Source organism: Ursus arctos, unplaced genomic scaffold (assembly GCF_023065955.2).
Source record: "Ursus arctos isolate Adak ecotype North America unplaced genomic scaffold, UrsArc2.0 scaffold_10, whole genome shotgun sequence".
Taxonomy (NCBI): Eukaryota; Metazoa; Chordata; class Mammalia; order Carnivora; family Ursidae; genus Ursus; species Ursus arctos.
Window position 1 is genome coordinate 68,850,974 of NW_026622764.1, and position 144,179 is coordinate 68,995,152.

A 144,179-nucleotide genomic window follows, 5' to 3' on the forward strand; every position below is an offset into this window, starting at 1 on the left:
TTTTACATTGCATATTGCAGTGAGACAGACAGCTAGACATCCGTGAAAATGAGTGGTAGGGAGGCACAGATGCCCCAGAGAACAGATTCCTGGGCTGAGGTTTATTGCCATTTCCATGGTGGACCTCTGGAAGAATAACAAGCTTGTAGGAAGGATTAAGAATGTTGGACCCAGGGGCGCCTGGGTGGCTCAGTCGGTTAAGTGTCCGACTCTTGATTTCATTTCAGGGTTGTGAGATCAAGCCCCACCTTGGGCTCTGTGCTGTGTGTGAAGCCTGCTTAAGATTCCATCTCTCCTTCTCCCTCTCCCTCTCCTACCCTCCCTCCCCTCCGGCTTACATTCTCTGTCTCAAAAAAAAATGTTGGACCCAGATAATTTTGGGGTTGAATCTTGGTCTAGCAATAGTGTGGCCTTTAGCAGTTTGCTTTATGTCTCTCACCTACAAAACGATCTGTTATGAAGTTTAAATGAAATAGCACGTATTAGTGACCTACTGCTGTGTAACAAATTACCCTCAAACTTAGTAACTTAAAACAACATCATGTATTACCTCATGGTTTCTGTAGATCAGAGGACACAGCTTAGCTGGGTCCTTTAATTGAGGGTCTCATAAGACAACAATCCAGATCTCAGCCAGGCTGCAATCATCTCAAGTCTCAATGGAGGAAGGATTTACTTCCAAACTCATTCTTGTGGCTATTAGCAGGCTTTGGTTTCTCATGGGCTGTTGGCCTCAGATCCTCGTGCCCTGCTGGCTATCCCTTAGTTTCTTGCCCTGTGGACCTCTCCAGGGGCCAGCTCACAACACAGATGCTTGCTTCCTCAAAACAAGTCAAGGAGAAGAGGCAGAGTGAGAAATAAGGAAGTCACGGTTGTTTATAACCTAGTCTTGGAAGTGGCATCCCATCACTTCTACTGTATTCTATTTGTTAAAAATCTTGACACAAGATCCAGCCCACTTATAAAAGGAGGGGATTGTGCAAAGTGTGGATCCCATAAGGCAGAGATCATTGGGAACCATTTGAGAAGCAGCCTACCACATGTTGCATACATCAAGAGCTTATCATTGCTTCACAAGATGGTGTTTAATAAATGTAACAGCCTTCTTCCTCAAGCTGACATAGACATGTAGAGCTTTGCAATGACAACACTACTTGGATAAGGTATAGTCTATAGTCCTTGGGAATCTTCCACAAGCCATCCAGAACTGCAGAGATTTTTCAATCTCTCTCAAGGTGGATCCCCTTCCCCATAATGTGGGCCTCTGTGGGAGGTGTGTGCCCAGAGCTTAGCAGGTCCTCACTGAATAGCTCTTGCTGGAGCCCAAGGAGACCCGAGGAGACTTTCTCCAAGTACTTACTGAGCTCCTACTATGTGCCAGGAGGCAGCAGGGGGTGAGAAAGACTGGAGGCCGAGCTCACACAGAGCTTACATTTTAGTGAGGGCAGATAGAGAGCAAGCAAAATAAATGAGGACAATGCATTATGCTAAATGGGAAAAATCGTGATGTCTTACAAGTCCACCAAAACCTCCAGTCAATTTCCTGCCACGTAATCCAAACATAGTTAACACCTACAGAGTACATGATTATGAATGCTTAAACCATTGCTTCTTAATCTCTAATCAATTAATAAAGTTGTTAGCAGTCACCCTGTGTGCTTGAACACATACCGTTCCATGTCGTAGCATGAGCATTGCTTTTAAGGGGGGTGATAGCAAATGAATAAGGCAAATATCATCAATGAACAATTTCCAGGTAAAAATGAAGATCAGTTTATGGTAAATTTTTATTTTTATATTCAAAAACACAAAGCAATTTCCTGAAATGTTTGAACCATCGTTATTCACCAAGGGAAGAATTTTGAGGCTGGAGGGGTGGAGAAATGCTGAGATGTACGGCCCTTTGCTGTCACTTGGAACACCTTTCAAAACATCTACACATGCATCTGACATTTTGCTTACTGTATTTGGATTGTAACTCAAGATTCTCCTGTAAATCATTTTATTAAAGATGTCACATTGAGCCAGTGGGATATAAGTATGCATATTTCCTATACAAACGTCAGCTGAAGAAAATATTGCTTTGAGAGATGTGCATATTCTTTGAAGTTTAAGTATTAAAAACCAGAGGGATCCTACTGTTAGAATATTAACTTGAAGGGGATGTCCTGAGAGGGAACTGGGTGATATGCTATGGAGAAAAATAAAGCAAGGAAGGGGGTAGTGAATTGCAATTTGAAATAATGTGATTAGCAACAAGGGTGGTATTTGAATAGAGTCCCAAGGAGAGGAAGGAGCAAGATATGTGGACTGCAGGGGGAAGAGTGCCCTGGGCAGAGGGAACAGCTAATGCACTGACCTGAGGCAGTGTTCTGGCATGTTCTAGGGAAAGCAAGGAAGCCTTTATGACTCCCTTGTCAGCTGGGTGGAGCAATGTTGGACAGTGGAGGAGCCGAGGTTCCTGAAATAAAGAGGACTGGTGGAGGAGGGTTTCAACCAATTTTAACTCTAAGTGAGATGGGAGGCCATCACAGGCTTTGAACCGTTACCGACCTGAATATAATTGGAGATCTTTGAGGAGAGGGACTGGCTTTCTGCGTTTGTGTCTCTGACCAATTAAGTTGTGGCTGTGACATCTGCCCCACTGAGCCAACGTCTGTGGGAGGAAGCAGCGGGCATAGCAGAAGGGCATGAAATAAGCCACTGAGGCTGAGAAACAGAGCGGCAATGCAATTGGCCCTGACCTGCCTCAGAAACCCATTCGAGGTACAGAATGCCAGGGATGGGAATGGGGAGGAGCGCTCCTAGGGAGAGACGGGCATCAGTGTTTGTTGTCTAAGAGAGGAGCCAGCGGTAATGGTGCCAAGAGGGCACCCCTTTCTTCATTTCCCCAATATGGCCCCCAACTCCACCCCCCACCATGGTATGGGAATCATCATCTCACACCCTTTGGATCATAGCATTGCCTGTGGTATCCCCACACAAATGTGCATTTGGGGTAAGTTAAATAAGGGTAAGTATTCATGGGGCACCTATCATGACCAGGTAGCATGCTCATTGCTTTCTATACATGGGCTCATCCAGTCAACCCAACAACCCTATGAAGTCATTATTCAGTCCCCATTTTATAGATAAGGAAACTGAAGCTCGAGGGGTAGGTAATTTACTCACAGTCACAGAGCTAGTAAGTTCCTGAGTGGGATTCACATCCTGGACCTTCTGATACCAAAGTCAACATTCTTCACACTATTGTGTCTAGACTGATAGGTGACCAACACCCACCATGAATATCATGACTGTTTTGTGGGATTAGACAAGGTAAACATCAGGGCTTTAAGTGGTCAGGTGTCTTCTCCTTGACAGGCAGGTCCATGTAGAAACTTCCGAGGCAGAGAGTGAGGTAATGTTTGGCAGGGAGGGTCTTGGGGGGTCTAGGAATAGAGGGGGAGTGGTGGGTGGCAGCTGGAAATGGGGGTGGGGAATGGAATGTTTCCTGTCCTATTCAGAGACCACGGCCAGACCACCCTTCTTCCCCACTGGGTGGTCCACACCCTCTGTGTTATGTGTCCAATATATTTAGTTTGGCAATCATTTAAATTAATGATGTAAAGATTCTCTAAATGAATCCAGCCCACCAACACTCACACATTTCAGTAAAGATCCATAGCTTGGGAGTTCATGCTGAAGAAAAGCCATTTTACAAGAAATGGTTACATTTGCGGATGTAAAAGAAAATGAGACAGGAGAGGGCTGGACATTCTTCCTTTCCCCCTCTTTTCACAATGACAGGGTGATTCCAAATAAATGTGGATGTTAAAATTACAGCTGGTTTTTCTTCCCATGCTGAAGTATGGGAAAATCTTTAATTCTTACCAGTCCTGGGGGCTAGAGGTATGAAACTTTGCTAGATAGGATGCACCCACCAAGCACATTTGATTAGCTCTGCTATCTGACGGTGCTTTCAATTTTTAAAACAGTTGCTTTAAAACGCCTCTGGGGACATGCACAGCAATCTCAGTTAATCCCATAATAATAAAAACCAGCAGCTAAAGTGCTGCTGTAACAATAATGACCAACACATGGATTTGAAGATGGATTGTAAGGAGGATTTCCTGATGAGGAGTGTTAAGGATTCACCTTCGACTCCCTCTCCTTCCTTAGCAAGCAGAAGGAGGATCATCTTTCTTGTCGGGCTTTGCTGAGCTTGCCTCGAGGCAGAGATAGAGGAGGTAACCTCTCAGCATCCTTTCCCATCCTGTGAGTCAGAAACATCCCTGGTGACCTATGCCAGTGGGAATTGCCTTATCCATTCTGGGCTGACTGAGTGAAAATTTAGCAAAGTTCATTCAACAAACATTTACCGGATAGCCACTTTTGCCAAGCCCGGGGAAGTTTTGGAGAGGGGAAAGATGAAGAATGGGCCATTGACCTCTACCCTCGAAGAACTGAATCGAATGGGAGACAGAGGGATGCTCATGGGAACCTGAGGCCAAATGAAATAGGTTGTAAGTTAGAAGTAGCAGCCCAGTGTGCAGGGGGGTTGTTAGAAGAAATAATTTATGACGACTCAGTGATGGAGAAACCTTCCAGAAGAAGTAGCAACTGGGATCATTTTGAACGATGAATGGGAATTCGATAACTGGAGAAGGGATAAAGGGCCCAAAGCTGAGGAAACAGCATGAGCAGAGATAGTGGCGTGGCCTTGTGGGTTTGTTTGGGCTCCTTCTGGAACCGCAGTGGAGCAAGGAGAGATGTGGGAGAAAGAAGGCATGAGAAGAGAGAGAGAGAGAGAGAGAGAGAAAGAGAGAGAGAGAGCTGGAACACAAGCAGCCTTAAAGGTCACACTCAAGAACTTTGCTTTTACTCTGGAGATGATGGTGAGGTTTTAGCAGGAGAGAATGAGCTAAGCTTTAGGAAAGTAGCACCGATGATGGTGTGAAATGAAAAAGAATAATTAAAAAGAAAAAAACTTGAGTGCATGTTACACTTGGTCTGCAAGTTCAAAGAAATCTTGCCTTATCAATCCAAGTCAGAAAGAGAGTTCCAGCATGGGAAATTACTCACTCAGATTTCAAATGCTGTATCATCATTGTGGTCTTTTGATAGTCTGGGAAGCAGGGCATTTGCTGGAATTTTCGAAGGAGGTTCCATTCATAAGTGCTCATGTGACAGTATTGAAAACAAAGGTCTGACTTGAAGGCCCAGAGATGGTGAAATACCTCTGCATGGTTTGGCTTACCCTCTGGTTTCTAGCTTTATATCCATGGACTCTATGAGCACCTTTGCTATTATGGGAAAGTCATGCTTGGCTGAAGCTGCTCGTGGCAGAGCAGAAAGAAGACTAAGTTTCTATGTGGGAGGTGGTGTCTATACACTACTGCTCAGGCACAAATACGCCTGCATCACCCCATGAGCAATGGTTTTTGTCTCGTTGGTTTTTATACCCACTGAGTCCTATCTACAAGGCCATTGGAGCCCATTTCATTTCACTTATTTATTATTATTATTATTATTAAACTTGGTTTATACTCCACTTCCTTGGTCCTTATGCACCAATGGCACTTTGCAGTGGTTAGTTGAATATGGTTTGCCTGCACTCACTCTGGGCACTAGCTTTTGGGTGGCTGGTATCGGAAGAGAGGAAACTTCTCTCATCTCTGGAGGACATCTCCTCCCTCTAGGAGTCAGGAGTGCCAGGGCTGGGACGGACATAGGAACACAGTCAAAGTGACCCTCTCAACCCACCTCCCATCAAGTCACATCATGGATTTCTTCACCAAATACTTACAGAGCATCCGCCATATCAGGCACTGCAACAGATACTCAGAGAGTGGAAGACAACAGGGCATGCCCCCTGCCCTCAAAGGAGAAGTTCTGTTTTAACAAATTATTCAGGCGTGGCTAGTGAGTATGGAAGGGGGAGGACAGAAGCTGCAGTGGGGGCCAGGGGTATGGCTCAGGGAAGGGCTAGGAGTTTGCCATGTGAAGTGGGGGGGGGGGAGGTCAGCTCCAGGCAGACAAGAGCAAAGATAAGCATCCGCAGGTGATAGAAAGTGGGGCGCTGAGGACCTGAAAGAAATTCGAGGGGTGGGGGGTCAGGGCGAGCAGGGACTGTAGAGCGTGACAGGGGAGCTTGAGAGGCAGGCGGGTACGTCATCGTGGACTTTGCTATTGATATCAGTAGTTGTATAACTCAACTCAAAGTTCCTTAGACTCTCCAGCTTCCGTTTCCTCTCTGTATGATGAGGTTAGGGTAATAGACCCGATGGGACAATGACATGTGTAGAACGCTTCATAAACGACAAATGACTATGAATAATAGCCAATCAATATAGCCCATGGAGTTTGGTAACTCCGAGTTATGTAAGCTCCATCTCTCAGTATGTATCATAGAAAACATCCCAACACACACCCCGAACCCACCAACACCGAGCCTGACCCTCCATAAGTGTTGGTTGCACTGACCTTGAAAGAACAACTGAGGTCATTTGCCATAGACTGCAGGGGACAGTGTGGGGAGAGGGGGACCCTCCTAGGGAGTTGCATTCTGCAGGTGCAGGACCACAGGATAGTCTGGTCTTAGAAGTCATCATAGGTAAGACTAGCAATGCTCTGACTTCATAATGAGTCTGTAATTCAAATGAAATAAAGTTTCTGAATGGACTCATTCTAACCCAATTTATTTCACTTTGGTACCTTTTAAACTCAATTTTACACATACGACTCATTACCTGGCAAGGAAACTGCTTACAAATCTTATTGCCCATACCCGATTTGTGTCCCCATAGATAGTAAAAGAAGAAAACACACACCCCGAGCATAGAATATTCATAAATATTGGAGACAGTTTGTCATTACATTGACCAAAAGAGAACCCTTGTGAGCAATATATAAATAAATCATTAACAATCTGTTTGTATTTCTCTTCATTTGTTTAAACTGTACGGAAATTACACATACTTTAAAGAAAAGTATTGAAAACTGGCGAAAGCTATTTTGAAAGATTTAAAACAAAGCATAATTTAAAATGCTCAGAAGACATAAACTTCATCTGGAGGAAGATTAAACAGAAATATCTTCTTTATTTCAACTCTTGTTGTTGAAAAGTCTCCTAAATTGTTTATTTATTCCACTTTCCTGCCTCAGTGAGGAAAGAATTTTGAGTCTCTTCTAAACTTCCTTTGACAACCAAGGATCTTGCCTCGTCTCTAGCAGCATAAACACAATGAATATGACAATGGCATCACAGAATTACAGTCAATCAGACTGGGCAGGGGCAAGAGTGAATCTCATAATCCCCTGTTTTGTCCAAAGTAAAAGCGAATTCTAAAAGAGGCACAGTGACTTGAATGTGATCTAGCTGGAGCCAGAACCCGGATTTCTCTCCTCTCAGCCTGGCTTATGGAGCATGCCTGTGGGGCTGGAGATATAGCCATCCAGGAATTTAACCCTGGAAGGAGAATTAAGAAAAAAATTTTTTAAATTTAATTATTTGGCAGAGAGAGAAAGAGAGCACAAGCGGGAGGAGGGGCGGAGGGAGAGGGAGAAGCAGGCTCCCCACTGATCAGGGAGACTGACGTGGGGCTCGATCTCAGGTGCGGAGATCAAGACCTGAGCCTAAGGCAGTTGCTTAACCAACTGAGCCACCCAGGTTTCCCCAAATTAATGTTCTTTTAACCCTTAGATGATACAAGATAAAGTTGTTGCTCCCCACAAGGCAGCCTCATCTTTCCGACAATCCTATATACCAGGCACTGTTTGAAGAACTTGGCACACAGTAAGCCCATTAGTCTAGGAAAACTCTACAGGTTGTAGTTTACCCAGTGTGCGGTGGTAGGAGGCTTACTGGGGGACTCCTTCAGGCCACTGCACGTGAGGTTTCAAGAACACGAGGGGGGCCAAAATGTCCTCAAGCCCCCATATGAGGCAGGGAGGCCCACCGGTCTATGTGGGAGGCGGGCTTTTGGTGGTGGGAGAAGGAACATTGTACGAATCTCACTATAATTTTATTTTACTTTAGAAATTATTCATTTTAATTGTGACAAAAGAGACATAACATAAAATTTACCATTGTAACCATTTTTAAGTGTACAGCTCAGTAGTGTTAAGTACCCTCACCTTGTTGTGCAGCCAATCTCCAGAACATTTTCGTCTTCCAAAACTGAAACCAGAGCCCTGAAACAACTCCCCATCCCCTGTTCCCCGCCAGCCCCCAGCCCTTGGCAACCACCATTCTTCTTTCTGTCTCTATGAATATGACTACTCTAGGGACCTCATGTAGTAGGACCATACACTGGCATTCGTCTGGTTTATTTTAATTAGTATAATGCCCTCAAGTTTCAACCACATTGTCTCACGTGTCAGAATGACCTTCCCTTTAAAGACTGAACATTATTCCTTTGTGTGTGTGTACCACATTTTGTTTATCCATCATCTGTTGATGCACACTTGGGTTGTTTCCATCTTTTGACTATTGTGAATTCAACTTCACAGTGTTAATTAATTGCTTTCTAAAACTGAGGGCTCTTTATGGGAAGGTAAATGCCACTTTGGATCTCCACTGACTCTGGATACAAGATTAATAAGAGAGAGATCTAGACCTAGCTTCAGAAAACATGACACTTCTTCTGCTGTGCCTTTTCTTTTCTTTTTTTTTTTTTAAAGATTTTATTTATTTATTCGACAGAGATAGAGACAGCCAGCGAGAGAGGGAACACAGGCAGGGGGAGTGGGAGAGGAAGAAGCAGGCTCATAGTGGAGGAACCTGATGTGGGGCTCGATCCCAGAACGCCGGGATCACGCCCTGAGCCGAAGGCAGGTGCTCAACCGCTGTGCCACCCAGGCGCCCCTGGAGGTCTTAATCTTAACCCCCAGGTCCCTGTTCCCTCAAGCTACTGTATAGCCAAGAGCGGGTGTTTGTCCATTCATTCCCTGGAAGGCAAGAATTCCTAGCCACCATCTGTGTCCCCAATTTGGTGATACAGTCTTTTCCTTCATCCACTCATTTATTCGTTTAACAATTATCCATTGACTGCCCTTGATGTTTGAGGTACAGTATTATTGCTCCTGGGAACTGTCTTTACCATGTGCTAATGCTGACTGTATCAGACCCAAGCATCATTGGCACTTCGCCTCTAAAAGGTGGCGAATCTGCAGGGACTGCAGTCTTAACGTGAGTGTTGGACTCCAAGCCGGGAACTCGAGGCAAAGATCCAATAAAATCTACTCAAACGTATCCTTTCACATCTTTCAGGAAGGATCCCTGGGGAAACTGAACACCCACCCATTGGCAGACTTCACAGCCTACTCTTCCTCCATTGTTGGAATGGATTGCTGTGTTCTTCAACCACACTTTAAATACTTCCTTTTTTTTTTTTTAAGATATCATACTAAACAAAAATAGTACAGGAGTACAGGACGATATTGTCCAGTGGATTCTCTACTCTCAGTAAAACCATACTGAAGAAAAGATTTGTTTTCAAAACAGGAGAATATGATGAATCATTATGTATTGGCCGCAGAGCCAGAATGCCTGAGTGCAAACACCATCTCTGATGCTTTCTAGCTGTGTGATCTGGGATAAGTTACTTACCCTTTCTGAGTCTCAGAGAGTCTTAGTCTGAAAATATAGACAGCAATAGTATCTAGATCATGGCTGCTGAGGATGAAATGAGTTAAAACATGCGGAGCATTTAGAATAGTGCCTGGCGAATCAATCAATCGATTGATAAATGGGTTAAGACACTGTAACAAAGAAAGATCTTTATTATGATGTGTATTATTTAGGGAGATAATGAAATCATCTTCCTTGAATATATCTGTAATAGGATTGGTTCCCAACTGTCCAGCTCAATATAGATGAGAGTCTTCTTGAGAAGATAACATCATAAGACCCACAGAGGCCACGAGAAGAGGGGTCCCTAAAGGGTAGGGAATGTGTAAAAAAGGAATGGCCTCACAGCCTGCTAGTGTGAATCCAAATGCTCCCAAGACTCAGGTGGAGCTGATGGTAGCCTCTGATCAGGAAAGAGCTTTTAAAGCATCAAGACAAAACCGATCATTTGACAGAGTCTAATACGCTGTGACCACCATTCATCATCTTTGTTATCCATGGCATTTTCTTCACACATAACAAACCACCCCCCAGTGATGTAGCCCGGGAGTCTGGTGAAGGGGATAGAGCAGCACACAGTAGGCACATGTGGGACAGCACTGCCTTATGAGTGCTTGTGGGGCTGAGGACATGAGACAGTGGGGGGATGAGACCCAATTTATCACACAAGTTCACTCCCCTTCCTATGGAGTAAGAGCCTGCTACTCTCTCTTTGGCATGATGGCCAAGTAATGTCCCTACCCCCACCTGCTCTGGTGGTGACAGAATCTGTTCCATAACTGCCTTGACACATGCAATTCTTGTCTAGGCAATAATGCAAAAAGAATTACCCAAAGGGGGTCCTTGCTCGAAAAGCGTCTCTGCTCCTGGGCAGGAAATATGGAGGACATGCCTGAAAACTTCTGGTGTCATGAATGGGATTGATTCATTCTTAAAGTCTGCGCTCTCTTTGGGGCTATGCACCGCCACTATTAGAGGCTATGCACCACCACTATTAGAGAGGGAAGTGGTACCTGGCTGGGCATTTCAGATTCGACAGCCGTCTTTCTTCTCTCTGACCTCATAACCAACGGGCCGCTCCCCCTCTTCCTCCTTCTCTCTTGTTCCACCTACACAAGGGGAACCATTCCTCTCCAGTTGTCTTTCCCTTCCCTCTTGGCATTCCAGAGAAATGCAGTGTGGCGTCTATCTGCCAGGAAGCTTGAGCATGTTTCCAGCAACGGCGATACCGTTCCTGAGGCTTGAATGAGGAGCTCCAGAGGCAAGCTGAGGCCTTCGCTGCCACATGGTTTGGTTATGCGTCAGGCCAGAGCCATCTTCAGGAACTATTTCACTTTCCTTCCTGGTGGAATTCTCATCACCCCCAGGAAGGGGGGCCCGTGGTACTGTTCTTGGGCTGTAAGATATTATTGACTCATTCCTGGTGGTTACCAGACCATCTGTCTATGCAACTTACTCATTCCTCTTTCATTCAGTGTTTGTTTAACAAATATCTGTTGCTGACCTAATTATGGGCCAGTCATCCTGCTAAGCTTCAGGGATGAGCAATATATCGGGCAGAGCCCTTCCCTCAAGGCTCACAGTTTATGGCTTTATCATTAAGGTTGCGGAGCAAGGGGTAGAAGACATGACACAATCAAAGATTCACCTGAGGGAGGTTTATTGAGTTGACTATTTACTGAGGGTGGGTGGGGCTGAGGGAAGCAGTGAGGGATGCTCAGGCCTTCAGGGTAGTAAGAGCAGAATTCATTATCACCCCAGGAATCAGGGACAAGGGGAGGAAATAGTGTTTCACAGCCAGTGAGGACCCGAGCCTGGAAGAGAATTCTTTCAAGAGGGTCCACCCTGTAAGAGTCGTGTTGGGGAAAGAACTCAGCCTCTGCCAGGATGTCATCTAGTGGGAGAAAATAGCAGTAGACGAGGTTGGGGTGGCTGTGTGTGCGCAGATGCTCTGACTTCTCCATCCTCCCAACTTTGGTCTCCCGTGGCTCAACCCAACTGGCAGCTAGAGGACCAGAGCACCTACATGATGCAAACCTTATAGAGTTAGCATCTGGGACACAGAGAAGTCAGAGCAAGGTGGAGAGTGGATATGGGGACCAGGATGAAGGATCAGTAGAGTGGCCCCAATGTGTCACCTGGGAGTGGGGGTGAAAGGATTGGATGGGCTCGCACAAAAGTCTCAGTCATGGGTGCCTCAGAGCATAGAATGGGAGGCTCAGGGGCTCCCAACCACTGGGCATCACTGACGGAAACCACTCTCATACTGACAACTGGCTGGTGGGGTCTGGACCCTTCATGACAGTCATCAGACATGACCTGGCTTACTCCAGGAGCCACATCGAAGCAGCAGTGGTGCAGTCACGGGGGAGTCGGGGATCGTCTGAACAAAGATCTGGAGGAGCTGCTCTGGCACAGACTCACAATCGCACACCAAATACAGCAGGGCCTTGGTTCTCAAGCAATTTATCATCTCACTTGGGAGGACAAACCTCTTTCTATACAGAAAAATAAGAAACATTGACAACTCAGGCAGCAGAAATAAAAAACAGTGAAGGTGGAGGCCCAACAGCAAGTAAATTACTAGTGGCAAATGCAGCCCTGGCCGGCCGGTGGGGGTCACCAGCGAGATCCCAGCATTCTGCAGGGCCTGCTGGAGCCGGTTGCTCTCCGCCCACAGGCACTTACGCACGCACGCATGCACGCATGCGTGCACCTGCACGCAAAGAGGCGCATGCGCACACACAGGCGTGCGTGCATGCAGGCACGCGTGTGCACACACATACGTACACGTAAGCTCTTATGTCACCCTACGTGGTCACTCGTGGTGGTCTTGTTTATCAGCCTTTGCTGAAATGAACATATGAAAACACAGGGGGAGAGATGAGAGACTGACAGGCTGACAGATTGATATTGTTAGTGGTGCTGGGGCTCTTTTTCAACAGCCATGTCCCTTTGGGTTCTGGGTTATCTTAAAAGAAAATAGACCTTCTACCTTGCTGGATTCTTGGTGATTTTATTTATATTATAATAGCCAACTGAACACTCTGGCAGTTTGGGAACTAAGGTGTGGATAATTCCAGCCTAGTTCCAAAATGGGCACTCTGCACAAGGGTCGGACAATGGAAAACACCTCTATTCCACGATTTCCTCCCAATTTCCACCTCTCTGGCACCCTAAGGACCATCTTCCCATGAGGAAGCGTGCAGAGTCCCATCAACAGGGGAGAGAGGAAAACTGATTTGCCACCACTTTCCTTTTCTTGGGAGATGTTTTCCACTGGATGCCCTCCTTCCCATCTCCTCCTCCTGACATTCAGTCCAGCATCTTAGCACCTGCTGATTCCAGTATTTTTGTCATGAGGCAGGTATTAAAATTACAGATACTACATATCAGAGGTGATGGCTAAATATTTCCAAGACAAAGGGATGTCAGGCAGCATCGTGTGGGTCTTTCTGACAGTTAGGAATTGAGGGAGGCTTGGAGAATAGCAGGAAAGAAACATTCGCCAGCGTAGCTTCAATGCCAAGCCCAGAACACAACAATTCATATCTCAACCATCTTCAGAAGACAGCTTGAGAGTTCTACCCTCTGCAGAAAAGTCACTGATAGCGACTATTTTGGAGAACAGTTTTGTTTGTGACTCTGTCTCAGGCTTAACTGCATTTCCAAAAACAGTGCCTTTTCCTGGATCAATGTAAAAACCTAGAAGATCGGGATTCTGGAGAAGTGCGAAAGTATTCACAGGACACCGGAAAATGGCTGCTGACACTTGGTCATATGAGTTCTTGTACTCATGCATTTTTTTCATCTGCAAAAATGGATCCTCAGTAACTGGCCAGTGAATGTTGTGTGCAGGCCTATTATCAGCTGGAGTCTCATTTGGAGACTTGAGAGAGGCTAGTTTCATACTAGCCCGGATCCCTCACTTTGCAATGCCTACTTTCCATCATCCCTGCCCACCGTGCTTACTTTCTTTTTTTTTTTTTTAAGATTTTATTTATTTATTCGACAGAGATAGAGACAGCCAGCGAGAGAGGGAACACAAGCAGGGGGAGTGGGAGAGGAAGAAGCAGGCTCATAGCGGAAGAGCCTGATGTAGGACTCGATCCCATAACGCCGGGATCACGCCCTGAGCCGAAGGCAGACACTTAATGGCTGTGCCACCCAGGTGCCCCCCGTGCTTACTTTCTAATCACATTTATGTACCCTCCCCATGCTGACTCCCTCAGAGCTCAAAAAGGGTGTCGATTGGCGAGTAACAGCCAGGCACATAATACATTTGATAATGGGGAAGCGCCTGGGCACACAGTGAAGGGAGTACCAAGGGTAGTGGTCACGTGACCTACCACCTGGCCCCCCATCCTTTGTCTTCTATTCTAGGGCCATCCTCCAGCATTACAGGTGGCTGGTGCCTACTGTTGAAGACACACCTTTCTGAGTTTCCTCCAGAGCTCTGCCTTCTCCCCATCAGTGGGGTCCCCAGGCCCCTTGATTCAGTGCTTTAGCATTTAAACTGGAATTTGATGTAACCAGGGGCTCCCTAGAAGGCCACCCTCCTCTGTTGAACCCCCCCTGAGCTACTACATTAATAAAAAACGATTCACGTTCCAAAGCCCTTGGGAATCATCCAGGTCACACCTGGCCATGCTGTCACCAAACCCCACACTGCATTATATGTGACAGTGAGGGAAACTGCCCCCACTTGCCACCCACCAAGACATCATTTGTGCACTAACCAGGCGTTTGTGTGAGGAAGGCCAAACCCCCTCAGGCCTGGACAATTATGTGTCCTCTCTGGGCAGTCTGACATTCAGCAGGAGACCACAGCTACCTCTCTCGCTGCAAGACCCAGTTTTCAAAAATGCCAACCACTTGCCTGAAGAAAGTGAGACTGATGGAAGAGGCAGGGGGACATGATACCAACACACCAAATACAAAGAATTGGGGGTCACATATTCCCATGTTGGATGAGATGTCAGGAAAGCCTCCTTCAGTTATGGAAATTCCTTCAAAATAAGCAAAAGCCAGTGGGCCACATTCTTTTGTGAATTTTTGCTGTTCTTTTTCCTTTTTATTTTCACCATAAGAATCCATAACCAGGCTAAAGAACAAGACTTCCTACCTAATATAAAAGCAGTAGAACTAGTGGTGATATTAATAATACTTTACATTTATGGAGCATTTTTTTTTTTTACCTTTAAAGCCCTTTATCAAAATTAACTAATTAATCCCCTTAGCAACAAAGTACTTACTTTGTTTGCTTCTAGACATAAAGCAGTGGGGGACTGAATTATAAATCTCCCTGTGGAGTGATTTGGCATCTTTTTCAAATACGCAGCATTGGTTGAGAGGGTTTTTTTCTGTGCAATTCTAAAGTCAAATTTTAAAAATCACTATTAAAGAATGGAGGAAAAAACCAGAATTTTAGCCATAATCAATCTATCCCAGTTTTCAGCCTGCCTGTGCTAAGGGCAGCATGTTTTTAGCACTGAATCTCTTCTATGGCTTTCTGGGTATCAACCATGCCCTAGATGCTATCATCTCTGACGGCTCAAATAGAAAATTCCAGAAACAAACATCCTGGATTCTATTTATGTGTACAGTTATTTAAAAATAAAACATCAATACCAATATTGCTATGGGCTATTACTGCCTCAGGTGTATTCTCCGCTTTCCTTTTTGAAGCTTCAATCAATAGACCAGCAAAGACATTAGGCAAAATATTTCCTCCCTGCTCTTCTCCACCCTCCTTCTTTACCTTCTACTTCCACTCCTGCACCTGTGGTTTCATTCTGTGGTAGCCCCACTGCTTAGCACATTTTCTGGCACATAGTAGCTGCTCAATAAAAACCGAATGAACAAATGAACCTCAGAGAACTTGAGGAATTCTGTATTGTACAAAGCACCAATGTGCCAGCCAAAACCACTCGTTCCCAAGGCATTCACTAGTGGCCTGTATAAGCGGAAAGCCCATTGACCAGGTTTCATCGTGTTCTAGGGGGCCCGTCTATTTTAACCCAGAAGCTAGAATTGGTAGCCTGTGAGCAGAAGCTGCCTCCATCAGATGCTGCAAGGAATAAAAAAAAGGACAGAAAAGTCCTTAGCCATCACAAGGGTGAATCAATGGATTTGTCCCTTATGTTCCATGTTGCTCTTCTCTGAGGCCTCCTCCCTCTTTTCTCCCTCCAGGATTCTCTGATTTTTATTTTAAGCAGAATTTATTTCAGAGTAGTTGGGCGGGCAGTGAGTTACCCAAATTCTCCTGGGAAGTCCCTAATTTATAATAGACCCAGGAAATTGCCAAGGATTCCGGCCAGTCCTGGCTCCTGGGCTACACAGTACTGACTTGAATGGCCACCTTCCACAAACTATCTATTAGGGATAACTCAAAGATGAGCCAAACCCTGGAGTTTCCTCCACTGAGATAGTTCTGAGGGGACCCTAAGACACATGAGGGTTTCAAAGATTCTACCTAGTTCAGATCTGTCTCGGAACCGACGTGACCGCCAGGTGCCAGGAGGGGATGTAATTCTCTCCCCTGCTTAGAGCCAAGTTCTTCTCCAGCATCTCAGATGCTGCTCTGTGGGATACTTTCTCAATCTACCCAATTAGAACAGAAGTCATTTGGCCCAACCATTTCAAATACTTCCACTTACTAAGCCTCTAAAAGATATTCTTATTTGGAACATTTTACAGACAGGGTAAGAATTGCTAACCTTTACCAGATTCTGCATGGGGCCCTTGGAGACACTTTCATTTAAGTGCCATGGCTACCCTGCAAGGCAGCATGTAGCAAAGCCATTGGGTCCAAATCCTGCATGTCCAAAACAGAACTCATGATCTCCCCAAAGTCAAGTTCTCAACACAATCTCTTGGTTCAGAGAATGGCTCCGCTATTACCATGATGTAAGCCAGAAACCTGGGTGTTACCCTCCGTATGTCCCATTCCGTCAGTCCGGATCCAAGTTCTACTGGCTTGATCTCCTAATTTGGTTTCCCGAGCCATTGTCATATCCTTCCCCACTATAAGCTTCATGAAGACAGAAACCTCGTGTCTCTTGTCCATTGTTCTGTCATCTGGCCAAGAATTGTGGCTGGAACACAGTACGGTCCTAACTGAATGAATGATTGAATGAACCATTGCCATGGCTCCAACACAAGCTACTGTCGCCTCTCGCTTCAGACACCACAGCAGCCACCACAGCAGTCTCCCAAATGCACTCTTGGCCCCTCCAATGATCTCCACACTCAGCACCAGCTCTAGTCTTTAAAAACATACATAACTCACTTTCCTGCCTGATGGCCGCCTGGGGAAACACAGCTTAGACCACGTTGCTTCCTGGCCTGCAAAGTCAAGTACGATCAGCCCCCACCCACCTCTCAAAGCCCTTGCTCAGGACCTTCTCCTCCACCAACCAAACCCACCTTCTAGCCTTTCATTTAAAATGACTTCCCATACCCTACTGATCCCAGCCCAACAGTGGCTTCTTCATGCACCTTCTCCTGGCTCCTTGGTCAGGGTCTATTACACAACTCTCATCACTCCTTATACTTTCCCTTGACATGACCTATTACAGCTTGCAACTATACTATGATTTCCTCTTTTTGTAAATAACTGACTCCCCCAACTAGACCATGAGCACCCTGCCTGTGAGCACTGAGCACCCTGTGTAGCTCAGCTCAACACTGTCCTAGCAGAGTGTGGAACACACTTGGCACTCAATAAATTATTCGTTGAACATTTGATCCCCCATCCTCCACCCCTCCCTGCCCTGCCTCCTGCGCTGGGAGGCTGACCCTAATGAACTATAAGGCTCAGGCCCTTCAGCGCCCTGGCGATGCCAGGTTTGGCCCGTGGGAGGAACCGAGAGGAGCCAGGAGGGAGAGAGAGGGGACCACTCCCACCTCAGAGTGTCTCATCAGGGCCCAGCACATCTGGCTTGTGTTGGCTTCCACTCTTGCCAGTCCCTGAACTGGGAACCCCACCATCCCTCCCTGCGTCTTGGTAGAGAGTCTGATTAAACACTCCTCAATTCCACTCAATTGTGCCACCTTTTTCCTGCCAAGATCTTGACGAATACAACCATTGCGGCTCCCTTTTTACAGTTGAGGAAACCGAGGCTCATCTCACGCTGGTGATGGAGCCATGGTTCGAGCTCAAGTCTGCCAAGTTTTCAAGCCCACATGCTCTTTCTTCCCTCGCATCGTCCTGAAATCCCAAGCCCATTCCCTGTGACTCGTTAGGAACTGACACCTCAGGATGGAATGAATGTAGAGATGTTTGCAAGCACGGACCCCAAATAACTCTAGCTACCATGTGAGTTTGTGGTTAGCCGCCAGTGCCTTGCTGGCTGTTGGAGGCACCAGAGAACCCCCCACAGTGATTCTGTTTTTGCCTGCTGCCCAGGCCTCTCGCTGGATTAGCCGTCCTGCTTCTGCAGCTGACCTGTGCTGCCGGCTTCCCTGTCCATCCGGACTGGCCCCATTCTTGTCGTTCCCAGGGTAGCTGTCTACTCATAGTTGCTCTGCCTGAAAACAGGCAACACTGAATCCTGAGGGTGGAATGAAAACACTGTGTTTTTGTTGCTCTTAATCCTGCTGTTTCTGGCCTACTTGCTTTTGCCCTGAACGAGGGTGTCCAGGCACTGTGGGCAGCATTCTCCCATGTGACTCCTGTGGTTTCCCACCCTTTGCACAGACTCCGTGAAACTGTCTGCTCAGTGCCGGGAAGTGGAACCATAGCTGCCCTCTGGCTCCAGCTGCCAGCAACGTCCTTTCTCAGCTTCTCACAGCCTCCCTAGCTCTGTCCGCCTTCTCATCTTTAAACCTGCCCTTGGCTGCTCCTGTGGTTAGGAGTCCCTGTTTAGAAGAAAATTCTATTTTTACAAAGCCTTTTCTTGTAGATATTCCACACCCTACCCCTCTGCTGGATGGAGGTTACCGTGTCAGCGAGCAGCACGCTAAACTCAAGTATCTAATGACCCTTCCTAATAACTGAACTCAAAGCCAGGTTTCTAAGGAAAACCCCAACACTGCTTAGAACATTGGAGCCTGTGGGAGAGGTAAGGACCAAAGAAGTCATGCCCGTGAAAATGTCTCAGCTCATGACGTAGTGGGAGGTCATGGCCATTTGAGTGGGTTGGACCTGGTTCTAATGTCATCTGTACCACCCGTCGGGAGCCCCAAGTCACATAGGTGGGGAAATGCGGAGCCAGGACACAAACCCTTGTTCTGGCTGCTGGATTCTCCCTGCACCTTGGGTTTCCAGTCTGTGAATTGGGCTTCCCATAGCTACCACACACGGTTGCTGGGAGAGCCAGATCATTACACAGAGGATGCATGTGAAGACCTTAACTTGCCACTTAGTAAATACTCTTAACGTTCCCCATCATCCCCTTTCATGGTTGAAAATAAATGTGCTCAGGGCATCGGTTCCAGGCTCTTTCTCCATGAATACAAGCCAAGTTTGCATGGAGATATTCAGGTCCACAGAGAAGGGATTTAGTATAGATCTCACAAGGGCCCACTCCCCAGCCACCCCATCCCAGGTGCAGTGAGCCCACACCCACACAATTCAAACTCCCTCTATTCACCAAACAGCACATTCCAATGCAGCTTTGTTGCCATGGACAACAGTGACTGTCCCACTATTAATCAGAACACTGCTATATTATCTCTCTCACAATGGAGAGAAAGGAGAATATGTTCTAATGAGGAGTGGGTATGAAAGGGGCTCAGTGGCATTGGGGCATCCCGAATACCAAATCTGAATGCTAACATGGTGACAGGAAGCACATTTAGACTGGCGTGGCAAAATGGCCCATGCTAGCCAGGTGGCCACATCTTCAGCTCCTTCTTGGCTGATCTGGGAACATTCCAGTGTATTGGTATTGCAGAAATTTGGAGGCATCTCATAGAGCTAGGAGCCTGAGCTCTCAAATGGCCAGGTGGCTGGGCCTTTACCTGCCTGTCTCAGGCTGCACTGATGTGTCCTTACGTGTAATGTCCACAGTGAAGGCCAGCAGTTATCGTGGCTCCAGCCTGTTACTCCCCACATCACAAAGCAGACAAGAAGGGAGTGAGACAGCCCACCATGGGGCTGAGTCGGGGGAACTCATCCAGCTTCAGAGACACCTCTGGCAGCAGAGACAGACCTGGCCGGGGAACACCACCTTCCCTGAGTAGTTCTGACAAATACTTAGCCTTAGGAATTACAGAATAAAGAAAAAGAGCCCCGTCAAAGGGAAGAACACAGAGACAGAGACCTTAAGCTGAGGTCAAGACCTGGATGTCGGGCAGACAGGGACATCCCAGGACAATCTGTAAAGATGCCTGTAGGGAGACAATGCTCTACTCTCAGGACAGGGACTAGCAACAACCCCAGAGGGCAGAGGACAGGGCCCTTGCCTCTGGGAGGGAGTCAGGCAGAGAGGATGCCTGCAGAGGTCTGAAGTGCAAGATAGAGCCAATAACCCAAACCCAAAGGCAGTGCAAATGCCAAAAGAGGAGTGAGAGCATGAGAACACAGGCAGCCTGTCTGCGACACCACAGGGAGCCTCTCCTTGGTTCCAGAGAGGGCACAGGTGGAAGAAATAGGGAACCCTTCGTCTGGCCAAGACTCAGGTGGTCAGGATGTGTATACCTGCTGAGAATGCAGAGGGAGCAGGCACCGAGCACAAGGGAAGAGAAGAGCCAGGAACGGGAGAGGCTGCCTTCTCTGGTTCACTCCTGCTGTGCAAGCCTGCTGGAAAGAAGATGCTGGCAGGACAAAGGAGACCAGCTGATCACTTGCCTGTCTGGGAAAAGAGATGCAGGCTGAGGCCAATAGAGACAGTGCGCACCTGCCTTCTGCAGTGTTCCAGTGGCACTCCCAGGGGCCTGAGAGCAGGAGTTGGCATGGAGACCGTTCTAGTAACACTGGTGACAAGGAGTGATTTCATGTCAAGAGCACTCCCAGGAACGGGCCGCTGTGGCCCTGCTGTAGTGAGGAGGAGGCTGGGTCTATGGAAAGATGGGGGCAATGAGCCATGCTATTCTGGGGATGCACTCGCTCACTTTAGGGAAGGCGCTCCCCTGCCTGCCTGCTGGCCTGCCCATCATGTCTGAAAAAGGAAACGCTCATACAAATCAGAGCATCATTGTGAAAACCTCATGGAAACCTGATGTTCCTGATGGAAAACCATTTTTATAAAAAGCCCTTACTTAAACAATTAGCATTAGGAATAGATTTACAAACCAAAACCACGGTTAATAAATGTGCTGATGCACTTGAAGCTGAACCCTAGTTCAACATTCTGTTTTTGTCTGTGAGCAAATAACGGATAAGCTTGTGCCTCAGATGTATGGGCTCAGCACGTTCCTACGAGGTGCTCTACATCCCGTTATTTTATGGTAGTATACAATCTTTCCAGGTGCCTATTATGTGTTTGGCAAGTTAACAACCAAACAAAAACCTGCACCTTATTTCATTTAACGCAAAAACACCGAAGAGAGGTTAACTCTTCACAAACCAGACATGTAGTGAGGAAGTTGTGGTTTTTCTGGTAAAGGGAATTCCAAGTCTGATACTTGGGGCTGGAGCCCAAGAGGAGCCCTTTCTTATCTGGTACTCAATCCTCTAACTTCATTTCTCCCTCACTTTTAAATACCAGCCTTTTTTTTTTTTAAAAAGATTTTATTTATTCATTCGACAGAGAGAGAGAGACAGTCAGTGAGAGAGGGAACACAAGCAGGGGGAGTGGGAAAGGAAGAAGCAGGCTCATAGTGGAAGAGCCTGATGTGGGACTCGATCCCATAACACCGGGATCACGCCCTGAGCCGAAGGCAGACGCTTAACGACTGAGCCACCCAGGCGCCCCTAAACACCAGCCTTTTAGCAACCCTTCCCTGAATGGTGTTTATCTTCTGGGTTATCTATTAATTGTCAGTTTATTTAGCAAACGTAGTTTGCCTGGGGTTGACGGATCTGTTTAATATCCTTCTTTAAGGTAGACTGGCGTATCTTTACAAAAAAATGTTATCAGGTGTCTGCTCAAAGGATCATTACCTTGATTTATTATTTCTTCTACAGCAAATATCCAATAATGGGTTTTCCTTAAGCCATATCTGTACTTTTTTTTCTCCCCATGCATCTTCAGTGCCTTTCTTATTTCTGTTTCTTAAGTGCTGTGTAGATTGGGGGGCCAGGAAGTCTCAGCAGTTCAGTCAGGCCCTGTCCACCCAGCCCCACAGCCACTCATGAGCAAGACCATTTCCAGGGCATGGGGGAGAGTGCCTGAGGGAGAGCAGTAGGATGAGCATGACCTCCAGCTGGGGATTCTGGTTCCTGCTCTCCCCAGGGCACCAGGAAGCAGGTGCTCAGGGAGTACCCCATAAAGAGCCAAGACACCATATCTGTCATATGTGAGGTCCCAGCCAGGTACTAGCCAAGATCTCCCAGATGAGTAGGGACTAGGCTGGGGTGAGGGTGGCGGTGGGGAGACCCAGGGTTTTGGAGAGGACAGTGAGGCCTGAGCAGGCCTGGGGGATAACCCAAGCACAGCTCCTGAGGGGGACACCGAGTCCTTTGCCCAGAGTTCAAAGGCCTGAGAGCAGAAGTCATGCTGGCTTTGATTTGTTCTTTATCTCTGGTATGGAATGAATCATCTGCTCTCCCTTTGCCTTCCATTTTTAAAATGAACGTATGAGTAATACTGTTAATATTTTCCATTTCAAGAGAAACTCAGAAAGTTTAGACAGACTGTGGGTTGTTGTGTGGTTTTCACTGGATTTTTTTTTCTTTAAAAAAACCCCACAAATATATACATGTATTTACATCTCTTTCTCTCTCTTACATACACATCAGAGATAAATACTTCTACTATCAAACTCTAACCTAGTCATGTGGGGGACAAGAAAGACACCATCTTGATGTTTCTGAACAAGATCCCTAAGTACTCGTTATTTGAAGGAAAAGAAAAAACAGCCAGTGAAAGTTGTAGACTGTCCTAAACTGCTGAATGACCCAGTAATATTTAATTAGTTGCCTCAGAAATGTTAAGGGACATGGGAAATATGAACTATGAAAGAACAGAACAGAATGTCTGTGGTGGAATAAACCAGACTACCATGCCATGTGTGTGTGTTTGTGTGTGTGTGTGAGAGAGAGAGAGAGAGAGAAGAGAGAGAACGGGAGAGAGATCACAAAGAGAGAATGCCCCCCTTCCACGTGTAGAAATATAACACTAATTGTTAATGGTCAAAATTACTACAGATAATCACACTGGCTGTGAAGCCCCATCATTCATCGTTTCATGGGATTTTTGCTTGTGTATTTCAGGGGGGTGACAATACCAAGCTCATGGCATTCCTTTTAGTTTCCTTTCTGTGGGAATGAGGAGGGGGCAGAATGCTGCCAGGATAGAGCTCCCTTGACATGTAAATCTGAGTCGTGCCTTTTCTCAGGGCTGCCAGTTTGAGGAGCATGTGGGTTGTGATTCTTTTGTTCCCTTTGGAAGGAAAAGGGAAAAAAATGTGCTGGGGTAAAAATAGTATTTTAAAGTCTTTAAAAAATAATAATGCCACATCAGAGCTGATGACAAGGGAGGCACCAGGAGAGAGTGATTGGGTTGCAAAGGTTGGCGTTCTCTCTGCACTCCCCATCTCCCCAGGCATCTCCCCCTGCCCTGAATTTCCCTCCGCAGCAGTGTCTGGGGAGGGAGCTCAAGATTCCCACTTCCTTTTCCTGTCACTTGCTTTACCATTTCAAGAAAGTTCACTTGCTTAGGACATCTCCCTGGAGGCAGGAAGACAATGCCCGGGTTGACTGCTCGAGGCTCAGCCTGCCTCATGTCTGCTCCTGTTTCTCAAAATGTCCTTCACTGCCTCCTTCTGTAGCGTTTTGGAGTCTCTGCTCCCTTGCTTCACCCCACCCCCCTTTTTTGCCCTGGTTATTCTCTGATTTTTACTTAAGAATCCCAAACCTATTCATAAAATTTCCCTGTTCTTTGCTCCCAGATTTGTGTATGTTTTATCTACAGCAGCATCACCTTTCTCTTTGGAGTATGGCAGTTTAAAAAGAATTTCAGCTCCATCTGGAAAAGCAGACTCTCGCAGGCTTATCCGGGAAACAACCTCTCTTCTCCATTGGGCTGGAGCGGGAGGTGCTGGAAGTGCCAAGGGATACTGGACCTCTTCCTTCTTTCACCCCACAGTGTATTTTCCTTCTTTGATGACTCTTTGCTTTGATCCAGGGCGTGGCTCTTACAGGAGCTAAGTAAAATATAATCAATAAAATCAAAATAAAAGCTCCTGGCAATGGGTAGGGACCTCCCCTTCTGCCACCACCCCTGGGCTCTGGTTCTTTCCTGCAGCACTTGACACGGTTCTGACTCAGCCCAGGGACCCAACCAGGAGGTTGCTCCTCACTGCTAACCTTGATGGCTACAGAGAAGAGGGAGGAAAAGCTGCTCTCAAAACACTAGTCCCATCGTTTTGGAGGGTCCTACTTATGGGTAAAACCAGTAGTAACTCACCTCAAAGCTCTCGTAATCCAAGCATTTTAAATTTTATAGATGAGGAAAGTGGAATTCGGAGATGTTAAGTTACTGCCCCATAGATCAGAGTTAGTTGGTCTAAGAGACATTGCTAGGACCCAGATAATCTGGATTCTTTGCCCACTGCTCTCTCCTCCAGGCCACAATGCCTGCGCCACAGTGTGGTAAGTCAAAAACCATTTGGTCACTTAAAACAATTTGGCCTACTTTACAAAGACAAAAAAATATACATATATATGCATATTTTTTAAAGCAACTTTAACATCAGTGTTACAGCATGACAGGGCTGGATCTGCTTAGAGCTCGCTTAGAGCTAAAGAGGAAGGAGACCAAGGGGCTGTTCAGGGCCAGAGTGCGGCTGGGGCTGCATGATGTTGCTCTCTCAACTTCGCTGGCTCCTAAAAATAGCCCTTAAAATGCAAAATAGGTTCTCTTTTTGTTGTCGTTGTATAAATCAGGATGTCTTAGATGAGATCGATTTTCTTCATTTCCTCTGACAACAGGCCCACTTTTCATGCATCTGGAGTGGTCAATTGCACAGCCGTTCATCACACGTCCGCCATGTGCCGGGCGCCATTGTGCTGCTGGAAGGTCATGGCCCGGGGAGGCCAGTCCTCCGTCTGTCTGCTCAGGGTGGGATGTGTGGCCCCACTCGCAAGTGGTGTGGTCGTCATGCCCGTGGCCCTGCCTTTGGCCTGGTCTTCACTTCTGAGCAAAAGTAGCTTGCTGAAGTGTGTGACTGCTGACCAGAATTGGAGGAGACACAGTCATTTCTGTTTCTAGATTAGATGTCATGTCTATGGCTTACAGGGGTGGGCACTGCAGGAACTCACCTCAGATGAGTGCAGAAAGCAGGTAAAACTACACCTGGACTTTAATGTTGGCAACTGAAGCATATTGAAGAGGAGGGTCTTTGGGAGCTGTGTGTGCAATGGTGACAGCGCCATGATTGCTAACTGGGAGGGTGCAGGGCAGTGACATACCTGGAAGGGGAGGTGGGTAGGGGTTCTGAGTGTGCATAGCAGGCATGTGGCTTCTGCTTAGATTGTTGCTTCTTGGGTTGGTTCTGGGGAGGCACCGGATGGAAATCATGGTGGGGTGGGAGGGGTGGTTTCCTCCTTCCTAAGCCACCTTGGGGAGGCCCAATGCTGTTGCGTGGGGGAAGCTGGAGCTCAGAGCGTCCTCCTCCTCTCTGTCTCTGAGTCACAAAGGAGAAAATAAGCGAATATTGCTTACATGCTTGAACTCCTTGCACATAAAAGAAATGCCAGAGACTTGTGGAGTTTCTAAGCCGTGTCTGAAAGAGCCAAGGTCACTCAGGGAACAGGTTGGGAGCACCCCTGTGGCAGGCAGAGCGTGTGAGTGGCAGGAACGGTAGAGTGTGGGTAGCCAGAACAGAGGAGCAGGAGCAGAGGCCCCCATGGAAGAAAGGCCATGAGGGACGGGGGACAGACAAAACTGAATAGCTAAAAACCTATGCAACGTTCACCTCAGTCCTTGATTTTCCCAAAGAAGTGGGACCTGGCGGAAGAAGAGGTGGACGTGCATATGTGATTGTCTTATGTGTGGTGCTCATGCGCGCAGTGGGCACGGCCATTCATGTTCTTCTCTGTCAGCATTATCTGATTCAGATACGGCCCGAGGTCTCTGATTCAGATACGGCCCGAGGTCTCTGCCACCCATGACTCTCCTGTCATGCTACTGTGCTCTCCTGTCAAAGGCCACATAGCATGTTGGCTTGTCCTCCATCAGGAGAAGGTTGTCAGCAAGGTCAATTGTCCTGCTTAACAGTGAATCTTAGCAGTAGTTCCCACGTTTGTGGGCGTCCCAGGGGACACACACCATTTCATTCCCTCCCCATTGTCACTTTGAGGGGCATTTCTGGTGCAGAAGAACAGCACGGGTTTTGCTATCAGACTCCTCTGCCTTTAAATCTCTGTTCTGCCAGTTACTTTTTTTTTTCCAAGGAGTTATTTATTTATTTATTTTGAGAGAGAGAGTGAGAGAGACAGCACATGCTTGCATGAGCAAGGGAGGGGCAGAGGGAGAGGGAGAAGGAGAGAGCCAAGCAGACTCCCTACTGAGAGCAGAGCCCATCAGGGGGCTGGATCTCATGGCCAAGATCATGATCTGAGTCGAAACCAAGAGCTGGATGCTCAACCCACTCAGCCAGCCAGGCACCCTTGTTCTGCCAGTTACTTTATTTCACTTCGGGTAAGAAACTACCGAGTTGGTTTTCTTCTCTTGAAAATGTGGGTTATAACATGTAACTTAGAAGAACAAGGAGGGCTTTGGGGCACACAAGAAGCAAGTGGGCAAATTAAAACAAGAAGTCTTTTCCTTGGGGCGCCTGGGTGGCACAGTCGTTAAGCGTCTGCCTTCGGCTCAGGGCGTGATCCTGGCGTTATGGGATCGAGCCCCACATCAGGCTCCTCCGCTGGGAGCCTGCTTCTTCCTCTCCCACTCCCCCTGCTTGTGTTCCCTCTCTCGCTGGCTGTCTCTCTCTGTCAAATAAAATCTTTAAAAAAAAATAATGTTAAAAAAAAGAAGTCTTTTCCTCAAGACATTTTATTTCCATTTGTCAGAAAATTATCATAATCTGTGGTGACTATGTGTGAAAACTGTCCCTGGGATATGGCTCCCTTATCCCAGGGAGGCATTTGGCTTCTAATAGCAATAGGGCACTTTGTACAGTACACACGGGCTCTCAGCTATCACTAGGTGGGGTAGCCTTTGTCCCCAGCCTGTCTCAGCAGGGAACCTGAGGCAACATGTAGGACCAGGACTGAACCTCAAGTCTGTTGGCTTCTCCTCCAGCTTCCCCTTCCTCCATGATTGAAATACACCTTCAGAAAATACTCCTATCTTTCAGTAGAACACCTCACTATACATTTTGCCAGAAACAAAAATGTAGATACGCTCTAACCTTCTGCAGGAACTGGTCAGGTTTCTCTAAGCTGAAATGCTGCATTACAGAGAAGGAATAATATGATTCCCAAAACACAGAGTTTTCAGGAAGGTGGTGAGCAAACCCCAGATGGGACTCCCCAAACTCTGCCGGATTCTATTCACTCTACCTGTGGTCCTGATGGAAGGACCAGCCTCTGGTAATTCAGCTCTCTTACATGCAGAATGGAACAACACTCATCTTTCTTGCAGAGGTATTATCAGATGGAATTTATGAGCCTTTCAAAGAATATTGAGAGAGAGCCAGAGGTATATGGTACCATAGAGGCATAGCATGTGAGCATTGCTGTTATTATCAAAGCCTCATTGTTGTCCATGTAAAAACATTTTGAAAGTCTTCTTCAAAGAATCCCAACTAGTAGGGATAATTAAATTTGCCCAAGGAGGTATAAAGGACATGTGATGCTTCATTTATTTGGCTATTCAATAATTTTAAATTGAGATCCTGCTCTGTGTCCAGCAATGGGATTGCAGTGGTAACACGAAATCCATAGGCTTGTCCTCTGTGAGCTTACAGACTAGTGGGCATGTGGCATGGGACCCACAAAAAGCAGATGGAGAAGTCCATTATTGGGGGTAATAGGGAAAACAGACTCATTTGTTTGAGTATCGTTTTCACTTTACCTTGGTATTCTTGCTATCTGTGGACTAAGCTATAGTGAGCACCTGTTGTTTTGTCTGCACAACACACAGCCCCTCTCTGGTAAAGCACCTGACCTGTGAGCATTCCCCACTCCTAGGGTGAACTCACTCGTAGGATCCAGGTATGGGAATGTGACTCAGGGTGGACTAGTTAGGTTCCTCATCTGCCTGGCCACATGGACTGGTGCAGGGATAGGACTGTCAGATAAAATACAGGATGCTTATTTAATTTCATTCAAATTTCGATTTGGATTTTTAGGTAAATAAGTAATTTCTTCCATAGGTCTCAAATACTGTATGAGATATAGTAAGAAATTATTCATTTTTTAAATCTGAAACTCAGATTTAATGAGGCACCCTGTATTTTCATTTGCTAAATCTAGCAACCCTATTCAGGGGGCCAAAGAGAGCCTTCTCCCAGACATTTCTGGAATTATTGGCAAAAGCCACTCTTTTCCCACTAGGATTGTGATAGCTATGGTCACCAGTCTCTTCCTGAAAAAGGAGAGGGCACACTAAACACAGCTGAGAGACGAAAAGAAACATGCCTGTAGTGTCTTTAGACCAGCTATTCTAATTAACCCCATCCTTTCCAGTTAGGTGGGCCCATACTGTCCCTTTGCCCCTTGTAATTGTTCAGAACATACATACCCAGCTCTGTGTTACTCCAATTTCCCGCTTTAAGGGTCTTTCTATCAAAATCTTCCCATTCCTCAGAGAAGTCCACTCAATTCCAATCTTCTCCAAAAACTGTGTTCAGACTGTTTAAAGAAGATGCCCACCATGTTTGCAGGATCCCATAGACAGGTGGTGTTTGTATTCTGGAATGTAATGTGTCTGGTCTAGAGACTTAGCTTAAAGCCCTGGATGCTCCCTGGGCTTCAGTTTTCTGATATCACACGAAGCCTCAATAACATCCTGGAGTAGATTTATTCAAAAGATTGAGCAAAAGCAAGGAGCAGTCACTAGGAGTCAGCTTGTCTTTCCTGTAGAGGCAGGACATTTTATAAAGTCCCTTGTATGTGGAGTCAGGAGTCCAGGCTTTGAGTCAAGACACTGTTACTGACCATCTCCCTGACCTGGATGCTTGAGTACTTGTGTGACTGCTCATTTGTGAGTACCCGTGCAAGTACTTGTGTGAGTACTCATGACTACTCATTGTGAGTACTTGTGCTGGTACTCTAACCTGGTTTCCCCATCAGTGATGCACTGTGTTGTACAACATCTAACATGTATTTCCAACTCCATAGTTCAGTGATGCAAAACCATGCTGATAGAGCTAGGGATTGGTGTGGAGAAAGCATACCTGGATTTCAGACAGGCATCTTACGAAGTTTTCATGGTATTCTTCAGGAGAAAGGTGAGAAATAGAGAAAGAGAAATTCAATATAAGTGATTGAAGATGGCTGCAATGTGTTTACAAGAATCACAGAGGCCAGTATTCTGAGAGGTGACACATGACCTGTCAAATAGTTGTTCCATTACATTGGGCTTTATCAACAACTTAAAGTAACTGAAGGCATTCTTACCAACTTCAGATGACACAGAACTGGGAGGAATGGCCAATACATTGGAAGACAGAAATAAGTTTCTAACCAATTTAATATTCTGAATTGGTTTAGAGCTAAGTCTATCTATCTATCTATCTATCTATCTATCTATCTATCTATCTATTTATCATCTATTTATCTACCTATCATCTAGCTTTTATCTAAAAGAGTAGTTCCAGCAGGTTAAGAAAAAAGTCAACTACACAAATGTGGTTCATGTGAAAAAGACCTGAAAGGTTTGAGTTACGACAAACTGAATATGAATCATCAGTAATACAAATCATCAGTAACTGTCCAAAATGCAAATTCAGTGCTAGTTTGCATTAACAGCTGGGGAGAGCCTTGTTCAATGGACATAAGAGCTTGCTCTGCACTGGCCACCCCCATTTGGTAATATTGGGACTTATCATGAGGAGGTCAGAATATGATGGAAAAGGTCTAGAAATCACCCATTCACTTGCTCATTCAGGTATACGTGCCTGATTGGCTGTAGCCTTGAACCCTTTTTGAAGTGGAGTAGAGGTATGTATAAATAAATAAACAAACAAATAAAATAGAGCAAGTAAGTAAAATATGCCAGAAACTGTTCTAGAAGGATGGTGTTCAGAGAGGAAAGACTCAGCCTGGAGAAAGGAAAGGCCAACAACATGGGGTTTCAGGCCCCACCACAAAGCACAAAGTGGCAGAAAGGGAAGGGAGTGTCAGGGAGGTAAGTTAGTCACACTCTGTTCGAGGCACACTAAAGACTCTCCTTTAATTTGTTGATTCATTTATTGACTAGTTTTGCTCTCCCTCACCCAGGAGGCAACCATTTTAATGGGTTGATGTGTATCCTTTGGTATGTATGAGCTCTTAAAAACCATGTATTGCATCTTTGTACACATTTTTACATAAATAGTGCTGTACTATGTATCTGATTCTCTGTCTTGCTTTTTTCATTCAATTCCAGTTTGTAGGGACTAATTGGGTTGCTGAGTCAATCCTCATTATCCTCAGATTCTGTGTTTGCAAATTCACCCACTCACTAAAATTTATTTGTAACTCCAAATCGATACTTGGGGAGCTTCAGGGCACATTCATGGTCAGTCATGGACATGAACAGGGTAGAGAAAAATGTGAGTCACAGGCAGGCATGTTCTCAGCTAAAATAGAACAAGGAGATGCTCTGCCTTCTGGATTCAGTATGCTATAATCCAGTGTCCCTTTGGTAGTCTGTTTAGTGTTATGTTTTTCACATTTCTGGGAATTTTTGATGATTTTGCTGTTTAACATCATCCCAAACACAGTGCTGAAAGGCTGTCTAGAGTTCCTTAGTGCAAGAAGGCTGGGATATGCCTTACAGAAAATACATGTGTGCTAGATAAGCTTCCTTCAGGCATGAGTTACAGAAATACTGGCCATGAGTTCAATGTTAATGAATCAACAATAAGGATTAAATAAGATGTCTTTAAACAGAAAAACATAGAAAATAAGGTTATGTGCTGATGAGTTGGAAAAAATGTTGTGACCAGAGCCTTGCAGGAACCTAACTCTATATTTCCCCTAGGAGCAATGGTTCAATATTTACTAATACTGTGTTTGCAGCAACTTTATGGAACACAGCTGCAATGAATAATGAAAATAGATTGTACTTCTGCTTCATTGCTCCTTGCTCCTGTTCCATACCACATTTTACTTCTTTATTCCCCTAGTGATGGATACCTGGTGTGGCTTCAACTCTCAGTCCCCATAATCAAAGCTGTGACAAGGATCTTCATGTACCTTCCCTCAGAGACCAGTGTGAGAATTTCTTGGAGGCATTCCCAGAAATGTGATTCCTGGGTCCTAGGTAAGTACATTTGACCAAGTATTGCTGGATTGTCCTAAAGAAGGGGGCTGCTCCCCATCTACACTCCCACTAGCATCACATGAGGCTCCTGTATTCCCTACAGCCGTGCCATGACCTGTCATCATCCAACTTTCTAATTTTTGCCAGTTGGATGGGAATAAAGTCATAATTCATCATAGTTTTTTTTTTAATATCTCTGATTAAATGAGTCCCAGCATTTCTTCATTTGCTTATCATTTTGGGTTTCCTCTTGTACGAATTGACTCTTCATACTTTTTGACCTAATTATCAACGAAGTTTTTAAAAAATTTGATTAGCAAAAATTCCTTGGACATTGTAGATATTTGTACCATGTCAGGTTTAAATATTTAAAATGTGTTTTCCTGATTTGTCATTTGCCTTTTAATTGTGTCCATGATTTTTTTATTCAGTGGAAATCCTTAGTTTTGATATAATCAAGGAAATGTAACTTTGGATAGTGTCTAGCTGGGAAGAAGGGGTGGAAGTTTAGGAGTGAGTTTTCATGTGAAGGGCCATGTTATTTAAGGAAAGGGTAAAGACAATTGAGATTTTTGGGGAGGGGGAGTGGGGAGGAAGATAAAATATAAATGGTAAGATAGCTATTTTTTTTCTAAAGGGTTATGAGTCAAAGAGCCTTTATACTTAGTCCATCCCCAAGTAGCAAGAACTGCCCAGGGAGATGAGCTCCTTGTTCTCTGAGATGGCCGAGCCCAGGGTGGATGAATGCCAGAATGCCCTTGACCAGGGGCAAGAGTCAACGAGCCCTGATGTTGCTGTCAGTTCTGAGAGTCTGTGAATGGGATGGAATGAAGAGGGAGGGAATTTGCATGGAGATAGTTCTTTCCCTTAAACAAGCAATTCATCATTCCTGTGCCAACACTCACCTGGCTAAGCTAGTCTTCCCAGTATCTGTCAACAGTAGTAACATTTTCTTGCTGTACCCCATCCCCACCCCTTACTTACACAGGCACAACACATTATGGACATGGTATTAGGCAAGTCCTTTCTGTGACTTTACTTTTTTGAAACGCACAATTTAATTGAGACTTCTAATGGTTCCCCTAATTATAGGTGTGAATCTAGAGAGAGGAGAAGGAAGGAGTGAAGGTAAGGTGTTGAATATACCCTAGTGCATTTATGAGATGGCCACAAAGTAGTTTTTGTCTTTTATTCATTAATTCATTAATTCATCCATTTCCTTATTCACTGGCCAGTGCCTCCTCTGTGTCAGGCCCTGAGCCCAGCCCCAGAGACACAAGAGTGAACAAAACAGCCACTGTCCTATCCTCATGGAGCTTAGAGCCTGGAGGAACAAACATCTACTTAACACCAAATGTACAAATCTGTGTTCACATTTCTACCTGTCTTCTCCCTTTAAAATTAGTGAAATGAAAAAAAGAAATGCAAATTAGAATGGAATAAAAATACCATTTTCATCTGTTATACTGGCAAACATCCAGAAGTTTGTTGGTGAGGCTGTGGGACAGTAGGCCTTTTCATACACTGCTGGTAAGAATGCAGACTAAAGCTGCTCCTATGAGGAGGAATTTGGTAATATTCAACAAAATTACGTATGCATTTTATCCTTTGACCTAGCAATACCGTTCAGGAAAATATCCCTAAAAGATAGGCTGCCAAAAATACACTAAAGTTTATATACAAAGCTATTTGTTACAGTACTTACTGTAATAGCTAAAGACTGGAAAAACAACCCCAATGTGCCTCACTAAAGGACTAGTTGAAGAAACCATGGCCTAGTCAAATCCACACAATGGAGAACCTTGCATCACAAAAAGGCATGAGGCATACTGCTACATCCTACTATGAAGAGAGCTTTAGGATACGTTGCTAAGTGAAAAAAGAAAAATGGAGAGATAGTGTATATAGTATGCTACCTTACATCCTAGAACAGGGGAAAATTGTATACATACCTATTATTTTAAAATCTTAATGATGGGATATACCAAAAATAATAAAAATTATTACCTATGTGTGGAAGGGAGGGAACAAGAGGATGGGGAAGACAATATAAAGTAGACTATCTGAAAGGACTTTATTTTGTAGATTTGACTTAGAAGTCATCTGAATGTCTCATGAAACAAAATTTAACCAAAAAGAAAACTGTACTCCCCCAAAAATGTTGAAAGCAAAATAAAATGATGTAAATGCATATAAGTTGAGTGTCTTAAGCACATAGAAAAAAACTATTTCAGATGACTTTAAAACCTAGTAATTAGATTGTGCATCTTTAGTGGAATATATATATCTCCCCAGGACTGAAAGTCACAAAGAAATCTTAAACTGCTTCAACAATATTATTGTTAGTAATCATATTGGCATTGTTATTTTGGAGTGTGTGTGTGTGTGTGTGTGTGTGTATTAACTACTCTGTATTTAACTCTACAATAAAATTGTAATACAGACACATATAGTAAGATAAACCAAATAATTTATTAGAACAAATTTAATGACAAAGAACTAAGATTTTCAGTGTGAAAGAAGTAAGTATTATAAAGTCATGATGTATTTTCTCTTAAATTTTTTTCTAGCTCTATCCATTGGAAAAGTCTGGAAACAGTCATCAACTTGGTAGCAATGAGTATCATTAGTATCCAGATTGCAGTCTCTAAAAACCATTTCCTATTAAGAAGAACAAAAGGCCCTTGGAGAAATGGCAGCTTGTGGTCCCAAGCAAGATGAACACAAAACATCTTATTGCACCAAAAAACAAGAAAGCCATCAAACAATTGGATATTCTTCCAAAAGACTCGGGAGTCATCTGGGAGAGACTACATCTGGCCAAAGATGAGGCAATTTGATCGTCAAAAAGATTAATAACTTCAGTGGTTTGAGTTATATCAGTTATCTTCAAATCTATAGTTTATAATAATACTAAATTTATAAAACCTCACTGGTCAGCTTTGGAGGATACTAGGAAACCATTCAAGGTTTTAAAGAGGCTCCTGGGTGGTTCAGCAGATTAAGCATCCGGCTCTTGGTTTCAGCTCAGGTCATGATCTCATGGGTCATGATCTCGTGGGTTAAGAGATTGAACCCCACTTCGGGCTCCATGCGCAGTGGGGAGTCTGCTTAAAGATTCTCTCCCTCTGCCTCTCTCCCAAACCCTGTGCGTGTGTGGTCTCCTTCTCTCTCAAATAAATAAATCTTTATTAATTAATTAAAATAAAATAAAATAAATACTAGTGAGTACAGGGAAAGAACCAAGCATGTATCCTACATTCTTGTATGAATTGCACTTCAGAATAACCAAATACCTGGTGAGGGAAAGTCTCCCTCTCTTTAAGAATCCCCATCAAAAACTGCAGAAGTTTCCTAAGTCTGCAGTAACAAATACATTCAACAAGAGGAATTTATTGCCTCACAGTTCTGGAGGCTGGAAGTCCAAGATCAAGGTGTCAGCAGGGCCCTGCTCCCTCTGAAGGCACTAGGGAAGGATCTGATCCAGGCCTCTCTCCCAGCTTTTGACAGTTTCTTGGCTTGTGGCAGCATAATTCCAGTCCTCATATGGCATTCTCGCTGTGTGTGTCTGTCTCTGTGTCCAAATTTCTCCTTTGTGCGAGGACACCAGTCGTAGTGGATAAGGGGCCCACCCTACTCCAGCATGACCTCATCTTAACTATTTCCAGCTGCAATGACCTAATTTCCAAATATAGTCCCATTCTGAGATACTGGGGTTAGGATTTTAGCATATGAATTTGGAGGTCATAATTCAACCCATAATAGAATGACAGAGTTAGAAGAGCACCATTTTGTAATTCCTAGTGAAAGAACAGATCTAGGCAATGGCCATCTGTAACTGCTAAACCCATCAGCAAATACCTGCTGAGGAGCTTTATCGAGAGTGAAGCAGATAACAGCACCAAACCTACTGATGAATCTGAACGTCGCCAGATGCAGGAGAACCAGGCATTACAGTGCCTTCCGATGTGATGCCGGAGGAGGGACCCAGCACCACCCAGGAGCTGCTCTTGCCTCTCCCCACTCTGAGAAAACCCCCACTAACCTCGAATCTGAATAAGCCTTTTGATATATAAGATGTAAACTAACATTTTAGAGGCTTTACAAGTGAGAAAAGAAGGTGTTAAGTGACACCTTGGGTACGCAATCAGCAAAATTCCAAATGTGAGAAATTCTGTAAGACAAAAGATCTGGTTTCTTAACAGATGTTAAGGGAAGAAAAGGGAGGGGGAACCAATAGATCAAAAGAGACTGTAAAAGGTATGTCAACCACTGGGTGTTAGATGTAACTAATGAATCACTGAACACTGCATCAAAAGCTAATGATGTACTATACAGTGGCTAACTGAACATAATAAAATAAAAAAAGTAGAACAAGAGATTTTAAAAACAGGTATGTCAACCAAATTCTACATGTGCACTTTGTTTTGGTTTTGATTTGAACAAGCCAGTTACGAAAGATAAAAACAAAAGATGGTCAGAGAAATTTGAATGCCCCCTGGATATTTGATGACATTCAGAAATTACCAAGTAGTCAATGCGGTAATAGCTTTGTTGTGATTTTTAAAAAAGCTCTTATTTTGTAGGCATACTACTCAGGTCTTTGTGGATGGAAAATTATAGTGTCTTGGATTTGTTTCAAAATAATCTGGAAAAGGGGTGATAAACTGGGCAAGATTATAGATGAAATGCAATTGACCATGTGTTGAAGCAGGGGTGATGGGTACCTGGGGTTTCATTATACTTTTATATGTTTGAAAATTTCCATAATAAAGTGTTAAAAAATTGATGAGGTGGCTCTCCTCCTATAAAAGTCTTATCTATTCATCTCTGCTCTGGATCCCATCCCATCCTATCTTCTCAAGGACTTGGCTCCCCATTTATTGCCTCACTAAGCATTGTAAGTCTCTCTCTCTCCCCACTGAGTCATCCCCACAGCTAATAAACATGCTCTACTATCTCCCACCCAAAAAAAAAAAAGGAAAGAAAATCAGGAATCTAACTTCAATTACTCCCTCGGCCCACCCGATCTTTTTTATTCCTTTGCACAACTCAAACTTTCCTTCTTATGCACATACTTTCTAATTCCTCACCGTCTACTGTGATCTGGCTGCTGCTGGAAAATGCTGTTAAGGTCACCACCTACCGCCATGTTTTGTCAACTCCAGTGGACACTTTTCGGCCTCTCAGCTGCTTTGGCCTGGTTTCGTGTCTGTCTCTCTCCAACCGCTCACTCTGGTCCTGTCCATCTGTGTTCCCCTATCTCGTGTCCCTCTCCCTGGACACACAAAACTCCCTCCATGCATCCCTGATGCGGGGGTTTGGTGCCCTCCCCATGCTTCCTTCTTTCTCGGCTATTCCCATCTTCATGATTATTCTCTGACTGGGGCCTTCCACCAATCTTTGTCATTGCACCTGCTTCATTCCCTTTTTTTATAACACTTACTGAAAATTGGCATCAGATTTTCATTTGTCCTTTTCCCCCACTGGACTCTAAGCTCCACAAGGAAAGGAACCAAATCTGTTTTTGCTGGTCCTGCGATCCCAGCAAAGTGTACAGTTCCTGGCACACAGAGGCACTTAAAAAAATATTTGTTGAATGAAAACATTATATGATACATTAATCAAACGATTACTCAACTTAGTATAATAACAAATTGTGACTAGCACTGCGATAAAAAGCACACTGGGGCGTGGATCTAGTTTGAAAGGGTCACAAAAGCTGCTACGTGGAAATCACATTTGCGCTGAGATCTGAGCGGTGGAGAGGAGTTACGTAGGGGAAGTAGGGTAAACATAATGAGAACAGGGTCAGCAGACCCTGATGAAAAACCACAAGAAGAGTTGTTGAAACCAAAGATCGCCTGGGGATCAGAGGTTGACCTAGGAGGGTGGGGCTGTGTGTGTGACTTAGGAGTTAGTGACATCATGTAAAGAAGCCCAAAGGTCATGTTGTCCCAGCTACGTTTAACCACTTGCGCACCAGCAGCTGAGGAAGCTTGAGCGAGGTTTTGCTTTCCCTACTCTTCACAGAGCAGGAAGTGTGCTGAACGCTTCAGTGCGCAGGCCCGGAACTGAGCTCCACCCTCACCTCACAGCTTCCTGTGTGATACCAGCCGCGTTTACACAAACAGAACCTCAGACCCTGTCGAATTCCATCTGTCCAGCAGACCTCCTTTGTACAGGTCTCTAGGCTTGGACTAAGGGGTGATCAGAGTTCAGACAGTCTTCTCTCAAGGCAGTTTCCAGAGAGCAGGAATCTGAGGACGCTCTGGCCAGCAACAGGTGGAAAGAAGCTGACAATCCAGGTCTCTAAAGGACCAAAGGGTGAAGGACTTCTGAAGCTAGTTCAAACACACACACACACACACACACACACACACACACACACACACACACAGAATTAGCAAAGCTTTTTGAATATTAACTTATCCTTTGACCCTGTGGCTCGGTTTCTAGAAGGCTGGGCTGAGGAAATAATCAGAGGCAGGCAAAGATGAGAGCGCTAGGAGGACTGCTATAAAGCTATTTACAAAGCAGAAAATTGGAAAAATCCAAATGTCCAAAAACAGAAGGAGGGCTAAATAAACGAGAGAATGCCTGAGCTAGTGTGCGACCATTATGATTATGTTTAGAAATAAATTTTAATTGCTTGGAAAATGCTCATAACATAACATTAAGTGAAAAAAAGTAAAATGAGCAAAATAACTGCTTCTGTAGTATGAGCTCAAACATTTGCATTTCTATATATACATGCGACAGCTAGATAGGTAGATGAATACAAAGAAAAAGATTGGATAGAAATCAAAATTATAGTCAGATCTTGCTGGTAAAAATTGCATTGTTTTAATTTGATTTGTATACTATATATAGTCATAAACGAACAGTAAGATTCTTTTTTTATTTATTCACCTATTTCCTTTTTTTATTGTGGTAAAATAGACATAACATAAAACTTGCCATTTTCACCATTTCTAAGAGCACAGCTCAGTGGCATTAAGCACATTCGCGTTGTGGGGCAACCATCACCGCCATGCACCTCCAGAACTTTTTCATCTTGCAAGACTGAAACTCTGTTCCCATTAAACACCGACTCCCTATTCCCCTGCCCCCATTCCCTGGCAACCACCATCTACCCTCTGTCTTTACGAATCTGACTTTTCCAGTTACCTCATAGGAGTGGAATCAGACAGCGCTCTTCCTTTTATGTCTGGTTTATTTTATTTAGCATAATGCCTTCAAGGCTCAAGCACCTTAGTGTAGTTCCTACGTTCTGCTAAAGAGCAGCGCTGATCTCCAGACCTCCAGCAAGTTCTTTCGCATGGGACCTGATGAACTCAAATATTGTGTTTGGAATGTGAAGGTTCCCCTCCAAGGGCCGCAGGGTGGGATGCTAAGAGACAATATCAGGTGTTAAATGCCCACCCCACTTGTCCCCTAGCAGCCTCAGGTAGCTGATGCTGCTGCATTTTTGGGCTAAGTCTTGAGGACGGATGAGTGGAAGAAGTAGCCAGGAGTCTCAATTGAAGAAAAGCCTGGAGGGAGCTTTCAAAACAGCTACTAAAACCCTCTCACTTTATAGGGACTGAGGGAATGTAAATTAATTGCTCCCACGCACAAGAGAGACAACACAGTGTCGGTACACAAGCCTCGAGGTAGGTTTGAATTCCAGCTCAACGTCTGACAGCTGTGAGACTGCGGGAGGCTCCTTGACATATCTAGACCTCAGTGTCCTCATCTGTAAAATGGGCACCACGAATGCATCATCTCCTTCAATTGCACTGGTTACTTTTAAAGTGCTTCGAATAATGCGTGGCAAGAATAAATGCTCAATATGTGGTAAGTGCTATTAGTATTTTAAATTACTATCATTATCATGGCTGTGGTGAAGTCCCAGAGCCCAGACTAAACTCACTTGCTTAACTCCTAGGCCAAAGCTGTTCTTACTTTCTTCTTCTGTGTCCTGCCTTTGAAACTTGACCCTTGACCACTCCCCCTGCTTTTCACCTTTCTCTGCACAGCTCTGGACTTTCCAGAAGGGAAAGGGCAAAAAGAGGGAAAACAGAAGTTAAAAGGGGAAGGAGAGAGCATAGTGAAGACAGGAGAGCCAGTCTGCAAGAGTTTGCATCCTCCCAGAAGGACTGAAGAAACAAGCACCAAGAACACTGTTTCACAACTTACAGACAAAGCTCAAGCCCCTTTCCTACACACTGGTAGTTAGATGCGCCAAGAAGCAGCTATATTTTCTAAACCTCATGTTGGAGTATAGGCCAACCCTCATTTCAACAGGTGGAACATAGAAACATCTTGGTCATGATAAACCTCCATAAACCTTGGCTTATTTCAAACCATATTTAATGCCAAAAAAAAAAAAAAAAACCCCACCTCGATTTCTAGAACATTCTGTACATGATCACTTTTAAGATTAGCCCTAATTCTCTTCAAGATCCTGGTGTGTAACCTTTTGCTCTTTGTTCCCTGCCTCTGAAGGCGGCTGAGTGCAGTTCTTTTCACACCCTACTTGAAAGGCAGCTGCCAGTGGGAGTGTACAGTTCTTCTGTGTCTTGTTTCTTCCATTTCAGAAAGGTCTGTTTCCTACTACTTCTGGCCGTCTGCTCTGCCTGGCTGAGGAGACACCCCAGACTTCCTCCACCCACATGGCCTTGCGCCAAAGACCCAAAACACAGGGAGGGGTCCAATTAAAAAACCGGGCACACAAGGAAAAGCAGTCATGAAAGGACATCCTGGTCTCCTTAAAAAAAAAAGGAAAGGAATGAGAAAAGAAAGAAATAATTGTGTGTAAATATTTTATTTCAAGTTCTCTTGTGCTCATTAAGGAATATGGACAGTTGTTTTTAATAGGGCTAGCAACTAGTCATTTCGAGTGGAATCTTCTTAATGGACTGGGATAAACAAGAAAGACTGCCTTAAAGAGAAGTCTCACTATACAGGCACAGCCCCAAGCCATGTTCCCTTCAGGCATCTGCTGCCTTCCAGGACATCGTGGGCGAGGTGAGATGTGCCCAAAGGAGGCGTCTCTTTCAGAGGGCATCTGCGTGAGAGCAGACACAGGCAGCCTCAGTCACCAAGCACACACTTCAAGAGTGTCATTTTACTTCTGAAGTGTTCAAGTATCCTATTCATTTCTGATAACATGCGTGCCAGCTTGGCGTGGAGCTCAGGGGGACGTCCAATAAATCAGGAGGGAGAGGAAAATGTCAAGAGCCCGAATTTTCTAGTTATGTGTGTTTTTGCTCCTTCTGTCCCCTCCTCGCCCCACCCTTCCCCCCACGTGCCTCCTTCCTTCCCCACCAATAACAGGACAGATTTGGAGATGTTTTCAACTCTGTACCACCCTGCACTCTCTTCCAGTTCAGTGGTCTCGGCTGCTTGAGAATTCAGGATGCATGGGCCGTCCATCCTTGTCAACCCCCCCAGGCCGGGACCACCTGGGTCGGCCAGCCACTTTGACGGATGCAATCCGGAAGAGGAGACAATTTCTCTGTTGAGAGCCACTGCACTTGGCCTGAATTCATCAGCTAGGATTTATTGGGAGAGGATGAGAGAAAGAAGGAGGAGGGAGACAAACGTACAGAATATATCAAGTAAACACAAGTACGGCTCAGCATTGCGAGGGGAATGACACACATAGGAACATGCATAGGAAACCCGGCATGCTTTAAACAGGGCCTGATGGAAACTTCTGTGCTAAGGCGAATTACAGAGGTTCATAGTCAAAAAGTGTGCCGGGCACCATCCTGGGGGCTTTCACGGACATGGTCCTTTTTAATCTTCCTAAAAACACTGGCAAAGCCAACCTGTAATCCTGCTGGAGCCCTGACAAAACGGAGACTTGGAGGGTCAACTCGACCAAGGCTCCCCAGATGTGCGTCTTCTGGCTGCATGACCGATGGTGACCCACACCGCCCGGGAAGAGAAAAACTACTCACTGTTTAAATGTACCGGCATTGTAATTAGCCATAGGGATGTAGATGTTAACAGTAGGGGAAACTGAGTAAGTACTCTTTGTACTACCTTTGCAACTTCTCTAGGAACCTAAGACAATTCCAAAATAAGAAGTTCATTTTAAAGAACTAGGCCACAACCTGGAGGTAGAAATACTTCCCGAAGGCGCGTCCTGCAGTCGCATCCCTCCCTAAATTGGCGATGAGCAGCCTAGGGCCGGCAAGCCCGTGTTACACTGCCAGGGGTTCCGTCTGTGCAAGGAAGGGGAATAACGGGGCTACGTAATAATGGAATGCAGGCCCTGACTTACACTGGAGGCTCAGGGAAGACTTCTTGGAAAAAATAATATGCACGAGTTTCAGCTCGCCGATTTATGGGTGTGCTAGTAAATTACGAATGTTAAAATGTTACGTCTTGAAACTACTTTCAGTTGGTGATATGTCTTTCGGCTTTACCATGTCTTTTTTTTTTAAGATTTTATTTATTTATTTGAGAGAGAGCTAGAGAGAGAGAGAGAGAGCATGGGGGGTGGGGGAAGTGGGGGCACAAGCAGAGGGAGAGGGAGAAGCGGACTCCCCACTGAATGGGGAGCTCGATCCCAGGACCCTGGGATCATGACCTGAGCCTAAGGCAGACGCTTAACCGACTGAGCCACCCAGGCACCTCTTGGCTTTACCATGTCTTTGCTATTAAAAAAATCTTTAATAAAATAAGTTTATAATTAGCTGCCTTCTTCAGTCTCTAAAATGAGAGAGACTGTTGTTTTTAGGCAATCTGATTTGAGGGAAGGAAAAGATGTTTTGGAGCCCAAGAGCTCTGGGTTCAAACCTCAGTTAAATGGCTTTCTAGAAGTATGATCTTGAGAGAGTAGCTCGTAATCTCTGAACTCAGACTCTATATGTAAAATGGAGACAATCATACTTAATAGGATCATGGCATTAAAACATACATATGTATGGAGTTTACTGATATATGGTATGTGCTCAGAAAATAAATATATGGATGAATGACTAAATATGGATTAAGACTTAAAGAAGAATATTTATGCTGAATAAATATTTTTTTAACCAAAAAAAAAACAAGCTTTCAAAATCTATCAGTTAAGAAAAGTCACATGAACGAACAATTATGGCACGATCTCAGGGCTACTCGGGCAGTGTTTCTGGTTGATCTTGGGCAGGATGGGGGCATCCAGGCCCCGGGTCTGGGTATTGGGTATCAAACAGGCCTGGTAGTAGCCAGTGTCTCCCTTGTATGTTCTGTGAGCAGAGCCAGATGTGACATAGACACATAGAACCTTCTGCCCCACTGGGGCAGGCAGAAGCTTTTCTACTCATAGATTAGGATTGGCTGTGATTTGTCATGAGGCTTTAAAAACCTTTGCCTTCTGTCTTTGAAGGGTCATAAGGATACCAGGAAATTTGTATGAGGAGAGCACACATGACCAGAGCCAGTGTTCGGTTACACTGGATGGGTAGGCAGCCCGGCCAGTCACGCTCCTCTTCTGCATGTGGGTATGGCTTATCTAGAGAAGCACAAAATCTATGTCTCCTCTTGCTGGGCCAAGCTGCCTTTTTTATTAGCTATCCATATATCTGGCTGTTGGCTTTACTATCTCATAGAATTAGCCTGTCAGTCCAGGAAAGCAATAGCAGACATCTAGCCCGAATTTATTAGCTAGAATCTGGGTCCTCAAATGGCTGCAACCCTTAAGAAGGTCTGCCTATCACTCAGTTAGGTTTTTTTTTCCCCCCTTGGTGCAGAAAAGTGCCAACATTGTCACAAAGAAGCCATTGCCTGGGGTAGCTTCTTCTTCCATAAAATGTGTATGTGTGAGGGAGCAGGAGGTGGGGCTGGGGTGGACGGGGTCATTGGTATCCGAATCTGTCTGAACTTCAACTGGCTATTGAAAACTATGTGTAATGGGAGGCTATTCAGGCAGACCCCAGGAATCTGGATTTTTAGAAAGGTCTCCTGGGTGATTCTGGTAATCAGCCAGGACTGGGAGCCACTGGCCCCGTAATCTACCAGGTCCCTTTGGTCTGGAACATTCTAGAGTACAGAAGTCCAGATTCTTCAATAAACCATCTATGTAGAAAGCTGAAAAATAATTTCTTAATAACCTGGGAGAAGTTCCTCAATCAGAGGAAACTGTCTTGCCTTCCTATGCCATGAGGAAGCCTTTTGCCCGAGAAATCTCAATATTTTCTATTCCCCCACTGAACATTCGACATTGGGAGCCACAAGTACACCTTGACCTCTTGTGTTCAAGGTGTGGACCGCAGACTGGGCTCTTTGGCATCGCCTGGGAGCTTGGTAGAATTGCAGGCTCTGGAGGCCCACCCCAGACCTCCTGAATCAAACTTTCTACTGGGGTCCCAAGGTGACATATACACCCTGAAGTCTGAGAGAGTACTGGCTCAGATCACTGGCTCTCAACTCAGTTCTTTTGGAATCATCTGGAGAGTTAAAAAAAAAAAATATATATATATATATATATATATATATAGAGAGAGAGAGAGAGAGAGAGAGAGAGATGGTCAAGTCTCAAAGTCCAGGGTATAAGGATTATTTCAAATTCCCCCGGCTATTCTAGTGTGTGAGAAAGCAACGACTTTCAGCAGTAACTGATTTCAAAAAATAATAATAAGCTTTTCTTTAAGGAGGAGGGTTTAACAAGGGGTTCTGTGCACCATCACTGATTTGGTTTTTTTCCTTCTTTAAACTGATGAGATGGTTTGGGGGTGTGAGTGAAGCAAAGAACAGGGATAGCTCAGAAGCCCTCGGATGAAAGCAGGAGGAAGGAGGAGCAGAAGACGTTGGGATGTGAACTGTCTTGATGTATTTCATTTCTTGTGGAGCCCATGTGCATGGACCAGCACTTTCTAGAACAGCACTGCTTTCTCCCTTGCCTTGCAGAGAAACACTCCCAAAGTAATGGCCACCTGAGAATAAGTCCCCATGACATCGATACCTCTCTCTCCATCACAGAAAATTGCTTCTTACGCTCCCATGCTCTAGTTTAAGCATATTCTTCGTTCTGTCAGAGGCAAAGTGTATGTTGCGTGGTTAGTGAGACGTAACAACGGGGTGGTTTGGAAAATCAACAGAAGGTTGTATGTAAAACCTTGATCCCGTGAATGTCTCCTACGCCTGATTCTCAGCACATCAAACCTCTGCCAGAGCTCCGGCCCACCCCTGAGTCAGGCCCAACTGTCCCCAGCCGGCAAGAGATGGCACCCATCCTCCCGTGGAGGGATGGCAGGGGCCTGGGGGTAGGTCCAAGCACTTGGCTCTGACTTCGGTGTGGACACAGTTTTCTGCCGTGTTTTCGAGCTCGTCTCACTGCTCTGCACTCAGAGCAACAGTACTGGGAGTGAAGACGGGTGAGACCGAGCGTGTGAGACAGCCGCTCACAACACCCTTCGGGGCCTTTCCCCCAGTGTGCCGGCTGCGTGGCCTGCCCCACAGCTTGCCTCTGGCTTCTCGAGCCCCCCACCCCCACCCTCGCAGGCCTCCCCGTGAGGCTACACCTCTCCCCTAGCTTTGCCCCAGGGGCAGTGAGGGGATGCGGGCTGCATTCTCCAGGGCTTCTGACTAACCCGGAGTAAAATGTTAGGCTCAGAAAAGCCTCAGCAATAAAAATAGCTTTGGGAAGGTGGCAGCTTCGATTCTTTGTGCTTCGGGTGGCTGAGAGCTGTTTCCACACCACTCACTGGGAGGCTTTTAGAAACAGCATTTGAAACACCAAAGAAAAAGCACAGATTTAGGAGAGCATCCTGGGACGCTTTAATCGGAAAACGGTTCCACCTCGTTCTATTTCCTTGACCACCTCTCTTTTGGAGGAGCCATACTTTACTCTGAGTCGGGGACCCCGCTATTTCATTGATACTGGGATGAGGCATATGGGGGAGAAGGGCCATAGCCCTGCGGACCTCCCTTGGGCTGGGCCTCTCACCTAACCTGAGTCGGAGAAACTAGGCTGGACTGATTGTCCAGGTCCCTGTGTCTGGGGGCTGCCCTGCCCCCCCCCTCCCCAGGCCTCGGTGTGGTCCTGAGGAAGGTTCCCTGCCTCTGGCTCTAGAGGTCCCTCTGCAAATGAGGGGCGAGGCCCAGATAATATCTAAGAATGCTCTCACTGTTCATGATGTTGTGCCTTTTTTTTTTTTAATGTACAGCCCAGGAAAAGGAAAAAGAAAAAAAAATGCTGGTGTGAGTGTAAGATGCCATTTCAGGACAAGAAATAGTATTTTGGGTGAATCTAAGGGAGTAATTTTGTAAAGTTTCAGACAGAAGCGACAAAAAAACCCCGACCGTATCCAAATAGAGTGCCCAGAAAGGCTTGGCATGGCCACAGAGAGAGGAGGCTTGCCCTGGAATCTTCCGCAGAAAGCAGGAGCAGCAGCTCAAGGGGCGAACCAGCTGGAGCCCAGACGGTGGTTATCAGAGCGTCCCCTGACGGCTGCCTCTCCCCGACCAGAAGCCCAAAGGAAACGTGTTTGGCTCCAAACACCAATGACAGTGAAGAGGAGAGAGACAGAGACAGAGAAGGAAAGAGACAGAGACAGACAGAGGGAGAGAGGGATTCTGAAAACAAGTCTACATTTTATTCATGTTTACTGAGCGCCTACCACATCCTAGACACTCCGCTAGATCCTGGGGCAACGGACATCCTAATTTAACAGCTAAGGCTCAACTCGCGACGTTCATAATAGTAGTCTCCTGTATGAACATCTACTGGGAACCTGCAACCATACTGTCCGGGTACACGTTACTTCACTTCGTCCCCACGACAAAGCCACGACCCAAGCCACACTCGACAGTGGATCAGCAGACCTGGGAACATGGACATTAGAGCCGGACCACCAGGGTTCAAATCCTCCCTTGGCCACTTATTAGCTGTGTGACCTTGGATGTAATCTCTCCGTGGCTCAGTTTCTTCATCTATAAAATAGGAACAGACAATAGTGTCTACCTTATAAAATTGGTGTGAAGATTAAATTAGTTACTATATATTAAGCACCTAGAAAAATGATTGGCATACAGTCAGTGCCATATAAATGTTAGCTGTTATTATCACCATCCCTGATCTCCTGATGAGGAAAGAGGCCATGGCCAGTGGAGCTGGGCTCAGAGTCAGGGCTCCCTTAAACATCACATTGCAATACCTCTAGCCAGGCTTATTCTCAAAGGGTTTGTGATTTGGGGTTATCATCAGTATTACCTCTCCTAGAAGTGTGTGCAGAGTTTGCTGATCCCCTTGGGCCACCAACAGGTAACTTGTCTGAATGGGTTCCATAGTGTGGGCTGTGGACAGACACAACAGCTCACCAAGTTGAGTGGCCGGAGCTGGAGCTATTGTCCAGGCTGGCCGAGCAGTGGAAATCACAGCGTTGCTGCATCTGTGGGCCACTCAAGACAGCTAGGACCTCCAGAACCCAGGCTTCTGTGCCAGCTTTCCAGAATCTTCCTTATGTTCTCCTGGGAATGATGTTTGTGACCTCCAGGTCTCAAAAATGTTATTTGTACAAATGATTTTGGAAGTACTGACACCTGGGTCAAACTCCCCAGGATTTTAATTTAGCTGGCCTGGGCTATGGCCTGGGCATCAACATTTTTTCTAAGTTCTCCAAATGATTCTAATGGGCAGCAGAGTTTGAGAACCACTGACCTCAGCAGTCCTCCGAGACAGCAGCTGTGACTGTGTCCCCAGTCCCCATCCTCTCCTTCCTAACCTCCAGCAGGGTTAGCTGGCTCATGGAGCCCAGCCAAATACTACATTTCTAGCCCCTCTGACAGCAAGATAGGGCTGAGTGGTTATTTCTGTGACGGAGGCATGCCTCTCCCAGGTCATCACTACCTCTCTCTTGCCCCCCGCTTCCCCAGGCTGGAGACGGACACAGAACAGGGGCTCTCTCTAGATGATAGAGCAATGGTGTAGATGAGCCTGCACCCCAGGACAGCCCAAGGAGGGCTCGCCTGCCTGCCCTGGATCGCCCACCTAGCTTTGGGCTATTAAATGAGAGAAAAATGCAATCCCATCTGTTTGAGCCTTTGTAATTTTAGGTCTCTTTCTTAAAGCAGGTAAGCCTATTTTCCAGGCTCTTTTCCTGCCTGATTGCTTTAAAGGAGGGATGAATGCCAAGTCACCTGAGGAGATTTCAATATACAGATGTCCAGGACCCATCTCAGATCCAGCAAATCAACGTGCCTGGGGGTAGGACAAGGCATCTGCACTTTTAGGGGAGAGGGGTTGTTGTTTTGCTTGCTTGCTCTTAAGTTATTCATTCACTGCTAGTGACAGAATGAAATTAAATAATTTTGACGCAATAGATTTGATAGAGACTCAAAGAACCAATTAGCCACACGCATAGCAAATGAAATGCCAATAGGCTAATCACTAAGAGAGATCAGGAGGAAATGGTAGTTTTGTCGGCTCACTGTCTGCCTTGCTGCTCTCCTTTTTAAAGTTATTTACGGAGCATATACTATGTGGGCTTCTTTTTTTTTTTTTATAAGACTTATTTTCTTGAGGGCAGTTTTAGGGTTATAGAAAACTTGAAAGGGAAGCACAGAGATTTCCCTATAGCCGTGCCCCCCCCACACACATGCAGAGCCTCCCCATTATCCGCATCCCCTACCACAGTGGTACATTTGTTCTAATTGACAAACCTGCATTCACACGTCATCATCGCCCACACTCTATCATTGACGTTAGGGTTCGCTCTTGGGGTGGCACATTCTACGGGTCTGGACAAATGTGGAAGGGCATGCATCCACCCTGGGAGAATTAGAGTGAGTATTCTCACTGCCCTAAGATCCTCTCTGCTCCACCTCTGCCTCCCTCCCTCCCCACCTCCTACAACCCTTGGCAACCATGGATGATTTTACTGTCTCCATAGTCATGCCTTTTCCAGAATGTCATATAGTTGGGATCACACAGTATGTAGGCTTCTCACACTGGCTTCTTTCACTTGGCAATAGGCATGTAAGTTTCCTGCATGACTTCCTGTGGCTTGATCGCTCATTTCTGTGTATTGCTAAATAGTATTCTGTGGTGTAGATGTACATAGTTTATTCATTTAGCTACTGAAGAACGTTCTGATTGCTTCTAAGTTCTTGGCCATTATGAGTATGCTGCTGTCAACATCCTTGTGCAGGTTTTTGTGTGGACAGAACTCTCCAACTCATTTGGGTAAATAACAAGGAATGGGATTTCTGGATCAGACATGTGTAGCTTTTAAAGCTCTACACGTGAGTCGACTGCCCACCCTGGTGAGGACCCTGTACGGGCAACAGCCAAGACAGTTTGCTCTGCTGATCAGACACCCCGGAGCCCAAGGCCATTGGGGGTCTGTGATCGGGTGGGAGAGATGCTGTGCTGAGTGAACCCTGGGCTGCGTACACCCTTCCTCCCTGCCCTGTCCCCAACAACCCCTTGCATGGCACTGGACCCAGGAAGGGAGCACAGGGGTGTTTACCAATTGATTTCGGTGAGCCACAAGCAGACAGAGAGGGGCAAGTGAGAGGCCTCCCTGTCCTCACTCTTCCAGCGCAGAACATAGTTGGCAAAGCAACTTATTCTCAAAAGGTCGATATTTTAAATCAAAAAGGGGGGCTTGCAACATGCATATTTACAAATGTCCTTTTTGTGTGAAAGGTTGCCATGGAGATCTATGCCTGTGACACCAATTTATGGCCTAAGAGCACCATCAGCCCCCTCGTACGAAGCCAGGTAGCCCGCTGGGCCCATCCTGCTGCAGCTGCTGGTTCTGGGTGGCACCTGTGGGTGTCTGGGGACAACAGGGGAGGGTGGCTTCAACATGGAAATTCTTCCAGGACTGAAGATGCTACATTCTCTTCCAAAACGGCTAATTAGGCAAGGCAAGCAGCATCTGTCTCCCTGAGACCAAATCCTTTTCATTTCAAAGGCTTCACATATGTGAGCCCCCCCCCACCAATGAATCTGGCTTTGGCTGGCAGGACTTGGCCTTCAAAGTGCACAAACTCAGTTCACCCTCCAGGCTCCAGACAAACGAGAGGAGCTCCCAGAGCTTTCATCCAGTGTCCAGGTCTGCTCCTAAAAGCAGCCCGGTTCCCAAGACCACTGCATTGCTCCTGCTTTGCAGGGGGCAGCCACCATGCTCATAATTGCACCTCTAACTGAACGGAGCCCTTTTCCAAACTGTGAAGACTTACACCAAGCTCTTCCTCCACTGCCACTTCGGAAACTCCGGTGCCAAAAACAGAAACAGTAGTAAAACTGGCACAGTGCAGAATGGCATCAAAGAAGCCGGTATCGCCTTGTACTCTATGGGAATGTTTCCTACACTCTGAAGTCCGGGGTACCTGCTTTCCAAGTGGAGGGTGGAGTTTTTCTGAGTCCTGACTGAGCATGCAGAAGCGACCCTTGCCTTGTGGTTCTTGAGGATAAGGACTCGGACTTCTATTTTGCTCATTTCATACTGGACACTGATTGGCTGATATAGTCAGAGACATACGGCTTGACCTCTGGGTCAACTTCCTCCCTTCTGAGATTGTGATCTGGTGTCTCAGTATCCTAGAAGACGTGCCTTCTCTCCATCCACAAAGTGTCCCCTCTGCTCTGAAGTGTGGACTGCTCTCAGGACACAGGGTGGCATGGCCAAGAGACCACTCTGGGGACTATGCCCTCAGGGCTTTCAATGCCTGTTTCTTGAAGCGTTGTATAAAAGCTCTTCCTGCCTTCTTTTCAAAACAGAAATTAAAGTAGCTCAAGAGGTGTGTGAGTTGACAACTCGCAGGGAACACTGAACTTATCCGAAGAGAATTGGTGAACAAGTGCCTGGAAAGACTCCTTCACTCCACCCCTGCTCCCCCCTACCCTTCCCTACTTGATATTCTAACCTGGCCCGAGTGTTTTATTTGACCAAGCCCTCAACTGTTGCTGAGGACGATGCTAAAGCCCACTGAAACTTCTTCAAACGTGCTTCCCCTGTGTGCATGAGAAATGCAGACCATTCGAGCACCTTCTCAGGTAATGAAGACCAGAAAGGAGAGGATCCCTGAGGTGAGCTTGAATGCGGAGGGCAACTCAACAGCTGCCCCTTCATTCTTCATCCTAATTCAGGAGGGAACAAGGCTAAATCTAAAAGAAAGACACAAGGGCCACTTGGAAGCGCCTTTGAATGGTGGGCCATGGTTTTCAGCCCTCCGCCCCAGGAACTGGGTGCAGAGGCTTTGCCCTCGCTAATTTTCTGCACCTCATTTTCTGCTTCCTAGAAAGTTTCTCTGCCCCTGCAGCAGTTTCTAATCACGTCCCTGAATTAGCCCATGATTCATTGTCATTTTCATTTTCCAAACGAGCAGCCATTCTTTTTGACTCTATGTAATACCCTGCCAGGAAATTCCTTAGCTCTCTGTGCCCATGGCTAACCCAGATCCCACTGGTGGTATCCTGCTCAGGGGCCTGATGGGCCCAGGCACAGTCTGAGCGGCTGTCCTGTGGGGAGGATTGAAGAGGGTGATGGGTGGTCAGCAGAGGGTAGAGAAACCACAAGAGCTCTGGGAGCTGATGGGCGGGGACCCAGATCTAGGCTCCACCACTTGCCACGTGTGTGACCTCTCTAAATCTCAGTTTCCTCTCTATGAAGTGGGCACAGCAATAGTTCCTATCTCATAGGGGTCTGATGAAGATTAAATAAGATACCAACCACACAGACAGTGACCAACACAGTTCCAGTTTTAGTATAATGCTATTATTGCTCATTAGTTGTTAATAGCATTCAGGACCACAGAATTTATTTATCAAAATTTGTCAGTCATGATATACTATTACCATTGGTCCTTCGGCAACCCTCTCCCCTTGCTTCCCCACCCCAGAGCCCCCATTTTTATCTACCGTATTTATCCATTCCTTCATTTTGTTTTCTATTGCTGTTGTTTTATCCCTTCTATATGCACCTAAATAATAGGTTGCTTAGTTAAACTTTGTTTTTGAACTTTATAAGAAGAAAAGTATGCTCTATGTAGTTTCTGGGTCTTGCTTTTTTCACTCAAGGTTACCAGCCAATGCTACACCAATTGTGGCCAACATTCGCCCTGCTGATGCATATGACTGTGGTTCATTAATATTTTTATGGTTGTACAATATTCTCTTATATAAATCTACATGTTTATATATCTCTTATATAAATCTATATGTGTTTACTATACATATTCGTTCTTCTATTCATGGACTATTTGGGGGGTCTTTGGTAAACAGCTTTATTGAGATATAATTCATGCATCACACAAGTCACCTATTTAAAACATACACTGATGGTTTTTAGTTTATTCACAAAGTTGTGTGACCATCACAACCGTCAATTTTAGAACATTTGCATTACACTGAGAGGAAACTTTGGATACCCGTTAGTAGTTGCTTACTAGTCTCTGCAATCCCCCCAGCCCCTGACAACCCCTAATCTACTTTCTGCTTCTAGACATCAGCCTATACTGATCATAGCATATACATGGAGTCATAGAATATGTGGCCTTTCGTGTCTGGCTTCTTTCATTTAGCAAAATGTTTTCAAGGTTCATCTATGTCATAGCCTGCATCAGTACTTCATTTTATTGCCAAATAATATTCCATATTTTATTTATCTATTCATTAGTTTGTGGGCATTTGGGTTGTTAATAGCTTTTCGCTGTTGCGAAGTGTTTTATGAACGTCATACCACATTATTTCCTGGGCACATGTGCAAGAGTCTCTCTGGGGTATATTCTTGGGGTGGAGCTGTTGAAATACAGGCAAGGCAAATGTTCAACACCGACAGATAATGCCAAATGGCTTCCCATTTATTGTAACAGCAAATCCCTCACTAGCAAAATAAAAGAGACCGTTGACCCACATCCTTGCTGACATTTGGCATCATCAGAATTTCTAGTTTTCAAAAAAACCATTTTATTTTATTTTGTTTTTGGCAAACCACCACTCTGTGTTTGACTCATTGCCTGATAATAAGATACTAATGGAGATTCAGACAGAAACAGCCACCTGCCCATGTCTCCTTCCGTAATTAGCAGTACTCTTCTGTAATTGTTCTAGCTTTTACTCCCTGACCCAGAATTCTGATGTTATTGTGGATACTAATGTTCTTCCTTCCCAGATGGGCTCTCTGCTCCGTCTACTGGCTGGTCTCAGAGTCCCACTCTACCTCTCTCCTTGCAGAAAGCAGACATAGGCTGTCCTGTGTCTTTGGTCCTGGTGACAACCACACTCCCACCCTGCCTCACCCACAATACAAACAGATACATTCATACCCTGGGCCTCTGGCTGCATCCAGACGGAAGGATGACAGTGCAGGAAGCCAATTCCATGACTTCGGACCCAAAGAGGAAAACCCTGCTCTTCATTGGCAAAGGCTCATCCCATGAATGCTGGGAAAGGAGGGAACCCTCAGGTTTGCTCTCCTCCAGTTACTCATCACTGTCCTTTGTCCAGTCCTCTGCTGTCCAGATGCCCCTGGAGGAAGGACGTGCCATGCTGCCGTGTACAGTCAGCAGATGCCCTCCAACTCTCAGCTCTTTCAGGGAGGCCTCCTCGGCAGAGGGCCACCTGGCCTCCATCTTGCTCACATCCAGTGACTGAGTGAGGGCAGGTTCTAACAGCCTGGCTGTTTTGGCCTGAGCTCCCTCGGATCAGTCAAAGCTTTACTGGGCCTGCATCACTGTTCTTTTGACTAATCCTGCTATCTCTGGATCCCTCTCATATATGTACCTCCAAAGCATTTCCATGTCTGTTTCTGGAGAACCTATTTTTGTGTGACCATATTATTCACCACTTAGCCAACTCAAGTTGTTTGACATATGGTTATTTATAATTTTTTTTTTTGCAAATATAAACAGAGCTGAAATTAATATCCCTGAAACTATGTTTTTCTCATATTCTAAGATAGGAAGTATCCTCAGAGTTAATCCCTAAAATGGACTGGCACATTTTAAAAGGTTAGGCCCATTTTAAGTCTTTAAATACCTATTGTCAAATTGCCCTTAGAACTGTTGAGCCAATTACGGTTCCCACCAAGTGTATGAGGGTTGTGATATTGTGATGTAATAAGAAATATATATTTTGGGGATGCCTGGGTGGCTCAGTCCGTTAAGAGTCTGCCTTCAGCTCAGGTCATGATCCCAGGATCCTGGGATTGGGATAGAGCCCCAAATAGGGCTCCCTGCTCAGTGGAGAGCCTGCTTCTTCTTCTGCCTGCTGCTCCCCCTGCCTTGTTCTCTCTCTCTCTGACAAATAAATAAATAAAATCTTTAATATATGTGTATATATATGTCTTTATCCATACTTCCTAACACATAGCATCAAAAACCCTTATAATTTTCTATATAAGAGCTATGGTGATATCTTTTATTATAATATTTAATTTTGTTCCCAGTTCCTGAATTAGCTTCAAAGGGATAAAGGTGAAATGGGTGTATTTTGTTATTTATAACAAATTTCAACACCACCTGAGTTTATGTTAATGAAGTGGCTTTTGGAAAGACCAAGGGATGGGGCTGGTTGCAAGGGGAACCAATCTTGTGATTAGAGGGTTGGAGCTTTCAGCCTCACCCCTTGACCTTGGGAGACAGGAGGGGGAGTCGGAAGGGGAATCAATCACCAATGGACAATAATGTCATTAATCATGCCTCAGTAATGTAGCCTCCATAGAAATCCCTGAACTATGGGTCTGGAGAGCTTCCAGGCTGGTGAACACATGGAGGTTGTGAGCATGGTGCACCCACGTAAGGCACGGAGGCTCCGCATGTCTTCCCACAGGCCCTGCCCTATGCATCTGTACCATGTGACTATTTCTGAGCTCTATCTGTCAAATGAGAAAAATAATACACCTGAGTGCTGAGTTTGATATCCTTTATTTTAGGGAAAACAATCCGGAGATTGGAGAAGTAGGTGCCTCACAGGCAGTGAAGCACTATTCCTGAGAGATTTGGGGCAAGTGTGAGTTTTATACGGAATTAGAGGAGGCCTTGCAGAAACAGGGCATGATTGGTGAGGAGGTCGGGGATTTCCAATAAGGCCAGCGAGATCTATTTTCTAGGGTCAAGTAAACTAGCTAAAGCTGAGTTGGAGGCTTGTGACTGGCGTATGACAGGACTCCTTGACAGGTATTTCCCATCAGTGCAGGGTGACTTAGGTTTAGGTGTGTGATGTGGGCTGGGCCACACGGCCTCCTTTTTGTGGGTCCTGATATACAACTTAACTTTATCACATTCTTTTATAATAAACTGGTAATCTAGTAAGTAAACTGTTTCATGAGTACTGTGAGCCATTCTGATGAATTAATCGAACCTAAGGAGTGGTCATGGGAGCCTCCAGTTTATAGTTAATTGATCAGAACCCTGGGTGACAGCCTGGATTTGAGATTAGAATCTGCAGTGGGGGATGGGCAGTCACAGGGGACTGAGCCTTACCCTGTGGTGAGTACAGGTCGATAGCTTCAGAATCGAGTTAGACCGTAGAACACCCAGCGGGTGTCACAGAATTGCTTGGAGTAGGAGAACTCCCACTTTAGATGAACCAGTAATGAAGTATTCAGTGAGTAGCTGGTAAAGGAAGTACACTTTTCATGTATAAGCTTGTAGGAGACGGTCTGTTTCTGAGTCCACGTTTTATGTTTGCAAAAGTTTTTTTCCCATATGTGTGAAGATGGATATATTATTTTTGTTTTAATTTTTGTTTCTTTGATTACTTAGGAAACTGAACCTTTATTTGTTTGTTTGTTTGTTTGTTTAATTAATCTTTATGCCCAACGTGGGGCTTGAACTCACGACCCTGAGATCAAGAGTTGCATGCTCTACCAACTGAGCCAGCCAGGCACCCCTAAACATTTTTTTAAAGGGAGAGAACAGCAATAAGAACAGATTTTTAATGTGCAATAAGAACAGATTTTTTTTAAGATTTTATTTATTTGACAGAGAGAGACACAGCCAGAGAGGGAACACAAGCAGAGGGAGAGGGAGAAGCAGGCTCCCCACTGAGCAGGAAGCCTGATGAGGGGCTGGATCCCAGAACCCTGGGATCGTGACCTGAGCCGAAGGCAGATGCTTAAAGACTGAGCCACCCAGGCACCCAAAGAACAGATTTTTAAACAGCTCCGTTGACGTACTATAAACTGTATATATTTAAAGTGCAAAATTAGGTGAGATTTTTATTGGCATAAAGCTGTTGATAAAAGTTTCTAATAATCCTTCCAATTTCATTGGTGTTGGTTGTGACCTCTCCTTTTTCATTCATAATTTTATTAATTTGGGTCCTTTCTCTATTCTTTTGGATAAGTCTTGCCAGTGGTCTGTCAATTTTATTGATTCTCTCAAAGAACCAGCTTCTAGTTCTGTTGATCTGCTCTACTGTACTCCTGGTTTCTAATTCATTGATTTCTGCTCTAATCTCGGTCAACTGCTTCCTTGTGCGTGGATTAGGCCTGTCCCTCTGTTGCTGCTCCAGCTTCTTGAGGTGAGAATATAAAAACGCATTTTAGATGTTTCTATTCTTTTGAGTGAGGCTTGGATGGCTATGTATTTCCCCCTTAGGACTGCCTTTGCAGTATGTTTTCATTCTCGTTGGTCTCCATAAATTGTTTAAATTGATTTTTGATTTCCTGGTTTACCGAATCATTCCTGAGCAGGATGGTTCTTAGTCTCCAAGTGTTTGAGTTTCTTCCAAATTTTTCCTTGTGCTTGAGTTCCAATTTCAAAGTGTTGTGGTCTGAGAATATGCAGGGAATAATTTCAGTCTTTTGGTATCGGTTGAGACCTGTTTTGTGTCCCAGAACATGGTCTATTCTTGAGAATGTTCATGGGCATTAGAATATTAAGCAATCGGGAAGAGATGGAGGCCTTCCTGGAAACCTATAAACTACCAAGACTGAAACAGGAAGAAATTGATTTTTTAAACAGGCCAATTAATTATGAAGAGATTGAAACAGTGATAAACAACCTTCCAAAAAACAAAACTCCAGGCCCGGATAGTTTTCCTGGGGAATTCTACCAAACATTCAAAGAAGAAATAATACCTATTCTCCTAAAGCTATTTCAGGAAATAGAAACAGAAGGAAAGCTATCAAACTCATTCTATGAGGCCAATATTACCTTGATCCCCAAACCAGGCAAAGACCCCACCAAAAAGGAGAATTACAGACTGATTTCCCTAATGAATATGGACGCCAAAATCCTCAACAAGATCCTGGCTAATAGAATCCAACAGTACATTAAAAGGATTATCCATCATGACCAAGTGGGGTTCATCCCTGGGATGCAAGGGTGGTTCAACATTCGCAAATCAATCAGTATCATAGGTTTTATCCAGAAAGAAAAATTCAAAAATTATATGATTCTCTCAATAGATGCAGAAAAAGCATTTGACAAAATACAGCATCCTTTCCTGATTAAAACCCTTCAGAGTGTAGGGATAGAGGGTACATTCCTCAATCTCATAAAAACCTTCTATGAAAAGCCTACAGCAAATATCATTCTCAATGGGGAAAAGCTAGAAGCCTTTCCCTTAAGATCAGGAACATGACAAGGATGCCCACTCTCGTCACTATTATTCAACATAGTACTAGAAGTCCTTGCAACAGCAATCAGAAAACAAAAAGGGATAAAAGGTATCCAAATCAGCAAAGAAGAAGTCAAAATGTCTCTCTTCACAGATGACATGATACTCTATATGGAAAACCCAAAAGAATCCACTCCCAAACTATTAGAAGTTGTAGAGCAATTCAGTAATGTGGTGGGATACAAAATCAATGCTCAGAAATCAGTTGCATTTCTATACACAAATAATGAGAGTGAAGAAAGAGAAATTAGGGAATCCATCCCATTTACAATAGCACCAAAAACCATACGTTACCTTGGAATTAACTTAACCAGAGACGTAAAGGATCTATATTCTAGAAATTATAAATCACTCTTGAAAGACAGTGAGGAAGACACAAAAAGATGGAAAAATATTCCATGCTCATGGATCGGAAGAATTAACATAGTTAAAATGTCCATGCTACCCAGAGCAATCTACACTTTCAATGCTATCCCGATCCAAATACCGAGGACATTTTTCAAAGAACTGGAACAAATAGTCCTTAAATTTGTATGGAACCAGAAAAGGCCCCGAATCGCCAAGGAACTGTTGAAAAGGAAAAACAAAGCTGGGGGCATCACAATGCCGGATTTCGAGCTGTACTCCAAAGCTGTGATCACAAAGACAGCATGGTACTGGCACAAAAACAGACACATAGACCAATGGAACAGAATAGAGAACCCAGAAATGGACCGTCGGCTCTTTGGGCAACTAATCTTTGATAAAGCAGGAAAAAACATCCGGTGGAAAAAAGACAGTCTCTTCAATAAATGGTGCTGGGAAAATTGGACAGCTACATGCAAAAGAATGAAACTTGACCACTATCTCACACCATACACAAAGATAAACTCCAAATGGATGAAAGACCTCGATGTGAGGCAGGAATCCATCAAAATTCTAGAGGAGAACATGGGCAGCAACCTCTACGACATTGGCCAAAGCAACCTTTTTCATGACACATCTCCAAAGGCAAGAGAAACAAAAGATAAAATGAACTTGTGGGACTTCATCAAGATAAAAATCTTCTTCACAGCCAAGGAAACAGTCAAAAAAACTAAGAGGCAGCCCACGGAATGGGAGAATATATTTGCAAATGATGCTACAGATAAAAGACTGGTATCCAAGATCTACAAAGAACTTCTCAAACTCAATACACGAGAAACAAGTAAACAAATCATAAAATGGGCAGAAGATATGAACAGACACTTTTCCAATGAAGACATACAAATGGCTAACAGACACATGAAAAAATGTTCAAAATCATTAGCCATCAGGGAAATTCAAATCAAAACCACACTGAGATACCACCTTATGCCAGTTAGAATGGCAAAAATTGACAAGGCAAGAAACAACAATTGCTGGAGAGGATGTGGAGAAAGGGGATCCCTCCTACATTATTGGTGGGAATGCAAGTTGGTACAGCCACTCTGGAAAACAGTGTGGAGGTCCCTTAAAAAGTTTAATATTGAGCTACCCTATGACCCAGCCATTGCACTACTGGGTATATACCCCAAAGATACAGATGTAGTGAATAGAAGGGCCATATGCACCCCAATGTTCATAGCAGCATTGTCCACAATACCTAAATCGTGGAAGGAGCCGAGATGCCCTTCAACAGATGACTGGATTAAGAAGTTGTGGTCCATATATACAATGGAATATTACTCAGCTATCAGAAAGAACGATTTCTCAACATTTGCTGCAACAGAGATGGCACTGGAGGAGATAATGCTAAGTGAAATAAGTCAAGCAAGGAAAGACAATTATCATATGATTTCTCTCATCTATGGAACATAAGAACTAGGAAGATTGGTAGGGGAAGAAAGGGATAAAGAAAGGGGGGTAATCAGAAGGGGGAATGAAACATGAGAGACTATGGACTCTGAGAAACAAACTGAGGGCTTCAGGAGGGAGGGGGATGGGGGAATGGGATAGGCTGGTGATGGGTAGTAAGGAGGGCACGTATTGCACGGTGCACTGGGTGTTATACGCAACTAATGAATCATTGAACTTTACATCAGAAACCAGGGATGTACTGTATGGTGACTAACATAATATAATTAAAAAAACATTAAAAAAATTAAGTGAGTTTTGACATATGGATACACCCCTGAAACCACCACTGTAATCAAGGTAATGAACATATCTGTGACCCCCTAAAGTTTCCCCCAGCCCTTTTGTGATGCCACACTCTCATTTCCCCACTCCCACCCCACCCACCACTCCCCAGATAACCAATGAGCTTTCTGTCACTACAGACTAATTTCCGTTTTCATATATTTTATATAAAAGAAATTTAGTATGAACTACTCTTGTCTTGCTTCCTTCACTACACATAAATGTTTTGAAATTCATCCATTTGTTGCGTAAACCAGTAATTCTATTCATTTGTTACTGCTGAGTAGTATTCCATTATATAGATGTGCCATCATTTGTTTATCCATTTATCTCCTGATGAACGTGTGGTTGTTTCCACTTTTTGGCTCTTACTAATAAAGCTAATATAAACATTCATGTTCCAAAATGTGCATGGGCATATGATTTCATTCCCCTTGGGCACATAGCGTGGCATGGCTGTGTCACATGGCTTTAGTTATTTCAGGTGGTAAGATCAATCTGGTCCCCATTATTCTATCTTGAACAGAAGCCTATTTGAGCATTTTTCAGAAAACATTTTTTTTTTGAGAGAGAGAGTGCAAGCAGGGAAGGGGGGAAAGGGGAGAAGCAAAGGAAGAAAGAGAACCTTAAGCAGGCTTCATGCCCAACACAGAGCATGATGCGGAGCTTGCTCTCACAACCCTGAGATCATGACCTGAGCCGAAAGCAAGAGTCAGATGCTTAACCAATGGAGCCATCCAGACGTCCTTCAAAATACATGTCTTTAAGACAGGCAAATTGAAGGTGGGGTACCTTGACTCTTGCTGAACACTTAAAAATGTTTACATTTATATTTCATCTTTTTCTTTGCATCCCACAAGGAATTTAATTCCTCTCCTTCTCATGCGAAGATATTCAGCTATGGCCCTTGCGAAGGACTAGTAGGGCCATTCCCCTTGAGTAGCCGCCATCAGCTTCTGGGATTTTACAGTCTAGGGGTGGGAACTGAGGTATGCCAGGCTGGACGCTTCAGGCAGGCCTCCCAGGATCTCCACGCTAGACTGCGTGAGAACATTGTGGGACATGGAGGGGCAGCCCTGACTGAAACCAGCTCTGAGCCTGTGGTGGGGTAGCCTGACTTCTGCCCTTGAGACTGTTTTAGATATACAAGTACATAAGAGAAGCTAAAGAAAGTGTCCGGGGTCTACTTGTGGGCCTGGCAACTGACTGGTGGCAATTCCAAGATGCCTGGATTCCAAGACGTACTATCGATTCTGCTATTACTTTGGGCCTTTGTCACTCCCTTCCCCTTCAATGAATTTTTAATCAATGGGCGAAGGACGTAAGTGACTTCCACAAACCAACCAGGGACTTTGTCTTGTGGGCTTGATTTCCAAGGTCCATCAACCGGATCCTACTGACATCTACAGAATACTTCATCTAACGACCTCAGAATACACATTCTCTCAAGCTTGTGTGCAACATTTATCAAGATAGACCACCTTCAGGGCCATAAAACACATCTTAACAAATTTAAAAGAATGTAAAGCATACAAAGCTTGCTCTTAGACCACAGTGGAATTAAACTAGAAATCAATAACATAAAAATAGCTGGAAAACCCTCAAATAGTTGGTGATTAAACAACACACATCTAAATATCACAGGGATCAAAGAAGAACTCTAAAGAGAAATTTAAAAATATTCTGAGCTAAATGAAAATACAATCTATCAAAATGTGTAGATGCAGTGAAAGCAGTGCTTATAAGGAAACAAAGTATTGAATGCCTATACTGGAAAAGAGGAAAGTTCTAAATTAATAATATAAGTTTCTACCTTAGAAAACTAGAGAAAGAAGAGCAATATATACTTAAAGCAGAAGAAGAGAAAAAATACAAATTAGAGCAGATTTATTGAAATTGAAAACAGAATTAATAGAAATAAAAGCTGGTTCTTTGAAAAATCAGCGAAAGTACTCATATCAGAGATGAAATAGAGGTCATCACTACTGATCCATGGACAACTATTAGAATGGTGAAAATCCAAAAATCTGACAATACCAATTGGAGCAACAAGGAATTCTCCTTCACTGCTAGTGGGAATGCAAAATGGAACAGCCACTTTGGAAAGCAGTTTCTTACAAAGCAAAGCGTAGTCTTATTGTACAATCCAGCAATCATGCCCCTTTGTATTTACCCAATATGGTTGAAAACATAACTATACAAAAACCTACATGCAAATGTTTATGGCAGCTTTATTCATAGTTACCAAAAACTAGAGGCAACCAAATATCTTTCAATAAATGAATGGATAAGCAAACTGCCACATACTTACAACGGAATAATATTCAGCGATTAAAAAAAATGAGTTATCAAGTCACAAAAAGACATGGAGGAAACTTATATGTATATTACTAAGTGAAAGAAGCCCATCTAGAATGGCTATATTTTGTGTGATTCCAACTATATACAGCATTCTGGAAAAGGCCAAACTATAGAGATAGTAAAAAGATCGGTGGTTTCCAGGGATTAGGGGGAGGCAGGAGGGGTGAGTAGGTGAAGCATAGATGATTTTTAGGGCTGTGAAACTATTCTGCATGATACTATATTGATGGATTCATGAGATTATGTATTTGTCAAAACCTATAGAATGTGTAACACCAAGAGTGAACCTTAATGTAAAATACGGAGTTTAGTTAAAAATAATGTATTGATACTGGTTCGTTAATTTTAACTATTAGTTACAATTAGAGTACCCCAGTAACACATGCTGTTAATAATAGCAGAAGCTGTGTGGGGGAGAGGGGTACAAGGGAACTCTATACTAGCTGCTCAATTGTTCTATAAATCTAACACTGTTCTTAAAAATAAAGTCTATTAATTTTTTTAAAGAAAAAAAATCCGGGTGAAAATAATAAAAACATTGAAGAAAATCAAAATACACATACACATAACAACAACAACAAAAAAAATGTCTTTCTGCTTTCAAATTCTTAATCATGTTCTCCACAATCTTAAATCCCATGCTCATGGCTGCAGTCTGGCTATCCAACCAACCTAGCTCATGCCAGAATCCCATCTTGAAGAAGGTGGGTCCCAGCTGCATTCTACTCAAAGTTTCTCCAAATGCAGTCTGCATAAATTTTGTTAAAAATATAGAGCCCTGCAGAAGATATGAACAGACACTTTTCCAATGAAGACATACAAATGGCTAACAGACACATGAAAAAATGTTCAAAATCATTAGCCATCAAGGAAATTCAAATCAAAACCACACTGAGATACCACCTTACGCCAGTTAGAATGGCAAAAATAGACAAGGCAAGAAACAACAATTGTTGGAGAGGATGTGGAGAAAGGGGATCCCTCCTACATTGTTGGTGGGAATGCAAGTTGGTACAGCCACTCTGGAAAACAGTGTGGAGGTCCCTTAAAAAGTTAAAAATTGAGCTACCCTATGATCCAGCCATTGCACTACTGGGTATTTACCCCAAAGATACAGACGTAGTGAAGAGAAGGGCCATATGCACCCCAATGTTCATAGCAGCAATGTCCACAATAGCTAAATTGTGGAAGGAGCCGAGATGCCCTTCAACAGATGACTGGATTAAGAAGTTGTGGTCCATATATACAATGGAATATTACTCAGCTATCAGAAAGAACGAGTTCTCAACATTTGCTACAACATGGACAGCACTGGAGGAGATAATGCTAAGTGAAATAAGTCAAGCAGAGAAAGACAACTATCATATGATTTCTCTCATCTATGGAACATAAGAACTAGGATGATCGGTAGGGGAAGAAAGGGATAAAGAAAGGGGGGGGTAATCAGAAGGGGGAATGAAACATGAGAGACTATGGACTATGAGAAACAAACTGAGGACTTCAGAGGGGAGGGGGGTGGGGGAATGGGATAGACCGGTGATGGGTAGTAAGGAGGGCACGTATTGCATGGTGCACTGGGTGTTATACACAACTAATGAATCATCGAGCCTTACATCGGAAACCGGGGATGTACTGTATGGTGACTAACATAATATAATAAAAAATCATTAAAAAAAAAAAATATAGAGCCCTGGACCCCAAGCCCAGACATTCTGATTCAAGAGGTCTTGGGAGGACTCTCTGATCTGCATTTTTAAAAAAGATTTTATTTATTTATTTGAGAGAGAGAGATAGCAAGCGAGAGAGAACATGAGCAGGAGGGAGAGGGAGAAGCAGATTCCCTGCTGAGCAGGGAGCCTGACTCGGGGTTTGATCCCAGGACCTTGGGATCACGACCTGAGCCAAAGGCAGACACTTAACCCACTGAGCCACCCAGGTGCCCCTCTAATCTGCATTTTAATTAAGATCCCTGAGGCACCCTTCGTAGGTTGCTTAAGTTGCTGAAGATGCTGTGTTGTGCTGGGATGCCCCCTCACCAGAGTGGTGTTACTCTCTTTTTGGTTTCAAGAAGGGAGATTCTGAAATCCCCTTGCCGTGTTCCCCTTGAAGACTGGCTCACCACACCTGCCTGAAAAGTCAGCAGATCCTTGTCTTTTGGGGAACTAAACCCCAGTCTTCCCCAACTGCTGGTGTTGCTGTGGTCCCATCCTGCTTTGTGTCCAAGCCTATGCAAATGATGGTATTTGGTGATGAGACTGATAATGCTAGAGAGGGTCAGGCAGGATCTGGACCCCAAACATCCATTCATTCATTCCACAAATATTTACCAAGTACCTCCTATGGACTTGGGACCATATGCTAAATAGGTACTGGGCATGTAGCAATGAACAGGACATAGCTCTTCCCCTCACGGAATCTAATCTACTGCATAAAGCAGACAATTAAGCGCTAAAATGTGAGGCATGTCTGGCAAAGAACATGCAGAGTGCTGTGGGCGTGCGTGCAGGGCACGCACTGATTCTGTGAGGCAGATGTTCTGGAGGGAATCTCAGTGGCAGGTGGTGGGCAGTATCCGTGCCAGGGGCGGGCAGAGAGCCTGTCGGGGGGGAGCCGTGACAGGTGGTATGGAGGAGCTTAGACAGTGGCATGCAGAGGGCCAGGAGGAGAAAGCCAGGGATGCTCCCGGAACAGGAGAGAGAATAGCGGCAGACGGACTGCTGAGGATGGGAGTAGACAGCCACGAGGACAGTTGGCATCCAAGGGGCTTGACAGCTGGTGACACAGCCTCTCACCCTCCAGGGAGAACAGAGATTAGACTTCAGTCCCTAGGGGAACTAGGAAATGGGGCCTGAGGGAGCCACGGAAAAGCTCTCATCACTGGGACACAAGGCAAGTGGTCATCAGGAGGCCAAGGCAGAGCCTGGTTTCAAAGAACAAGGGCAGAGCAAGGCTGATGGTAGCAGGGCTAACTCCATGCTAAACTGAGGAGCTGGCCTAGAACCCCTAAAACAGTTCCTGACAGTGCCTGAATTGGTCACAGAGCCTGGGCCTGGCCAAGTTTGCAGATGGAAAACAACTATTACATCCATGTGGATGGTGGCGGAGGTGGAGAGGCTCTGGTTCACAGCCCTGCACACATGCTGGAGAGACCTCAGGGGAGCTAAAAAAAAGAAGACCCAGGCCTCGCAGATCCTGATTGAACTGGCCTGGGGCCGGGGCCTGGGCACTGATATTTTCTTAATGTACTTTTTACGATTTATTCTGAAATCATTTCAAGTTTACAGAAAAGAGGCAAGAACAGCATAAAGAACTGCCCCATCCTCTTTACCCAGATCCCTTCAGTTATTAACATTCATCTTATTTGCTCTTATGTGAGCACTTGTGTATCTGTACCCTTTTTTAAAAAAAGATTTTGTTTATTCATTTGAGAGAGAGAGTGAGCACATGAGTGAGCGTGGAGGGGCAGAGGGAGAGGGAGAGAGAATCTGAAGCAGACACCGCACTGAATGCAGAGCCCAATGCGGGGCTTGAGCCCCAAACCGAGTTGGACACAACTGACTGAGCCACCCAGGAACCCCTGTCTGTACACTTTATTAATTATCATTCCTTTCCTGAACTATTTGACAGCCTTTCCTTGTGTACTTTCCAAAGCACAGCCGCCTCTCTACATAACTAGTATACAGCCTTCCAACAGCGAAGTCAACATTGGTTCAAAACAATGATCCATTCCAGAGACCTATTCGAATCTTCTCAATGGGTCTCATGGTGTTTCTTTTTTCTTTCTGGTCAAGAATCTAATGCAGAATCATATGTCATGTTTGATGGTCATGTCTCTTTAATCTCCTTCAATCTGAAACATTTCATCAGTCTTCCCTTATCTTTTGTGATCTTCATGATTTTGTTCAGTGGACCTAAACTGGGTCCATGAATGTTCCCTCATGACCAGACTCAGACATTACATGCTTGATGGGAATACCACAGAAGTGACACCTCATGCGTCTTGCACATCAGAGGACACACGACGTCCACCTGTCCCACAACTGGCAACATTAACCTGATCACCTGGTCAAGTTGAGGTCTGTCAGCCTCCTTCATTATAAAGGCACCATTTTCCCTTTATGCTTAATAAGTAACTTGTAGGAAGATAATCTGAGACTTATGCCAGAATCATGTTTCTCATCAAAGCTTAAACCTCCACCTACCACCCATTGATGCCTCTCACCCCAATTGACACCACCAGTGATGATTTCTGGGTTAATTAGGGCTCTTGAGAAACAGACACCAACACATGGTTAGATGTGCAAGAGATGTACTGGGACGCTCCTGTGAGGGTGAGTGGGAGAGGCCAGAGCCAGAGGAGGGGCTGAGAGAGGTCAGATCCAAATGGTTTAATCACAGTGGAGAAAAATGGGAAAGAAGGAAGGCTGGGGAGGAAAACAGCCTGTAGTACAGTTCTACGACAATTTTGGTAAAGCCACGGGACTCCTTCAGTCAGAGTTATCCCTCAGAAGACTCCCATGTGTCCTAGGGAAGGAGCCTGTCTTACTATCCCCACTTCTCACAGCTATTGACCAAAACACATGCCTTGGGAGAACTCGGCAGTGGGTATCAGAACACAGCACCTGGGGCCATAGGTCAGTTATGTTCTCTGCAGTCGGAAACCTGAGAGGACTGTTCATGGTCACTGGCATTGCCAAATGGTGATTTTCTAATTCTATCATTTCTTCTACATTTCTTGTTTGGCATTCTACTACAAGACAGAATGTTCCCCTTACCCCATTTATTTACTTATTTATTTATATCCACAAGGACTCATGTATTCTATTTTATTTAAAGGGTTTTAATCCAGCTCTATCATTATGTATTTTGATGATCAGATTTTTCTAGATTTGGCCAGTGAGAAGCCATTCAAGCTGGCTCCTAGATGCTCTTAACATGTCCTCACTATATTTCTTCACTTCTTAGACAAAATATTTCACACTTTCCTATTCTTTAAATGCCCTAGCCCTGGAATCAGCCATTTCTCCAATGATCTTGGGTCCCTGTTAGTATTTAGAAACCCAAATCTAGGTGGCTCATTGTGCTCATTGCTACTAAGGTGTCACTGTGTCATTACTTCTAAGCTCTCTTACTGTTCAGAGTTAGAAAACACACATGCTCACACATATCCATGGATACATACTTTAAAACCATGCATTCACACCAATATCTCTAATTTCCATTCAACATCTCAAGGTTCTTTCTAGGCTTCCTTCTCTCCATATTTGTGAGTCCTTTATCTAACAGTGAGAGTGGTAAACCTGGCTTCTGTAATCTTCAATCTATTCAATATTTGCCCAATCCCTCTCTATATAACCAATCTGTTGACCACACTGGCCACCTTCTTAGTTTTGACACCTCCTCAGCCCTGAACCCTGACACTTGTTCTTCAGCCCCTGCCTCTTTGTCCCTGACTGTGCCATTGTCTCCAAGGGAGGAAAAGGGAAGGGAAAGGGAAGGGAAGGGAGCAGAAGAGAGGGGAAGAAAGAAGTACCACAGGTAGTCACTAAAATGTCCCAGGTGATGCAAATGAGTAGTCAGGGCAAAGAAGCAAAGTAGGAGAGAACAGGAAAGATACTAAACTTCAATAAAAACACTTCACATTTGTAGAAGGATTTAGAATTTACAAAGGTTTTTGTGTGTATTATCTTACTAAATTTTTGTAATCATCCCCTGAGGTAAGAAGTATACCCAGATGATGAAACAAAGGAAACAGAGAATTGCCCTAAGTAGAATAATTCTGAAAGTTACCTAAAGAGAGAGTCAGACAACCTTGGGATCAGAAGACCTAGATTTAAGCCCATAATGTTTTATATTATGCTTTAACTACATTTTCTTTAAATTGGGTGTGTGAAGCCTTTGTGAGTTGAGAAAAGAAAGATCTTTTTTTAAAGTAGAATCTTTATCAGAGTTCTAAAAATCACATCAAAGAGGAAGTCATCTGTTCTATATAGTGTCAAGACCAAGTTCACTCCAGCCACTGGTTAATGATATAACAGGTGTGAATGTCTAGGCAACATGCTTACTGGCAGACTGACCAACTTCAAATACAAGAATTCATAGGTCACATGGAAGGGAAAATGTCCCATCCCTGATACAGTTGAATAGTAGGGCTTCAAGCACACTGTAATATCAAATAGTTAGGACATACCATAGGAAAGCAAGTTCTATATATATTTCTCACAGAAATGGTGTGACTTGATTAATGTCCTCTAAGACTGTTGACTTCTCTTTCTACCAAACAAATAAGCTTCTTTTGGTTTTCTGGGTCACTTGCCTCTCGACCATTCCAGGTCATACCCCTCAGGGTTAGAAGATAAAGAAGTTGGAAAGAAAATCATTTTAGAAAACTGATGTTAGAAATAAAAATGTATGAATATGGCTTATGTATGTCACAAGCAAGTATTCTTGCCTGTGGATGTTCTAATTTATAGACCTCGTAAGGCCCTTTGGAAAATTCCAGCAGAAATGTCTGTTCTGAGTGCTGATTCCCTAAGGAGTCTTGCTGCTGTTACATATATTTTAAAATGGCATCCCCGGGGTGCCTGGGTGGCTCAGTTGTTAGGCGTCTGCCTTCGGCTCAGGGCGTGATCCCAGAGTCCTGGGATCAAGCCCCACATCAGGCTCCTCCGCTGGGAGCCTGCTTCTTCCTCTCCCACTCCGCCTGCCTGTCTTCCCTCTCTCGCTGGCTGTCTCTCTCTCTGTCAAATGAATAAATAAAATCTTTAAAAAAATAAAATAAAATAAAATGGCATCCCCAATATTTATCTTCTACCTCATTGGATTAAAAACTCACTAATTAGGCCCCCTTAAAGATGCTATGAATGAAACTAAAATATGAACATTTTAGGAAGATAACCAACTCTGTGAAAATGAAATTACAACCTATTAAAAACAATGTCTATACCCCAGTAAATGCTATTCTTATTTCAAACAATATTACAATGCAAAACTCTAGCAAAACAAAAAGCATTTGGACAGTTCTCAATTTTTTAAGTTAATTTTTATTTTGAGATAATTATAGATTCACATACAGTTATAAGAAATAACACAGAGAAATTCCACTTATTCTTTACTCAGTTTCCCCCAATGGAAACATTTTGCAAAACTATATGACAGTTACCATGATATTACCACCAGTATATTGACATTAATACAGTCAAGATATAGAACGGTTCCATTACCAAAAGGATCCCTGGTGTTGCTCTTTTATAGCTACACTCACTTCCTTTTTCCCCCAAACCCAAACCCTAGAAACCACCAATCCATTCTCCATTTCTATAATTTTGTCATTTCTAGGATGTTATATAAATGGAATCATACAATCCATAAACTTTTAGAATTGGCTTTTTCACTCATGTAATTCTTTGGATATTTATCTAGATACACAGTTGTGTGTATAAATAGTTCGTTCTTTTTATTTAATTGAATAGCATTTCAGACACTTTGACCATCCACTCATTCAAAGACATCTGGATTGATTCCAGCTTGATATTGTCATTGTTTTGTATTTTAGCTATTCTGATATGTATGTAGTAATATTTCATTGCAGTTTTAATTTGCATTTCCCTAATCATTGATGACATTGATAGATAGATAGATAGATAGATAAATAGATAGATAGATAGATAGATAGATAGATAGATAGATAGATAGATAGATGATAGATCTATAATTCTGTATCTTCTTGGTAAGATATTTCTTCAGGTCTTTTGCCCATGTTCTAATTGGATTGTTTGCTTCTTTATTGTTGAGTTTGGAGTGTTTTTTATATATTCTAGATATTAGTCCTTTGTCAGATATGTGATCTACAAATATTTTCTCACATTGTATACTGTATCTTTTCATCCTCTTACAGCCTTTCAAAGAGCAAAAACTTAATTTTGGTGAAGTTTAATTTATCAATTTTTCCTTCAATTGATTATGTTTTTGGTGTAAAGTCTAAAAAATCTTTCCCTAGCTCTAGACTGCCAAAGAGTTTCCCTTTTTTTTCAAAAAGTTTTACAGTTTTACATTTTACATTTATTTCCATGATTCATTTTGAGCTAATTTTTTGAACAATTTTTAAATTGATTTTAAATTTATTTTAATTAAATTTAATTTTTAGATAATATATTCACATAGTTCAAAAATTAAAACAAAAGGAAAATTTATAAATTGAGAAGTTTCACATCTAATTATAACCTTGTTCACCACTTCACTGCCTGCTTCCATAGAGCACTGTATCTTATGTGTCCTTCCAGGTTTTTCAATGCAAAGATCAACAAATGCAAATATGTCATCTTATTTGCCCAGTTTGAATTAATTTTTATGTAAGGTGTAAAATGTACGTTATTGTCTCATGCATTCATTCATTCATTAACTTAGTTACTTAGTTACCAATGGATTTCTAATTGCTTCATTTGTTGAAAATGCTATCTTTTTATGTTGAATTGCTTGTGCACCTTTGTGAAAAATCAGTCAGACATATTTTTGTGAGTCTATTTATGGGTTGTCTCTTCTGTTTTGTTTGATCTATGTGATTATCTCTCTGCTAAATATAAACAGTCTTGAATAAGTTTATAATAAGCCTTGAATTTGGGTAGACTGATTCTACTGTGTTCTGCCTTTTCAAAATTGTCTCAGCTATTCTAATTCCTTTGCATGCCTATATAAATCTTAGAAAAACCTCATTTATATCTATAAAAACTTTTGCTGGGATTTTGAAAGGAATTGTATTAAACCTGTATATCAATTTGAAGATAACTGGTGTCCTTACCATGTTGAGTCTTCCAATCCCTGAGCATAATATGTGTCTTGATCTATTTAGGTCTTCTTTGACTTCTTTCATCAGTGCTGTGTGGGTTTCAGCATACAAGCTATATAGATATTTAGTTAGATCATGTAAGTATTTCATATTTTGAGTAGCTGTAAGTGGAATTATATTTCTAAATTTTGTCTGCATATATTCATTGCTAATACATAGAAATATAGTTGATTCTTGTAAGTTTATCTTCTGTCTTCCAACCTTACTGAACTCAGTTATGAGTTCTAGAAAGTTTTTAAACATATTTCTTGAAATTTTCTATGTAAACATTTATGCCACCTGCAAAAAGGAACAGTTTTGCTTCTTCCATTCTGCTACATCTTTTTTTTCTATTTCTTTTTTTTTTTTTTTTTTGGTCCCATTGTACTGACTAGAACTTCCAATACTACATTGCATACATCTTGAATAAGAGAGATGAGAGCAGACATCCTTTCCTTGTCTTGTTACCAGTTGTAGGGGGAAAACATTCAGTGTTTCCTTATTAAGTCTCTCATCATCAAGTATAATGTTAGCTGTGGGTTTTCTTCAGATGCTCTTTAGCAAGTTGAGGAAGTTCCTCTTTATTACTATTCTAAGTTTTTTTGAAAAATAATGAATGTATACTGAATTTTATCAGATGCTTTATTTATAATGATTGATATTATCATGTGATTTCTATTTCTCAACCAGTTATTATGGTAGATTACACTGATTGATTTTTAAAAATATTTAACCAGCCAGGTACACTCTCCCTTGGTCATGGGATATAACACTTTTTATGTATTACTGAATTTTTTTTTTAAGAGAGAGACAGAGAGCACACATGTGCTAACAGTGGGGGCAGAAGGGCAGAGGGAGAGAGAGAATCTTAAGCAGACTCCACATCCAATGGAGGCCGATGCATGGCCTTATCTCACAACCCTGATATCATGACCCAAGCTGAAATCAAGAGTCAGATGCTTAACCAACTGAGCCACCCAGGCACTCCTGTATTAATGAATTCTATTTGCCAGTATTTCATTAAGGGTTTTTGCATCTATATTTACCAATGATATTGATCTATTGTTTTCTTTTTTTGTACTGTTTTTGTCTGGTTTTGGTATCAGAGTAATAGTAACTTGAAAAAATTCTTTGAGAAGTCCTCCATTTTGTTCTATTTCTAGAAGCTATTGTGTAGATTTGGGCCTAATTCTTTAAAAGCTCCGTAGAATTATCCAGTGAAAGCATTAGGGTCTTTATATTCTTTTGAGGGGAATTTTTAACTTATGAATTCAATTTTCATAATAGTTACAGGGCTATTCAAATTATTTTATATTGAATGAGTTGTGGTAGTTCCTCTTTTTCAAGGAATTGGTCCATTTCATCTAAGCTGTCAAATTTTGGTGTCTTTATAATTGTTAATAGTATTCCCTTATCTTTTTGATATCTGCAAGGTTTGTACTGTTGTCCCGTCTTATTCCTGTTATTATTTGCATATTCTCTTGTTTTTCTTTGTTAGTCTTGCTACAGTTTCACCAATTTTATTGATCTCTTCAAAGAACCAACTCTTTGTTTTATTGATTTTTTCTATTATCTTTTTATAACATTGATTTCTGCTTTTTATTGTTTTCTTTTTTCTGCATGCTTTAGGTTTATTTTACTCTTCTTTATCTAGATTCTGGAAATAGAAGTTTAGACTATTAATTTGAGATATTTTTCTTTTCTGAAGTATGTATTTAGTGCTAAGTTTCCCTCTCAGCACTGCTTTACCTATGTCCCACAAATTTTTATAACTTTTACTTTCATTTCATTTAGTTCAATATATTTTTAAATTTTCTTTGAGACTTCCTTTTTGACTCATGGATTATTTAGAAGGGTGTGGTTTAGTTTCCAAGTGTTTAGTGGTTTTTCTATCACCTTTCTGTTATTGACTTCTAGTTGAATCTATTGAGGTTAAAGAACACACTGTATGATTTCACGTCTTTTAAATCTGTTGAGATTTGTATTATGACCAAGAATATTGTCTATCTTGGTATACATTTTGTAAGCATTTGCAACAAATGTGTATTGTGCTGATGCTGGGTGGAGTGTTTTATAAACGTCATCACCTATTGGTTGGTGATGTTGTTAGTTCGTATACATCCCTGCTGATTTTCTGCCAAGTTGCTTTATCAATTGTTGCAAGACAGGTGTTGAGTCTCTAACTGTAATTGTGGACTTGTCTACTATGCCATTCAGTTTCATCAGTTACTGCTTCATATGTTTTACAGCTCTGTTGTTTAGTGCATACACATGAAAGACTGCTATACTTTCTTGGTGGATTGACCCCTTTTTTCATTATATAATATTCTTCTCTGTTTCTGAATTTTTTTTGCTCTGAAGTCTACTTTGTATATTAGTATACCCATTCCTGCTTTCTTTTGATTGTTTGCATAATATATCTTATTTCTCTATTTCCTCTAACCTGCCTATATTGTTATATTTGAAGTAAATTTAGAATAGATAGCATATGGTTGGGTCATGCATTTTAATCCACTCAGCCAATATCTGTCTTTTATTTGGTGTATTTAAACCATTTACATTTAATGTAATCATTGATATGTTGTTAGAGCTTAAATCTTCCCCTTACAATCTCTTCTAGAGGAATATTTTTATTAGCTTTTTTGTAAATACAGATATTTTTGTACTTCAGTGAAGGTACACATTCTACATGTACCAATCAGAGTTCTAGGAAGGTTTCTTATGGCTAGGAAATTTATTTTAAGAAATTGGCTCACATGATTATGGGGACTGGCAAGTCTGAAATCTGTAATGCAGACCCAGCAGACTGGAAAGTCAGGCAGGAATTAATGCTCTCGTCTTGAGACAGATTTCTTTTTCTTCAGGAAATGTCAGGTTTTGTTCTCAAAGCCTTCAGCTGATTAGATGAGGTACCGCCCTCATTATCAAGGGAAATCACCTTTACTTAAAGAGAACTAATTGTAGACATTAACCATATCTACAAAATACCTTTACAACCAACACTTGGGTTAGTGTTTGATAAATTAACTGGATACTATAGCCTAGCCAAGTTGACACGTAAAGCTAAATATCACATATTTTCTTCCCCCTACACTCCTTTTTTTTCTACTTAGCTAAGTGTGAAAGCCTTTTAAGAGGTGAAATTACATCCTTGCTGGTTGTTTTTCTGTTCAACTAAAACATAGCAAGCTATTGAATCATGACAGTCTTTGACAGTCTCTGATGTGTCAACCTAATATTCCGTAAACTGATGGGATGGGGCAGTTGTTAAAACCTATAATGTGAAGCATAACTGAATGGTAATTTGGAATCTCAATATTGCATTTGACATGTGTCAAGCTTTTAAATTACTTATTTTCTCTATCTAAGCTTTTTTATTACAGTTGCTTTTTGAAGAAAACTGCTCCCTGATTTTGGGTCTCCCAGTGAGTCAGAATCAAGTGCTGTCTGTGGTATCTTTTGTAGAAGTACAGTAATGCTTTTATTAGTTTGCTGTAACAAATTGGAGAAGTGTAAGTATGTGACGTGCATCATATGAAATTGTGAATTAGTGGGACCTTAGAGTAAACAACTTGTCAACATTTGAAAATACTGATTATTAGTAGCCCCCTTTTAAGGAAAATTTTCCTGCAAATTTAAGCTGGAGAGCAATGGAGGTAGTTGTTTGGAAAAGTATTACAACTCTGTGGCTTTGGGATTCTAGTACTGGCAGTATGAATTATGTGCATATTGTCACAAGGTCTTTATATTGATAGACAAACAAAGAACCCATCTCAATTATGAAAGAGGAAAATGCTCCTATAAGTTAGTCATTTCATTAGAGGAGGTAAGACCTTCCCATTGAATTAAAGAATTCAAGAAAAATAAGTGACTAAGTACAAAATGTAGGCTATGAAAGTAACAGAAGCTACAAGACGTGTAGGTGAGAGATTTGGGAAGCCTCAAGGTGAGAGAGAGACACAGGTCCTATTGCCAGATACCTTGCAGTTGCACGGACTCAGAGGAGGTGGAGCCAGAGTGAGGGTTTTAAGAAAGGGCAGCAGGCTTTTTGTGGGTTGACAGTGGAAGGAAGGCATCTGACCAGGGGTTGACAGCATGGTGAAGGCACAGAGGAAGAGTGGTGGGCAGTGAGGGGCTGTGGAGCAGAAGGTGTGGATGGACAGAGACACAGGGTCCGGTAGAGAAGAACACCACCCAGGTGACCTGACATGGGACTCTGGAGAGGCCTGATCTCACCCCCGGTTCCTCCACCCGCATTTCACCAGGCTCCAGGGTCGCCAGTGGAGATGCAGTCCTCACCCAGTGAGGATTCTCTGTTCTTCCCAATAACCCAGTTAAGACTGCAATAGTCCTTGCAGAAGGAACACTACTAATATCTCACCAGGGATATTTTCTGACAGAAGCCTCAAGGTACCTTGTTCTTGGGTAGAGGTGGAATCAGGAAGACAGTGTTCCACAGTTGGCTGTGAGATGCACTGAGACTGTAGGGTGGAGAGACAGCAATGGGCCACTTGTGACGAAGAAGCATGAACTACATGCAGTTGGAGCAAAGACTAGGGCTAGGAACCACTGGGCGTGGAGTATTCTACTAGGGGCTAAGTGCCTGAAGTGTGGGAGGGCAGTCATGAATACTGGTCAAGTGAACAAATAGTGACCAGTTTGGGGCAGGTGGACAGGAGAGCAAGCAATTTGCTCTCAACTACCTTGTCATTCTCCTATCATGGCATGTGATTTTTTTTTTTTAGGTTCAACCCCTTTTGAGGATCTGATCAAGGTTATGGGTTTCCCTCCTCAGAAAGAATGCCAGTTTGCAAATAAAATCAATTTCAGAGGATTCAGAGCTTCCCTTCTCCTCCAGGGAATAACAGACCATGAAACATTCCCAATCATCTTCAAGGATCTAAAGGAATGTTATCCAGGGTGGAGGTCCCTCAAAAATTTAAAAATAGATCTACCCTATGACCCAGCAATTGCACTACTGGGTATTTACCCACAAGATACAGATGTAGTGAAGAGAATGGTCATATGCACCCCAATGTTCATAGCAGCATTGTCCACAATAGCTTAACTGTGGAAGGAGCCAAGATGCCCTTCAACAGATGAATGGATAAAGAAGATGTGGTCCATATATACAATGGAATATTACTCAGCCATCAGAAAGAACGATTACCCAACATTTGCAGCAACATGGACGGGACTGGAGGGGATTTTGCTAAGTGAAATGAGTCAAGCAGAAAAGACAATTATCATATGGTTTCACTCATTTGTGGAACATAAGGAATAGCAGGGAGATCAGTAGGAGAAGGAAGGGAAGAATGAAGTGGGGGGTAAACAGAAGGGGGAATGAACCACGAAAGACTATGGACTCTGGGAAACAAACTGAGGGTTTTAGAGGGGAGGGGGGTGGGGGATTGGGCTAGGCCGGTGATGGGTATTAAGGAGGGCACGTATTGTATGGAGCACTGGGTGTTACACGCAAATAATGAATCATGGAACACTACATCAAAAACTAAGGATGTACTGTATGGTGAATAACGTAACATAATAAAAAATTTTTTTAAAAAATAAAGGAATGTTATGAGGAAGAGGGACTTTTCTCTACCACTCCCCCAGGGAAACACTGCAACAAGGAGATGGATTTGGGCCCTATATATATGTTCAGATGTCAACTGCTCCATGACATTTAGGGAAAGCTAGAAATCTGGCCTCCTTCCCTTCCCAAGGACATATAAGATTCCTGGAGGTTTTAGGGTGCTTCATCTTGCCACATCTCTTGGAAGTCATCTAGGCTGCCCATCGAGCTGGTCCTGCATTGCCTGCCAGGCCCTCTGGCTCTAGCTGGAGATACACACCTGCCTGGCTTCCAGCCAGACCACAGTGGTTCCTCAAAGGCTATCTGCTTGTCTGGCAGCTCCATCCACCTTGGGCCAGGCTCAGCCCTAGAGGATCCTCACCTGGACCCATGGACCCTGGTGCTCTCTGCCCAGCTCTTCACAGCCATCCCCACCTGAGGACGTGCCACCTCAGAGGGGTTACCTTTGAGGGGATCAGTTCCCTGAAGAACGAACAGTCTACCTTCCCATCTCTGAATATCCAACTACTGCCTTCCAGGTTGGAAATTCCTTCTTTAACTTTCTCTATCCCATTCCTTTATCTTCCAGGAAAATCCAGCTCACTCCTGTATCAGTCTGGGTGTTCCAGAGAAAGAGAACCAAATATATCATATATATATATATTTTTTTTTTTATATGATATATATATATTTATTTATTTTAAGGAATTGGCTCCTGTGGTTATGGAGGCCGACAAGTCCCAGGATCTGCAGTCTGCAAGCTGGAGGCCCAGGAGAGCTGATGCTAGTTCCAGTCCAAGTTCAAGTCTGAGGCAGGAGAAGGCCAATGTCCCAACTCAGGACAGTCAAAGCAGAGAGTGAAATCTCCCTTACATAGCTTTTTGTTCTACTCAGGCCTTCCTTGGGTTAGATGATTGGGGGAAGGCAATCTGCTTTACTCACTACCAATTCAAATGTTAATCTCCAGAAACACCCTTACAGACACACCCTGACTAATCAAATATCTGGGCCCTCCCCCACCCAGTGAAGTTGACACAGTTATAACCATCACACTCCTCTTCAAAGGCTGTGGGGGTGAATTACAAGGAAGGGGAAATATGCACTCTTACACAAGTCTAAAGCAGTCTGAACCAAGCTCATGGTCATTTCAGTGGGCTGTTGCACCACATTGGATTGTTAAATCACTTGCTGCTTATCAAATAAGCCTGGGTCACAAGAGAGGTCCCTGGGGGGGGGGGGGGATGGAGTTGTGGGATGGAAGAAAAAAAAGGGAGAGGGGGTCAAAAACACAGCTTTCGATAGTGACACCCCAGACCTAGACTTCCTCTGCATCTCATTTGTCCATGGACCCGTCTGCTCTGCCAGTATGTCCCAGTGAGCTGGAAAACCTAATCTGGGCCACCAAGCTCCTTTCTGTTTCCTTCACCAGGAACCAAGATCCAGGGGGGAGTTTTGGCGATGACAGTACTTCTCACACTCGGCTGTGCATGGAACTCATCTAGAGTGTGAAATAACAGACTGATTCCAAAAGTATTGTAACAATGTTAAATTTATTAAAGTTAATAATGGTACTGTAATTATATAGAAGAATGTCTCCATTCTTAGGAAGTACACATCAAGGTATTTAGGGGCAAAGGGCCAGAAAAAAATTTTAACATTGTGTGTGTTTGTGTGCCTGTAGAGAGAGAGAGAAAAAAATGATAACGCAAATAGGTTGAAATGTTCACAATAGTTGTAAAGGGCGTATGGGTATTCTTTGTATTGGTCTCACTCTTGCAACTTGTCAGTAAGTTTGAAATTATTTCCAAATAAAAGTCGAAAAACATTTTTTAATGATTCTAAATCCCCAGTTCCACCCCACCCCCTCACCCCAAAAGTTCTGGTGTAATTGGTCTGGGGTTTGTTTGTTTTTTTTAAGTCTCAGGGTGACTTCACAGTGCCCTAAGGCAGGGTGGCTGAGAGGTGCCCCCCTCCCTCTGCAGGCGCCTGGGCTCAGTGTACCATGAACCTGTCTTTAGCCTGGCCAATCAGTGTTTCCGCTCAAGGTAGTTTGGGGCCCACGGCGGGGGGGGGGGGGGGGGGGGGGGGAGGAAGGGACCCATTCGGAGAGTAGGCATGCTCTTTAGAGACCTTGCTGCATTGGGGGTGGGCAGGTGTGGCTGCTGAATATTTATTACTCTCTCATTTCCTGCAGGGCTGACACCGTGTGTGACCGTGGCCACTTTCTAACTGCTCAGCTGTTTGTGCTGCTTTGTCAGAGGTGGCCTGCTTGCTGCAAAACCCTACCAGAAGGCCCAGTGATTTTTTAATCCTGTGACACCACTGGGTGGAGCCTTCAGGCTGGGGGAGGGGAAGTGGCAAGTGTATGGAGGGATCTGCCTTTCTCCTCCCGGACAGCAGCTGAGAATGAGCTGGGGGGAACAAGAGACTGAGCTCAGGTGGTGACTTGAGAGGAAGCCCCAGGAGGACCCATGCTCCATGCATGCTTTAGCGGAGAGCTGACTTGTCCTTCTTTCTGCTTTCAATTATCAGAAGTGCAGCCTTGTCTAGTCTATCCATCACTTCCTTTCACCTGTCCCTGGAGACCAGAGACATGCATTTGTGAGGTGAGAAGGGCAGTCTGGGGCTGCATAATAGAGCCTTCCTCTGGGCACCATTAGAAGCCCTTAGAGGCAGCTCACCTGGAGCTCGTTAACGCCTCTTAAAATCACGGCTATAAGCCTTAGCTGACTCAGTTCCATGTGTGGTCCACTAAGAGCTGCCGGATCTTTGTTGGCCATGTGTCTTCCTCATCTTCTCGATAGCGTATTGGCATGATTTGATTTGTGTGCCTACACAGACGGGGAGACATTGTCTTTATAGGACTGACTCTCTCTGTTCTATACCCTGAAGCAGGTTCCAGGACCCAGCAGGTGGCAGGTCTGGATCTTTGAGAGTGGGGGAGGCCCTGTTTCCATTTCGTGTTTGTATATGCCTCCCCTCCACAGAATAGGCACCCACTAATAAACTATACTGGGACCAGGGCAAACTCGAGGGCAGAGCAGTCCCATCAACCAGATATCAGGAGAGAATAGAGAGGTCAGGGGAGACTGAGGAGCAGAGCAGGAAGTCGGGTTGGGGTGCGCAAAATGGCTGGAGGAACAAATGGGTCCAAACAGCGTGAGCAGAGCGTTGTATCCTCACCAATCAAGCAACCGCCAAAGGGGCCCAGCACCAGCTCCAGCAAAGCAGGGTTTGGCCCCATGAGGAACGCAAAGACAAACTGAACATTAAGGCGCTCAACGGGACCGGGGAGCAGTAAGCTCGGAATGGGCCAGGATTAAATGAGGTATGGGGGTGAGGGCTGTGGCTCTCCATCTCAGATGGCATCTCAGAGGAGGTGGCATTTGGGTTGGGCTGCAAAAGCGGAGTGGGATCTTGACTGTTGTAGGAGAAAAGCTCTAGACTTTAGGAAGGAGACCTGGGCCGAATCTCCTGGACTAACTGGTAGAACGGGCAGAAGAGGCTTCTGCCTCATTACCTAGAAAGTGACTTTCCAGGATGATAGTTTTAATAGATCTGGGGCTCTTGCTGCTCCTAAGCACATTCTTTTGACCCCTCCTCAGGCTCCACTCGAATGCAGGCCCGCGGGTGCTTGGTAGGGGCAAGGGAAGAGTTGGCCCGGGTCCCTCACACATTGCAAGGACACACTGCAGGCCAGGGGACAGGATGGACTTTCAGGAGGCAGCTTAGCAACGTGGCTTTTTGGAGATTATCTCAGATCTAGCTCTCACGGGCAAAGCAGCTGCTGGGTTGCCCTGGCTCTCGACCGGCTGAGGATAAACAAAATCATCCCCAAAGCTCAGGAGGCCACAGTTGTCCCAAAGCAAATCTTTTTTTTTTTTTTAAGATTTTATTTATTTATTTGACAGAGAGAGAGGGAACACAAACAGGGGCAGTGGGAGAGGGAGAAGCAGGCTTCCCACCGAGCAGGAAGCCCAATGCGGGGCTCGATCCCAGAACACTGGGATCATGACCTGAGCAGAAGGCAGACGCTTAACGACTGAGCCACCCAGGTGCCCCCCAAAGCAAATCTTTGAAGGCCTCATTGTGCTTCTCCAAATTTTCCTCTGACCTCTCTTTACATTAGAGATGCATTGGAAAACCCTCTTAACTCAAAACACATTAGCCTCTTCGTTCCTATTTTGGGTCCATAGCTCATACTTTTCCTTGCTTGCATTTCCTAGAGGGTTGAATCTGACCTTATGTCTCATGCCCATTCTATCACTGTAGCAAATGGTCTGTTTTGTGGGAATGAAACCATGAGACACGTTCTTACCCTGGGAGCAGAAGCTGGGATGGGTCAGCCTGAGGGATTGAAGAGGTCTGCGCACACCCCTAATAGAAGACGGGGGATGGGATAGGACCGGGTGCTGCAGTGGTGGGGGGGATGGGGCAAAGGTTTGCAAGCTGGGTGCACACTTCCTGTCTCAAGCCCAGCTGCTAAGAACGGAGATGGAACCGTCCCTGCAACTGGGTGGGCACTGGACCCAGTGGGATTCCTGGGACCGTGATGAAGAAAGGAAGAAGGCAGCTAGGGAGCCTTATCCGAGTCAGGATGGTTTTTCAAAACTGGAGAAGCGATAGTTACTGTCTGTCCCGTGCTTTGGGGCACTGGATTACTATTCCCCTGGGCTATAGTCTATAACAGCTTCAGTCTTGTTGGCAAGTTGCTAAGCTCCTTCAGGACAAGGGCAAAGAGTTTTGTTTTGTTTTGTTTTTGCTGAACTCTGTTGAGCCTGCGGCAGGCACCTGATCAAATAATTTAAAAATTACTGGATTGGATCACCTTGAATATAATATACCTCTGACAATTTTTAGAGCTTTGCAGTGAAGTGTCAGATCAAGGGGGAAGGGGCTCACAGCTGTCCAAAGCTTGCAAAGAATGAAACAAAGAGGAGAAAGACCAGAAGACAAAAAATATTGTTTTGTTTTGTTTTGTTTTCCTCGCTCTGGGGTCAGTACCGGGAAGTTACAGTGTCATTTGTTTGTGATTTATTTAAAGACAATATATAGGGAAGAAAAATCCCCATCTTGCATCATTTCTCCAACTCATGTATGACCGTTCTTCCTTTCTTCTGATGTGTCCTTGTTGTGCTACGAATATTATTCTAGTTTCTTCTCAGTCATGGAAGCAGCACAGCGAGTCTTGGACCTGTCCGCAGGGTGGGAATTGGAAGGGCTCCCCTCTCACACGCTTCCTCGGGAAAATCCATCTCTCGTGACACATCATCTAACTAAATGTCCATTTAGTGCAAGATCAATCTGTCTCCACTCTCCAAAATGGACTGGAATATTTAAAGCAGAGAAGCCTCAAAGGAATGGGTAGGGTTGACGGAATAGTCTTAAAAAAGTTTCCTTCTCCTCATTATTTCCCCAAGGCATTGAAACTCTGCCCTGGTTTGATCTTGTTTCTCCTGCTATGGATTTTTTTTTTTTTTTTGCTCAGGGGTGTCTTGCTTAGAGAGGATCCCGACTCGAAGGAGACAAGGCTCATCGTTGGTCTTATTTCCTCCTCACTGGCGGGACTGTCCCATCTGGGCAAATATCACCAGGGCAATAGAGCTGCTCTTATCGAACTTTCTCTGCTGCGTCGTTCTCCTCTGTTCTAGTGGAGTAGCTGCTGATGAAGGCACTCGATTTTCAGATAGAGACACTGAAGCTGCGGCTCCCCAGCTCAGAAGGGGCGGCGAGGAGCAGAGTGAAATTACAACCCGCAGGTGCCTCTGACTTCTCCAGCGGGGAGCACATGCAGTGCGATGAATAATAAAATCGCATCCTTGTAACGCTCTTTCTCTCGGGAGCACAGAGAGGTTTGCCAACATGATCATATCAATCTTTACAGTATTTACGGAAGGCGGGCGCAAGCTCCGGCGTCGCTCCCAGACTCCTCCAGGCGCCTGCGGCGAGAGCAGGTGGACGCCCCTGCTCTTCAGCAGTCCTGCGTCAGCGGCGCTTGGTCGGCCTTGCGCTTGTCAAGTTCATTGGTAATGCTTCTTTCTGAAAAAGACCCTATGCAGGTAGGGACGATGAAGTAATATTAAAATGTCTTGCTTTCCCAGTTGAGAAAGAGGAAACAACATGTTTCCCAGGGACGCAACTGAGGGATTGAAGAGTTACGGACAGCGAGTGTGTCCCCGCCACGTGCTCCTGTGCTCGGGTCTCCTTTGCGTTCAGGCTGCCCTGGCCTCCATGTCCGCCACGTTCTGGGCAGAATCCAGCTGGTGCCATTCAATGCATCGCTGGCCTCCAGCGTCAGGGGGACACTTCTGGGAACGCAGGCAGCCGACTGCAGTGGCCCCCGCAGATCGGCGGCAAGGAAATGCCTCTTTTCCAGCGAGTTCAAACTAGAGCTTAGTGGTTCTGAAAATTTTTAGTTCCTCTTTTTCGTCATTTCTCGCTTCCTCCTTTTCTTGCTTGTCCAGTGTCCTTTTGTTCCCAGCCCTTTGCATTTTAATTGGCCTTCAAGCTCAGCTGGATCTGCCCTCCTTCACTCTCTCTCTCTTCTCCTCTTTCCATCTCTCTATCATCGTTTTGCCATTCTTGTCTGAGGATATGAGAGAACCAACTCCTTTAGTAACAAGATGACCCAATTTACATTCAGATTTTCAATAGCGTGGTTGTAGTGGCCCTTTCAAGTCTTTCTTTATTTGCTGACCCATTCGAAATCGCTGATGAGCGAGCAGGTGGCAGATACTGAGAAAGCGATTCTCCAGACATCTGATAGTCAGAACAATGTCTATTTATAACAATGGCTTTGGTCAAGTCGAGTGTGAATGGTGTTTGATTGTAATCATTCTACTTCTCTGACTTAGAAAAGGTGGGTCAAGCTTGGATCAAATCCTCTTAGGATTGATCAGCCTTCCTGGCCAAGCTGTTTGTTTGTACTTATACTTGTTATCTGGATATATTTTTGGATCAAAGAAATACCAAATCACAGAGGCTCTAGAATGGAGTTCCTTTAAAAGTTGCTTTCATTGGCTATGTCAATATGTCTCAAGTAGTCATTTAAAAAAGAAACTTTTTCTTCTGTTTTATTGTTACTAGGTTGTTGACCCCTGGTGCTATTACTTCCCCCAAACACAGACTGAGGAGGAGTTTCAGGAAGCAGGTATCTTGCTGGCCTTGTTTATCTGTAACCCAGCCCTAGCATGCTACCTGGCACAAAGTCATAGCTCAATAAACATTTGTTGAGTGAATGAGTGAGCAAGTCAACCAAGGTTGCCACGGAAGGTGCTAGAGGACCATATGCTGGAATCAAGTGCTTCGGAGCATAATTCTCTACCTAGAGCAGAGGAAGGTTTTGCTGAGACAAGAGAAGACCAGAAGAAGTTGGAGTCATTGGTCTTGCCTGATACTTCAACCTATCTACCATCCAAAAAGCACATTTATGATTGTCTACTAAATATTTATTGCAACATTTACTATGTGCCAGATACTATGCAAATCACCAGGGATACCAAAAAAAAAAAAAAAAAAAAAAAAGAGGATATTTTCTCTACTCCAAGGAGTTCTTGGTATAATAAGGAAAGAATAATTTTTTGGACCAAATGTTATAACCCCATGTATTTAATTTTAGACTGAACCAAATAAATGCTTTATTTAAAAAAAAAATCTGATGAAGCAGTTTGAACTCCCATTCTGTGTATCTGTATTCCGTAAGTCTTTACACTGAAATAGCATAAGAAAGGCAGACTGTTTCTCACAGACAGCACCTGGAGGAAGCACTCTATTTGGACTGAATCCATGTTTCCTTCTTCTCTTTGATTGTTTCTTCTTTGCCCTTTGAATATCTCAGCATCCCTTCTCCACAGGTATGCCTAGAATTTTTTTATAGGAGCTGTCACCAGTGACCAAGTGACCCTTCTCATTTGTATTTGTCACAGAAGGAGCACATTTCATGAGGACCTTGCCAGTCATATCCCCTGACTCCACTGTTACTCTAGCGAAAATTCCCTTTTCTAGAATTATCCTTGAGGAACATGCAGGGGCTTTAACTAATGCATCTAGAGGAGTCTGTCGGCTCTGTGGAAGAGAGGTATATACAAAACGACCTCCAAAGGCCAAAGGAGCCATAAGGCCAGAGAAAAAGAATGACAAGTTCGGCTTGATGAGAAATGGTTTATTAAGGGGACTTAGGGACAGAAGCATGTCTTGGGCACCCTCAAGACCATTAGATCTCCCCAACCCACAACCCTTAAGGCCTGCTTTTATTGTCCTAGAGGCTGGGAGTATAGATGAGAATATTTAAGGATAGGTATGTGTCATATCTCCAGGGTAAATCAAGGACGTTATGCCCTGAGGGTGTAGTTAAGGGTGTGGTTATACAAAAGGAAAGAATACGGGAGCTGAGGTCACAGAACGTCATCATGGTGGATTTGTCCAAAATGGCTAGTCTGGTTCACACACCATCTGTTTAAAAACACTTTGATCAATGAGCTCATGTACTTGGGCTCTGTTTCCAGCCCTGACTACTGATGGTTCTTAGTGGGACCATTTCAGGTCTGGCCCATCACAGAAACCCAGAATCTTGGAGATGAATAAGACCTTAGCTAACATCCTGCCTGATGCCGGAACTCTCTCCGCAAAGTTCTGACAGATGGCCACAGAGTTTATATTCTAGTGGACAACAAAGAGCTCTCAATCCCTGGAGAGTGCTATTTCCACTACTGAGCACTTTGGTTTGTGAGAAAGCTGTTTTTAGAAATCTGATTCCTTGAATTGAGCTAGAAATCACCTCCTTGCCACTTCCTTCCTTATTTACTTCCTCTGCTCTCTCCATGATGTTTACTCACTCTTTGCTTCTATTCTTTCCTAAAATAAAACCTATTCATTCCTCCTTCCTCACAACAGCTCCTCCCGTATTTGAAGACAATTATGTTTCTTAGTTTTCTCCCCTCCAAGCTAAACACTCAGAGCCTCTCACCATTTTATGTCTGGTATTGTTTCTAGAGTCTTCAGCCCCTGCACACCACTTCTCTAGATACATTATTGTATGTTAGGATACATCTTAAAATGCCACGCCTTGATTTGAATATATCTTTCAATTGACTTTGGACCAACATACTTTATTACTGCTACTTATTATCTGGACACTATATGTTTTTAAAGATTTTATTTATTGATTTATTTATTTAAGAATGAGAGAGAGAAACAGAGGGAGGGGGACAGGGAGAGAGAGAGAGAGAGAATCTCAAGCAGACTCTACGCTGAGCACAGAGCCCAACATGGGGCTTGATCTCACCAACCTGAGATTATCACCTGAGCCGAAATCAAGAGTCAGACACTTAACTGACTGAACCACCCAGGTGCCCCTCTGGACACTATATTTCTATTTAATGGAGCTATTATATTAACAGTTTAAAGCAACCGCATCACTGTGTTGTATCACATTAAGGCTTTGGCCAAAGAAAAACTCCAGGTATTTTGAAAAGAGGGGATGCAGTTAAGCCAGGTCCCCCCATTATGCTATTGCGCAATCAGTTTCTGGACCAATTGTGTTGGTACAACACCACTGTGTTAATATAAGGGTATCATTTTCTTCAAATGTGTCCCAAGCTTGTTTCTGGCTTGTTTCTTGCTTCCAGCCCCACCTTTCCACCCTTATCTGCTGATTGGAATGCAAGGTTTCCAGCCTCAGTGGTCGCTTGGGCTAAGACAACATCTCTCTTCTTTTCAAAATTCCACCAAGTACAAACACAGACTGTGGGAGAAGTTGATTCCCAAGTAATATTAGTTGGATGGCTAAATGAATGCATTTTATGAAGCTTTCCTATCAACAATGTCTTCCCAGAATAATTCAAGGTTATCATTTAATGCATAAACTCCTTGCATGTTTTATGTTCTATTTCTTCAGATGAATTCATTCCAGTTGTGGAAAATCTCCATAGTTTGCAGAGGACTATAGGGAAGAAAGATTTGCCACCCAACAACGTGTCTCTTTGGCATGTGGATTATTTTAGGCTGATTATTTTTAAGAAACAGAAGAGGAACTTTTTCTTTTTGCCTCCCCTAACTGCCTAAAAGAATTTAGATAGAAGACCTGCTCTAGAAAGGGAGCTATCATCATAGATGACTATCATATAATATGAACAGAATGTGATAGACAGCAGGGAACCTAGCAGGGCCTGTTTAATCTAGTCCTCTTAATGTCCCATTTTTTCTGGATGGCCCAGAAAACATTTGTTTACCAAATGTGTATTCTTTCTATTTTTCCCGGGAATTGCTGAGCCCCAGACATCTATCCCCTTCCCCTTAGTACAGAATGGCACGTACACTTTATTTTGCCTGATTATCTCTGGAATATCTCATATTTATGTGGCTTCCCCATATGTACATAATTAAATTTGATTCCCTCCTGTTCATCTGTTTCATGTCACTTTCATTCTTAGATCAGCCAGAAGAATCTTGAAGGATAGAGAAAAAGTTTTCCTCCCCAACAAAATGAAAAGGCAAGAGGGTATTCTCTTAAATAAACAGAAGTAAGGAAACCTTCAGAGAGCAAGAAAATGGATATATCTAGCTCTCAGAAGAAATCAAAATGGTAAACAGGAAATCAGTTTTCATTTTACTTTCCTTTAGTTATCTAGGCTATTTTAAACCGTGGAATGGGAATTTTCAACATCTTCGCCACTTGGGATGGACAAAGTGAGCTTAATTTTCTCGTCTATGAAATTTTCCTAAACCTTAGAGCCAAGAAGACATTTATAACATCAAGAGATATTGAGTCACTAATGCAGAGTAAGGCTTACATTGGATGTGGCTCACCATCACTTACTAAGAAGAAAGCAATGACTTTAGTAGAAATGTAACTCAGCTGCCTGTCCTTCAGTGCCTCTTAGATACTATGGAAATAATGGTGGTGTGCTGAGTTAAGTTTCTAGAAAGGGAAGCTGAGGGAGGGTGCTTGGACCTCTGTGCTTTGAAACAACTAACCAGATCTCCATGCACTGGGTTCCCACTCTGTCACCTCCAGGTATCCCATGTTCTGGCAAGACAATACTCATAGAAGTTAAAAAGTACACACTTGGAGTCAGTTAGATGTGGGGTCAGATCTCAGCTGTGCCACTTACTAGCTATAAAATAGTGAGCAAGACACTTAAGCCTCTGGGCCTTGTATTTTTTTTTTTTTTTTACTGTAAAATGGTAATAATAATGATATTCCCTAAGTCTGCTGTGTGGAATAAATCAACTGATGGCTGGTTTAAGTGTTTATCACACAGCCTGGTACAAAATAAAATGCTTTTGAAAAAAGCGTTAGCTATCATTTTCAAAGTAGGACTGAGATAAAATATACTTTTGACAGTGTGAAGCTATTCCCAAAAGACCTGAATGCATTTAGTGAGATACTACTATGTGCCTAACCCTGCACTTTGCATCATGCAATATACAAAGAAAAGAAGATTTTCAGCATCAACAGCTTTGCTCTGGATTTTCTGTGTTTGCGGTGTTCCGATCATTAGGAAATCGAAGGTATAAACAGATGCTCCTTTTCTGGACCAAGATGAAATATTCTTAACCTGAGTAATTGAAATCTGCAAATGAACTTACAATGTCATATTTGTGTTATTAATTTCAAAACCCTCCAATACCATATATATATATATATATATGCATGTTGTGGCTGGAAGGATCTGACTTGAAGTGTTCTCTTCTTTCCCTGATCTTGTCCACTTTCTGGAGAGATACTAAGCTGCCTACTGAAAAGGCATGCTGTGGAGCAGCAGTGAGTAAAGGAGAAGAAAGGCCCTAAATATTCTACACGCCAAATATTCCCCTCTGAGAGGATGGAGAGTGTGAGGCTGTAAGAACCAACAGGACTGTGGCATACAGATTCCCGAAGGCTCTTGTATTTGTTTGAGAGCTAAAGAAGTCTGGAGCTTGCAGCAAATTGTGGGTGTTATTTTCAGTTGCTGAGTAAATTATTAAGAGGAACTGAGAAGAGAATTATGCATGAGAATGGAGGGGAGTGGAGGTGCATCCATGCAGTGTGTAAGAGAGATAGAGAAAGAGAAACAGAGACAGAGAGAGGTGGAGAGCCCTCTGCCAGGAACCAGGGCCTTTTGGGACATCAGGCCAAAGCAGTTACAGGAGGGACAAGAGAATAAAGGGAGGCAATCCAGGATCTCACTTTGTTTAATATTTCAAGTCTTTTGCTCTAGATCTAGGATATGCTGAAATAGATTCATCTTGAGTTGTAGACACCCCTGTATTCTGTGGTCATAAACCACTGACCATGCAGATTGCAGAGCGAGGTGGGGTGGACACGCCCTTTGCCATCTTGGGTCTGTCAGCTTGGTGGACATCTCAGCTGTTTATTGCTCCAAGGGAGTATTTGGAGCCCTCAGAGAGCACGGGACCCTTCTCGCCTGTGCCTGGTCAGTTGGGCAGGGACACAGATCTTTGTGAGACCAAGGCTATAACTTCAGTGCTCAGGATAACAGCTAAGCAGAGAACACTAATAATTTAACCGAGCAACTGAAAATAACACCCATAATTTACTCCCAGCTCCCAGACTTCCCTTAGTTCTCAAAACAGTCTCTAGAGCCGCAGGGAATTTCTGAATGCCACAGTCTTGGTGTTTACCCCTTCCTGCCTGTGAGTCTTCCCTTTGAGCTCTCCTCTGACGGGGCCAAGAGAGGTAAGGACATGGAAGCCCTGCTTTCCCCCAACAGCTGCCTGCAGCTGCTGCCTGGGATTTGGGAGACAGTCAAACCTACAGAAATGTAAAGGAAGGTGCCTCTTTGAGGGTAATGCCTGTTTCCTTTCAAGGCAAACTTCATTTGGACTAAATATCTAAATCTGAGTCCAGATTTAGTGTCAGGACTCCCCCCTCAAGACCGTGGAGGTGAGAAAATGTAGTGGAAGCCGTGGGCCCAGGAAAGAGAACATGGCTTGCCAGTCTTTTCTCCAACTGGGAGTTGACCACAATTTCGGCCAGAGGATGGAGGGGAGAGGCACTCTGAGTCTATCCATGTTGCTTCCTGCACTGACCAATCCTTATTGAGGACTTGGTTTACAAGCTGGATTAGGAAGTCTGCAGAGAGTAAATGCAGCGCTCCTGAATACAGAGAGGTAGAGGAGCCCCTTCCCCACTGTTGAAGCTGAACACTTGGAGAAATAGGATGAGGGTAGAATGACAAAGGTGGTGGCCAGAGTATGCTCAGGGGTCCTGATCACAGAAAAAAAAAAAAAAGAGCCAAACCAACCTGCAGGGGACAGAGACACCCCTGAAATCCCTTGTCTCTCCTTAGTCCTGTGACAGGCTCCAGGGTAGACTCACAGTGGCTGCTGCCCATTACTGGACACCCAGTTGCTCCTCCTAATGTCCTTGGTCCGCACGCCAGAGTGACCTCTCCAAAGCACACCCAAGTCTCCTCCATTAATACAATGGATCGTTTAGTACAGAAACAAACCCTTGACTGGTCTCTGATATGGCTGAACTGCCCTGGCTCCCTGGGAGTGGGAAAAACAAGTCTCAGCCCCAAGCACATGCTCTGTCAAATCCAGTGGGTGCTACCACTACTTCTTCTCTGGACCCTGGGCCCTTTCTCACTCGATGAGGATGGCTTGTTATAAAGGTCTCTTTAAAATGAGTTCACTCATTTCCTGTGCAAGAGCCTGATTTTAATGTAAGGCAAGTGGTCTATCATTCACCAGATGGTTCCAGAGAAAGCCTGAGCTCTGCTGAGCACCAAAGATGAAGAGGACGTGCCCCAAGACTTGACACCACTCAGGAACTGCCCAGGAGATGGCTGTGGAAAAACATCAACCCAGACACACTAGGAGACATGGCCACGGTGTTCCACTCCTGAGCACCTGACTTTCCAAGGAGAGGGAGAAGGACATGGCTACTCCAAGAGCCTGAGCCGCAGGGCTTCAGTCTGGTCCGCTCTCCTGGCTCTCCTCGCATAGACGCCTCCTGAGCTGGCGTGCTGCTGCTGGTAAAGACACGGGTAGTTTCCCCACAATGAGATGGCCCTTCGAGCCCATCAGAGTGGCTAGCACCAGAAGACAAGAGGTAAGTGTTGGCGAGGATGTGGAGAAAAGCCAACCCTGGTGCACTGTTGATGTCGCCACCACGGAAAACGGTATGGGGCTTCCTCAAAAAATCAAAAAGAGAATGGCCATATGATCCAGTAATCCCACCTCTGGGTATTTATCCCAAAGAAAGGAAATCAATATCCCAAGGAGATAGCTACACCCCTTGTTCACTGCAGCATTGTTCACTATAGCCAAGACATGGAAACAGCTTGAGTGTCCATCACCCAATGAACGGATAAAGAAAATGTGGTATGTATGGGTAGATAGATAGATAGATAGATAGATAGATAGATAGATAGACTATATATAAACGGATAAAGAAAATGTGGCTTGCTTATATTCACAATGGATTATTATTCAGCCATAAAAAGGAAGGAAATCCTGCTACTTGCAACAGCATGGGTGGACCTTGAGGGCATTATGCTAAGTGAACTAAGTCAGAGAGAGACAAATGCTGTATGATCTCACCTGCATGTGCAATCTGAAGAAAACAAACTCATAGAAACAGAGAATAATTGGTGGGTTGCCAAGGGCAGGTGTTTGGGATGGGGGAAATAGGTGAAGGGGATCAAAAGGCACAAATTTCCAGCTATTAAAATAAATAGGTTCAGGGGATGTAACGTACAGCATGGTGACTACAATGAACATACCATAGTGCCTGTGTGAAAGTTGCTAAGAAAGATCTTAATAGTTCTCATTACAAGAAGAAAGGGTAAGTATGTATGGGGATGGATGTTATCTAAGCTTATTGTGGCAATCATTTTATAATATATCATATATCAAATCATCATGTTGTACACCTTGAACTTACACGATGTTATATGTCCATTATATCTCAATAAAACCGGGGGGGGGGAAGACATGAGTAATTTTTATAAACACAGTCCCTCAAAGCATCATAACACATGGGCTAGCTTAAGGGCTTTTCAAAGGTAAAATTCTGTCTGTGACAACTTTGCCCCCTTCACTAGTTCTAAAACCTAGCCATCATGGTAGAAAGACTCTTGTGTAATCGAGATATGTATAAAGTGCTGTGGGCGCATCTCTAGAACTGGCTTGATCCTGAAATGTATGTGTGCCTTCTCAGACCCATGTGTGCGCAGAAGAACAGAGGTTGGAAGGGTCTCCAAGAAAAGGTATTGGCGCTGGACCTTGCAGCAAAGGTCAGGCTTTTCCAGTCAGAAAAGAGAGGAGATGGAGCGTGTTCTAAAAGCTGAGAGCACCTGGCAGGGTTGTCAGGAGGAATAGGGTGGCCTTGCTCTGACTCCACAGGGATCCTGTTTGGGGGACACATCTTCAGCGTGGGAGCTTAGTTAGACCAGGAGGCTAACTTGGGAACACACTTGGTTCAGCTATCTTTTCATAAACAAGCCAGCTGAAGCCTGGAGAAAGTCAGTGAATTTTTTAAGGATTTTTTTTTTTAAGATGGATTGTTATTGATGAAGAGAGGTATGAAACTATACAAAGCCCTCGTATGAATGAGATGGGCGCAAACTAACACAAGTCTTACTTAACACCTGCAGTGTTTTGCCTGCCTAAACCATCACACTTGCTATTGCATTTGTATGAAATAAGAGAACCCGTTAGGGCAAAAGGATTTAAGGAGAACTTTCAGAGCTTTGGATGTGGTCTTTTTCAGGGTAACCTACTTGGAACCGACAATACAGAAAGTAGAGAGAAGACATTCCTGGTGGTTAAAGACATCTGTCTCCTGAATTTTTATGCTGAGTACCTTTGATTAGAGAAGTAATTTGTGTCAGGAAAAAAAATGGGAAAACATCTGGGTCTATGACTAATTAAAAAAAACGTGTGATCAATAAACACCCTCTTTTCCTACAACCAAGGAACAGCTCATTGCTTTTGTTAAAAGCATCCTGGAGGAGCACCTGGATGGCTCAGTGGGTTGGGTGGCAGACTCTTGGTTCTCGGGTCACGATCTCACGGTTGTGAGCCCCATGTCCGGCTCCACGCTCGGCAGGAAGTCGGCTCAAGAGTCTCTCTCTGCCCCTCCCCGACTTGTGCCTCTTTCTTTCTCTAAAGCAAATATTAAATCTTAATTTAAAAAAAATATATATCCTGGAAATCTTTCCCCTGGGATGTGCACTGAGCATTGATCATCTGCCCCCACACGGCACATTATTTGCGTCGTTGGGAGATTGTATTTTCCTGGTTTTAGACCCAACTTCTAGAGTAGAAAGTGTGGTCCTAGTCTCAACCCAACCACTGGGACTTCAGAGTCTTCCAACATATCCACCACCTCTCTGTACATTGGTAAAAATAAATGGCATCGGCCTTAATATACTTTGCCTGTGACCGCTTGAGACCAGCGCCTGGACCCCGGAAGCTGAGACATCAGCAAGGCATGCCTTGAAAATGGCTTCCTTTGGTCCAGATTATTATATTATTCTCTAAGAGGTTGCTGCTTTCATCGACGGCACTCGTAACTCACTAGCTGGGATCTTTTTTTTTTTTTTTTTAAGATTTTGTCTATTTATTTGGCAGAGAGAGACAGCAAGAGAGGCAACACAAGCAGGGGGAGTGGGAGAGGGAGAAGCAGGCTTCCCCACTGAGCAGGGAGCCCTATGCGGGGCCCGATTTATTTATTTGAGAGACAGAGCATGAACTGGGGAGGGGCAGAGGGGAGGAAGAAGCAGATTCCCTGCTGAGTGGGGAGCCCGATGCGGGACTTGATCCCAGGACCCGGAGATTGTGACCCGAGCTGAAGGCAGATGCTTAAGGGACTGAGTCACCCTGGTGCCCCTAGCTAGAATCTCTGACCTCTATGGTATACATGGGATCCAACTGCTGACAATAATGACGTATGACTTCCCGGTGGAGGTAGGAGGAAGAATTAGCTAAAGAAATCTTAACATCTCTAAGAAGACATTAAAGGGTTTTAAGAGTGTGAGAGGAAAAGACAGGTGACCAGGAAAGGATAGCTAATTACCTACCACGGAAGTTCAGAGGTTCTCACTGGTGGGATCACATGTGGCAAGGATTTGATGAAGGTGAGGGATAGAACATGGCCAGAGGCAGCCCCAAACAAAGTGCCACAGTGCGAGGCACTCTGCTTTATCACCACCTTCTTTCTTTCCTGACTTTCCATGGGACGTCAGCCCTTCTTCAGCACCTCTCCAAAGCAACCAGTCTGTCACCCACCCATGCCCAACAGCCTCATCTCCGTCCCCCATGGCTACTCGGTCAGCTCAGGGGGACCAGAACACCCTACTGCCAGAAGGCACGTGAAGGCCCCAGGCACAGACTACTGTCAGCAAGTTCATGACCAGAGGTTCATTCAGAAAGCCTTCTGCTCCTTCGACAGGGAAAGCGTGTTTTATTCATCTCTATTTATCTTCCCCTTCCCCACAGAAAATAGGAGAGTATACTGTGCAGAGTGTAATTAATATGCATTTGTAGAATATATTTTGTTGCAGAAATGAATGAAGACACACGGACGGGGTATGGTGTTCACCGTTTCAGAGTGGTGACTCACACTGACCTCTTCTACGGGGCTTGAAGACGTTTCTGTTTTCTCTCAGACCCAGAGGCCCTGAGGTCCATGGTGGAACCACTCTTCCCTTGACCACCTAATTGCTGATACCGCAGCTCCCCTGGACCCCGGCCTCGGAACTTCCCTGCACCCCACTCTTCCCTGGAGGTGCTCTGGCAACCCGCCTCTGCCTCCCTCACATCTGCTCCTCTGTTCCTTGTCATCTTTCTCTCCCACGTTTACTTCATTTTTTCTGCTCCTAAGACTATCGCATAGTCACCACTGAAAGTTTGGAAAATATAATGAAACAAACAAGAACCCTCACAGTTTCCAAAAGGCCCATTTCCTCGCCGATTTCTCAGCCCCCCTGGGCTCCCCAACTCACTACTCCTCCCTCAACCTCCCAGCTCCTAGTCCTCTTTGTGGAGGGGCTCTCACATTAGCATTTTCAGGTCTCTCTCTCTTCAGGGACAAATATTAGCATACGGATTAGCATATTACAACCCAATCACTTCTCAATCAGGAGCAACCCCAACCAGATTGGGGTTATTCTTAGTTTGCATACTTTTGGCAAAGGGGTAAGAGGCACAGTGGGAACCTGGTGTTCTAGTGTATCTTAAAGTAAACACAGCAAAGGCTTGTCCTGGAGAGGAAACGTGGGTTGGAAACAAATAAAAAAATAAAATGTAATAGGGGCATGTGGAGATAATAGAGAAAGAAAACCAGCCAGGTTTCCGTGATGGGTGAGCTCTCTTCTGCCCAGACAGACAGGCATGACCTAGATGAATTCTCACCATCCCTTCCAGCCTTATATAATGCAGGAATGGTCTCTTACGATGGCTTCGGGAAAATAGCAGTTTGCTGAAAGACTTCTCTGGTGGCCCAGGGGCCACTTGCTGCCACTATGTTCCCTGTACTTCTCTGTGAAGTTCTCCAGGCAGCCTGCCTAGGTCTGGTGGAGATGCTGAGGAACTCTAGAAAACTTTCCATCCACATCTTCCCGGGACACTGTGCGGCTCCCAGAACAATGTATTCTAAATAGCAATTCTGCACAGACGGGCCTAGGTGGGCTGACACATGGATGGTCAACGTAACAGAAGAATGGAATTGCTACTGCCCCAGGATGGACATGGCGTTTAATTACCGTAAGATCCCAAGAATTTATTCTAAACCTACCATATGAAAAGAGCTACACAGCTAGTTACATGAACTCTTTTTAGGATCAGTAAGAAAACAAGGCCAAGGAAAGTCCTACTGAGGGATTAGAATCTAGATATAAATAGGAGAATCAGCAAAATTTCCTCAGAGACAAAATAAATTTTCCAGCGTTTCATAGATGTTGGGTATCCACAAGTTTCCACTCCCTAATCACCCCGAAGCAGAATTATACACCGAACTACATGCCCAAAGAGAAACCTACTACAGAAAGTATTAGGGAGCAGTGCAGATTTCACTAAGACTGAGTTAGGGCGGGGAAGAGGTTCAAAGAGCAGAGCGCACAGCATTTTACCCCAAAAGTCCTTATTGGACATCTCTCTCCTAGTCTTTGGTCTTGGCATTAACTATTTCCTCCTTAAATTGTTCATTGATTTAACAACCTTCCATTGGGTTCAAACTTGGGTCTAGCGCTGTTGCTGGGAGCTCCTGGAATTGGGGGAAGCCAGAAACATGAGTGGGTACAGCCCAGAGGAGATGCAAAGTTGCCGATCGGGCCAGTAGACACAAGAGGACATGCGGGTGTGGAAGGCACGTAGGAGCAGAGGGAGAGGGGCAGCAGGGGGCATCGCTTTGCAGCCAAGTGGTGGCGGTGATAAGAAATAGGCAAGCACCGCAAAGGAGCTTTGCCTTGGTCTTTAGGAAACAGAAAGCCACCAGAGGACTTATTTATTGTTCTTATTTCTATCTGTATTGTTTGTCCTGGCCTCCATATACTCAGGAAACATACGATCGGCATCTTCCTGCCAAAAACCTGTCATATGTTTAAAAACAATGATGTTTCACCCCTTGATTTTTCCTTTTTTAGGTTAAATAGTCCTGATGCTTTAACCTTTCCTCATGGGACCTCTTATTCATCATGTATTCTCTCTTTTCATTTGTGTCATTCTTTCTGGATTGTCTCAAGTTTTTCATATCTTTTGAAAAGTGCCATAATCAAGACGGCATGTGGTTTTTCTAAGAGTCTACTGGGAAGCATAACAAAATCACAATTTCTCCTTCCCTTGCATGCAATTTTCTCTTTAATGCATTCTAGAATCATGGTGGGTTATTCCCCCCTCCCAACAATAACGCAATAAAGTTGGCATATTTCCCAGCTCGGGATCAGTGATGAATTCCAGGCCTCTTTCCCCCTATCCTACCTACTAGTCTGCAGCCAACTTTCACTTGAATCGGCACGTTTTGTTCACAGCATACCCATGTGCATTGGCCCGCAATCATGAGGACATCTGATCCGTTTTGTTCTCATCATCTTCATTTATGTTTTACCTCAAGTTTCTCATAAGTTATGGATCCCTTCCCTTCCACTCCCCAAAAATCTGATTCTAGAAAATAAGGGGCTGGGTGTCTTCTGCTCATGACTTGCAAAACATATTGACTAATAAAAGTCTTTGAAATAGCTAAAAGACAAGTTCTGGGGATTCTTGATCTAATTCACATGAATTCCCAGTGTCAGACCTGATTTCTGATTATGATAGAATTCTCTCTTTTCAGGTTCCCATTCAACACTTTTCATGTCTTAAGGAATGTCTTGCCTCTTGGGTCTTTTCTGATTTGTTGCGGTTGGGATTTCTGGGGTTATTTTGAAACCTGTCAAGGACACGTGACCTTCCATCCTCTCGATGGAGGGTTTTCCACAATCCCTACCACAACAACTGTTAAAATGCTGCTTTTGCAAAGCTTTCTCTTTTTGTCAATTGAGAAAAATTAATTTCCTTCCTTCCTGGTGTATATTTAGTTTGTCTCATTTACCTGTGTTGGGGAACTGTAATGGTGTTATTAAATGAAGGGTTTCACACTGATTTGGAGGCGTTGACTGTGGGGCGGAGTTGCTGGGAGATTTTCCCAGAGACTGCTGCGCAAGCTCAGGAGAAATGGAGACTTAACGGTGATGTGAAGACAGAAATCTGAAGCTTTTTTGAATGTATAAGCAGCCATTAGGTTAAGAAAATTGGTTTACATGCAAATTTTAACTCCGAATTGAGAATTTCCTATCTCATAAAGTTTAGTTGCTGAGAAACTCAGAAGATAATGCTGCCCTATTTTTTTTTTTTAATCCTGAAGAGAGAAAGGTGGAGGAGGAAACAGCAGATAGGATTTTTCCCCTCTTATTTAGGGGAAAAAAAAAAGGCTTAAGGAGTGAGAGCGGGTTATAGGAAAAGCTAAAAGATGTGCCCCTAGGAAAATTTCATTCTCTAGAGAGCATATTCAAATAGAACATTACATTTTTCAAAGAGTTTCTGCATCTGTCTCTCTCATGAGAACCCCGGCAGGTGGCATCCGGAGACAGAGCCACCCGTCCTATCACGGAGAGACTGGAGCAGAGAGGGCCAAGGAAGGCTTGTTGAAGGGCCTAGAGTGAGATATTGTCTATAACACCTTCACTTGGTGCCAGTGCCCGAGCTGTCCCACCTTCCCTGAGGCGCCCCCCAAAAGGTTACCTCAATGGGATCCAAGCTAGAGACCCAAAGATCCGTGAGGGTGCAGCAAAGACGCGTACGATGCCTACAAATGGGGAAACCACTCTTTGGAGGCTCCTTCTCCTCTAAAGCCTCGGCAGCTGATGACACACAGAAGAATGTGGTGAGCGAGCCGTGAGGTATGCCACTGTTAGCGACGCCAGGAGCGAGGCCGTGCCAGGAGCTCTGAGTAGTGTGCTAAAGGACGATGGAGAAATTGGCAAGACCAATGGGGGAAGCAGAGGACTGATAAGTGGCTGTTCAGGTTCCACACACCTGACTGACTCATCACCATATTCATTCACTCAGTTTTTTCCCCCACAGAAGTATACTGAGCACCAGCCCTGTGCAGGGTGCTGTAGCTAGAGGCTAGGGCACCGAGGGCAGTGGGCATGGTCCTGCCCTCCGATGATGCCCACAGCATCTTGGAAGGAGAGTGGAGGCAACGACCATGTGGGTTCGGGCTAGGACTGTCCTGGTGACATCCTAGCTCTCCCGTTCTCAGGCCTCCCTCAAGGCATCATGTCATTGTTTTGCCCTCATCCCTCGTAGATTTGGTTGATGCCCCTCGAAACCCCCATGGCACCATACCCTGTAGCACGTGCTCCTTTGCAATTCAGCTTTTAAGGAATTTCTTTTGTGATAGAACATCCTCCAAGAGAATATAAGGGTAGGAATGATGCTTCCTCCGTTGTGGGGGAGTTTGCCGATGTTTTAATTTTTTGCCCCAAGCCAACTCATAGTCACAGATCTATCTTGCTTTTAATTACTTTCGCCTACAATTCTAGTTGACCCTCAAATCCCCAAAGATGGATCCTTTCTTTCTGGAGACTTCACATGTAGTATTTCCATAATGACTATAAAAATACGGGATGATTCCAGGAGTTTTGGTCTGTTTACAGGAAGGTCGTAAACATGCCTTAAGTCTGCCTGCCTACCTAAGGTTAGTAGGACACACAGCAAAGCAACCTAACTAAAATTGTCTCCCCCTCTGGCTTTCTACGTCATCCACATTTCCACTATTGGGTTCACTTTCCACAGTCACTGCGTGAACAATCTTATAATTTAAAAAAAATTTGTAATGGAAATGAGAAAATAAAAAGGAGAACGGAAAACATCATAATCTGAATTCCACCCCCTGAGCCTTATACAATTATTTCCATGTCGTATGTAATTTTACACAGTTTCAGATTTACTTTTAAGGACCTGCGTGTTCTCAAGTCAGGTTCTGAGTCAGCATCTGAGATTCGAATTTCCTCTCTGCTAATTATTTGCTGTGTGACTTGGGGCAAGTGACTGAACCTCTCTGAGCTTACTGTTGCTTCATCTGTAAAATGAGGGTAACAGTAATACCAGCCTTATAGGTTGGTTGTAAGGATTAAATGACTTAATATGGACAATGAGTTACTACCTAGCTGTCACGTAGTGAACACTCAAAAAATGTCAGCTATTATGACAAGGAACGGCAGGGTTGACAAATGAATGCAACAGCTCAACACACAGATTTCTGTCATTTATCTGCGCAGTAACCGCTGCTTGCAAGCAGCCCCCTGGCTGAGCATTGTCCTGAGGACCTGGGGCATTCGTGAGGAAGGCCGGGGAAGGGAGGGTGTGGGAGGGGGGAGGCCGTGGGGAAAGTGGAACAAAAAGGAAGCAGGGATCATGAAAGAGGACCAGGGGAGAGGGGGCTGGCTCAGCCCGCTAGGCACCTCTCTGTCCATTGGCCCTAACAACTGGCTCCCATGCCTATCATTGTTCACATTTAGGGGGATTTGGGAGGGTGGGGAAGGTCTGGATACAGGCAGGATGAGACTGGGCAATATTCTCTGGCTGAGCTGGGCTGAGTAATGAAGGAGTAAAGGAACTCTAGAACCCACCGGGCAGATGTGCTTGTTGTGCTGAGAGAAATTCACAGAACATTCGGTGCCATCTGTGTTGAGAGCTGGCTGTTTGCATGATGCAGTTCTCACCTAAGAAGGTGACGTATCAGACTCTCCAGGGCCCCATGCATCTGCCCCAATGTCTGGTTAGCTCTAGGGAAGGGCACACATGGAACCCCCAAATACAGCCACAGGCACTTTTAGGAGGCCGGTGAGGAAGTAATTGGTCTTCTTCGTTCTCTGCCTAAGAACCAAAGGGTCAAAACAAAGCGTGCCAGGACTGAGTTTGCAGACAATGTTAGAACGAAAAATAGAAATAGAAAAGAAATATATATGGGACAAATTTTATATTTCTGACACAAGGAATAATTGTCAACTTCATACACATAAGGAAGGCCTAGTAGGCAGACTTACCAGACGCCCCCAGGAGAGTTCTCCGTCCCTAGATGTGCCCCTGCATCTGTCTCTGTCCCTCCAGATGTGAAGGAGAGGGAGAACTTCCCTGACACAGCCTAAAAGGTCTGTCTTAGCCCACGAGGCTCTTGCAGAAGTAGCCCGGATCTAGGCTATTTCATTACTGCTGTCAGTTTCCAGAATGTCTCCTGAGCTGGGGATACGTGGTTCGATCACAAAGGTTGTTGGGGAAATGCTTCAGGGTATGGCTGGAAAAGAGAAAGGGAGAAAAAGAAACACACTCTGGGATGGGGGTGAGGGGAGGTGGAGGAGGTTAGGCGGCTCTGATTTTTAGCCTCAGAAGAAAAAAGGGAAAGGCGGAAAAATATAGACTCTACAGCTCATCGAAAGCAAGCCAAATTGGATTCTAAATAACAGCACTTAGGGGCGCCTGGGTGGCGCAGTCGTTAAGCATCTGCCTTTGGCTCAGGGCGTGATCCCGGCGTTCCGGGATCGAGTCCCACATCAGGCTCCTCTGCTGGGAGCCTGCTTCTTCCTCTCCCACTCCCCCTGCTTGTGTTCCCTCTCTCACTGGCTGTCTCTCTGTCAAATAAATAAATAAAATTAAAAAAAAAAACCAGCACTTAAAGCAGGAAGAACTGTATAATTCAAACACTTCTCAACACAGAGGTGAAACTATGACATTCGAAGCACAACGTCACTGAGCTAGAATGTGCCACCGTCCATACGGGGCCAACAAACTAATGTGGGAATGAAGGTAAGGAAAGCTTTTTAACTGCACTCAGAAAGCTAGAGGATTCAAATACTCCCCTCCCCCCAAAGAAAAAAGTCAGAGGAGAAATGAAACAAAATTGGCAAAATGTTAATAACCGTTGGAAATGGGGTGAGGAGTACATGGTAGGGAGGAGAGTCATTATCCTACTCTTTCCCGTTTCTTGTATGTTGGGAAATACCCTTGATACAAGTTTTTCAATGATGGGGAGAGCAGAGGAAAGAGAGGAAAAGCTACACTTACATATTTTATTGGAGAAATTTTGATCTTATCAATAGTATCATCTTAAGCAGATTAGGAAAGGGCTAACTGTATTGGTTAGAGAGCAATATTTAATTAGAAATGCGACAGTAAGGGTAACAAAAATGTTAAGAAAGGGAGAGAATCACAGTGAGCATGGGAGATTCTGGAATAGATAGTTGGGGCGCCTTGAGGGCCCATGAGGAGGCGTGAAAGAAGCCACTAGAAGGATGCCAGAAACATTCATTCTTTGAGCAAACATTTGCTAAGCAGTGCAGGGAATACAGCAAGAGCCAAACAGACATTCTGGGGAGGGCCCCGGTGAGGAGGGAGGAACATTCCATTGAGCCTCTGGGCTGGGTCCGGGGGTCCCAGCTCCTTACTTCAGCCCCCATTGCTGCTTCTGGTCACTTCTTGATCTTTCTCTCCAGATGCCATTGGTGGACCAGGCAGTTAGAACTGGAGTGAGGAACTGAGTACCAGCCACCAACGTCATCTAGCTTCTACTGAGAATCTGAGCTCTTCCCCCGTCCCTTCCCCCGATCAGACAGCTGACCTGCTCAACCTGGCCTAAAGGAACTAGACAAACCCAGTTCAGGGCCCAGAACTGCTGACGTCACAAGCATAGTTTGGGAGGAGGCAGAGTCAGCATGCAGGGTGTATCAAGTTTAGCACCAATCCGAGCTACAGGCTTCCTGCTAACATTTCACAGGGGCCAAGAAGCTGCCCAAGGAATACCCGAGCCCTCCCCTCCACACGTTGACCTTCACTTGGCAAAGGCTCTCTGCCGGGCTGGGGAGGCTGCCTGGACCTGCCCAGGCCTCCCCAACCTTTCTCGGTGCCCGCTGCCCGCCCCGCACGGTAGCTGTCTGCCAGGAGCCTCTCCTGACTTGGCCGTGCTTCTGTCAGTCCTACCTGTGGCTTCCCTATTCAGGGAGGCTGTGCTAGAACGGAAACGTGATCGGCTCCCCAAACAGGCAGTTGCAAGAAGGCATCTGCTCCCTGTCTGCTCCCACTGCGCAAAGGGCCAGCCAAAATGCTCAAATTAGAGCTTGTTAGCCAATTGTTGAGAAACTGCAGAGCACTCATTTGTAAGCAGCAGAATGAGAAACCCCAGTATGGAAAGCTTGGTTTTATTTTTAACACTTCGGAGCTGACACCTCCAAACACCTATACAATCAGCTGCAGGTCAGAAGAGGAAAGGAGCAGAGCCGCAGGGCGCGGGGGACATGCGCTCACATTAGGTGGGAGGACATGACGCAGAGGGAAAGTGGTTTGGGGACAAACAGCACAGGATGGCGAGAAGGCTCAGTTCCCACTGCTCTGTCTCCGGCCTGAAGTAGAGCTGCGGCACGATGAGTGTGTCGGAACACCACAACCCGCTCCGAGGTTTTGTGAAAAACACAAGGGACACTCCCGCCCTCTTACCTTGAGTGGCACCACTGAATGATGGGACGCCCGCAGCGTCCCGTTCTGCCACCCCATCTTTTCACTGAGCTCAGCAGGTGCGATGCGCTCTGCGGTATTGGACCTCCTTGCTTCATTCGTGGCCAGGCCAGCTGTGATGGTGGGCACGTGGGCTCCACAGCCTGACCCCAGCCCAGCTGGCTCATGCTTCATGTGTCACCCAACAAGGGCCTTTCTGTCCCCCCCTTTCTCCCTCAGGCAGGCTGCTGCTGCACACCAGCGGTTTCCTGCTGCGTCCTCTCCTGCCTCGGGGCCACTTGCTCCTCCCACGCGAATGCCCGAGAGACAGCCTGCTCTCCAGCAGAATGGCACACTCCTCTATAGAGCCACATGCGTCACATGAGACAATAGTACCTTGTACTCAGGGTACACCTTCTATCAGACGAATTCCATGTGCTCTGCAAACATTCCCCAGCACAGCACCTCTGGGGTGGAAGGGATGTGCCAAGTATTACGATCTCAAGTTTTTAGCTGGAGAGACTGAGGCCCAGGGGGGTGGAATGTGGTCAAGGTGTCCTAATAAGTCAGGAGCCAGAAAAGGACCATGGGCTGCTCCCCTGAGGGTTTCATCCGACTCATCCCTTTCTGAGCTGTCAGAGCCTGCAGCCTCCCAGACGTGGTCCTTCCTCCCTGGTACAGAAACGTTCTCGTGCTTGCACCTAGGCATGCTGGAAACTTGGCTTTAAAACCCACACGTCCAGTTCAGTAGAAACCTAGAAATGTAGGCTGTGCTGTGGCCAGCATTTGCATCCCCATGGTACCTCCATGCTCAGGAGAGACGTTTCCACGCAAATCCACACCTTGGGCTGACTTGGGCTGTGGAGGTGGGAAAGAGCCACAGAACTTTGTGGCAAGAGGTGAGCGTGCAGCCCATCTCTCTTATGACACTGAGTGGTTAATCAGACGCCCCGGGTCAGGACAGTGGCTGGACACAGCCAGTCCTGAGGTGGGAGAGACAATGCTGTGGGGGTGAGGGGGCCTCCAGGGTGCTCAGAGGTTTGTCAGGCACAAGCAGGATCCATCTCTTCAGAAAGAGCAAACCATATCATATATTAGAACCTCACTACCAGTTGCTTTCTCTTCGTTCTGTCATCACCAATCATCAGCCCTCCATTGTAGAAGACACAGTGGACGTGGCCCCAGTTTTCACGGCTTAGAAAGGCAGCATTGGCAGGAAGCAATGCTAAGCAGAATTGACTTTGGGTATGGAACGTTCCATGGGGGTTAGGGGGATGTAGGCTAGTTCTATGACTAAAGACACAGGCTTTGTGTTTCCCGAAGATGACCACATCAATACGTCCCCCGTTCCACAAGTGATAATTGACACTATTTCATAGAGATGTGAGATCTGTGGTCTCTCCCCTCAGACCTGGGCAGATACTTACAACTTCCTCAACCACTGGAATGGGGGGTGGACATGATGGGGTGTAACTTCCAAGGCTGAGCATAAGAAGCAATGTGGCTTCCATCTTGGTGCCTTGGACCGCTCCATCTGGGGGACGCCAGCCTCCATCTCCGGAGGACATACAGCAGCCGTGCAGACAAGGCCCCCCTGCCTATAACTACCACCGGCTTGCCTGGCATGTGAGTGGGCCATCTTAGGAGCAGACTGAATGGCCCAATCCAGTCTTCAGAAGACTGCAGCCCCAGCCAATTCATGACTGCAACCACACAAGGACCCCGAGGGAGAATTGCCAGGCTGAGTCCTTCCCGAATGCCTGATCCACAGAAGCAGTAACTATTATTTTTTTAAGCACTATGTTTTGGGGTGATTTGTTACATAGCATTAGATAAGTAAAAACACCATGGAAAGATTCTAAACAGAAGGGTGCTATGATAAGATTTATGTGGGAAGAATCAAGCAGGCTGTGATTTATACAATAGGTTGGAGTGTAGCAAGATTGGGGGCAGGACGACCAGTTATGGAAAATGGCCATAATGGCACCAATCATACCTCCTTCACAGAGGCATCGTAAGCATTCTGTGGGATACCAGATGTACAGTGCCTCCCAGTGCCCGACTCAGGCAGAGGCTCAGTAAGGAGCCATTCTTACTGTCATCACAAGGCAGGCTAGGCAAAAACGAGAAGGCAGGGGTAGGCAAGTGGGAGCCATTTTTTCATGTGGATATAGATGCTTCTCTTCCATTTATATCCTCCCTCTTTTGGATGCCATATCATTTAGAATTAAGTCTGGCCCAAAGAACAGAAAACCCAAAGTAACTGTGGCTTAAGTAAGACCTAAATATTTCGGTCTCTCTATTGCAAGGAGTCTAGAAGTAAACAGTCCAGAGATTTTGTGGTGAGTGACTCTATGACAGAAACCAAGGCTCCTTACGATTTTTGCTTTGACACATGCAGCCTCCATTCCTAAAGTCCTCTCTTGGTCCAAAATGGCTACTGGAGTACCGTCCATTACATCTGAATTCCAGTCCCTAGGAAGAAGGAAAGGACAAAGAGGGTTATTCTTCCTCGATTGAAGGGCACTTACTAGAAGTTGCATACACCAGTTCCACTTGCATCCCATTGAGCAGAACTAAGTCACATAGTCACTATCTGCCAGGGAGGCCAGGAAATGTACGTAGTCTTTATCCTGTGCAGCCACGTGCACAGTTAAAAACTGGGGATTCTGTTACTACGAAGAGGAAGATGGATCTCGGGGAAACAATAAGCAGTTGGCCAAGGATGCCAAATCCCCTCTTTAGATCTATGTATCATTCATAGATACGTGTACCTCAGTGACTAAAATGCCATGTTTCCAGAGGAAATCTAGGTAGAGATTTGTATTAATCAGATTCTCTTTTTCTTGTGTCTCTCAGATCTTTGGCCACTTTTTTCCATTCCAGCCACTGCTGTTCTGACCAATTCTGCATGAGCCATGATCAACTTCTCAAGAGCTTGAGCATGCCTCCCATCCTTAGGCATGCATGAGCAATTTCATAGTGCCTCATCTCCAGCCTGGGGCATCTCTACTGGGCTCTGTCCTGAGATTCCTTGGGACCACACAGCGTCTACCAGATGCGTGCCACCAGAAGTCAGGGGGTGGTTACTGCCTGCGGTGCAAACTTTTAACCAATGGGAGAGGGGATCCAATGGATAAACCCTCCATCACTCCTCCCTATGGAAGTGTTGTCCTAAGATGCCATCATTCGAAGGGCATATCAAAAGATGGTCCCTTAAGATCCAATAACCAGTTGAGCTGGACCATAAGCAGGGGCCAGCTCGATTAGGTGCCCTCTTATTTGCTCTCTCTCTTTCCTGCCTCTTCCCCTGTTCCCTCTCTCTTCTCTCCTGGGGATGGCACTCCCTAATGGTATGGTAGCACCCATGCTCTGCTGTCTACGGAAGCCAGGTTAAGGAAAAGCTAGCAGGCCAGTAGGTCTCTCCCTTCCATCCAGACTCTTCCCCTTCTCTTCCACATTTCCACATGGCCAGCTGAGCCTGAGTGCATCTCTTAGGAATGTATAGGAAACTATTACAAGACAGAAATCAGTGTTCTGGCAGGTTCAAGTGAAGCCCTGCTTTGTCTACTGCTTCCCAATCTTTTCATCCCAGACAAACTCAACATCCCCAATTTAACAAGGTTTCTGGTTATATCAGGTTCAAAGAAAAAAATACACTTTGAAAATTAAAAAATGATTGTCTCTGATCAGTTTCTTTATAAAGAAAATTCGTTTGCAGAACTCCTTTTTAATAGACTGAATTGAAAACATGAAGAAATATAGGGATAGAATCCAGTTTTCCCAAAACTTTCCTTCCAGTTTCCCTGCCCCACACTCCCTCCCATGCACTTGGGGTCTGTCCTTTGCTGGGCTCCTCATGGGCTCCCCAGTTGCATCTGGGTTTCCGCATCTGTGACACAGGGCTTACGGTAACAGCTTCGCACTTTGCATTCTGTGCTAATTCTCAAGGCAACTTCGATTCCCAGGAGGGTAGCTAATATTCTTATTTCTTTTTTTTTTTAAGATTTTATTTATTTATTTGACACAGAGAGAGACAGCCAGTGAGGGAACACAAGCAGGGGGAGCGGGAGAGGAAGAAGAAGGCTCCCAGCGGAGGAGCCGGATATGGGGCTCGATCCCAGGACTCCGGATCACACCCTGGGCCGAAGGCAGACACTTAATGACTGAGCCACCCAGGCGCCCCTAGTATTCTTATTTCTTGAAGGGGGAAATCCATAAGCTTTGAGGAATATCATGCACTGCTTCCCTCCCCCATTTTCATTCATCAACCTACTTGTGACTTTAAAGTGTTTGGCGGACGTCTGGCTAAAAGAAAATGAGTTTAATAACCAAATGGTATTATTTTACAGGAATTACAGTAAATGAGACCTTTTATTGTCTAAAGAGTAGTTCAACCTAATGGGACTTGAGAAACCAATTATCTCTAATCTCTATGACCCCCCACAGGGGAGCCCCTGCTGTCTGAGCAGCTGAAGTGGGAGAGCAAATCCAGATCTGTTGGAAGTTCAAACTCCAGTCCAGCAGTGACCGTATCTCTGGGACTTACAACACCCGCCATTGGTTTGATGTTGTAATCACTCCCTCTCTCTTGTCTACAAGGACAGCACGGCATCTTACCAAAAAAGTTTGAAGGTTTTAATGTCATTTTAAGACCTTCTTAAATAAGTTCTTTAAACTCACCGGTAAAGTGGGAACGACTGTGGGGGCTTGTGAATATGGATCGAGGCATCATAGAAGTCTGCTTTTGAAAAGTACCATCTTCCCCTCAATCTTTCATAATGTGTCTGATTGACACAACTCCAATTTCACAATGAAACGAAGCAAATACAACTTTTTCTCTCAAAATGTGTTTTCGTAAGTCAGAAGAATCGGGTTTGATGCCATCTGTCGTTTGGGGGGTCCATTCTGTCATGCCGCTTACACTGGCCAACAGAGCAGGAATTTAACAAGCCATTTTCTTTGGCAATATCCTTGGTTACACTTTTTTGGATTTAAGCTGCAGTAAAATCTGAGGAAATCCTGAAACCTTTGAAGAGAGCATTAACTTGGGACACCTGGGTGGCTCAGTGGTTTAAGTATCTGACTTTGGCTCAGGTGGTGATCTCGGGGTACTGGGATCGAGCCCTGCATCTGGGCTCCACGCTCAGTGGGGAGTCTGCTTCTCCTTCTTTCTCTCCGCCTATCCCTCTCCTCCCCTGCCCCCACTCTCTCTCAAATAAATAAACAAATAAATAAAATCTATAAAAAAAGAAAAAGCATCAATTTTACTTCTTCCTTTTTCCAGATCTAGGGACCCCTGGATAGTTACTGAATTGTTTCCATCAGCCGGATCTTGCCATCTACTGATTATCTATCATTTAAGGCAAGCACAGTTATTTCAAGAAGTTATGAACCAGCCGTAAGATAACTTTATCCTGGCTTTCCTAAATATTCTTGATATTATGATGAAGGCCAGGCTAGAGATTTTTGCTGTCTACCCAATCAAGCTTGGTCAGTCATGGTGTATTCAGAACATGTGTTGTAAACAGAAAGTTCCATCCCAGCTGCCAGCTGAAGGTGTGTCTCCCAGGGTTCACTCAGGCATTGGACATTGCGAAAGAGCAGGGTAAAGCAACATCGGCAAGGTCAATAGGTGACATTCAGCTCCGACTTCAGAAATTATTATTAGAAAGAAATATTTTCTCTCCTCCTCCCTTGGCTCCCCTTTGCTGGTGTTTTCCTGAACCTGAAACATGTATTTGCTCTGTGTAACGCCCACCCTCAAAACAGTCTTGCAACTCAGCCGAATTTTCTGCTGAGCCAGCCAGTGGGAATAGACACCAGGGTCCATGGCAACCACAGGCATGTGTGTGTGTGTGTGTGTGTGTGTGTGTGTGTGCGTGCGTGTGTGTGCATGCGTTTTCTCTCAGTCTCCTCCAGAATCACCAGCCAGTGCAATGCACACTTCCTAAAACAGAACCCGCACCTCCGCCCCGGACAAGGAAGTGGAACGTGAACAAATGCTTACACCAAGTTCTCTCTTCACAGTCAGAACTCAAGAAGACGCATTAGTTCTAGATTTAAATCTGCCTTCCCGGGTCTTCATTCCTTGAGAAAGAAGGAAGGTCACCTTTCCTGAGTATCATGCCACAGCCTTCACTGTGTGATGCCTCTATCATTCCAGTTGTCCTACTCTATGGGGAGAAAATGCTCCTCTATGTTTACTTAATGCCAGAGATTTGGGGATTCCAGAGAGACAGGTCCTCATTAGTCTACTAGGGTCTCTGTTACACAGATATCTTGAAAGGAAGCATTATGGCTATTCTCATAGCAGAATCCAGAAGCCTGAGACGACGCAGAATATGGAGGGGTAGCTATCTTGCTGGTCAGAGAAAGAAGCAGAGAAAGAGATGTGAAATGTGAGCCAAATCCCTGAGCAGAAACCACTGTGGTCTCAGCTCTCTCTGCCAGTCTCTCACTTAGACCAGCCAGGCCACTTCCTGCACTATAAAACCAGCGTGTCAGACGTGGGTTCTAGATCTTCACAGACTCACAGATGGGGCGACTCCCTGAAGTTCACCGGTACTTGGTCGGTATCGGGAAGTCCCCCCTGGAAATCTGGGTCAGTAGCTAACTTGCAGGCTTCGTATTGAGAGGCCTCGTGGCACACCACTAAGGAAGGTGACAGAAAGTCTGGAGAGCAGAGGGACAAATCTACCCATGTCAATGGGGTACAAAGACTATTTTTAATGCAAGAAGGCCAAGCCTTGGGCAAAATTATGAAGTAGCCAGAGTTTATGTCCAGCTCCTGCATAATCTTTTCTATCAATCTGACTAAAGGACTTAAAATCAGTGATTTCCAATTGAGATGGGTTTGAGAGTCACTGGTTTTTTGAATCAGAGGAGTACAGGCATTTAAGTGTTATTTGCAGTTGTGGAGTGAAAGCCCCCCTCCCACCACCCAGCCCCCAGAACGAATTGCAGGCATGAGTGAGTGGTCAGGGGAAGTGTGTGTGCGTGTGCACACAGCAGTAACTTCAAGGTTCTCAAACCTGATTTCCTTATTTCTGGTGCTGCGGCTTTGTAGGTCCCAGCAGCCTATTCCCCTTCCCCACCCTCTGTCTGCCCCTCCCTCCCCCTTCCCTTCCTCTTTGTTTAATTGCTGATAGGTTCTCTGTGTTCTATGCTGGCAGCCTACACCTTTCCTCAAGAAGCACATTGACCCTTTCTGAAGCCACATCTTGCTGAATGGAACTGGTAACACAGATGGCCCAAGCCCTTCGGTCTGAGACCCCTTCGGAGGAAGGCTCTTCTTCTCTGAAGACAAGCGTCAGAGAGCTCTGCTGGGTAGAGAGGGCTGCCCTCCTTCCTCCAGTTCTCCTGAGGAGCCCTGGAGCCTGAGGGGCTGGAGGAGCAGAGAACATTGTGAGCAAGCCAAGCTCTCCTGTCTTTGTTTGCATTCCATCCGATGAGACAGCTGGCAAACCTCTCCAATGTCTCGGCTGCATGGTGAGCATACTGGCTGCGGGCTCGAAGTGCTCAGAGATGTTGGCATGGAGCTCACGGGAGCGTCACCTGCCGCCAGCCAGAGATTCCTCTGTCTCAGGGACACCCAGGAAATGAGAGGAGGATTTCAGAATCCACCTCCAACCACTCCCAAATGAATTTCCTTCTCCTTTGAGAGGAGGGTAGAGGGGAGCAAAAAAGACATGACATCACCAGGCACTGGGCATTTAAGCAGACAGGCCTCTTGTGCAAGAAGGAAGTCTCTGACTCACTGTTGGACGTGACCGTCCTGGCTCAACATAAACCCACAGAGGATGAGGGAGCCGCGGTCACCAGCAGGGGGCGCTGGACCACTCCCGGCTCCAGAGACAGGGAGTAAATGTGGGGTTGGGATCCTAGCCCTGGAAAGACATCAGCCCAGTCCCTGCTCAGGTTAATCCTTGTTGGAGGGTGTTGATTGGAGGAGTGGCTAGGACTGGAGAAATCCTGAATCACACCAGGTTACTTAGCCGGGGCGTTAGCTGGCCACGTGGTGCCACAATCATGCACTCAGGGAGATTGTGCCTGTGCCCTGAGCCGTTTCCTGATATAAAACAAATATTTGAGTTTGAAGAGCTGAGTAAAGCTGTTGAATGTTTTGTAGATTCTTCACATTTTCTCTGCTGCAACTACAAGCCTTAGAAAGCCTTATTCGTGGTGGTCCACGCAAGAACCTTGTTTCCATAGGTAGTTTGCCCTGAGTGCCAGTGACTTCATACATGAAGAATGTCCTCCCTGACTGTCTCACTCGCTCCGTTTCCACTTGCTCTTCTGTGTTGTTTGTACAATTAGTGCCTAGACAAAATTTTCAGAAGTATCCCTCCCAAAATCAAAGGGCCACGGGGTTTTGGCTCGGGGACAACGTCCTTCTCCAGCCCCAGGCCATTCCGATGCTAGCCTGGTGTTCTCCAGCTCAGAGATGGCAGCAAGCAAATGCCAGGCCATTAGAAGTTTCAGCTGCTCGTCCTGTCCGTGCCACAGGTAGGCATGCTGTGTGACCTGGGTACCTTACCTAACCTCTCTGGACATGAGTTTTCCGAACTGTAAAACTTGGGCCCAAGATCCCATCCAACTAAACATGTAGGGGTGAATGTGTCTTGACTAGGCTCAGGGCATTTTGGGTTGTGGGAACAGCTCCGAGTCTGATCTGGGGTGTGAGCTCCCTGGGGAGTGGGTGGGCTCTGTCCTCTACCTAAGCCAGGACTCGGGCTCTGCATAGATGGAGCCGGGCCTCAGGATCACCTCAACATTTCGTGGGCCTCTCATGCAGGTTGTAAGTCACGTTCCGAGGTCTATTAGAAAAGAACAGCCACCACCAGAGACCACCCAGACCTAGCATCCCGGCGGACAGGGAGGGAGTGGGAATTTCTCAGAGCGATTGCTCCACAGCCCTTATCTTACTCTGGGGCTGCCATGTTTCCAATACCCGTATCTCCAAACACATGCCTTCTCTCTCCGTCTTCAGCGATCACATTTCCTCTGCCTTTTGGCATTATCAGCCATGTCTCGAATTTAATCAGCCTTTTTTTTTTTCCCTCCATCTTGGCACTACAACCACTAGGCTTGACTCTTATACTAAAGTTACATAAGCCCTGCAGTTCAAAGAGAGAATTGAGTCAGCAGGACAGGACTGACTAAGCATTCCCAGGTTGGCCACAGTGGGGCTGATTCTCCAGTCCTGATTTTGGCCTCATTCCCATGGAAATTCAATGCCCAGTAAGAGCTACAAGCTTTATACATATAATTATGAACAAAGTATTTTAAAAGGCTAGAGGGCAAGAAATGGGAATCTGCATCTCTGTATCAGCAATTACCCTCCGCTTATTACTATAATAGCCCAATTGTCCTTGTGTCCTCTGCACACACTGGCACGGGCAGGCAGGCCATTCCCTCCTGTGCCCTCTCCCGGGCCCTGCCCACCCACTGCTGATGGGACCAAGCCTACCTCTCCCAACGGGCTTGAGAGGACAAATGAGAGATAGAGGGTTGGAAGGATTTTGTGTGCTCGTCATCCCCTGCCACTCATCACTACCTTGTGTTTTATCACTTAGCATTTTATGCAGTAAGTTCTCTTGAACAAGCACTTGACTGTCAGGGGAATAAAAAGAAGCACCAAGAGGAATTTAAATGCTGAGTCATCGCAGGAGCTTAGAGGGCATGACCAGTAGCGAATTTGGAGAACAAGGGGAAATGTATGTCTCTGGGTGTTAACGGTGGGTTATTCTGGAGACTGGCTTCCCCAAGATCACAGTTCTTTGCTCTGGAAATACAGGCTGACAGGCCATGTGATAGAAACGATAACCTCTCTAATGCTTTTCAGGGGTTCTCAACTCTGGCTGTACATAAGAAACATTTGGGGAATAAAAATTAGTGATAACTGAGCCCCCCCAACTGAAGTAGAATTTCTGGAAGGCAGAGTGCAGGCCTCAGTATTTTTGAAAGGCTCTTCAGGTGATTTTAATACACAGGGAGGCCAAGGACACCAAAATACAGTAAGCACTGTTTTCTCCACTACATAAGGAAGTTGGGAGAGGCGCCAAACATGAAAAGTGACCATGGTCGTATTCTCTATTGACTGATATAATATTGGCAGTAGTAACAGCTCACGCTTACTGTGTGCCAAGCTAGGCACTAAGCTCTTGACCTGCATAGGCTCACCCCATGCTCATACTAATCGCTGTGCAGGACACACTATTATTAGTCCCATTTTATAGATAAAGCACCAAAGCTTAGGCAGATGCTGTAACTTGCCCAAGGCCAGCATCGTGAGATCTAGTCTGTGAAAGGCGCGTGGTAAAAGCTAGCATGGCAAATGCAAAGATGGATAAGACACGGGTCTGATCCCCAAGTCGCTACCTTCGAGTGGAAGAGCAGAGCCATGCACGCAAATGACTAAAAGTCTGCAGGAGGCGGTACCAGCTGTCCCGGCGCCATGACGTGTGATGGAACCGTGGGAGCGAGGGGATTTGTAAAGGCTTCATAGAGGAGTTACTCCCAGCTCTGGAGAAGGAGCCCTGGATGCTGATTGACAGTGCTGGCTGGGGAGTCACGGCAGGAAGAAGAGATCCCAGGGAGAAAGCACAGTGCACAGAAGTCCAAGAAAGCAGATCAGAACCGTCCGGTAGCCGAGGCTGGTTACGATTTAAAAAAAAGAAGCCATGTAAGGCTAAGAAGGCGAGTTGCCCTACACTGTGGGATCTTTAATGGGATCTAGGAGGCAGCAGGGCCCCCACCCCCACAGGTAGGGCTCTGATCAGGCTATGTGATGGCACAGTGTGCCAGAAAGAGCCAGACAGCCTGGGAGCCCTCAGGAGCCTTGGAGAGGCCCCATCCAGGGCCGGGAAGCAAGCCTGAGCCACTGGGCTCCTACAGGACGCAAGAAAGCATGCCAAAGGCACCTGGGAAGGTAGTTATAATACAACCCTGTGAGCTTTTTGTTTGTTTGTTTGTTTGTTTAAGTGCAGGGCAAGAGGGCATGAAGTTACAAAAGTCAGCTATCTCCTCGGGAAGTCCCTGGATGCCTTGGCGAGGAGCCCTGTTTTATCTCGCCAGCACTGAGTGACTCTGTACTGTTCCCCAAAGCCCACCTTATTGTCAGGGACCACATCCCTGGCCAGGGCAGCCCTTATCAGGGCACTCAGGTGTCACTTACCTTTGTTAGCTATGGTTGTTGTTGTAGGTGTTTAATGTGAAAGAGAGGGACAGCGGAATCTTCTTTACATATTTTGGGTCGTCGCTCATGTATCTATTTAGATATTGTATGTTTTCGCAGTGCTATGATGGTATATTTTATTCGATTCTCCTATCAAGGAAGAAGTGAGGAAAATGAGAACACAGGATGCCGGGCTAGGTGTGACTTCCTTACACTTCCAGAAGGCAGAGCTTTCCAAACTTTCCACTGGAGAACGTCTGCTGGGACTTAGGATTTGGGGGTGTGGCCAGTGGTGGCCAACCAGAAGCATACATTTCTTTGCAGTTTTGTGTTTTATCTTAAAATTTCATGTAAATGTTGCATTCCCGTAACACATCCGTCCCTTCCTGTTATGATGTACCAGGTTTATCATGTGGCTTTGCAGACCTCTGGCTCAACACATGGGCTTCCTTTTACAAGAGGCCACCGTGATTGTTCTGTCTAGGACTGGATTATTGATTTACTCATGAGTCACTTGAAAGACAGCTTTAAGCTATCTATTTCACTATGAGCAAAGAAAACAGCTTGTAAATCTTCCTTGCTTTAAAAAAAATTTTTTCCTGCATAGGTTAGCAGTTGATTTTAACATATGTCATGGTAACTACTTTGTGGGAAAATGTTCTTTAATTAAAGATCCTTTTGTTTACAGCAAGTTCCATAGAGAGAAATCGATGCAAAAGTGTACTCGCCAACTTCTCCATAGTGCAAAACCTACACGGGGGACTCTGAGAAAGGAAGGAAAGTTGAAGAGGGGGCCTGGTTATTTGCTACAGGTCCACAGTGGGAAACTATCGTTGGCTGCATATCTTTGTGGAAAATGGGGTTTTGTTTTTAGAGCGACTCCCTTACGCACAATAGCACCTCTTGCTCCCAGGGCTGTGACCTCCAGGTATGCCCTAAATTGCTCCTCTCCTTCCCAAGGTCCTGGCTTCCTCTCCAATCTTCAGCTTCTGATCTCCAACACATTCTTTTCAGTTCATCTGGACGAAGGAGTTAAGAGAGTCCTCCTTCCCATTCCATCTGTCACTTCCTGGTTTTCTCCAGAGGTGTTGCCTTTTTAATGGAGTATCCATGTCAGGTTTTCCCTGAAGTCCTGATTCTTTGTTCACTTGGACTGAACAAGGAGGGCCTTTCTCCTCACCGGTTCGTGGCAGCCGGCTCACCTCTCCATAGCAAGGTTGTGTTTGGCAGGACTAACCTTACCTGCGGAATAGTGAGGCTCCTCTCCCCCACAGCCCTCCAGCTGGAAAGCACCCCCTAGGCCCTTCCTGCCTCAGAACCTACTCTTCCCGTGACCAAATAGCATGGAACCGCCATGGCTGGTATTAGTTTAGGGTTTAGAATGATTTCGGTGCTGGTAATGGTTCATTCTTCGGGTACTAATTGCCAGCCCTTCCATTTTCTTTCCTGGTCAGCCCAAGTTACAGCAGATAAACTACGTTAGTCACTTGTTAAATATGTCTCGATTATGATATGCCTCCGTTGGAGCACTGTAATCCCAGAAATGCTCAAACATGTGCCAAAGGAAAAAATTGTGTGGCGAGCACCCAACTTTAATATCCTGTCGTCTACTTCCTGTTTACTGCTGAAGACTTGATGAACCTGTGTGCGCAGCTGCCAGGGCACATTGCAGTCGCCAAAACCCCTGCCAGATGGCTACTTTGGTAGGGAGGAGCAGGCTTGCTCCTCTCAGACCTTGGGGACAAATTTAGGACCCTCACCTGCCAGAGTTATGTCCTGCCCGCGGGAGTTGGGAACTGGCTAGGAGGAAGGCAAACACAAGCAGTCTTAACACAAACGTTTACAGCACAGATAGTATCACGGATGAGAATTGCCGTCTGCTGGAATTTCCTGAGCATGATAAACTCCTGAAGGGGACACCTTCAGGGGCCACTTTGGAGACCGTTGAAGCCATATTTGGATCTGTTGCCTAATGGCAGGGTCGGGGATAGGAGAATGGTTGGGGAAGGAGCCAGAAGCAAGAGGGAAAACACTGGTGTCCGATGAGAGGAGCTCGGGTTATGGGGAGAAGGGAAGGAGAAACAAACTCAGGTCAACTCAAAGTCCCAGGTCTTGGGTGGGTTGAGGTCTGGCTCTGTGCTCTGGCCAAGCCCTTCGATTCCCTGCAGGAAGCGGGGGAAGCCATTCCAGCAGCCACCTCATCACCGGCCCAAGCTTCGAGCTTAAACAACGGCAGGGAGTTTGCAGAGCACCCATGATGAAAGCGGCAGGGACCTCAGGGTGGCCTCATTTAAGGAGAGAGAAGCAACAGAGCAGGTCCTGGTCAGTAGAACTTTCCCTAGACTCCTTTTCCCACCAGCTCTGAGTTTCTGCTAACAAGTTGAAAACAGTTACCAAAGATATGATGGGGAGGAGGCTGTGTTACTTATACTGTAACTGCCCACAGTCAGCTTTTCTAGAAAGCAACTTCAAAGCTTTCTACCCAACAATGAAAAATTGTGAATGGTCGTTTCTTTCCAAAAATAAATGTAGTTTCATGAGGAATATATCCAGACTAACGAAGCTTTGTATCTGAGTCCCATGCTTTGCTGGATGGACCAGCTAAATGAATCGCATAGGGAGAGCCATTTAGAACAGGCCCCGTTGGCAAATGCTCTTCATGAAAAGGGGCCTGGAGTGACATTGTACAAAGATTGTCTTGGGAAGCCAGGCCTTCACTGACGCTGGTCTGAATGACTCACCATTCTCTACATGTGAATGGGATTTGTTGTCTTGGTTACAGCTAACAGTAATTCATTTCAATGTAATGACATATATATATATATATACATCAATGGTGACATCAGACTTGACCCCTTTATGTCTGAAAGGCACTGATGCCTCCCATTGGAGGTCCCATTTGGACATTATGAAGCAGCAACCTGCTTTAGGTTTTCATACAACCATTTGATTCATGGTTTTTTTAAAATCTGCTATGTGGCAGATACTATGCTGGCACTAAAGACCCTGAAATGAAAAACTCAGTCCCTGCCCTTAGCGAGTTTAAAATCTGGTGGGAAAGTGAGACCATCCAGTCTACCATACAAGTAAGGGCATCTGAAATTGGAAGCCACTACAAAGGCCAACCTTGAAAGCCTACACTGTTTAAATAAACAGGTTTGGCTTGGCTTATAGCAAATGGAGTACCTTGGTTTCCTCTGGTCATTATAACAAATGACCACCACATTAGTGGCTTAAAAGAATACAAATTTTTTATCTTACAGCTTTATATGTTAGAATTCCAACATGGGTCTCGATGGGTAGAAATCAAAGTGTTGGCAGGGCTGTATTCCTTTTCTAGAAGCTCAGGAGAGAATCCATTGCCTTACCTTTCTAGCGTCTAGAGGCTGCCCACATTCCTTGGCTTGTGGCCCCTTTCTGCCATCTTCAAAGCCAGCAACATTACATGTCTCTGACCATTCTTCATAGTCACATCTCTCTCTGACCATAGCTGGGAAAGAACCCATGGGATTAGATTCAACCCACCTGGAAAATCCAGGCGAATCTCATCATCTCAAGACCATGAAAGTAATCATCTCCGCCACCTGAAGTAATATATTCACAGGTTCTAAGGATTATGACTTGCCTGTCTTTGGGGGACCATTATCCTACCTACTACCCTGAGGAAAGACTTGTCATCATACATCCCTTACATATTTATTTTGTTTTGAATTGCTTTTGTTGTTGTTGTTGTTTTTTCCCAAGCATTATCCCTTGGAGATGCTGTTTGATATCAAAAGACCATTTTCTGTGGTGGTAGATTCATGGATAGGCTGGGTGGAGCCAAGGGGAGGGTTGTTTCAAAATCTCCTGGTGGAATGTGTAGTTTGGAAAAGATAACTCAGCTTTAAAATTTATATTTGAAAGACGTTTTTAAAAGTCATGTTCCCCTAATACAAAGTACATATACAAAGTACTAATAGAGGGTACAGAAGGTAATGGTCAGCCACGTTTTGGCCAGTGGCACTGTGCGGAGGGAGCGCACTGCCTCTGTTATCTATGATCCGGAGCAGGGCCAGGAGGGGTGGGGTAGACACTTCCCTGGGGGTTTTATTAGATTCTTGCAAAAGAAGATTGAAAAGCACCGAATTAGGCCAGGATAAAGGGCTTCTTACTAGCGTCTCCAACTCCACGCTTTCCTCTATCTAGCGCATTTTCCATTTGGTCTCCACCCAGATGTGCCCTCCTGGGAAGAGCTCCATGCTGCGGCTCTATTCATAGTGCAGCTCCCGGGTGGTTCCTGGCAATGCCTGGGATGAGGCAGATCCTCAGGAAATGTTTGCTGAATGAATCGAATAAATTGAATGACTGCTGCTCAGTCATTGCTGCTCACAAACCTGCCATGTCTCCCCATTATCCGCTGAATAAAACCGGGTTGTTTTACACAGTCCCTCCCCCACCCCTAATTCCTGTTCTTCAGTCTTTATCTCCCCATGTCCCATTCTTCTCTTTTTTAAGAGTAGTTTGTATTTGTTTGGTAGGGTGACCATCACAAAGTGCCACAGACCGGCTAGCTTCAATAATAGAATTTATTTTCTCAACAGTTCTGGAAGTTGGACATTGGACATCAAGGCATGAGCAGGTGTGGTTTCTCCTGAGTCCTCTCCTTGGCTGACAGATGGGCATCTTCTACCTGAGTCTTCACATGGTCGTCTCTCTGTGTTTATGGCGATTTGCTCTTATAAGTTCACCAGCCATCTTGGATCAGGGCCCACCTGAGCAGCCTCCTGGTAACCTGATTACCCCTTTCGAGGCCCTATCTCCAAACATAGCCACGTCATAAGGTACTAGAGGGTGGGACTGCAGCACAAATGTGCGGAGACAGAATTCAGTCCGTATCAAAAGCCAGTTTCATCACTTTCTTCATAAAATCTCCCATCTCTCTCCTTTCCTCCTCTTCTCCCTTCCATCTTCTCTTGACCAACTTTTCCCACCTTGCACAACACACCCACACAGATGTTCTGAAATCATTTCTCTTCTGAACAGCCATAGCAATAAATATCTTCCTTTCCTGGTGTTGGTACTTACTACGTTTTGCCTTGAGTCACATCACCTTGTATTATACTTTGTCTTGTATTACACTACCTTGTCTTATTACAGCTCTCCTGGGTCCTCACCTGGAATGGAAGCTCCTCCTGGACGGACTCTATTTCTAACTAATGTGTGTCTGCCTCACATGGCTTGATACAGTGCCTTCAACATGGTAGATGCTCAGTAACTATCTGATGAATGAATGAAGATAGTGGAAGATAACCATGAGGTAGTCACTTGAGGTATGAGATGAGTTACATATATTATATGTATTTGTTTCTTGCTTGAAAAATAGGTCTTAGAGAGCAAGGAACCAGAACCATGTATAAGTTTCTGATTAATAAATGCTTTCTGACAAGACTAACGAAGCATACCAGAACAGCTGACTGGTCCCATGGCAGCGTAACTCAGCGTAGCTTAGAGACGAGACATGTGAGTACAGTCGTTGAGATCACCAGCTCTGGAGCTCGCCTGCCTGGCTTTGACCTTGACTCTGTGACGCTGAAAAGCTTGTGGAAACTCTCTGTGCCTCAGTTTCTTCACCTACTAATTGAATATTTTATATAAATATATATTTTAATAGATATTAACAAATATATGTATTATATATAGTATACAATAATAATTATTATTATATACATACATCTCCACCTCAAAGGCTCCTGTGGCACTTGGAATAGCATCTGGCATGTAGTAAACACTTGTAAATGTTAGCTATTATCATCAGTGATTTCAGATGTTTTTAAAGTGTCACACGCACCCCCCCTCCTTCAGCCACTCACATCCACCCCTTAAATGAGGATCATTATATTTTGGTGCATAAATATAAAAAGTTCTTCAAAAACATGACACTTCTACTCAAGGACCTGCAATTAGCACTGGATAGAATACTCCTTTACGTGTTTCTGGACATCATGTGGTGGAAGCAGGTAGAACTTGTTCGCGTCGCGGTTGGGCCTTTGTGAAATGTGACAGCCAAGTTCTTAATTACTCTTAGAAATGTCAGAACTTACCGGAAGCAATGGGACTTGACAGTTCAAGTGCTAATTAACTCCAAATCCTGCTTCTTGGGTTGCCTCATTTGCAATTCTTGGTCACTTATTTTCTTACGTCTTTTTAAAAATCCCTTTTGCAGTTTTTATAGAAGGTGAGGGTGCCATGTGCGACCGATTTGTGAGGTGGGGGGTCTCCCACACCGGCGCTCTATGGAGGTGCAGGCGAGTTGCAGGTATGCAGGGGTGTCCCTGTTCTAGTCTGACCCCAGAAATGAAGAGGGGAGCCGCAGTAGGCCCAGGACACCCGCAGAAAGTCATTCTGGCTCAGAACTGAGTTCCTCTGGTTCAGAGCAGGCTGCCTTGACCCCTCTCCCTGACTCTCAAATGAGAGCATGTTTCTCAGGGCCCGCTTCTTAATCCAAAGGCCTCATTAAACACAAAGCAAAAATATGCCAAGTGAAGTAAGCCAGACATAAAAGGACAACTATTATATGATAATATAATGTACATGAAATATCTAGAATAAACAAAGTCGTAGAGTTAGAAAATAGGTTAGAGGTGACCAGGGATGGGGCAGGGGGTTGGCAGGGAGGCATAGAAAGTTAGTGCTTAATGGCCAGGGGGGTTCTGCTTGGGAGGATGTGACAGAAGGTTTTGAAAATAGATACCGGTGCCAGTAGCACAACACTGTGAATGAAATTCACGACACTGACTTACACTCTGGAAAATGGTTAAAATGGCACATTCTGTGTTCTATGTATTTTAGCACGATAAGGAAATGTTGAAAGGCAAAAGAAAAAGTCACTGTCCCCACCCCTGAGCCCCACGTATAGACCTGCTCGGACTCTCGCCGATGGCACCGGTAGCACCAAATGACAAGGAACCTAAGGGGCTCGGGGCCCAGCCTCCACACCTTCGCACATGCTGTTCCCGCTACCGAAAATACCTGCACCGTTCTGTCTGTCTGGCCAACTGGCATCATCTTTCCAAACGACAAGTCAGCTACGCCCTTCTCTGTCCAGGATGCTCTGACCCCTCCCCCGTCCCCTTCCAGAACGAGCTGCTGACTTCCTCCTTTGCGTCATTTGGTGCGTCAGGCTATTGCAGCACACTACCGCATTCTGTCGTGGTTTATTCTCTTTTTCTAAGTACCACGTTTTAATACATACAATGAAAGTCACCCTTCTTAGTGGACATTTCTGCAAGTTTTAATAACGCAGTTAGTAGCATAACCAACATCAGCACAGTTACATTACCCTTCCAACCCCCCCACGCCCCTCCCCCAGCCCCTGATAACCACTATAATATCTTGGGTCTCTCTAGTGTGGTCTTTTCCAGAATGTTGTATAAATGAAGTCATACAGTACGTACCATGGTCTGTTGTGATTGTTTCTTATTTACATATCTATCCCTTGTTCTAGACTCAAGCTCCTACTATCAGGGACCTCGCCTGATGCATCTTTCCCAAGCGCAGTGTGGGGTCCATGGTGGGGCCCTGTGCCAGCTGGTGAAATGAACGAGAGCATGATGTTATCAACTGTTTCCAGTAAAAACCATCTCAGTATGGTGTCCTTTGTTTGGGGAATAAGTGAGAGGTTCCAGGCAGGAGCAGAAGCAGCTGGTAGCAAGACAGTCTTAAGCAGAAACTCCGGGCGAGGTGAAGTATGCCCAGCCCTTCCTTCCAGGTGACTGACAAGGAGCAGAATGTGTGCGGTGAGGCAATTGGCAACTAGCCGACTGGTCAGCACGGGTCACCGCTGAGCCAGCCCCAGGAGGCCACACCCAACAGCAGTGGCTCTAGACTGGGCGGTTTTGTCCCCACCCAGGACACTTCCTGTTGCAGGCACCTCTTGGACGCCAGGTCAGCCAGCCTCGGGGCAGGCCAGAGGGTTTGAACCGTACTCATCCAGGCAGTAATGAACGGTAGCCGGGTGGGGGCAGAGAAACCAGGATGCTGCGGGGAGTGAGGTCCTCAGAAGCAGCTAAGCTCTGCCCTCTCCTACACCCGGCCCAACCCCCCCCCCCCATTAGCCAAACACATACACAGTCACACACGTTCAGAGGCTCCTTTGCCTGTTCTAAAGCTAGCCTGAATTGGAGGCAATAAGGCATGACAAGTAGCCATGTGAGTTGCTATTTTTCACTATGGTTCTCTGTATTATCCTTCCTAGAAGACCCTGGGGAAATCCGCAGCCCCATAGTCTGATCTTGTAACTGTGACCTAGAAGCAAGAGCCCCGCGTTCTTATATTTCTCTTTCCTTCCATGCTTTCTTAAATCTTTTATTAGTCCCTCAACGGGAGCTCCTTGAAGGCCGGGGGCATAACCAGTTCCCTGGGTCATTTTGCAAGCACATCCATTATTAAAGAGAAATCGTAACAGAATCAGGGCCACGTGGCAAACGCTAAATAAATATCTATTAAATAAAAGAATTCAATAATTCATGATCGACAAGTGTAGATTATTGAAGCTACCTACCTACCTCTTTCTTAGACCTCAGTTTGGAATGGCCGCTGCCCTGAGATCATATTCCAGGACAGAGACGGAAAGAAACAATTTCCTCCTTATGGTATTAGTATTATGGTACCGGAGAATACGGCATGCATGCGAACTCTGTTACTTCTTATTACAACAATTGAGAATTGGCTTTAAGCATAACTTCATTATTTTGTTTTTCTGTGGAAATGAAATTTTTAAAAATTCCTATCATGGATCAGAAGATTTAGAATATCTTAAAAAAAAAAGAATATTTTGCAGACTTTTCCCATTTGAAGTGACGTTTCTTTTTAAATTTGCAGCCCTTGCATCACCAACCTCACAGATGTGTTTTCACTTTCTCTTTTTAACTCTCATGGCTGTTCAGCCTACAGAAATGAAGAAGCGAATTGCCCCTCAATTCAAGTCAAGCCGGTGTTCCTGATTCGTCCGTGCTGTTCAGCCAGACCCCGTTCACATGACCGGTGCTATGATGGAATGGAGCCCAATCTTCTTCCAGTGACGAGGACACCAATCCAGGTCCTCTGCCCAGAACCACCCCACGTGCCAGCACATTTCGGAGCAACGCATCATACCCATTAGATTTAATTGACTGATTCCTCAAGCATGTGCCAGGCACTAGAGACGTACATGCCACACTCGTGATAGTGAAGGCTGCCTAGCAGCTACCAGCGACCATTTGAAGGAAGCAGGTGAAGACTCAGGGCCAGGGGCTTCGAGGGCTCCCCAGGCGCCTGGGACTGTTGCAGCATGTCAGCAGGCACCCTGTGGTGTCAAACAGGGGGCTGCAAAGGACCCTTTAGGCCAGCCGTGACCCCAGCAGCCTGAGGCTCTCACCACCAGCGGCGACTGGAGGTTGGAAAAGAGCACAGATTTCTTCTGAGACAACTGAGCTAGCATCCCGGTTCCACTCTGGACTCACTGTGAGATTTTCAACAAGTTTCTTGAACTCTTTGAGTCTTTCTGGAGTATGGGGCTAATATCCTCTGTCACCCAGGAGGCTCAAAACTACTCAGTGATCTATTATCTATAAAGAGCTCACAAAGCATCCAGCAGGCAGAATGCCCTGCTCCCCCCATGCCCACCTCCCAAGAACGAAGAGCCTTACAAAGCAAGCCTATGTTATAGGGTAGGGACAACACAAAACCCTACTATCAGACAGCAGAGGAAGCACATTTTAATAGGAACAGGAAATCAGGAAAAGTCTGGAATGTGGAACATTGCAGGGATTTATGCTGCAGTTCAGAGATAACCAAATTGGGGGTAGCCCAAGGGCAATGGTTGTGGTTAAGGGGCTCGCTAAGACAGAGGAGTGGGGCCAGGAAGAAATGAGGATGAAACAAATAAATCTGGTCTCACACTTTGTCCTATAGCTAGCCCTACCTCTGACATCGACCCTTAAATCTGTGACACATGTGATGTTCCCCTTGATGACAATTCTCATCTCCCTTGCCATTCCTGCACCCGCAGGACAGGGGGCTTGACTTCTTCCCCTGTTCGTCTTTGAGACTGCTAGCCCTGACATACTCCCAGCCTGATGTCCCAGGGGTTCACCGACAGCAAATCTGTGGCAAGCATAAAGAAGTTATAGGGATACATGAATGGCAGTCTATGGAAGTGGTCATTCATCAGGCCACAGAATCTAATTTGAAAAGCCATCTGCCTTTGTCCTCCACCAGGATGTTGTGCTGGAGCAAGGAACTGCCCCCACAAACGTACCTCCTCCACATGGGACTGGACAAGCCAACCATATGGTGACCTGGGGGGAGGTGACAGGTGCAGTGGGGAAGGGGAGCCCCTACTCCAGTGTCACACAGTGAGGGGCGTGGCTCTGAGTCCCAAACCACCACAGACCCCCGGCCCCATGGGGACTCACTTCCCCACACTGCTCCTCCCTGCTCATTCTTTGCTTTATGTTCTTGGCTGTTCAACTTTTGAATGCCAGGCCAACCATTTAAATGTCTGTATGTTCCCAGCATTGCGGGAACATATGTTGCACTGAATGTAATACAGGACACCCCCCCCCCATCTCGTGGAGGGGACTCAGAAATCCCCTAAGGATGAGGGTGACTTGATCATCTCAATCATGAAACTCTGGGGGTCATGATGTCACTTTGATTTACCCCAAACTCTAGACTTGATCATGATAAGCCAAATAAATATATGATTGATAGTGTCTCTACATAATTCAATCACACGCATCCCTGTAGCAGGGAGCATTTGGACAAGGTTGCCAGTTTTCTCTCATTTAACAATTCTGACTGGCTCAGAGGTAGTACCAATAAGATATTGATTTCCCAGGGGAAATTTTCTTCTGATCCTGCATACTGAGCTTGAAGCCTTTAGGCATATGCAGATTCTGAGAATTTATTTTTTTTCACCTGAAGCCATTTTTTGTTTCTTTGTTTTACTCTGAAATTTCAGAGTGCTTATTATATTAGGTTGAGGAAATTACCCCCCCCCCACTCTTTACACTTAGGTCCTCAGTCATTTTGTCATAAGACTGGATGTGCAGTTTCCACCACCTTTTGACCACACCTCTGGAAGCAAAAGATGGCAGCTGCCAGGGCTCGTCTCACCCATAGTTCAGATTTGAGAAGGCAGGAAGTTATCTTTACCAGTCAGCAGAAAGGCAGGTGATTCTGTCTCATGCCACACAGCTGATAGAAAGTCTTCTCTCTTGGGGGGACATCTTTAAAGGATCCCAGCTATTATTTTCCCCAAAACTCTCAATCAGAAGTTAATTGCTAAGCATCCACCCACCACCTGCAAGGCATACATAGTTATGTTAGATAACTTGTAGGTAGTTAGATGAAGTCAGACCAAGATACACTCTTCATTCTACACACCAAGAGTAAATCAGTGAAGTATCATAAAAGATTCCAAAAATTTTAAGAACTCCAAATGTAAAGTAGATTCAGTCAATATGAGCTTCCAGAGCCTTTTAGCTATTGGTCTAGGAGAAAGTCGAAGTGTAGGATGAGTGTAAATGGGTTCCATTTGGACTGCTACGAGAATGTGGCCTCACCTTTGCCACATGGTTTGATTTGGGTTGTCCCACTTCCAGGGAAGCTGAAATATGTGTGAAATGTGTTTGGGAACAGTAACCAGTGTTTGGAAACAGTAACCAGTCCAATGGGGGTTAAGGTCTAAGTTTGAACGAGCAACCAGTTGGAGTTAAAGAGAGATCCAAATAAAGATAGATGGGTGAGTCTGGTAAAGTCTTTTGCTTACAGTTTTGAATAGGCATATTGTCGGTTTTCTTCTGTCTTCTTCATTCTCATAGCGCTAATAGCATTGCTTCAGCCTCGGCTTAAAGAATGGGGAAGGCAGCAGGACGCACTGGGAATGTTCTAGGTAAAGGGTGAGCACTGTGTGTGCTTGTCCTGGTCTCCTCCCCCACACCGGGGTGCCGTCACCCCCAATGGTCTATTAGCTTATGCTTCTAAGTGATCATCCATCACATGCTTAAAAATCACCTTTGCAGGGGCACCTGGGTGGCCCAGATAGTTAAGCTTCTAACTCTTGATTTCAGCTCAGGTCATGATCTCGGGGTCGTTGGATCAAGCCCTGCATTCAGCTCCACGCTGGGCGTCTCAAGTTGCTTGAGACTCTCTCTACATCTCCCTCTGCCCCTCCTTCTGCTCACACTCTCTCTCTATCCATCCCTAAAATAAATAAAATAAAATCTTTAAAAACACTCAGCTCTTCAGATGAGCTTGCTCCAAACCATTTGCGATGGCCTTTGATGGCAGGGTATAGTAAGTGGTCGTTTGGGGTTGAATGGTACCCACCAAAAAGATACGTTCAAGTTCTGACCCCAGGTGTCTGTGACATGTTTTTAAAACTAGGATCTTTGCAGGTATAATAAAGTTAAGGTGAGGTCATACTGCATTAGGGTGGGTCTTTAGCTGATGGCTGACATCCTTATAAGACGAGGGAAATCTGGACACAGACACAGGCAGAGGGAGGCCACGTAAAGGGAGAGGCAGATGAGGCAGGGGTCCAAGTGACGCATCTCCAAGCTGAGGAAGACCAGATTATTGGCAACTGCCAGAAGCTAGAAGACAGGATGGAATGAAGTCCTTCTCAGAGCTTCCAGAAGGAACCAAACCTGCCATTCCTGTTGAAGGGAACCCTGTGTCTTCCCAGAAGCAACACCTTGATTTCAGACCTCTGGCCTCCAGAGCTGCGAGAGACTAGATTTCTGTTGTGTGAGCCACACAAACTGTGGTACCACGTGACAGCAGCCCGAGCAGACTAACACAATGGTCATCTCGCACGAAGACCAACATAACTGGAACAAGCTTGATTACATCCTTTACATGTCAAGGAAACACTTTTTGGTCTCAGCTTTATTTTGAGAAGATTATTGTCCTTGACATTCTTTACTAGGTGTTTTGGGGATGCATATGCATTCTGTGGTCTTAAAAAGATTAAGCGTGCACGTGCACACACACACACATATTCACCACTCAGTTGTATTTCATCTAAAAAATACACATATCTAGGGGGTTTCTTGTTGTAAGGCAATTAATTATCTAATTAATTAATACATTTTTTCAGAAGAAAGTGACTCACGTTACATTTTTAACATCATATTTAACAGGTCTGGGGCAGTGTTATTGCATCCTCTAAGAGCACTAGCCAAGCCCCAGCCAGTGGGGCCCCCACTCTCTTTAAGGCAATTTGAGGAAGAGTGGCCATCCCCCATGCGGGAGACTTAAGACTTAGATTCAGATCTACAGGAAACTGCACATCTCTGCCCAAACCAGTGGCCACACTCACCCATCTTGGCTTCTGCTACCCAGAAAGATAATGACATCTGATGATGATTTGGTGATTTACATAAATGAACACTCACCCAACTTGGTCACTGGGACCTCAAAGTTAATTTTCTTTTAAACTTAATGATCAGGCTTAAGGATTAATTTTTTTAACTGACCGGTCTGATTTTCAGGCACGATGTCATTTTTCACTGGCTCGTTGTTAACAGCAATGGACTTGTCCACTCAATAGAATTCAATCCTGCTTTCCATACTTTCTGTCCTATCATTGTTTTATTTTTGGCTTTGGGGGGTTTTTGTTTGTTTTTCTGGCTATAACAGATCTAAATAAGAAAAGTAATAGGGAGCTTTTAAAAGTAATTCTACAAGAGTTCATCTTATCCCTGGAAAATATATACAATATTCCTTTACATAAAAAAGTAGAATACAAATCTGTTTATGATTCTAAATAAACACATTTTAAATCAGCTTTTTAAAATGGGAAAATTTCAAATATACTTTTAAAAATCTTTTTGAACTAGAAAGAAATAACTTCTGACATTTTCGCAGTTGAGAACTTTGTGTGCCCTGGAATTAACAAGAGAGACTAAATACCCACTGCAGGTCAGTTGGCCCGGCAGAATGAAAGAGATAGTCTTTAAAAACAAAATAGCTTTCTCATTCTGTAGAAAGTGTGTTTTGCAGAATATATAGTACATATTCATCATATATCTGTATAAAAAACAAATAATCCTGAGCATAGAAACTGACATATATTCAATGTCAATGTCATAATGTCAAGGGCAAGAGGGTTATTTTAGGGTGCTGGGACTAGGAGTGATTTCTCCCTTCTCTCTACTCTTCTGTATTTTCTACAGAAATATGGCATTGTATTACAATGGCAAAATATAATATAATTAATTGTTAAAATGATCTAAGAGCAAACCTGATGCTATGAAACACGTCTACAGACAGCCGGGAAACAACCACAGTTGACAGAACCTGCTGTTCCACTGTCTTCAAGGATGAGGAGTGGCCCAATTTGGGTGAAAAATGCTCACACCAAGGCCAACAGACAGGCCAGCAGCAGCAGGCTCTCCAGGTGAAGTCCCAGCTGGCCAATGGCCTAAGACCAGCCTTCTCCAGGCTGGAGTGTCATGGTGTCCAACTGGCACCATTTTTGTGGCGTCAAGCTCATTTCGTCTTTAATCCCAGCCTGCTTTGATGTGTTCAGATGACATGCTGAGAATTTTTAGAGCAGAGAAAGCAATGAAGAGTCTGGCTCCCCAGTCTGTCCATCTGGATAGACACACTTTGAATCCAGAGAACTTCTGGCACCTTCACAGTTGAGAACTTCATGTGCCCTGGTATTAGCAAGAGAGACTAAACTATTTATCATAGGGTATTTGGCCTGGCAGGATGAAAAAGATTGTCTTCAAATAGAAAAAAAAATAGCCTTCCTTTACTGTAGGAAGTATGTTTTGCAGAGGATATACCTATGGGGAGTTAAGCATCTGACTCTTGACTTTGGCTCGGGTCGTGATTTTGGAGTCCCGGGATCAAGCCCCAAGTCAGGCTCTCTGTTCAGCGGGAAGACTGCTTGTCTCCCTCTCCCTCTGATCCTCGCCTGCCACCTCTCTCTGAAATAAATAAGTCTTTTTAAAAATAAATAAAGATGCTGCTAAGGAGGACTTTGATTTATTCATTCATCACTCACTCGCTCATTCATTCATGCAACCAGTCATTAACACGAGCTGTGTGCACTAGTCCCTAAAGCAGAGATTCTCCAAGAGTGGACCCAGAACCAGCAGCATCAGCATCACCTGAGAACTTGTTAGAAATGCAAATCCTGGGGCGCCTGGGTGGCACAGCGGTTAAGCATCTGCCTTCGGCTCAGGGCGTGATCCCGGCGTTATGGGATCAAGCCCCACATCAGGCTTCTCCGCTATGAGCCTGCTTCTTCCTCTCCCACTCCCCCTGCTTGTGTTCCCTCTCTCGCTGGCTGTCTCTCTCTCTGTCAAATAAATAAATAAAATCTTAAAAAAAAAAAAAAAAAGAAATGCAAATCCTTAGACTCAACCCCAGAACTACTACAGTACAGTCGTGGAGGTGGGGCCAGCAATCTGTGCTGTAACAAGCCCACCACACGAGCCCCATGGACACTAAAGTTTGAGGACCACTGGTCTTGTGTATGGGTGTCTTACAGTAGGGTGGGGAGGAATTACTAACAAGTATTTCAAGTAAAAGAGACGCCAATAGGACGTGGCGGGAGCTCACCGTTCTAGAGAAGCACAGTGTGTGAGGCAGTCCTTTGTCTGATGGACAGGGCTTTCCAAAAGTCGTTTTGTTGCCCTGAATGCCTGATTTGGTGGCAGCTGCAGTGTGTATTTCTGTGAGATTCCGTAATATTACTCTCTTAAAATGTCAGACAAGACGCGATCTTCTCAATCCAATATGGTATTGATTTGAAATATTGTTTCAATTTACTTCTAGAATGAAGTCAAAGGATCCAAATTAAAAATATCTCTACTCTTTCTTGCTGATGTTCTCTGATCAGAATGTCTTTGTGCTTTTATGGAATGGCCATAGTCCAGTTTTCATGGCCCAATGGAAGTCTGCCAAAAGGTATTCTGGGAACTCGAAATGGCTCTTAGAGTTGTCACCTGATAGGTGGCTAGAGCCGCACGACTCCGTTAGAACAAACACTTTCCACTTACAATGACATCCACTTATTTTCTCTTTTTGCCTTGTCTTCTTTCTTCCTTACTGCACCATCCTTAGTTGAGAAAGTAGTAATTCCACAAACTAGCTCTCCTATCAAATTGAACAGGCCTGGGCCCCGCTGTGTGCGGAGGAAGGCTGTGATGTGAGCCACGTTGATCTCCCGGGTCAAAAGGACTTGTTCTGCTGCAGCGTCTGTTGTGTCTCCCATGTTCTCTCCTTCTCTGCCCGAAGGGGCGTGGCTGCGAGGTGAACACAGCTCTGCAGTGGCAGCTGGCTGCTTCCTTCATCGCCTCCTAAGGGCTTCATTTTGGATCCTGTCCAAATAGCCATGTTTTGGATAGAAAGTGCAAAACAATCCAACGGAAGTCGCTTTCGTTGCCTACACGGTGGACGTGCTCCTTGAAGGTTTCAGCTGGAGGGTTGAGCTTATGTTTCCAGTTCCTATTGCATGTTTTTATTTAAATTCCATCACAGAACTTAGTACCTACTGCTAGACACAGCAGTTGAAAATAATATACTCACGGCCACTTATTGAGTGCTTGCGACGTGCAAAGCATGATGTTAGTATTTCCTGATATCACCTCACAACTCTCTGAGGCGGGTTTTTTAGCCCATTTTGCAGTTATCAGAGAGGTTAAATGATTTGTTCAGGGTTATATGACAAGGAAGCTGCAGGGCTGGGGTTTGAATTCACATCTGACTCCCTTGTGCTGTGGTGCCTCTCTGACATGTGAAGGGTAGAACGTGACGAGTCATTTGGCTGAAGAACACATGATTCTGTGTTCTATGAATGTGCTCTGGCCAAGGCTCAGACAAAGCAGTCTAAACCAATGACTACATCTCTGAGATTTCTTATTAGCTTAAGATTAATTAAGGGGGAATTGGCCAATGAACGATAGATTCCAGAGCTGGCAAATAAGCTTCATCTCACTAATTCTGATTATTTGTTAGTTGGTCCTGGCCTGTTGTGTTGAGAAATAGTCAGAGGCCATATGTGAGCCCAGGGGCAAGGAATGCTGTAATGCCTGAGGGATATCTAGTCCCGGCCTCAAGAGAAGCAATTACAATGAATCTGCTACAACATGCGTCCTATCTTTGATGTATCCTATTGGGTGCCAGGGGTCTTACAATGTAGGCTCAGTCCCTGAGTTTAGATTATATACTGAGTCAATAATATTTCATTCATAATTAGGTACTATGAAGATGAGCCCAATAAAATGTGGCGGTCACCAGTTCTGTGTGACCTGGGGACAATGAAATGCCACAGTAGATCGAACTGGAATTAGTGATACAGGCATGCCTCACTCCGAGGAAACCTAATTTTGAAAACCTGAACTCACAAAATGATAAACAGTAAGGTTCTCAGTTTTACAAAAGGATTGCCAGGATGCGTTTAAACAGTAGCATCCCACCACCATCCCAACACTTGCAAGAGGTTACTTATAATCCCCAGGAGAGGGAGGCGGGCTAAGAAGCGTAACTGTCGGAAGACATTCCTTATTGGAGAGCAGTCGAGAATGAGCGCTTATAAAACTGAGACTGGAGTGTTAGAGAAGGGGAACCATGATTCAGTGTATCAAAATTTAATGTACATGACTTTTCATGAACAGATCTGACAAAGAAAGTCTTAGCTATCAATAATCTTGAATAGAAAGAAAATGTCAGTGAACAAGGAAAGATCTTGATACTAAATCCTCATAGCCCATTCAGTTAGGCTGATCTTCACAACATGGGCTCAGAAAGGATGATGCTGTCTTTGGTGTAATCCAGCAATGCCAGGAAACTTTGACACATGTGCAGCAAACTTGCTTCTGCAACCAAATCAGAGCCCCAGGGGCTTGGGGACTGCGGGTGACTCAGGGTGGAAGGCTTGCCCGATACCATGGGAACTTTCCAGCCCAACTGGGGCCATCACCTGAGACAGGCTCTCAGGACCTGATTGGAATTGGATGATATCCATGTAAGCATGTTGGAATTTACAAGAGTCTTGTATTCCTTTGCTCAGGATACTGTGAAAATTGTTTGATTTGCTATCTGTTTTTATATCTATTGAATACTTTCAGCTGTTACAACTTCGCAAGAGTTACTGTTCACTGATTAAAGAAATAATTTCCTATTGAGAACATCTTGTACATTCAACATAATTGGGGGTACTGTTTATATTTAATGAGCTTTCAAAGTACATCTGCAATGTACTTTTTACTACCCGAAGAAGGGTGACCAAATGGCATACAACTGGAGTTTGAAAGCCTGCAAAGCTAATTTGACATTTCACTGATCATTAATATTGACTTTCCAGAGGCAATTCTCTTCTGGGTAACTGGTCTTACAGAACATCCTGGATGTACCCAGTGGATCACTGAAGTAATCCTCTGAACTAGCCCCACACAGGGCCAGGAAACTCTCACTGAGGGAGTAGATACATTGGGCTGGGATGGATACGGAAAGCTGAGAACATCTACAGCTATACAGCACTGGTCTCTCCTACTTATTGAGAAGAATAAACCTGCAGGACAGCTGTCTACACCTATGGAAACTAATTTGTGCTCTCTGCAGTCTCGCACAACATGCTAAGAAGCATTAGGTTTATAAAAATCCCATTTGATCCACAAAAGGCATTATTTATCTTTCCTCTAACAAACTCCGCTTCCCTCTTCTGCTCTCCACACCTCTAGCCAAAGAAAAGAAACTGTCTTTTTCAGAGGCTTTATCATGACACACAGTGAGAAATACATTTTACAGTATGACCAAGTACACATATCCACATATGTATTATGGAAAGGCCCATGAAAGATTGGTTATCCTTACTCTATAGAATGTACTCTGACGCGTTCTATTTGATTTCATTTTTTTGAAAAATGCTGGCAGTTTGGAACATCCGAGAAAGAACATGACGGAAATGTTCTATATCTACACCGTCCATATGGTGGCCACTAGCCTCCTATGACTATTGAGCACTTGGAATGGCTGGTGTGACTGAACGGCTGAATTTTAAATTTTATTTCAAGTAAAATTTAAATAACACATTTAAATGTAAATAGCCGTGAGGATGGTCTCCGCCCAGTGGCTACCATGCTCCATGTTTGGTAGCATTTACTCAAGTTAAACATTTACTAAAGCAATTCCAGTCCTAGCAATTTATCCAAGGAAAATGAGTGCTTATGTCCACCAAAAGACATATAATAAATATGTAAAATAATAGCATAAAACCAAGAATAAGCCAATTTCATCACCAATAAAATTAAAATTTTTAAGTGTAGTATACTCATACAATAAAACACTATCTAGCCACACAAAAAATGAACTGCTTCCATATGGGTATAATGTCCGGGTGAAAGAAGCCAGACAGAAGAGTAAAGCTGTACGTATGATTCTGCTTACATGATGATTAAGAATAGTCAAGACTGGGGCGCCTGGGTGGCTCAGTCTTTGAGCATCTGCCTTCGGCCTAGGGTGTGATCCCGGAGTGTTGGGATCGAGTCACACATCAGGCTCCTCCGCTGGGAGCCTGCTTCTTCCTCTCCCACTCCCCCTGCTTATGTTCCTTCTCTCGCTGGCTGCATCTCTCTTTGTCAAATAAATAAATAAAATCTTTTAAAAAAAAATAGTCAAGACTGACCTCTGGTTATCAAAGTCAAACAGTGGTTGTCTCTGGAGGGGGTAGTATTGACCAGAAAGTCACATGGAGGAAATTCCTGGGGTGCTGGAAATGTTCTATTTCTTTTTCTTTTTTTTAAGATTTTATTTATTTATTCGACAGAGACAGAGACAGCCAGCGAGAGAGGGAACACAAGCAGGGGGAGTGGGAGAGGAAGAAGCAGGCTCATAGTGGAGGAGCCTGATGTGGGGCTCGATCCCATAACACCGGGATCACGCCCTGAGCCGAAGGCAGACGCTTAACCGCTGTGCCACCCAGGTGCCCCGGAAATGTTCTATTTCTTGATTGAGGTATTGGTTTTATGGGTATATACATATGTAAATGACTTACTGAGCCATATGTGTATGATTTGTGTTCTTTATCATATATATTATACTTCAATAAAAAAGGTTTTAAAGAATGTTGGTTCTCAGCTCCTAAAATATTGCATGATCCTCTCATGGGTTGGGAACTGCAGTTTGAAGAACAGCGGTAAAACAGATAGAGCACAGCATCCCTCCCAAGAGTACAATTCCCTCCTGGAAAGGAAGGGCAACAAAGAATTAAACGGTGTTTTCTTATTGCAGCTTGGATTTCTTTAAATTTGCTGTGTGGCTCCCATTGCTACCACATTCTGATAACCGTTCTGCCTTTGGGTAGAAGAGCTGATATAAATGTATATAAAATCAAATCAACTCACTCATCACCCCCAGTTCTTTTCTTTATTTTATACGGTTCTCGCTGTTCTGCATCTCCTGCCTTTACCTGCTTTGCGTGGTCACAGTACGAAGGTACCCTGTAGGCATGAGCTGGCACTTTACTTCACCTTCTCCTCCTCCTGCTGCCGCAAGACCACATACATACAGACAGTGGACTCATCTACACACCCGCAGGCACAGACGGCCGAGTGACAGGAAGTGCTGTCCTCCCTGCCCGGCCGGAAGGGCAGTGGGTCCGCACCACACTTACCTAATGGCTGACATTCTGCCTAGCACTGTCCGCTTGCTTACAGAGGACCCACAAGGCTAGATATGCCAGCACTACAAGAGGCTCACTGGCCACCTGAAGGAAAGAGCAGAAACACCATAGAATGGTTGCCTATAAAAACACCGGGGTGGGAAATGCCCAGGAGGAGAGAGAAACTAGCAGAGAGCACCTCAAGAACTAAAGGGCAAAGAAGCAGGATATAGAAACGAGGTGAGAAATACAAGCCTTGCCAGCATGGAGCCCAGGGAAAATGGAAGTGAATAGTGAATGAGAAGAGAGTTGGGGCATATGCACACAGTGTAAGACCATCAAGGGAAAAAATGAGGGAGCTATTTAGGGGGACAGTGAGGAGAACTGAGATTTATTAAATGCCTGTTATGTGTAGATTCTTTAATTCTTGTGATCTTATTTGATTTTCATAATAACCCCATGAGATAAGTGGCATTTTACCCATTATACAGATGAAGAAGTTGAGGCATATTCATGTTGAAGACCTTGGTCAAAATGCATAGCAATTAGGTGAGTGACCCCCTGGCAAGGCAGTAACAATCTTCACCTGGACCCTCCACTTCCAGCCCTGCCTTCCCAGGTCTCAATGGAGCCTTTGGACTAGGGAAACAGTGACTTACTAAGGAGTAAGAAGCATGCTCCCTGATGTCTGGCAAGTAAGAGGTGATCTTGTGTGATTGAATGCGTGTTACTCCAGCAATTCCAGGCCAAAGAAGATTTCTCTGCCCTTGGGAGTGCATTCTAGTCTGAAGACATCCCAAGAGATTCTAATTCTCTGTAAACAGAGTCCTGAAAGTCCTTCCTGATCTGAAGGGACCTCTGGAAGGGCAGTAAAAGGTGTTTCCAGTCCACTCCAAATAGTATTCTAGAAAGCAGAGCAAGTTCCTCTTCTAAGTTCCTCCTCTTTTTCCCAGAGACTTCTAAACCAAACTGTGCTGCCCTAAAACTCAATGTCTCAGGGCTTTCCACTGGAATTTCCAACGTAAACCAGGAATCAAGAGAGTCCCTGCATTTTCCAGGATACAGGCATACTCCTTTGGTCCAGTGTTGGCAATGGTGACTTTGGTCCAGTGTTTGGTGATTTTGAGTCTAGATCCAGATTTAGTTAATGAAGGCTACTAAGACCTAGTAAGGGCCAGACGTACTCATATATAGTATTTCATTCTTTCAATAAGCCCAGAAAGAACGTGTGATTGTTTCCATTTTGTAGATGGAAATAACAGAGATCAAGAGATCTGTCCATTATCAAACTGCTCATGAGTATAGACTGGCATCCAAGTCCAGGCCCTCCAGCCAAGTGATCTGAGGCCATTCCATTGTGTTGCTCATCTTCACATGGGGGGTGTCCAGTGGAGGGACCTTCACTGTATCATCATGGTCCTTACTTACCAGGCACTAAAAAACTCATGAGCCTGATAAAAGAAGGAGAAGATGCACCCACCTCACTAAGAGTTCTAGCTTACAGAGGGCACATAATCACCACCAGAGTGGGATCAATGAGTGCCTGTCCTGCACTAGGTCCTCAGCCCTGACAGTCAATCTCTCATGTAATTTAGCTTCATGATAAGAATACAAAAGGTGGGGCGCCTGAGTGGTTCAGTCTGTTAAGCATCTGCCTTCAGCTCAGATCACGATCTCAGGGTCCTGGGATGGAGCCCCACTGCAGGCTCCCTGCTCAGCTGCTCCCTCTCCTTCTGCCCCTCCCCCCCTCCTGAGCACACACTTTCTCTCTCTCTCTCAAATAAATAAATAAAATTAAAAAAAAAAAGGAATACAAATGATTATATACATAGAGTTCAGCCCAGGTTACTCCTCAATCTTTTGATACTTCTGATACCTTTGAGATCAGGGTTATGCTAAGAATTACTTCATTCCTGCTGATTGTCATAGGGCTGCAAGAGATGGCATCTTGAGTAGTATTCTTGTCCCTTAGAGTGAAAGAAGTTGTATTTTTGAAGAGGGAGTCAGAGAGAGAAATATATATATGCGTATGTGTGTGTTTGTATATATATATATACATATATACATATATACATATATATATATATGATCCCTATCTGAGAAAGCTTTGTAAAATAATAGAACTAAAAATAGTAACGTATTAACCGAACCTCAGTGGTTTCACCTCAATTTTCTCTAGAGCATCTGGCAACCAGATGACAAGATTTTCCAGTTTTGTTCAAGTATGTATGAGGTAGATTATTAACCACATAAGAAATTAAATCCACCCTGGCAACATGGTTGTCCAGGTTGTGTGGTCAAGCCTAACCATTCCTGAAACATGTTCAAAGATGGTGAACACCTCCTTTGTGAAATAGCATTGACTCCAATTGACCCTAAATTATCATGCTTAGTTCATTGGTGATCATGAGACAGATGATTGACGAGGTTTGGAGTAGTATGCAAATATTATTCCCTTCTACACAGTAAGTGATTTTTCTATAAGGCTTGGTGATAAACATTTCATTTACCACACTAGGAAGGGAGCTTTAAGTGGCTTTTCTATTTAAATACATATAAAATATGTATTTTATATATAATTAATATAATTTCATTATAACATATACTTATAAATATTTAAATATATAAATTCTCTAACATATGTAATATGTATTCTATGTAATTTATTACATAATTATATAAAATACCAGCACCTTAATATGCACAGTGAAATTTCATGAAGATAAAACCAATGATCTATTTACGGTAATGGCAGTTAATCTACGCGGAACAAGGAAATGTTGAATTAATTTAAGTAAAACAAACAAAAATGGTTTTTATTCTCTCTTTAAGATTCAGTCAATAAAGACAACATACAAAATGTTGGCAGTAGAATTTTGTGGTGTTTGCCATTTATACAAAAGGCTGATAGAGTTTAATTTTTAAAAACTGTAATCCAGAAAGCTGTCACCTAACTGTGTGAAAGTTCCTGGTTTTCATCATATATGCTTTGGTACACTTACTTTTTTTTCTTTTTAAAGATTTTATTTATTTATTTGACAGAGAGAGACAGAAAGAGAGGGAACACAAGCAAGGGGAGTGTGAGAGGAAGACGCAGGCTTCCCGCGGAGCAGGGTGCCCGATGCGGGGCTTGATTCTGGACCCTGGGATCATGACCTGACCTGAAGGCAGATGCTTAATGGCTGAGCCACCCAGGCGTCTCTGGTACACTTACGTTTTCTGTTGTGCTGTTGATGCTGCCAGTTCATAGTGATATTTGTAGCATACGTGGGGAATGAGAATGGGAGAAAAATAAGGATAATGAGTTTAAACAAAGTTGGCATCAACAATGGCTATAGATCTTAGAAAAATGTTTCCTTTGCCAAGAAAAAGGAAGCTATTAAAGTGTGACTAGATGTCATAGAAAGTGTTGAAAATCCACCTGAAATGGGCAGTGCAACCACCAGCAGTTGGGAAACCAGAGTGGTTGCTGCTGAGAGTCAACACGTGCAAGATGCCATCAGCCAGGTCTGAGGCCACAGTCACAGGCAGTGATAGGCCCTTTAAGGCCCTTTGCCCCTTTAAGCAGATAATGGACAATGATGCCTATGGAGGCTTCACATAAATCACATTCAGCAGAGGGTCCAGGGCTTAGTGTGAACAATTGCTTCCATGTTCATGGGGCTTCACAAAGTCAGGAGCAGCCTGTCCTGATCCAACCATCCTTCTCTTCAGTTTATGATTTCCAACACTATTAAAGCAACCCTGGGAAGAGGCGGGTTAGCAATTAATATTGCATCCTTTCTATTGGCGTCCTCAAAGGTTTGGTGAAGCCTTTGTCTTTCAAGGGTGGAAAAGAGTTTCTCAAAAATTAAAGACTTAAAAATTCATGTGAAGGTGAAGGATGGACTGAGACAAGGAAGTACTTGTCATCTTGGTAAACGACTTAGACTTCGTCTATACAAGACCAACCATATGGTGGAAAAGAAGAAATTATGTCTTCCAGATGTTTTATCTGCATAACATGAAAAACTTCCTTGACTGAATTTTTCACTGTCATTCACGTGTTTGATGTTCTAGAGACAAAGTCACAGATAGGAGAACATGAGAGGAAAATGAAAGGTGTGTAGAAATACATCATCAAAAATGCTTTTTGATGATAATAAAGTTCCCCTTTAATATTTCAGAGTTTTCTTCCAAGCAAGATTTGATGGGTTTGATATTTATATTAGGACATATATTAACATGTTTTTTTGGCCTTTAGGAACTGTTGATCTCCATGTCTAAAAATCAAAGAGGAGAGAGCCACCGACTGAGTTTTGGAATGTCCTCATCATAAAAAGCTTGCTCCTGGTGGTTATTTTAGAAAATAAGCCATTAAACCAAAGGAGAAGATAATGCAGGAAAACAAAGATTAAGAGGGACAAAAATCACGAGGTCGGAGGAAATATGTGTAGCAAAGGCAACAGAAGCAGAAGAACAGAGACACACAACCATGACACGAAACTCTGGAACGGTCCATGGGTTTGAGACCTTATCATAGAGAAATCTGGATGCCAGGCTCAGGAGCTCTGGGGAGCCATTCAGTATTTATTTTTAATTTTTTGTTTATAGTTGCCAATAATAAAATGCCCTCTGCCTCACCCAAGCTGAAAGAGAATTTATCAAACAATTGTAGGTACCTTCTAGAATCTTCATGTGAGCCAAGGAGTCTGGCTCTAAAACTAGCTAACAGGAGCTACTGTCATAAAAACACCACCAACACTCCTGAAGATCCACAAACCTCCCACACTGCCTTTGACAGAAGAATGGATCCCAGGATGCAGCCACCTCCTCGTGTTACTCACTTTTGGTTACAGTTCTCTTGCAGGAACCTGAGGCACTTGAGATTCACAGAACTGGAATCATAAACCTGAACCTTAGCTGCAAGGGAGTCTGGAATATGAGGTTTCTAACTGAGGAAGCCATTGACCCAAATGGTGAGAGGATGTTCAGTGATGTTGGGCAGCCACAAATGACAAATGTCCACTATAGCAATGAGATGACTGTAGCTGTGCTTTAGAAAAATTAATTCAGCAGGATTTGTGTGGAAGGATTGAAATGGGAAAAGGCTGGACATGAAGGCAAGTTGGGATCCTATTGGCAATTGTCCAAGAAAGCATTAAGACGATCTTTCACTACAGAGTTAGTGGTGGGAGCACAAGAGAGGGGGAAGATTCTGGAATCACTACAGAGATAGAATCGATGACATTTAGCAATGATAGTTGAGGCCAGTCAGCAGAAATATGGAAGTCAAGAGGAGGTGCCATTCTGAAGGGGAGGGTTGAGTCCAGCCTGGGACACAGCAAAGCACACATGAGGTGGACAAATCCAACAGGCCATTGTAAAGATCTAGAGCTCCAGAGAGAAGTATCCAGACACAGGTATTAGAGTCACTTATGGAGAGATAAGAGTTGAAAGAATGGAACTCGGAAGGTACAGTTCAAAGTTAGTGCTTTCATTCCCTTCCAAAACTGGTTTCTTTTTGGCACCAATGTTTCTGGTTGTCAGCTTTAGTGATTTAAAGAGACCTTAACCCAGAGCCTTTTTTCCCCCAGCAAAAGAGGATGAGTGGAAGTTTCACTCTTATCCAAATAGCACATTCTTTTCCATTGTGAGGAGCCAGCCTTCAAATGATTCCTGTAGTCTCTGTATAACGATGTCTTGGGGGTTTGAAGACTTAGCTGTTTGTGTCCAGGTGATAGGATGTATCATAAATAAGGAAAACCAAGCCTGCTTTTATTGCGGTCATTTTTCACCTGGTCTGACAAAAAGCTAATGACACAGTTGGTAGATCAAAGAGTCTACATCACAGGAAAGTTTCTGAATCTCCAACCTGGTCAGGGCTCTCTCTGAAAGGAGAGGGAGGGGCTTGTTCCCTCGTATCTAAAGTGCCCCAGGAGCTCACAGCACGGGCCTCGCTGGCCTACATTTCCACGTTCCAGTCTCCTAACAATGAGGCCTTCTCTGAGGAAAAAGACCCTCTGGAAAGTGAATGGGAAGCTTGTGACCCACGAAGAGGGAACTAAAAAGTTGGGACCAGCATTTTCTTTTAAATCAAGGGACACTTGTTTTGAAGGACAAAACTGTCTCAGAGCGACCCGAGCTACTGTCCTGGGAAGGAGTCCCAGCCTCCTGCTCTGCTCTGATCGGGACCCCAGGGCCCCCCGGCATGGGTCAGGGTCAGGGCTCCCCATAGCCTGGAAGGATCCTGAAGCTGCACCTCACTGGAAAATGGGGACCAATCAGTTGCTCTGGGTTGGTGATTTGGGCACGATGTCACGGCTACCTCCTTCCTTCTGAGAACTCGCCTCCTGACATGGAATCTTCCCAGCAGATGCCTTCAAGAGATGGACCTACCCCACAGGTGAGTGTCCGGCCACAGAACTGGCTCTCCTAATGAGCCATCTGTTTGCTGAGAAGTAAGGCCATCTGCAGGAGCTCAGCAGGGACGCAACACTGAGACCCAGTGGCTGGGTCTCTATGGCAAACCATCCATGCTCTGCACAGTATGTAGTAGATAGTTGAGTCCATCTCGGAACTCCGTCTTCCCAGAATATCAAGGGAAGCAGGGCATTATTATTTAATATCTTGGAGCATCACAAATGTGCATTATTCCAAACAGTAACTAACATTGATCCTGAGACAGAAAGTCCTTTGCCCAACACAGAAGACACAATAGGACAGCTTGGCAGGGCGGAGTGGGGGTTTCCTTCAGGAGGCTGGATGACTGAAGAAGGTCAGGATTGGCATCTCTGCTCTGCTTAAAGTCCAATTGTATACTGTTTCAGTGAGGGGGCCTTCTGCTGTCAAAAGTTTCACAGATGGTTCTAGATGTGACCACAGATTAGTAAAGGGAAAAGCAAAGACTTGCTTGGCAGGGCTTACACTTCTCAAGTGTTGACCTGGGTTTTAGATTTTTGCGACGGTAATCTTAGATGGTGTGGGACACTCACAGAAGCGGCCTTAGAGGTGCCGGGAGACAAGGGAAGAATGCTGTGAACTCAGTCCTCCACACTGAAGGCAGACAAACACTCGGGGCAGAGCACCAAGTATAAAATCAGTGAGTGGGGTATGAATAGGCATAGATTTCTTTCCTTCCCAACGGGGCCAGATTCTTAGACTTTTTTGGAGGCTTCTCCGGGCCCCAGCAATGGCTGCATTGCCATATTGGCCCTGACGATGTCCCAAGGCACCTGGGCTGAGACTCACAGTGCTTCCATCCAGCAGAGGCACGGTGGAGGAAAAAATGTGATGTTTCCTGCAGACACCTTCAACATCTCCCAGCAGCGGCAGTAAATCTGGGGTCAGCTCTTCTGCCCCTTAGGCATTAAGTAAGCTACAGGAAGAGAATGCAAAAGATTTTAGCTGGTGCTTGGCCCTGCAAATAATGAAGTGTATCCCAGTGCTCGGCTGCAACCCCCAGAGGAAAATGAGGGTTACAAAAGGGACAAAGGTGTCAGAAGAGAGGAGTGAGAAGTCTGAGTCATCAGCTTATTCAAGAATGGTCTAGGACAAAAAAGAAAGGGGGATTTTGGGGGTTGGGGGGTGGTGTAGGACAGAGCTCCAGGGTGGTAACCCCCTGCTGCTCCTTGCTTCACACCAGCCAGCCTTGTACAAAGATGTCATTTACCCACCAGCACTGAGCAAATGTCCCTTCATGGGTGGTCTGATCTGGGCCGCAGGTGGAGGTGGAGAATAAGACAAAGACACTATGACTTGAGCCCACTGACCTTTCACCTTATCCTGTGTCTGAGGGTCGTCTGGTTCTCCCCAGGCTTCAGAGAAACCACAGTGGTCCCCTTCCTTTTGGGAGGAGGCCTCGCCTTCTTGCCAGGAGCAGCTGGAAGCCCTGCCTTCATACCTGTCCTTCTTCTTCTGACAGGCTGTTGACAAACAGCACCCTAACATCTGGAGAAGGGCTTACAGACCACAGAACGCTTAGGTGCCTGTTATCCTCACCACAGCCCGGAGGCTGGTTACTGTCCTCATGTGCTCATGCAGAGGGGTGAAGAGATGTGTTCAACACCACACCATCTGAGCAAAAAAGTTACTAGAATCTAGATTTCTTCTAGCTCAGAGTGTAGCAGGGTTTGCAGATGGGGAAGCTGAGGCACCCAGATCACACCCACGCATCTTGCCCGTGGACTCGGCATTCGTGGGAGGTCGGTATCGGGTGATGATGTTCTATACCATAGCTACATTTTGGTGTTATCTGTCTGCCAAAATCCGTTTCTTTCTCTCCCACTGCCAAAATCCCCTGTCCCCTCCCAGGCACACTACCGTCCTGCCTACTCCTAAATGTACCTTTCTGTTCAAATCTGGCCTATTCCGTGGTTGCATTCATTAGGACAATGGCCCCTCACCAAAAATGAATATAATAATCATTTGGGGAGCTCTTTCAACACAAAAACACTCTTGTCTCAAGTGCAGACTGATCCAGTGTAGCAAGAGTGGCGCTGGGGGTAAGCACAGAGTGATTCTCTGCTGTTTCTAGGATAAATCAATCTATCCTTTCAATTCACCCACTACCCAACTAATCTACCTAACAACAGCTAAGGAATGGGTTAGCAAAATCAGAATTCCTGAGTGGTAGATACTAGCCCTGATAGTTTGTTCTTCCCCGCCGCACGGGATAGGTCCACTTCTCTGCCAATCACACAGTGCACGTGCAAACGATTGGCTCTCCTGCCTCCACCCCACCCCCAGGAACACAACTTCCTAACTACAGACTTCATTCTCCTGACACGTGTCAGCTTAGCCAATAGGCCTAAATCTGAGCCTTTCTGGAAAGCATCAAAATCACTTCTGATCCCACAAGTGTAAGACTGAAGGAGCATGGATAGTTTTTCTCTCTCCCTTGAAGCCCTGAGCCCAGTAATCTAGCTGTTCTGAGCCTTGGCCTGAGAAATAACTCTTCAAGAAGAGTCCTCTCTCTTTAAGGATTTTCAAAGACCAACTCCTTATGTGCTTAGGTTTTCCCCTGACTTTTTTTCCCTACCATTCCAAAGAAAGCCTCACATTGAGGAAAACTAGAAAGGCATGATTCAGTGATGTCAAATGCTCTCAGGATTCCTCCTTCCAAAGTCTTTGTTAATTGTGCCCAGTATCTATAGTGATAAATTTAAAGACACCCGAAGCAGCAGCAGGATCCCAAAGACACTAGACTATTGTATTGTCCCATTAAGTTGAAACAATGGAGCAGAGTCTTGAGCGTGTCTCCGGGGCAACTGAAAATGCCAGTCACCGTCAGGTGGGCTTTCTGGTGAATCTTTTAAAATGGACTTCCACATACTTTGTTATTTTAAATATGGGAAAGTTAACTCAAAAGTAGTGAGATAAAATTATGAATACTTTGAACCAAAAATGTATCTTTGATTTAATCCCAAATTTTCTTTTTTGGCATTTTGTTGATCTGTAGCAATATAAAATTCCCCCATCAGGAGAAAGAAAAGACCGCACGAAAAACACAAAAGCAACATATTAACAAAAAACAAAAAAACAAAAAACAAAAGGAAAAAACCCCAAAAACAAAACAACCAACATGCTCCCCCCTTTTTTTTGACTTAAAAATCTATTTTAGTATTTAAATATGGCAACATCATATAATCTGCTGGCGTTCTGAGATGTGGCCTTAATTTCTATCTATTGCCAAACGACTTCACTTTGCCGTGGACATCAGGCTTGGACTTTCTAGGAAGTCTGAAACAATCAGATGTAAGCGAGGAGCTCTTAAAATACAGCTGTAGGCTGAGGACCCCCAAGCCCTGTGTAGGGGAAAGCACCATTGCATCCCATCGGACACTACCCACAATCTCTCAGTCTGGCCTTGTCCCTCTCTGGCCCCAGCTGGTCCCCTGCACTCAGCTTTGAATCCTTGCCATGACCTCTCGTGCGTGACCATGCATTTTGGCAACATTTTTCTTGGCTGACCTCAGTATTCTCTTTTGGATACAATTTTAAATCCTTGCTCTCCAGACACATTTATGATGACTAGGAATAAAAACTTCTAGAGCTATGCTATCCAAGATGGTAACCACTAGCCACATGTGTCTATTGAAATAACTTAAAATTAAATAAAATGTAAAAATCCAGTTCCTCAGTCATTCTAGGCACTTTTCAAGTTCTCAATAGTCACGTTCCCCTCCGTGCAGAAAGTTCTATTGAATGGTGTGGATTTAGAGATATTCCCACTTTCATCCCAACCCCAAGGGACTGACCAATTTGACTTTAGTTAGCATCTTTCCCAAGTTCCCCCAATTCAAGTAATATGCAACTGAAATCACTGAATCTGAAATAACCTTGTTAGTATCCTCCTGAGATAGTACCAGCAGTGGTTCAGAGTTCCTTCAGATGACTCCAGAATGCCTACAACCCCGCTTCAACCATCTAGATACCTAAACACTTCAAACACGACGTAGTTAGATCATCAGTGAGGAAGACTTAGGTTGAGGAACTCAGAGCAGCATGGAAAAGATGATTCAAAGAACAGCAGAATGCCACATTTATTACAATACATATGGGCAGAGCCAAACTGTATTAGTTTGCTGCTTACTCGTCTATTTATTTGGCAGGGTGCCTGACATTCCATCATTAGAGTTTTATTCCTTTGGGTTTTACAGGTATCTTCTTCAGTCTCTAGACTGGGACAAGGTACATGGACTACACAGGTGGCCAAGAAAGAAAGAGACAGAACTCTAGGGCAATAAGGGTAGTTGTCGATGTTCTCTTGACTTACTGCCACCTAGAAACAACCCTACAGGTGAGAGAGAGCAA